Source organism: Cantharellus anzutake (assembly GCF_015039405.1).
Source record: "Cantharellus anzutake strain C23 chromosome Unknown EI90scaffold_1, whole genome shotgun sequence".
NCBI lineage: Eukaryota > Fungi > Basidiomycota > Agaricomycetes > Cantharellales > Hydnaceae > Cantharellus > Cantharellus anzutake.
Window position 1 is genome coordinate 97,794 of NW_024066951.1, and position 130,706 is coordinate 228,499.

At 49.5% G+C, this 130,706-nt stretch overlaps 32 protein-coding genes across 32 annotated transcripts in view; 10 read left to right on the forward strand and 22 right to left on the reverse strand.

Annotated features, from left to right (window-relative positions):
• Nucleotides 1-34,046: 34,046 nt before the first annotated feature.
• On the reverse strand, nt 34,047-34,541 carry EI90DRAFT_2816358 (uncharacterized protein; the record flags this gene model as incomplete). Its single annotated transcript, XM_039053552.1, has 2 exons — nt 34,047-34,327; nt 34,376-34,541. Coding segments are annotated over 2 exons (447 nt in total), but the record flags the coding sequence as incomplete, so codon positions are not given.
• A 2,029-nt stretch (nt 34,542-36,570) lies between these two features.
• On the forward strand, nt 36,571-37,360 carry EI90DRAFT_3027094 (uncharacterized protein). Its single transcript, XM_039057964.1, has one exon. It carries the CDS (start codon nt 36,778-36,780, stop codon nt 37,207-37,209), a length of 432 nt encoding a protein of 143 aa, XP_038923671.1. The 5' UTR covers nt 36,571-36,777; the 3' UTR covers nt 37,210-37,360.
• Nucleotides 37,361-37,363: 3 nt separating this feature from the next.
• On the reverse strand, nt 37,364-38,663 carry EI90DRAFT_3970 (uncharacterized protein). Its single transcript, XM_039067570.1, has 3 exons — nt 38,525-38,663; nt 37,935-38,458; nt 37,364-37,868 (listed from the first exon to the last, which is right to left on the reverse strand). Exons 1-3 carry the CDS (start codon nt 38,568-38,570, stop codon nt 37,518-37,520), a joined length of 921 nt encoding a protein of 306 aa, XP_038923672.1. The 5' UTR covers nt 38,571-38,663; the 3' UTR covers nt 37,364-37,517.
• Nucleotides 38,664-38,915: 252 nt separating this feature from the next.
• EI90DRAFT_3027098 (uncharacterized protein) lies at nt 38,916-40,437 on the reverse strand. The gene is made up of 5 exons (XM_039057965.1): nt 40,316-40,437; nt 40,181-40,255; nt 39,590-40,113; nt 39,368-39,523; nt 38,916-39,299 (listed from the first exon to the last, which is right to left on the reverse strand). Coding segments are annotated over exons 1-5 (915 nt in total). The 5' UTR covers nt 40,317-40,437; the 3' UTR covers nt 38,916-39,140.
• Nucleotides 40,438-44,341: 3,904 nt separating this feature from the next.
• On the reverse strand, nt 44,342-45,912 carry EI90DRAFT_3027107 (uncharacterized protein). Its single transcript, XM_039057966.1, has 5 exons — nt 45,703-45,912; nt 45,559-45,646; nt 44,968-45,500; nt 44,759-44,911; nt 44,342-44,697 (listed from the first exon to the last, which is right to left on the reverse strand). The coding sequence occupies exons 1-5, from the start codon at nt 45,784-45,786 to the stop codon at nt 44,554-44,556; spliced, it is 1,002 nt and encodes a 333-aa protein (XP_038923674.1). The 5' UTR covers nt 45,787-45,912; the 3' UTR covers nt 44,342-44,553.
• A 2,365-nt stretch (nt 45,913-48,277) lies between these two features.
• On the reverse strand, nt 48,278-50,022 carry EI90DRAFT_2987041 (Pex12 amino terminal region-domain-containing protein). The gene is made up of 7 exons (XM_039056001.1): nt 49,857-50,022; nt 49,715-49,792; nt 49,579-49,659; nt 49,442-49,518; nt 49,178-49,390; nt 48,704-49,117; nt 48,278-48,637 (listed from the first exon to the last, which is right to left on the reverse strand). The coding sequence occupies exons 1-7, from the start codon at nt 49,900-49,902 to the stop codon at nt 48,572-48,574; spliced, it is 975 nt and encodes a 324-aa protein (XP_038923675.1). The 5' UTR covers nt 49,903-50,022; the 3' UTR covers nt 48,278-48,571.
• A 155-nt stretch (nt 50,023-50,177) lies between these two features.
• EI90DRAFT_2963643 (ribosomal protein L19/L19e domain-containing protein) lies at nt 50,178-51,193 on the reverse strand (the record flags this gene model as incomplete). Its single annotated transcript, XM_039055462.1, has 4 exons — nt 50,178-50,447; nt 50,519-50,663; nt 50,759-51,074; nt 51,157-51,193. The coding sequence occupies 4 exons, from the start codon at nt 51,191-51,193 to the stop codon at nt 50,355-50,357; spliced, it is 591 nt and encodes a 196-aa protein (XP_038923676.1). The 3' UTR covers nt 50,178-50,354.
• Nucleotides 51,194-52,168: 975 nt separating this feature from the next.
• Nucleotides 52,169-53,444, reverse strand: EI90DRAFT_3027115 (uncharacterized protein). Its single transcript, XM_039057967.1, has 6 exons — nt 53,315-53,444; nt 53,149-53,257; nt 53,060-53,084; nt 52,850-53,005; nt 52,698-52,788; nt 52,169-52,631 (listed from the first exon to the last, which is right to left on the reverse strand). Exons 1-6 carry the CDS (start codon nt 53,315-53,317, stop codon nt 52,458-52,460), a joined length of 558 nt encoding a protein of 185 aa, XP_038923677.1. The 5' UTR covers nt 53,318-53,444; the 3' UTR covers nt 52,169-52,457.
• Nucleotides 53,445-55,555: 2,111 nt separating this feature from the next.
• EI90DRAFT_2963644 (uncharacterized protein) lies at nt 55,556-56,893 on the reverse strand. Its single transcript, XM_039055463.1, has 3 exons — nt 56,425-56,893; nt 56,261-56,369; nt 55,556-56,210 (listed from the first exon to the last, which is right to left on the reverse strand). Exons 1-3 carry the CDS (start codon nt 56,775-56,777, stop codon nt 55,890-55,892), a joined length of 783 nt encoding a protein of 260 aa, XP_038923678.1. The 5' UTR covers nt 56,778-56,893; the 3' UTR covers nt 55,556-55,889.
• Nucleotides 56,894-56,908: 15 nt separating this feature from the next.
• On the forward strand, nt 56,909-57,246 carry EI90DRAFT_3027121 (uncharacterized protein; the record flags this gene model as incomplete). Its single annotated transcript, XM_039057968.1, has 1 exon — nt 56,909-57,246. The coding sequence occupies exon 1, from the start codon at nt 56,957-56,959 to the stop codon at nt 57,242-57,244; it is 288 nt and encodes a 95-aa protein (XP_038923679.1). The 5' UTR covers nt 56,909-56,956.
• A 131-nt stretch (nt 57,247-57,377) lies between these two features.
• On the reverse strand, nt 57,378-58,260 carry EI90DRAFT_4715 (uncharacterized protein). The gene is made up of 2 exons (XM_039067671.1): nt 58,006-58,260; nt 57,378-57,938 (listed from the first exon to the last, which is right to left on the reverse strand). Exons 1-2 carry the CDS (start codon nt 58,179-58,181, stop codon nt 57,512-57,514), a joined length of 603 nt encoding a protein of 200 aa, XP_038923680.1. The 5' UTR covers nt 58,182-58,260; the 3' UTR covers nt 57,378-57,511.
• An 887-nt stretch (nt 58,261-59,147) lies between these two features.
• On the reverse strand, nt 59,148-59,615 carry EI90DRAFT_3027134 (uncharacterized protein). Its single transcript, XM_039057969.1, has 2 exons — nt 59,286-59,615; nt 59,148-59,216 (listed from the first exon to the last, which is right to left on the reverse strand). The coding sequence occupies exon 1, from the start codon at nt 59,496-59,498 to the stop codon at nt 59,334-59,336; it is 165 nt and encodes a 54-aa protein (XP_038923681.1). The 5' UTR covers nt 59,499-59,615; the 3' UTR covers nt 59,148-59,216; nt 59,286-59,333.
• A 3,839-nt stretch (nt 59,616-63,454) lies between these two features.
• Nucleotides 63,455-66,290, forward strand: EI90DRAFT_2987054 (uncharacterized protein). The gene is made up of 12 exons (XM_039056002.1): nt 63,455-63,730; nt 63,790-63,851; nt 63,905-64,075; nt 64,138-64,315; nt 64,371-64,459; nt 64,513-64,647; nt 64,696-65,318; nt 65,377-65,482; nt 65,538-65,599; nt 65,652-65,730; nt 65,781-66,100; nt 66,161-66,290. Exons 1-12 carry the CDS (start codon nt 63,531-63,533, stop codon nt 66,218-66,220), a joined length of 2,085 nt encoding a protein of 694 aa, XP_038923682.1. The 5' UTR covers nt 63,455-63,530; the 3' UTR covers nt 66,221-66,290.
• A 35-nt stretch (nt 66,291-66,325) lies between these two features.
• EI90DRAFT_2963653 (atypical/PDHK/BCKDK protein kinase) lies at nt 66,326-67,889 on the forward strand (the record flags this gene model as incomplete). Its single annotated transcript, XM_039055464.1, has 5 exons — nt 66,326-66,849; nt 66,918-67,214; nt 67,279-67,535; nt 67,608-67,698; nt 67,760-67,889. Exons 1-5 carry the CDS (start codon nt 66,389-66,391, stop codon nt 67,887-67,889), a joined length of 1,236 nt encoding a protein of 411 aa, XP_038923683.1. The 5' UTR covers nt 66,326-66,388.
• A 360-nt stretch (nt 67,890-68,249) lies between these two features.
• EI90DRAFT_3010679 (uncharacterized protein) lies at nt 68,250-69,601 on the reverse strand (the record flags this gene model as incomplete). Its single annotated transcript, XM_039056388.1, has 4 exons — nt 68,250-68,539; nt 68,683-68,779; nt 68,835-69,015; nt 69,120-69,601. The coding sequence occupies 4 exons, from the start codon at nt 69,599-69,601 to the stop codon at nt 68,250-68,252; spliced, it is 1,050 nt and encodes a 349-aa protein (XP_038923684.1).
• A 605-nt stretch (nt 69,602-70,206) lies between these two features.
• EI90DRAFT_3284399 (uncharacterized protein) lies at nt 70,207-70,850 on the forward strand (the record flags this gene model as incomplete). Its single annotated transcript, XM_039066916.1, has 2 exons — nt 70,207-70,633; nt 70,656-70,850. Exons 1-2 carry the CDS (start codon nt 70,313-70,315, stop codon nt 70,848-70,850), a joined length of 516 nt encoding a protein of 171 aa, XP_038923685.1. The 5' UTR covers nt 70,207-70,312.
• A 739-nt stretch (nt 70,851-71,589) lies between these two features.
• EI90DRAFT_3027146 (kex protein) lies at nt 71,590-75,349 on the forward strand. The gene is made up of 6 exons (XM_039057970.1): nt 71,590-72,608; nt 72,690-73,223; nt 73,278-73,381; nt 73,431-73,934; nt 73,984-75,048; nt 75,098-75,349. The coding sequence occupies exons 1-5, from the start codon at nt 71,892-71,894 to the stop codon at nt 74,939-74,941; spliced, it is 2,817 nt and encodes a 938-aa protein (XP_038923686.1). The 5' UTR covers nt 71,590-71,891; the 3' UTR covers nt 74,942-75,048; nt 75,098-75,349.
• EI90DRAFT_5917 (uncharacterized protein) lies at nt 75,074-77,305 on the forward strand. The gene is made up of 7 exons (XM_039067843.1): nt 75,074-75,349; nt 75,418-75,473; nt 75,535-75,703; nt 75,754-76,028; nt 76,079-77,016; nt 77,064-77,176; nt 77,237-77,305. Exons 1-6 carry the CDS (start codon nt 75,190-75,192, stop codon nt 77,158-77,160), a joined length of 1,695 nt encoding a protein of 564 aa, XP_038923687.1. The 5' UTR covers nt 75,074-75,189; the 3' UTR covers nt 77,161-77,176; nt 77,237-77,305.
• EI90DRAFT_6210 (uncharacterized protein) lies at nt 77,096-78,917 on the forward strand. The gene is made up of 5 exons (XM_039067866.1): nt 77,096-77,176; nt 77,237-77,537; nt 77,590-78,211; nt 78,276-78,435; nt 78,489-78,917. The coding sequence occupies exons 2-5, from the start codon at nt 77,391-77,393 to the stop codon at nt 78,595-78,597; spliced, it is 1,038 nt and encodes a 345-aa protein (XP_038923688.1). The 5' UTR covers nt 77,096-77,176; nt 77,237-77,390; the 3' UTR covers nt 78,598-78,917.
• A 1,672-nt stretch (nt 78,918-80,589) lies between these two features.
• EI90DRAFT_3027151 (uncharacterized protein) lies at nt 80,590-81,665 on the reverse strand. The gene is made up of 3 exons (XM_039057971.1): nt 81,382-81,665; nt 81,040-81,310; nt 80,590-81,007 (listed from the first exon to the last, which is right to left on the reverse strand). Exons 1-3 carry the CDS (start codon nt 81,436-81,438, stop codon nt 80,850-80,852), a joined length of 486 nt encoding a protein of 161 aa, XP_038923689.1. The 5' UTR covers nt 81,439-81,665; the 3' UTR covers nt 80,590-80,849.
• A 2,116-nt stretch (nt 81,666-83,781) lies between these two features.
• Nucleotides 83,782-84,864, reverse strand: EI90DRAFT_3027156 (Tim17/Tim22/Tim23/Pmp24 family-domain-containing protein). The gene is made up of 3 exons (XM_039057972.1): nt 84,500-84,864; nt 84,156-84,357; nt 83,782-84,083 (listed from the first exon to the last, which is right to left on the reverse strand). Exons 1-3 carry the CDS (start codon nt 84,661-84,663, stop codon nt 83,808-83,810), a joined length of 642 nt encoding a protein of 213 aa, XP_038923690.1. The 5' UTR covers nt 84,664-84,864; the 3' UTR covers nt 83,782-83,807.
• A 27-nt stretch (nt 84,865-84,891) lies between these two features.
• On the forward strand, nt 84,892-85,833 carry EI90DRAFT_3027158 (uncharacterized protein). The gene is made up of 2 exons (XM_039057973.1): nt 84,892-84,915; nt 84,989-85,833. The coding sequence occupies exon 2, from the start codon at nt 85,234-85,236 to the stop codon at nt 85,717-85,719; it is 486 nt and encodes a 161-aa protein (XP_038923691.1). The 5' UTR covers nt 84,892-84,915; nt 84,989-85,233; the 3' UTR covers nt 85,720-85,833.
• Nucleotides 85,530-86,721, reverse strand: EI90DRAFT_3027160 (kinase-like domain-containing protein). Its single transcript, XM_039057974.1, has 6 exons — nt 86,665-86,721; nt 86,540-86,608; nt 86,282-86,485; nt 85,779-86,208; nt 85,697-85,722; nt 85,530-85,639 (listed from the first exon to the last, which is right to left on the reverse strand). Exons 3-4 carry the CDS (start codon nt 86,450-86,452, stop codon nt 86,017-86,019), a joined length of 363 nt encoding a protein of 120 aa, XP_038923692.1. The 5' UTR covers nt 86,453-86,485; nt 86,540-86,608; nt 86,665-86,721; the 3' UTR covers nt 85,530-85,639; nt 85,697-85,722; nt 85,779-86,016.
• EI90DRAFT_5847 (uncharacterized protein) lies at nt 86,442-87,771 on the reverse strand. Its single transcript, XM_039067828.1, has 6 exons — nt 87,367-87,771; nt 87,060-87,308; nt 86,921-86,995; nt 86,661-86,853; nt 86,540-86,608; nt 86,442-86,485 (listed from the first exon to the last, which is right to left on the reverse strand). Exons 1-5 carry the CDS (start codon nt 87,553-87,555, stop codon nt 86,592-86,594), a joined length of 723 nt encoding a protein of 240 aa, XP_038923693.1. The 5' UTR covers nt 87,556-87,771; the 3' UTR covers nt 86,442-86,485; nt 86,540-86,591.
• Nucleotides 87,772-87,826: 55 nt separating this feature from the next.
• On the reverse strand, nt 87,827-89,098 carry EI90DRAFT_2987068 (uncharacterized protein). Its single transcript, XM_039056003.1, has 2 exons — nt 88,215-89,098; nt 87,827-88,148 (listed from the first exon to the last, which is right to left on the reverse strand). The coding sequence occupies exons 1-2, from the start codon at nt 88,997-88,999 to the stop codon at nt 87,989-87,991; spliced, it is 945 nt and encodes a 314-aa protein (XP_038923694.1). The 5' UTR covers nt 89,000-89,098; the 3' UTR covers nt 87,827-87,988.
• Nucleotides 89,099-89,163: 65 nt separating this feature from the next.
• On the reverse strand, nt 89,164-89,662 carry EI90DRAFT_3027167 (uncharacterized protein). The gene is made up of 2 exons (XM_039057975.1): nt 89,492-89,662; nt 89,164-89,438 (listed from the first exon to the last, which is right to left on the reverse strand). Exons 1-2 carry the CDS (start codon nt 89,590-89,592, stop codon nt 89,351-89,353), a joined length of 189 nt encoding a protein of 62 aa, XP_038923695.1. The 5' UTR covers nt 89,593-89,662; the 3' UTR covers nt 89,164-89,350.
• A 4,452-nt stretch (nt 89,663-94,114) lies between these two features.
• EI90DRAFT_3010685 (uncharacterized protein) lies at nt 94,115-95,242 on the reverse strand (the record flags this gene model as incomplete). Its single annotated transcript, XM_039056389.1, has 5 exons — nt 94,115-94,216; nt 94,452-94,564; nt 94,619-94,722; nt 94,777-94,916; nt 94,967-95,242. The coding sequence occupies 5 exons, from the start codon at nt 95,240-95,242 to the stop codon at nt 94,115-94,117; spliced, it is 735 nt and encodes a 244-aa protein (XP_038923696.1).
• A 1,913-nt stretch (nt 95,243-97,155) lies between these two features.
• EI90DRAFT_3114349 (uncharacterized protein) lies at nt 97,156-97,657 on the reverse strand (the record flags this gene model as incomplete). Its single annotated transcript, XM_039062660.1, has 3 exons — nt 97,156-97,377; nt 97,432-97,487; nt 97,555-97,657. 3 exons carry the CDS (start codon nt 97,655-97,657, stop codon nt 97,156-97,158), a joined length of 381 nt encoding a protein of 126 aa, XP_038923697.1.
• Nucleotides 97,658-98,294: 637 nt separating this feature from the next.
• On the reverse strand, nt 98,295-98,954 carry EI90DRAFT_2900748 (uncharacterized protein; the record flags this gene model as incomplete). The annotated part of the gene is made up of 1 exon (XM_039054045.1): nt 98,295-98,954. A coding segment is annotated over one exon (660 nt), but the record flags the coding sequence as incomplete, so codon positions are not given.
• Nucleotides 98,955-124,175: 25,221 nt separating this feature from the next.
• On the reverse strand, nt 124,176-127,132 carry EI90DRAFT_3284404 (uncharacterized protein; the record flags this gene model as incomplete). Its single annotated transcript, XM_039066917.1, has 9 exons — nt 126,621-127,132; nt 126,235-126,564; nt 126,034-126,179; nt 125,884-125,978; nt 125,575-125,658; nt 125,166-125,538; nt 124,759-124,999; nt 124,571-124,683; nt 124,176-124,318 (listed from the first exon to the last, which is right to left on the reverse strand). Exons 1-9 carry the CDS (start codon nt 127,037-127,039, stop codon nt 124,176-124,178), a joined length of 1,944 nt encoding a protein of 647 aa, XP_038923699.1. The 5' UTR covers nt 127,040-127,132.
• A 798-nt stretch (nt 127,133-127,930) lies between these two features.
• Nucleotides 127,931-128,827, reverse strand: EI90DRAFT_3114357 (uncharacterized protein; the record flags this gene model as incomplete). Its single annotated transcript, XM_039062661.1, has 4 exons — nt 127,931-128,118; nt 128,178-128,250; nt 128,331-128,519; nt 128,711-128,827. The coding sequence occupies 4 exons, from the start codon at nt 128,825-128,827 to the stop codon at nt 127,931-127,933; spliced, it is 567 nt and encodes a 188-aa protein (XP_038923700.1).
• Nucleotides 128,828-130,053: 1,226 nt separating this feature from the next.
• EI90DRAFT_2846535 (P-loop containing nucleoside triphosphate hydrolase protein) overlaps nt 130,054-130,706 on the forward strand; it is a gene marked incomplete at both ends in the record, with an annotated part of 1,283 nt that continues 630 nt past the window's right edge. Inside the window, 2 exons of the mRNA XM_039053719.1 lie at nt 130,054-130,362; nt 130,427-130,706. The exon at nt 130,427-130,706 is cut by the window's right edge and continues 368 nt beyond it. Of these exons, the coding sequence (XP_038923701.1) occupies nt 130,054-130,362; nt 130,427-130,706 (589 nt within the window). The remainder of the gene's footprint in view (nt 130,363-130,426) is intronic.

Here is a 130,706-nt window from a genome sequence, read left to right on the forward strand (position 1 = left end):
AGCATTGTTATTTTCTGCTGTTCTAATTTTTCCTGATTGTTCTTGGTCTCACTCCCAGCTGCTACTGGATACTCCTGGATACTCCTGGAAGCTCCTGGGAGGGTCCAGGAGCAGCTAATGGAAAATACTTTTGGAGACCCAAGAACTGAATTGATGGGAAAGTCTGAAAATTGAATAGGAAAGTGAGGGGAAGCCTTGTAGCATTGTTATTTTCTGCTGTTCTGATTTTTCCCGATTCTTCTTGGTCTCATTCCCAGCTGCTCCTCAATACTCCTGGAAGCTCCTGAAAGCTCCTGGGAGGGTCCAGGAGCAGCTGGGAGTGAGACCAAGAACAATCAGGAAAAATCAGAACAGCAGAAAATAACAATGCTTACAAGGCTTCCCCTCACTTTCCTATTCAATTTTCAGACTTTCCCATCAATTCAGTTCTCATTATTTCTCGGGTCTCCGAAAGTATTTTCCATTTTTCTCCATCATTTCTTCCTCAATTTTGCAAATAATTATATGTCCTGAAAGCACTTTAAAGGCACTATAGTTCCTGATTTTTTTTTTGATTTTTCCCGAAATTTTTTTTTTCAACTTTTTAGAGACCAAAATTTTCCTCCCACTGCTCCTGGCACATTACATACTCCTCACCACTCCCAGCTGCTCCTGAACCCCCTCCCAGGAGAACACTATTGGCTCCAGGAGTGCCCAATCTGCTGTTTTGTCTCCCACATGCTCCAGCCACTCTTGATGCTCCGGAGCATAACGGACTTTTGCTGATGCAGAGCTAAGGTGCAGAGCTATAGTGACATGGATCTTGGTGGGTAAGTGGAGGTATTTTGTGGTGTCCACAAAACTCGCAAAGGTAGTGGTCAACTAAGCCACATGATATAGTAGAGTTTGTCAAAACGTGATGATCCTGGTGCAGATGGGGCTCAACTAGAGGGGGTTCCAAGAGCTCCAGTAGTGAACCGAAGTGTCAGAGACCAGATTCGAGACGAGGGAGTGTCTCCGTAGCGGAGGGCTTTGGCCTCAGCGACTTCTGCCAAGAGCGCTGTGCCTAGTGACACGTCCGTGCCCTAACTTACTGACTGGCAATCAGAACCTAAGGGGGGTAACTCTAGTTGATTTTATTACTGGAGTGTAACCTATGTACAAGTGGGATATATATATGGTTACAGTGAAGACGGGTCCGCAATTGGCGGAGCCGAACGGAGCGGAGCTAACGGGGTTAAACATTAGCCGACTGAATATTACCGACGAGTTGGGTCGTGGGGTTAGCGGAAAGGCAGGCGATAACCCAGAAACGGAAAGGAGGGATAGGCCCGAAGGTGGGCTCTGCAGGGCAGGCGAGTGTATTGCCCAGCGGAGGTGGGAGTGCGCTAGCGGACGTCGGAGCTGTCCGGAAGTCTTCGGGGCTCCGTACTTAGGGAGGCGTAGGTAATAAATTGAAATGAGGGGGTGATGACCATCGAGGGGTACCGAGAGGATTGCAGAATACGGGAGCTCCGAGGTTAGTGAGGAAGGAGCGGAGTTAGACCAGAGGGATCAGAGGGACCGGAAGTCGATGGCCGGGGATGGATATGACATGAAGCTTCTCCAGGAAGCCCAGGTCTGCAGGCTGATACAAGAGGCTCTAAGAAGGATGCAGCCTCAGTGACTTGGAGGGAGCACTGTGCCTCCATTACAGCTTAGTTAGTCCTTAATTTCAGAGGTCTGAGGTATCTTGTAGGAGGGGGACATGAATCACTCATAGGGGAGCTTGGGGGTAAGTTTTAGTCGAGATTAGAACTGGGGCACAACAAGTCCTAATCTACAGGTATATATACAAGGTGGAGGAGAAGGACTTTAGTCAAGGTCTGAGTGATACTGAAAAGTACTGAATGATATCTTTAATGGGGAACTGAGGTGTCAGGTCAAGGAGGGCAGAGTAGAAAGCTGGAGGATAAATGGGAATGAGAAATGGGTAAGGGGAAGTTAGCCAACTGAATGGAAAGAAGACATCAGTTGTACTATAAGTGGAAGATGACTAATTAAGATGACAAGAGCAGGGTCACCGGGGGATGCGGGTAGCTCTGAAGCCAGAGTTACATATCCAAGGAATGTTGGGCGACTCCACTAAATGAAATGGGGAAAGGAAGGGTTTAGAAGTCTATAACAAGATGTCGGAGGTCCATCGGTGTAAGGGGTTGGTGTAGGTGCCAACCCTGGTTAGCCTAGTTCCTCAGGCTGCCAACAAAAGTAGGTTATTATTTGCAACAGTATGGGAGGAAAGGCTAAGTTGCTCTTTCCACTTTCCCACACTATTGTATGTACTTTGTATATACATGTTTATTACAAGACAATTATACAATTATGTAATGGGAAATAAGGGGTGGGGTTACCACTCCTTACAGTTGGGAGGTTGGAGCAATCCAGGGGTGCCAAAGGTTCTGACTCAGGACCAAGCTCTTGGGATGGAGGTGGCTAAGGGTGAATGTGCCGAAGTCCAGGCTGGAGCTGAGACAGTAGGGATGGAGGTGATGTTGGGAAGTAGGGAGGAATGGTGTAGGAGATGGTGAGGTTGTTAGGAAGGTGTAGTGAGGTGGGAGAGTGTGGGGTTGGGATTCCAGGATATGACAGACTTCTTCAGAGGAAGCATCTCAGCTGCAAAATTGATGGGCACAGGAATTGCCATATCCTCCAGTGGCAAGGAAGGCATTGACCTTTGCTTCAGCAACATGATTGCTGATAAATGAAATAGCCTTCAAGTTAGATGTGCAACACTGAAGGCCCTGTGTAGCAGAACATGCAGCTGCAACACAACGTTTGGGTTGAATGTGTTGAAGTTCATATTGAACCAGGCACACTCTTTAGAACCCTTTCTTCAATGACAGCCATGCATGTGACCTGCTGCTTTGTTCCACAGGTGGTATCATCCAGTTGTGCATGCCTCCTTCTCCTTCTGCATTCCGAGCTTTATGTAGTAATGCTTACTTGTTTGGGGATGGTAACGTTCCATTCCCCCATTTGCCTCAGGCCTCAGATGATCCATCTAATAATATGCTTTTATGGGCTGTATATTGATGGGGTAGAAGTAAAGGCTGGTCTGCCCTTTACAGCTACCCCGAGGGTTTATATACATACATTTTAATACATTCTCGGCACAAATAAATAGAGAAGCATCCGCAATGCTAAATTAGTGTCGCAACATAATTATTAGATAACACAACATCAATTGACGTTGTGGGTGGAATATAGACATGGGCCAGGGCCTCACATCCTCCTCCCTTGTGATATTAAATTGCAGACAGGGTACAAGCATATACAAGGGAAAACAAGCATATTAAAGAAATTTAAATTTGATGTTCTACATACGAAGAATGTATGCAAACAGGGGCACACTCATTGCAGGAGGCTATAATAGTAGTTTGTAGGCAAAGCCCACTTAGAGTTTCTCCTGGAACATATGCACCCAGATCTTGACGACAGCATTGTTGATGATGAAGTGACTTTCTTGTCACTGCGATTGTAAAGGAAATTATAAGAAGAAAACGGCTTCAGCGCTGTTGAGAACAAGTCATTGAATACCATTGTTGATAGTGACGATGTTGAAAGTTGAGATTGTTGATGGCATGATTGTCATCGACAAAGAATAAAGTGAATAATCAACGATGGCATTGTCGTTGATGAAGGTAGGGATATGAGGGGTTCAGTTCCTCATCTGTTTGTGCAGCATGGACCCCAACTGTTAGAGGCGGGCGGATTCAGACGACTCTGGAGTGGAATTGGAGACTTAGCGTGGAGGGACCTTGGCCTCAGCGACTCAAGCAGAGCGCTGTGCCATTGCTGTTTGTCCATTTGGTCCTTAATTTCACAGTAGGCGAGCAGGAAGTCTCTAGGGGGCATTTCAGGTCGATTTTGGACTGAGCCCGCTACGAGTATGTACAAGTGCTGATATATATAATGGAGGGGGCAAAAGCACAAGGAAACGAAGGGGAACCGAATCGGAACGAAGGCATCTGAACGGGAACAAAGGGATGTCAGAAGCGGAGCAGTACCAAAGGTCATAAGGCAGAACCTGTGATACGTCCGAAAGGAGGTAAGGAGGGTGAGGCCCAGAGGGGCAGGAGGATGAGGGGAAGTGGGGATGATCACTAACTGGCTAAAATGGGAAGAAGCAGCAGTCCAAATAGGGATGAGGGGGAAATGCGAGAAATACATTACAAGCGGCGAAAGTGCTGAAGATGATCCACGAAGCTCGGAGGTTGTGGAGCTTACAGAGGTGGGGTTGAAAGTCCGAGGAATATTGGCAATGGTGTTTACGTAGTATGAGATCACCAATGCAATGGACTAAGACCGAGGTGGAGTCAAAGTCCGAGGTAGGAACTATGACGGAGGCTCGGAGCAAAGGTACAAGCAGTGCCCAAGTACAAAGTACGGGTCAGCGGCGGGAGGTCGTAACTTGGCAGGAGGTCGGCGGAAGAGGACCAGAGGGAAGAGAGGGGAAGGAAGAGAGGGGAAGGAAGAGAGGGGAAGGAAGAGAGGGGAAGGAAGAGAGGGGAAGGAAGAGAGGAGAGGTGTCAGGTCTGAAGGTGGGTATTGGAGCGGATGGGAGAAGAGTAGGAGGATGATGGAAGGGTGGAGGTGTTGTGAGGAGGGAGCGGAGGAGTAGGAGGAGGGTGGCGAGAGGGGTGGTGTTCGGTCTGAGGTGGTTATCGGAATGGACGGAGATAGGACAGGAGAGTGACGGAGGAGTGGAGGTGGCATGGGAGGTGAAGGGTGGTGTGGTGCCAGGACCGAAGGTGAATATCGGAATGGACAGCGGTAGGGTAGGATTCTGGAGGTGGGGAAGGAGGAGGTCCGGAAGTCGGGGCGGGATCGGGTATGCACAGATATGACACCGACAGGCCAGAGCCAGATGGGTGATTTGACATGGTCCTATGAGTTGTTGTGGACCTTGCTGCATTGACAGTGACATCATCGCTGAGATAGTTGTTGTTGTAATGATGAGTCTCAACGTTGACATTGTTCATGGACGAATCCTTGTCTTGATGACAGTGAGAGTAATGGACATGGTGCGCAGGATGGCCGCTGTAGGAGAAATAATGGACACACTATGGAAACCCATTATGGAAATATGCCAGATAAATCACAAAACCCCATACGACAAGTAGATATGAGAAAATAGAAGGACCTAAATTTTAATGAATTTTTACGAATTTTTACGAATTATTATGACTATACACGATAAATTGAAAGAAAGAAAATTAGCAAAAATACTTCAAGCTTAGCATCAACAAGACGGAATTCTCGGGGGAATTTATAGCAAATATTAAAGAAAGAATTAGGACAATTGACCAAGATTTGACTATAGAAACAATCAGAGAACCTCCACAGAAACTACTTTCCCACGTTGTCATATCCATACAATCCCGACCTCCGCTCCGGGCTCCCGGAACTCCGAAACTGATTCTGGAGCCCTACTTCCCTTCTGTCACCTCCTCCTTGCCGACTTCCAAGAGGTTATCCCACCTCCAGCTCCAACACCACCTTCAGTCTGACTCTGGAACATTCCGGGTCCGACCTCATCCTCGACACCTTCCAGACGAGCACGCAACACCTATGCTCCCGACTCCGGACCTCCGCTCCGGAATCCCATTCACGTCTCCGTCTCCGGAACCTCCAGTCTTAGCTCCGACCTCGGACTTTGACCCCACCTCCGCTTATACCCATTGTATTGGTTAGCTCGTTCCATTTAATTACGTTTGCCAATATTCCGGAGTTTAACTTCCAAGTTCGGACTTTCCGGACTTACGTCGGACCTTGCAACTATTGCATTGCTCCATTCAATTCCGCTATTCTCCCTCATTCCTATTTGGGCTGCTGCTTCCTTTCTATTCAGTCAGCTAGCCATTCCCCACTTCCTTCCTCCTTGGGCCTTGGCCCTTCACTCCTCCTTTGGGAAACACCATTGAGTCAAACCCTTGACCCTCAGTGTTGTTCCTCTTTCCAGCTCCCTTTGTCTCCTTTCGGAGTACCCTCGCTCCTTTTGATTCCGGACCCCTCCTTATATACAATGTACATAGTAACTTGTAACCTCAGTCCAAAATCGACCTGAATTCCCCCCAAGAGACTTTCCCTCTGCTAGATCCGAAATTAGGGACCCCTAGGACAACCAGCAATGGCACAGCGCTCCGCTTGAGTCGCTGAGGCCAAGGTCCTTCCATGCTAAGTCTCCAATTCCACTCCGGAGTCGTCCGAATCCTGTCAGGGCACAGCCCTCGACCCCACACACCCTCAGACACCCCTTCCCCCCTCCTAACCACCCTTCCCCCATTTTTCCCCATTTTTCCTCCACTGTTCCGCAATAGTACAGGTACGCGAACCTGTGGGAACGTTCTGGGTGAGCAGCTCGCCCAGAATCTTCCCACGGTACCTAATATGGAAACTCGGGAAAGACCCGACAACTGCACAGTTCTCAGGCTCCTTTTGTAGCGGCCTCACAGGGGGTTGAGAAGGTTACCCTTCTTCTCAACTCATTCCCTGTGAAGGCAAGTGTAATTACCAACTTCCTAATGCGCACCAACTCATTCCCTGTGAAGCCCAGGGCAAGTCCCCTCAGCAACTTTGAGGAATTAGTGGCTGGAGAAGACTCTCCAGTGCCACTCCCGGGCCTCATTGCTATGTCCCCTCTGGACGAGGGACGGACCCTGACAAATCCGCAAGTTCTAACACACGTCCGCACATGTAGCCAAGGATGGAAGTACCACGGAACAAGGATTCCTCAGGAACTAATGCAAAATTCAAAGTCGTGTTTATAATAGGAAATGTAGATGTCCCCCAAACGGACCCAATAGGGACGTTCACGGCACTCACAACTCGGGCAAAACTAAGTCACAAGAATGCCAAAACTCACCACTCTTGTGCGACAGTTTTCAGAGACTTTTGAGTAAGTTTTGAGTGTAGCAAAAGGGCGTTGTAGGAGAAATAACGGCCACACTATGGAAACCCATTATGGAAATATGCCAGATAAATCACAAAACCTCATACGACAAGTAGATATGAGAACATAGAAGGACCTGAATTTTAACGAATTTTACGAATTTTTATGAATTATTATGACTATACACGATAAATCGACAGAAAGAAAAATAACAAAAATACTTCAAGCTTACCATCAACGAGACAGAATTCTCGGGGGAATTTATAGCAAATATTAAACCAAGAATTAGGACAATCGACCAAGATTTGACTATAAAAATAATCAGAGAACCTCCACGGAAACTACTTTCCCACGTCCGCACAACGTAGCAAGGATGGAAGTACCACGGAACAAAGATTCCTCAGGAACTAATGCAAAAGTCAAAGTCGTGTTTATAATAGGAAATGTAGATGTCCCCCAAACGGAACCAATGAGAGTAATTACAGGGGAAACTACCCATAAACGACGGAGATATGACTAAAACTCCTGCAAAACGAGGACAATGTCTAAAAAGCAAGCGTGAAGATTAACTAGTAACGACCGAGACAAGCTTGATAGCCCATTAGAAAGGAAAGGATCTACTCTTAATCCTCCCAAATTTTCATAATAAAAGGATCATGCGTTAATGAGAAATCCAATAACGGGAATAGCGACATCAAAAGTCCGAGCTCAGGGACAAGACAATGATTGCGTAGGATCCATAATTAAAACATACAACGAAATTTACACGGAAATTATGAAAAATAGGAAACTATAGTTATGCAAATTCTCAGCCCAAACGGTCCAGCTGTTGTGAAGTTATACCCATGACGGGAATATAGGAATCCGCATCATGTGTAATGACACGTGAGGGTGGCGATGCACAGGGAACCGGCCGTCGGAACCGAGATCCGCACTTCAGCAGATCGCGAAGACCAATTTCCGTCCAAATAAGGAAGAGCCCGGTCAAAACAAAGCATGGAAAGTGCAAAACAACCTTAGATCATGAGGGAAAAATCTGAAATAAATCACAGAAGCCCATATGAAAGAAATAAACACCCACGCATATCATAAATCCCGAACAAATAAACGAAAACGGCTCCCGCATACGAACGATGCACGTGATTACCGAATGTGCGCGCGAATCTTTGCTAACTCAACGAATACCAGGAAATAGGACACAATATTAGTACCATTGGAAAGGTGGGAATAAATGAAAATTTATGATACTAAGAACGTGAGAAAACATCCAGAAATGAATGAGATACAAGGACATGAAGTTAGAAACCTGAAAATGCGCGGGAAAACAGCTTCAAGAGGTCCAGAGTCCTAAATAAAATAGATAAAAATATGATATCTTCAAGGACAACCTACTATAACAACCAACGATACATATGGAGGATTAGGATGTGATAATACAAAAGGAAATCAGAGAATATGAACAAAATTCACGAAAACCACTAAACTACGACGGACCATGGCGGGAATTTTAGGGAACGATATTCTAATGAGGTGGAGAGCTATAACACATTCGTTTGAGTAATTCTTGACTACTAGCAACTTTTTCTTTCAGTTTCAAACCTGAATAATTCACTCATTTACCATTTCAGTCTCATTTTAACTAAATGTCACTAAATAAAAATGGAATAAATCAGCTGAAGGTCTCAGCACAGCCGTACGCATAGTAATGCGAAGTTTGAATTCAGAGTCATCGAGTCATAGCAAATTTAATGGTATATATATAGAATTTGAAATAGGTAACTGCGGCAAATGCAGCGCAGCCAAGTTCTAATTAACCATTAAAATAGCTTAGGCAAGGGAGGACAATAAGAATTCTAGGTGCAGTCTGACCGCAGTAGAACCGCAGTTCAGCGCAGCAAAAGCACAGTAGAACTATAGCATGAAAATTTCATTTTTATTCAGTTTGAGAAAAATACACTGTAAATAAATCCTGTAAATAGAAGGTAGAGCGTGAAAAAGGAAGGCGACCCAAGGAGTATAAAAGGGAGACCCTTTCTGCGACTTTTCGCCCCCCTTAGAGAAGTAAGAAAATAGAGTATTATTTTTCTCAAGCATTTCTGGTTGTCACTCCAGTGCGAAAAAGTGATATACAGTTAAGATTGCCACTGTAGTAAAAGGCAGCAATTAAGGAGAGAAATATTAAGTAGATATTTCAACAGGAGAGCTGGTTAACACTCCAGATTTCAAAGTGTAAACACAAAACAGTTATTTTGCTACTGTTAAAACAAGCGATAAAATAAAGACAAAAATAAAACGAACTCAAGGGACACTCCAGACACCATCCAAATTCATTAACTGAATAGAATCTTTGAAACTTCACCAAGTAGAAGATTAAATTCAAGTTTAAATCCAAATTAAACAACGCTACACAGAATTACACCTAGACAAATTAATAAATTTCAATAAAGAAACAGCTCCGCAGGGCTCGGTTTATCTGTAAGTCAATTCCCAGGAACTTTAAAACTAACCCATAAAAATAGAATTAGCCAAAACACTCGGATTGGTACTTTATTTACAATAAATAACACTAGTACACTTCCCCATCCTAACTAAAGAACCAGGGAACAGCTTGGTGGTGGTCTCGTTTGAACCTCCCAACTGACCTTCCTTTGTTCTCTCCTTCAGCGTTCACAGCAACAGGTTCAAAACACTGTCATAACAGACCCAGAGAATCAACCTGTAAGTCCGTTGGCCTTGGAGCACGTGAATGTATTATGTAACAACTATGCAGTCCAATGCCAGCAGTCTGCGAACGCGAGCGCTTGATCCAGGCTGCACTGAACCATGCTTCTCACCTCCAGACCAGATACCGCCACCACCAGCGTCGCCTTTTGTTACAGACAGAGACATCTAGCCAGCTTGACCTCTTATCTCTTAGCAACTCTGAGTCTGACAACAGCTCCGACACCTCATCTGATAGCAGCAGCTCATCATCTGATTCCACTTCCAGTTCCTCCAGCGCTTCCAGTTACAGCCAAGCTTCCGGCACTCAGGCTACTTCTTCACATCACTCCTTAGCCGACTCTGACTCTGAGTCCAACCAAGCTGAGGTCCGGGCCATCATGCAAAGAAATCACACACGGTCAATGCGCCGCGTTCGGTACTTTCTATCTAGGTTGGCCACTACACATGTTTTATTTCCACATGAAGTTATCAAGTGTAGCCAGCTAGCGCTTGTGCTGGACTGTTACAAAGCCGATGATCCACGAAGATTTCGGCACAACCTGCACGTCTCACCCCACACGTTCGATTTAATGCTTCGCTTAATTGAAGACCACCCTACCTTCCTGAACAATTCTACAGCAGAACAAGTGCCTGTCTCCTACCAGCTGGCAATTGCATTATACCGCTTTGGTAGGTTTGGTAATGGTGGGTCTGTTGAGGCAGTTTCCCAGTGGGCAGGTTGTAGTGTGGGGACTGTTGTCAAAGCCACACGGCGTGTCATAGCGGCGGTCTTGCCACTTCATGGTCAGGCTATCCATTGGCCAACCACGGAAGAGAAGCAAGAAGCCTCACAATGGGTTGAGCGAGTCTCTTGTCGAGCATGGCGGCCTGGATACTGTATGGTAGATGGTACACTTATCCCCCTTCACGCTAAGCCTGGCCATTATGGGGAACAGTTTTTTGACCGCAAGTCAAATTATTCCCTCAGCCTTGTGGTATGTTCTGCATTTGTAGGTACTGGTCAAGACTGACTTCTAGACTAGTTAATCATGCTGCCCAACCTCTGCATAATCGTCTATGTCCTTGGCCCTCCTGGAAGTGTCCATGACTCAACTGCCTTTAAGGAGTCGCGTGCATGGAAAGAATCAAATCAGCTGTTCCGTAGTGGAGAGTGGCTCTGGGCCGACTCTGCCTTTGGCCTGACCCCTTGGTGTATAGTCCCATATAAGAAACCTCAGTCCCTCATACCTGCTAATCGTCAATTTAACTACCATTTGTCATTGGTAAGTTGACAAGTGGCTACAGAATTTTTGTTATTTATGATGTGGGAACTTTAGGTCCGCATTCGCTCTGAACATGCAATTGGCTTCTTAAAAGGCCGATTCCAATCACTCCGAGGCCTTCGGCAACAAATCAACAGTGAACGTGACTACTGGTTGGCATTGGCATGGGTACGTACTTGCCTTATCATCCATTCACTTGTGTCCCGGGTTGAGGATTTTGAGTCGGAGGAAGAATTTGCACACTGGGTTGCCGAGGGTTTACATGGCCATGATGAACAGCAGGATGAAGGGGAAGTGGAAGGTTTTACTTGGATGTCAGCTGAACCTCCGCCCCCTGGTGAATTGGAAGCTCAGTGTAAGCGCTGTCATATTCAGGAGGCGCTGTTCCATGAACTTTATATGTAGAAACTATGTTTACTAATCCATGAACTAGAATGGGTGTGTGGTTTGGGAGGATCCCGAGCCTAGCCCATCATTGGTGAAGTTGGCTTGCAGCGTGCCAGAGGGTGGCAGCTGAGCAAGATAGGGGGGCACAAGTGGAGCCAACCCCATCTGTTGTGCTTGGATGCTGTACTTCAGCATCTTCCGCTCATGTTTCTGATCTTCACGTCGTTGGAGGGCATCAATGCGGGCCATGCGTTGTAAGTGAAACTGGTCCGCCTCTCGGCGGGTCTGCTCTTGGTCACGGAGATTTGCTTCACTGAAATCAGCAAGAACATCACGTCATCCCTTTCCATTACGGCTAATTCCTCCAGCATTGTGAGTCAAACCAACTGGTGTAGGGGTCGGAGTTGGAGAATTGGATGTAGGTGTCATCGGAGTTGGCAAACCATGGCTCCCTAGCTGAGCTGTGCTTAGGACATTTGGTTTGACCTCGAGTTTGAATTCTGGCAGGACAAGTTCCAGTTCGGGTTCTGATGACAGTTCATTAGTGAGAAAAATAGGGGAATCCAGACCGAGAGCAGCAGTGGGGGGTGGATCCTAGTAGCCAAATTAGTAGTGCCAGCATAGAACAAGGAATACTAGTCTTGCTAACCTTGATGATTGACCTTGTGTTGGTGCCCGCAGTGGCCACACCCAATACCTCAGGAGATTCTTGTGCACCGACTGCATGTGTCAGTCTCGGAGCCGCTTGCTCAAACTCAGCGACCAATGCAGCCATACCAACAGCAGAGTTTGATATCATTCCAATTGAGTGCTTCGGTAAAATTACGCCACATGCCATCAAGATCATCAAACCAAGGGAATTTTGCTTGGATATCCTCTAATACCAATCAAAGACCAGCATGGCATCAGTGATAGATGAATACATTACCTTGCAAATTGGCACGGATTTCTTCACACTCCTCTTCAGACTTCACACCCTGACCAGTTTCACCGAGGAGTTTTATATTTCTTGTACTGACTTTCCAGCCTACCCAGTGGATCATCAGCATATCAGCAGCATGCCAATTGACCGTCACTCACCAACTTATTCTACCCTGTATAGCTGTAGTGTATTGGTTCAGAGCTGCAACATAGAATTCACGCTCTGCCTCTTCCTCGCGGTCCCAGATGTCCTTTGCAATAGCTGCCCAATAGTCTTTCTTCTTCTCACCATTAGAAATCTGGGGTAGAATAAGATGTTTGGAAGGTATGAGCAAGCAGAGTGAATCACCTTCAGTCGGCCCTCGGCCTTCGCAGTTTGGATAGAATCACCACTCAGTTTCAACCTCACATTTGGATTCTCAAGCAGGTATGATACGAGACGGTCAGTCCAGTGGGGGTTCTCAAGCCACTGAACACGACGGGTTGCAGGAGGCTTAGTGGGGGGTTCAGCCTGGTTGCCAGTGTTCAGCTTTGATAAACGGCTGGAACGCTTCGAAACTGGCGCAAGTTCTGGGTCCAGAGCAGCAGGCCACTTTGGTCCCATAGTTGGTCGGAGGAAATGAGTGTGGAGTGCCGCAGTAACGAGTGTGGCAGGTGGGGATGTTGTGCGGTGTGATTCAGGTGGCAGGAACTGTACAGTTACATCAGAAACAAACAGATGAATACAGGACGGGATTAAGACTCTTTAAAACCGAGTTGTGAAAACAGGCAGTTGTGGTTTTCACAGTCTTGTGGCCTCGGAGCCGCAACTTGAAAACACCCTCTTGTGGCACACTTTTCAAAACACACCTGACTTTTGAGCCACTTGTGAGTTCGAGTTTTGGCATAGTTTTGGCAGAGTTTTCCAGCCGTGAACGTCCCTAATGAAAGTAATTACAGGGAAAACTACCCATAAACGACAGAGATATGACCAAAACTCCTGCAAAACAAGGACAACGCTTAAAAAGCAAGCGCGAAGAATAACCAGTAATGACCGAGACGAGCTTGATAGCCCATTAGAAAGGAAGGGATCTAATCTTAATCCACCCAAATTTTCATAATAAAAGGATTACACATTAATGAGATATCCAATAACGGGAATAGCGACATCAAAAGTCCGAGCTCAGGGAAAAAACGATGTTTACGTAGGATCCATAATTAAAACATACAACGAAATTTACACGGAAATTATGAAAAATAAGAAACTATAGTTATGCAAATTTTCAGCCCAAACGGTCCAGCCGTTGTAAAGTTATACCAATGACGGGAATATAGAAATCCGCATCATGTTTAATGACACATGAGGGTGGCAATGTGATGGGAACCGGCCATCGGAACCGAGATCCGCACTTCGGCAGATCGCAAAGACCAATTTCCATCCAAATAAGGAAGAGCCCGGTCAAAACAAAGCATGGAAAGTGCAAAACAACCTTAGATCATGAGGGAAAAATCTGAAATAAATCACAGAAGCCCATATGAAGGATATAAACACCTGCGCATGCCATAAATCCTGAACAATTAAACAGAAACAGCGCCTGCATATGAACGACTATGGGAACGATGCACGTGATTACCAAATGTGCGTGCACGAACTTTTGCTAACTCGACGAATACCAGGAAATAGAACACAACTTTAGTACCATTGGAAAGGTGGGAATAAATGAAAATTTATGATACCAAGAACGTGAGAAACCATCAAGAAATGAATGAGATACAATGACATGAAGTTAGAAACCTGAAAATGCATGGGAAGACAGCTTCAAGAGGTCCAGAGCCCTAAATAAAATACATAAAAATATGATATCTTCAAGGACGACCTACTATAACAACAAACAATACATATGGAGGATTAGGATGTGATAATACAAAGGGGAATCAGGGAAGATGAACGAAATCCACGAAATCCACTAAACTATGACGGACCATGGCAGGAATTTTAGGGAATGATATTCTAATAAAGTGGAGAGCTATAACACATTCGTTTGATTAATTCTTGACTACTAGCAACTTTTTCTTTCAGTTTTAAACCTGAATAATTCACTCATTTACCATTTCAAGTCTCATTTTAACTAAATGTCACTGAATAAAAATGGAATAAATCAGCTGAAGGTCTCAGCGCAGCCGTACGCATAGTAATGCGAAGTTTGAATTCAGAATCACTGAGTCATAGCGAATTTAATGGAAAATATGAGGAATTTGAAATAGGAAACTGCAACAAATGCAGCACAGTCAAGTTCTAATTAACCATTAAAATAGCTTAGGTGAGGAAGGACAATAAGGATTCTAGGCGCAGTCTGACCGCAGTAGAACCGCAGTCCAGCGCAGCAAAGCGCAGTAGAACTATAGTGTGAAAATTTCATTTTTTTATTCAGTTTGAGAAAAATACACTGTAAATAAATCCTGTAAATACGAGGTAGAGCATGAAAAAGGAAGGTGACCCAAGGAGTATAAAAGGGAGACCCTTTCTGCGACTTTTCGCCCCCCTCGGGGAAGTAAGAAAATAGAGTATTATTTTTCTCAAGCATTTCTGGTTGTCACTCCAGCGCGAAAAAGTGATATACAGTTAAGATTGCCACTGTAGTAAAAGGCAGCAATAAAGGAGAGAAATATTAAGTAGATATTTCAACAGGAGAGCTGGTTAACACTCCAGATTTCAAAGTGTAAACACAAAACAGTTATTTTGCTACTGTTAAAACAAGCAATAAAATAAGTCAAAAATAAAACAAACTCAAGGGACACTCCAGACACAATCCAAATCCATTAACTGAGTAGAATCTTTGAAACTTCACCAAGTAGAAGATTTAATTCAAGTTAAATTCCAAATTAAACAACGCTACACAGAATTACACCTAGACAAATTAAGAAATTTCAATAAAGGAACAGCTCCTCAGGGCTCGGTTTATCTGTAAGTCAATTCCCAGAAACTTTAGACTAACCCATAAAAATAGAATTAGCCAAAACACTCGGATTGGTACTATATTTACAACAAATAATACTAGTACACTTCCCCATCCTAACTAAAGAACCAGGGAACAGCTTGGTGGTGGTCTCGTTTGAACCTCCCAACTGACCTTCCTTCGTTCTCTCCTTCACCGCACCCATTGGAGGTGGAGGAAGGAGCATGCCCATGCACTGGTGGTGCGTGGGCAGATTCGTACACTGACGAGTGTGCATACATCGGAGGGGGGTACTGCAGTGGAGGGTTCAAATACGCCACAGGGTGAAGGTTCACATACATTGTCAGAGACCAGGTTCAAGACGAAGGAAAGTCTCCGTGGTGGAGGGCTTCGGCCTCAGCGACTTATGCCAAGAGCGCTGTGCCTAGTAACATGTCCGTGCCCTAACTTACTAACTGGCAACCAGAACTGAAGGGGGGTAACTCTAGTCGATTTTATTACTGAAGTGTAACCTATGTACAAGTTGGATATATATATGGTTACAGCGAAGACAGGTCCACAAATGGTGGAGCCGAACGGAGCGGAGCTAACGGGGTTAAACATTAGCCGACTGAATATTACCGACGAGTCGGGTTGCAGGGTTAATGGAAAGGCAGGTGATAACCCAGAAACGGAAAGGAGGGATAGGCCCGAAGGTGGGCTCTGCAGGGCAGGCGAGTGTATTGCCCAGCGGAGGCGGGAGTGTGCTAGCGGACGTCGGAGCTGTCCAGAAGTCTTTGGGGCTCCATACTTAGGGAGGCGTAGGTAATAAATTGAAAGGAGGGGGTGGTGACCATCGAGGGGTACCAAGAGGATTGCAGAATATGGGAGCTCCGAGGTTAGTAAAGAAGGAGCGGAGGTAGACTGGAGGGATTGGAGGGACCGGAAGTCGATGGCCGGGGATGGATATGACATACATCACAGGTGGGTTTGAGTATGATGTTGGGGGAGGGTTCAAGTACATAAGTGCTCGTTCTTGACACTGAATCTTATGATGCTCACAAGTGTCGTCAGTCATTGGTTTTATCCATCTACACACAAGGATGTACAGCCATGCGATATGAGTGGGGGGATACTGGTCAGGAAGTCTTTTCACCTCTGTCTCAATGTCATCGCCCAACATACACATTCATGAGGTGTGGTTGTTTGTAGCCACCCTGTACCAGTCGGTACAGGTGTTGACGTCCTCTTGCAAGGGCTTGCCCATCTTGAACGACCAGGCAAGATGATACATCATAGCGTAGAATCTCACACCTTCTTCAGTGTGTATGTAGTTACGAACCAATTCGAACCACTTAGGTTCTTTGTCATGGAGGAGTGCAGCCACATCTGGGAATTCGATTCTATCGACATGGTCAATGTTGTAGAAGTGGGTAGGGATGACCACCAATCAATAATATGTCGGTGCAGGTAGAGGTTCGCCATGCACTTCGGTGAGCTTGGCATTGTAGTACTCATAGTAGTGATAACCAGGTGGATGGTTTGTGACAAATTCTTTGAAGGGGGCATCAGGGTCAACGACCCATTCACCTTCCATCTCATCATCATTGGATGTGGGGGCCCATCTCTTGGAAGAGGTGGTTTTTTTCGACAGCACAGACTTGGCCAATGCAGGATCCACCAGGCCAACCCCGGGGATAACAATAGTTTGGGGGAGAGTGGGCCATGATGACAAAGGAGCAGAGGATGGATTTGGGGCAGGTTTGGGAGATGCAAGGCGTCCCCTTGCCATGTGCGTGACTCTAAAGATGTAGTCGTTGAGTTTGTCATTGGCCTTATGGAGGGATTTGATCTGTTGATGAAGATGGTCGTTTTCAGAACATAGGTCATTGGCCTTGTTCTGCAGCATTTCATACTTGTTTCTGAGCTTGTCCAGCTCATTGTTTCTACATTCATCTTTGAATGTAGTCTCCTTTCGAACATAGTCTCCTTTCATTTCTCAAGTTTCTTCTCGATACAGGCCCACATGACCTCCATGATCATTTCGAGTTGATTGAGCCCTGTCTGCATGGAACGAGGCAGGTGAGGGTACTTCTCACTCACACTTATGCAAGTGGGCAGGACTGAAGGGTCCCATTTTGGGGTTAAAACACCTGTGCTGGGCGCATCAGGGGCGACAGTCTGAGCAACTGTGGAGTTATCATCCATCGACGACATGGCAGCATCCATGACTGGACTTACAGGTGGGGAATTTGGGCTGGAGTCAACAAGGGCTTCCTTGATGGGGGTAAGGTTGAGGGAAGAATCAACAAGGTGGGGTTCATTTGAGCGATTTCAAATTTGATGGTAGGAAGCAGAATTTGATCCCGCTTTCGTTGCATTTATCCGATATTCTTCGGATATTCCCGGACCTGCCAGTTTAGGCAACTCATGGCTTCAATGCCATAGTTGGCCATGATAAGGCATTGATATCCATTGGTATCGGACTGGTAGGTGACGTTCACACTGCAGTTGTGATGGCCTGCCAGATCTATTGTCTGGTGTCTGATCCTGTTGTTGACAGTTCAATTCCTCGACGTTCTCTACCCCTTGTACTATTAGGTAGTCATCCAATGCAATTAGATTGTTTGTGTTGGCCAAGGGTTCCCAAGTAAGGTCACCAAGTCCCCATCGGACATGGAACCATAAAGACTTATCATTGTCCCACTGATGGTCGACAATTTCCTTTACCTGGTATTCCCGTTCTGGGCCAAGAGACAGATAGGGGGCACAGCACTCCTTTAGAGTTGCTGAGGCCAAATGCCCTACCCTCAGGCCTTGTTCGCGGCATCATGGCCATCGCAGCCTATTGCAGCCCACAACGGCGACCCTTGGTGCTGACCCCGGACCAGTGTCTAACAGCTGGAAGGAGGAACAACACTGAGGGTCAAGGGTTTGACTCAATGGTGTTTCCCAAAGGAGGAGTGAAGGGCCAAGGCCCAAGGAGGAAGGATGGAGGGTGGGAGTTGGGAATGGCTAGCTGACTGAATAGAAAGAAGCAGCAGCCCAAATAGGAATGAGGGAGAATAGTGGAATTGAATGGGACAATGCAATAGCTGCAAGGTCCGAAGTAAGTCCAGAAAGTCTGAACTCAGAAGTAAATCTCTGGAATATTGGCAAAGTGTCAGGGCATGCCATGCCACACCACTCTCTGCTCTCTCTCTCTCCCTCTTTCTCCTCCCTCCTTTCCTTCTTTCTCTCCTTTCTCTTCTTCCTTTCTATCCTTATATGGACAACTTCTCTCTTCTCCACATCTGTAGCATGGATGCATCCGACACTGAGCACCCTGTATGGGTACCATGACACCGGATGCACCACGCATCCCTGCTTGTGTTTCTCCTCTCTCACACTCAGGATCGACTGCGGAGTTGCCCGCAACAACCTGGCTCCATCCAAGGTTGACGTGGCACCTCCACATGACCCATTTTCACATGTATATAAACTTAGCTGAAGCAGGACCGAAGAAGCAGCCTTCTTCTCATTCCTGCTTCAGGCAAGTGTTTCAACCTAGTTTAGCTTTCACCTTAATAACAATACATTCCCACTTCAGCCTAAGAAGCCACACAGGGACACCAGCCCAAGTGAGGGCTACTGTCAGAGACCTGGTTGAGATGAAGGAGTGTCTCCATGGCGGAGGGCTTCGGCCTCAGCGACTTGTGCCAGGAGCGCTGTGCCAAGTAACACGTCCATGCCCTAACTTACTAAACTGGCAACCAGAACTAAAGGGGGTAAACTCTAGTCGATTTTATTACTGAAGTGTAACCTATGTACAAGTTGAGTATATATAGTTACAGCGAGGGCAGGTCCGCAAATGGTGGAGCTGAACGGAGCGGAGCTAATGGGGTTAGACATTAGCCGATTGAATATTACCGACAAGTCAGGTTACGGGGTTAATGGAAAGGCAGGATATGACCCAGAAACGGAAAGGAGGGATAGGCCCGAAGGTGGGCTTTGCAGGGCAAGCAAGTGTATTGCCCAGCGGAGGCAGGAGTGTGCTAGCGGATGTCGGAGCTGTCCGGAAACCTTCGGGGCTCTGTACTTAGGGAGGCGTAGGTAATAAATTGAAAGGAAGGGGTGGTGACCATCGAGGGGTACCGAGGGGATTGCGGAATACGGGAGCTCCAAGGTTAGTGAAGAAGGAGCAGAAGTAGACTGGAGGGATCGGTGTCAGGGACGCGTCCGGGGTAGAGGGGGTCCGGATGTATCACCCGGCAGAAGGGCCCTCACGGGGTGCAAACCGGGCGCGCATGCTGGTGGATCCGGGGAGGGTGTCAGGAACGTGTCAGAAGCGTATCCGGGTGACCCGCGAGGCGCGCGAAGTCGTCCGGGCTCGTAAGGTCGGAGGGGCGGGACTTTTAGCTTCAGCGACTTGGGTGGAGCGCTGCGCTTCGTTCTTACGTTGGTGTCCCAATTTCAGACAGAAGCCTTACGATGAGGATAAGAGTTTAGAGGGGGAATCCAAGTCAATATACGAACTGAGGTACATCCGGTGTAACCTACATGCGTTATAAACACAAGTAACTAAATGAGACCGGCCCGGAAGGAGTGGCGGATCAAGCGCGATATTAATGAATGAAGAAAGGAACAAATAATCAATATCGGCAAACTTGGTCAACAAAAGGCAAGCAAGGAACAATAGGAGGAACAATAGTCCGCAAGCGGACAAAAGAGAAAAGGCCATCCAGCCATCTAGCAAGCCGTCCGGCTGGGGGCGGACAACAATGAGGCGGGCAACCTAGGTTGGAAGGTACGCGCGCGAGGGAGGAAGTGCAGATGAGGGTGACAGGTGGATGGGTGGGTGGACGGATGATGATGATAGCGGGAGGGACGGGCCAAGTGGCATTAGGACGCGTAGAGGGAAGTGTCGGATATGTCGGGTCGTGACAGAGGGACAGCAGTCCCTGGCCACTTAGACTGAAGTGGAGAATGTGTTATTGTTATTAAAAGGGAAAACTATACTACTTACCTGAAGTGGAGAATGTGAGAAGAAGGTTACTTCTTCGGTTCCCACTTCAGGTACATTTATGTACATGCGGCTTGAGTCACATGACGAGTGCCACGTCACCCTCGGAGGCAGCCGCAGGCATCCGGGTATCCCCGTGGGGGATCCCGAGAGCGTCCGCTGCATGCGCGCATGCTGGGCACAGCGGGGAGCCGTCCGGGGTGTGTGGGCCGGACGGGTCAATAGTACATTGATACAAAGGAAGGTGGTCCGTGTAGATAGAAGGAAATAAACAAGAAAAGGAAGATGAGAGGAATGAGATAAAGAAAAGAGGAAGAAAGAGAGAAAGGAAAAGGGGAGGAGAGACAGAGGAAGGAGGAGGGAGAGGGTTGGACAGCGGGGAGCGGGTGTGGTGTGGCCGGGTGGGTCCGGGTGGACCCGGGTCAGGCGGGTGTGCCCTGACAATTGGAAGTCGATGGCCGGGGATGGATATGACAGCTACCCACTATATGGTCTCACTGCCCTGCTGCTGCCCAAGCTGTTAGCGCTGAGCGTTACACTGTTACCCCTGCCTCTTCAGAGCCATCCCTGACAGCAGAAGAAGGCTTCAACCTAATCTCCCCCACCTCCTCCAGCATGGTAACCAAAGAGCAGTACCAGGACCTGCTGACCAGGTTCCAGGAACTGCAGGCCATCCTTGAGAGCCACATTCAAAACCCACTGGCCCTGCTCATGCCTGCACCTATACCCACACCTGTGCCCAAGCCCAAAGCACCCAAGGTTGCCCCCCCCCCCCCACCGCTTTTGCTGGTGTGAGTGAGGACCTTGACCACTTCAAAGTGGAATGCAGAATCTACTTCCACATCCACACCACAGAGTTTCCTGACACCCTGTCCCAGATCCTCTTTGTCCTGTCATACATGAAGGGAGGAGCTGCAGGAGCATGGGCGACACAATGCACGATTGCACTGCTAATGGCAGGGTCCCCCATGATCACCATGGACGAGTTCATGGCAGAACTTGATGCCATGTTCCAAGACCCCAACCGGGAAGCCACCGCATGACAGAAGCTCGCCACTCTGCAGCAAGGTAACGACTCCATGGATAAGGTCATCCAGGAGTTCAAGATCCATGGCCCCACCTTGCAGCTAGGTGATGTAGGGCTGGTGGACCGCTTCGAGCAAGTGATCAATGCCCAGCTCCACGAAAGCATCTACTGCCTACGCCCCATGCTGAGAACCTGGGCAGAGTGGAAACAAGAAGCCACTCTCCTTGACAACCAATGGTGGCACTTCCAGGCGATTCAACCCCAACTCCCACTGGTTAGGTTGCCTCCCCCCACCAGACCACCACCCCCTCAGCCACTCCCATGCCTGTCGCCAGGGCCACCACTGTGACTCGCTGCCACCCCCGCTGCCCCCATGACCACAGCCCTGCACCCCCCCAGCCCCACTGCCTCAACCGATGGACCTTGACTGCTTGAGGGCAGACCAATGACAAGGGCTATGCCACAACTGCAACGCCCCCAGGCACTTCGTGCGAGACTGCCCCCTCCCAAAAGTCCACTGAGTGTGCCAGATGCACCCAGAGGATCTTTGAGCACTTGCAGAAGGGCTAAGGAGCCAGCTGATGGGGACACCCAAAGTGTCAGGGACTCGTCTGGGGTCGAGGGAGCCCGGGTGTAGCGTCCGGGGCTGAGAGCCTGGCGGGGGGCGGATCGGGCATGCGTACTGGCAGGCCCGATGCGGGACAGTGGTCCCTGGCCACTTAGACTGAAGTGGAAAGTTGTTATTATCATTAAAGGAGGAATACTGTACTACTTACCTGAAGTGGAAAGTTGAGAAGAAGGCTACTTCTTCGGTTCCCACTTCAGGTTCGTTTATATACATGCAGCTTAGATCACATGACAAGTGCCACGTCACCCTTGCACACAGCCGTAACCACCCGGGTGTCTCTGTGGGAGATCCCGAGGCCATCCGGTGCATGCACGTGTGCTGGGCACAGCGGGAAGTCGCCCGAAGTGCCCAGGCCAGGTACATGGTGGGCGCGCAGCAGATGGGTCAATGGTACATTGATACAAAGAAGGTCATCCATGTAGAATAAAGAGAGAATAAAGAAGACGTAAGATAGGAAGAAAATGAGGAAGGGAGAATGAGGAGAGAGGAAGGGGGAGGGGGAGGAGGTGAGGAAGGGTGGACAGCGGGGTACCGGGTCAGGTTGGGCCGGGTGGAGCCGGGTCAGGCAGGTGTGCCCTGACACAAAGGGAACGAGGAGGAGAGGGAGGAAGCAGACCCCTCTGCAGATTTTCAGGAAGGTGACTGGTGAGGGATGCATCCCAGCTGCCTGTGAGCAATGGCACCCAGTGTAAATACAGAGATATGCACGAGTCCACACCGCTGTCCAAATTCCACCAGGTGATTGCTAAGAAACAGAGGAAAACTGCATCCTCGACCAGAAAAGGCACAAAAACCGCAAGCCTGCCCCTGGAGGTGGCTGTCTCTCCACCTGCCATCTATGTGCTTGCCAAACAATCCCCACGTTCCCTCTCCACAGTCACTGTGTCAGCGCTGCTAGACTCCAGCATGACCGGGAACTTTGTGAGCCCAGACTTCATCTGGAAACACGGGCTTGAGATGACCCCCCTTCCCCAACCTATCCCAGTGCGCAACATGGATGGGACACCAACAAGAACAGGGCCATCACAGAAGAGCTGGAGGCCCTGTTGACATTTGGCCAGCACACAGAGTGGGCCTGCTTCACTGTGGCAAACCTAGGGCAGCAGTCCCTCATCATTGGGCATTGGTGGTTGCTACACCACAACCTGGAGGTTGACTGGGTACAGCAGAAGGTTGTCATGTCCCATTGCCCCTCCTGCCAGTCGCTGCAAGCGGATGTCAGGCAAGCCCTTGAAATAAAACCCGGTGATGGGATCTATGCCACCGTAATCCTGCCAGGGTGGGGACATGACCTGAGAGCGACGATGACACCATCTCAACGCCTAGCAGAGGAAGCCCAAGACACAGAGGCAAAACCGCTGATGCTGGAGGAGCTGGTACCTGAGCACTACAGGGACTTCCAGGATGTGTTCTCAAAGGAAGCCTTTGACATCCTGCCCCTCGAAAACCCTGGGATCATGCCATCGACCTAACCCCTGATGCCAAGCTCCCCAGAGGCAAGACATTCCCCCTATCCCAACCAGAGCAGAAGGAGCTAGATGAGTTCCTATGCGAGAACCTGTGGAACGGATGCATTCGCCCCTCGAAGTTGCTGATGGGCACCCCTGTATTCTTCATCAAGAAGAAGGATGGGTCCCTGCACCTAGTCCAAGACTACTGAAAGCTCAACAAAATAACAGTCAAGAACTCCTACCCCCTCCTGCTCATTTCAGACATCCTTGCATGCCTTCGAAATGCAAAGTACTCCTCAGCACTGGATCTGCACTGGGGGTTTAACAACATGCAGATCAAAGATGGTGATGAGTGGAAGGTGGCGTTTGTGACTAACTGGGGCCTGTTCGAACCCATGGTAATGTTCATCAGCAAACTTGGTAGGGAGCTCTCAGAGCTCTCAGAGCTCACAGAGCTCACAGAGCTCTGTGAGCAAATTGAGTCTTTTTGCTGTGCACCCTCTACACATTGGGTGGAGAAAATTAAATGTTTGAATGATTTTGTTCTCCCAAGGATGCAGAAGTGCAAAGATAATATGTATATACATTTTTGGAAATGCATATTAAATGGCCAGCATCATTACTTGAAAAGCTCTATGAGCTCATAGAGCTTTTTGTTTTTAAATAATGGATGGTCTTCATATCTCCATGAAATCTGCTTAGTTATTTTGGCACCAGTAGTGCAAAGATAATATGGATATATGTGTGTGTAAAATGGCCATTGTCATTGCTCTGAAAGCTCATATACCTTTTGTGTTTACTAAAATCAGCACCTTATTTGTTTATTGCTATTTACAAAATGTGAGGAAAACTCTGAAATTCAAAAATTTGCACTTTATCTTTCATCTCATTTCTTGCTCAAAACTCAACCAATTTTGATGATTTTATGTGAATTGGAAAGCACCAAAGTGTGGCAATGTAACCATGCATGTTATGTAGGGTATAAATCAGTTTTAAAAAAGTGTTCCAAATGAAGTAAATTAAAAATACCACCCAATAAAGCAAACAAAAAGCTGATGTATTCTTCAGATATCATCCAAGCCTTTGACACCAAATTTCCTATGGTCAAAAAGTGTCAGGGGACGGACCCTGGGTCCCCATGACCCCTCTCTATGGCCCACAGGCTAACCTGTAACAGCAGCCCATCTCAGGGCATAACACTACTGTGGGTAAGAAAGTGATATAAACAAAGGGGCAAGTAGATACACTTGCCTACTGTGGGTAAGAAAGTGAGAAGAAGGTTAACTTCTCACTTTCCCACAGTGGCCCCAATATGGCAAAAACTTCTGGGGATACCCGGAAGTCACATGAGGTGGGATCCGGGGTCGGATCATGCAGCGCACAGAGCGTGCGGTGCGGGAAGTGCGCAGGAAGTGGAGTGGGTCTGGACGCGGGTCCAGGTCCAGGCTAAGTCAGGGTATGTGCCCTGACAAAAAGCCATGGTTATTTGGCTCACCAAAACATGGTGGGAGACTTTTCTAACACTGAAACATACATTGCTACATTGCCCCACTTTGGCACTTTCCAATGCACATTGAATTATCAAAAAAGTGATTTAATATTATTCCCAATTTCCTGAAATATCTCTCCCTAACTTATCCCAAAATTTCTGATTTTTCCCCTGATTTTTTAGAAAGTCCCCCATTTTCTGAATTTTCCTTAATTTTCCCTGACTTTTTTTCAAGTTTTTAGAAACCCCCCAGTTCCCCCTCATTTTCCTCCCATTTTCCCCTTCATCCCCCCCCCCCTCAATTTCCCCCCCCCCCAATTCCCTCTGCAATTCTCCCCCATCCCCCCTTCAATTTTCCCCTCATTCCCCCCCCCAATTCCTTCTTAATTTTCCCCCTCATTCTCCCCTCCAAATTTCACCCATTCCCCCCCTTATTTCTCCCCTCAATTACCCCCCATTTCCTCCCTCATTTTCCCCCTCATTTTCCCCCTCATTTTCCCCCTCATTTTCCCCCTCATTCCCCCCCCTCAATTCCCTCCTCAATTCCCCCCTCATCCCCCCTCATCCCCCCCTCCAAATTTCCCCATTTCCCCCCTCATTTTCCCCCTCATTTTCCCCCTCATTTTCCCCCTCATTTCCCCCCCCTTTTCCCCTAAGTAATTTCGGGTTAACCCTATTTATAACCCTAAATTCAGTGTATATATCAATTGGGTTGTGTGCCTTTGGTGTGCAGTGCCATATGAGGGGTTGCAAGTTAAGTAGACTGTTGTCCAGTTGACCCTAGGGTAGGGACTTGACTGTGGCCAGTCACATGATACTGTAGTCAAGCTTTTTAATTTTTTGAATATTTTGCAAATTAAACATGGGCTCAGGGTGCTCATAGAGCTAATAGTCCTCTGTGTTAGAACCGAGCAGATTCAGACGACTCCAGAGTGGAATCAGAGACTTAGCATGGAAGGACCTCGGCCTCAGCGACTCAGGCAGAGCGCTGTGCCATTGCTGGTTGTCCTGGGGGTCCCTAATTTCGGATCTAGCAGAGGGAAAGTCTCTTGGGGGCATTTCAGGTCGATTTTGGACTGAGGTTACAAGTTACTAGGTACATTGTATATAAGGAGGGGTCCGGAATCAAAAGGAACAAGGGTAGGACAAAAGGAGACAAAGGGAGATGGAAAGAGGAACAACACCAAGGGTCAAGTGTTTGACTCAATGGTGTTTCCCAAAGGAGGAATGAAGGGCCAAGGCCCAAGGAGGAAGGAAGGAGGATGGGAGTCGGGAATGGCTAGCTGACTGAATAGAAGGAAGCAGCAGCCCAAATAGGAATGAGGGAGAATAGCGGAATTGAAATGGACAATGCAATAGTTGCAAGGTCCGGAGTAAGTCCGGAAAGTCCGAACTCGGAGGTTAAACTCCGGAATATTGGCAAACGTAATTAAATGGAATGAGCTAACCAATACAATGGGTATAAGCGGAGGTGGGGTCAAAGTCCGAGGTCGGAGCTAAGACCAGAGGTTCCGGAGACAGAGACACCAACAGGATTCTGGAGCGGAGGTCCGGAGTCGGGAACATAGGTGTTGCGTGCTCATCTGGAAGGTGTCGAGGTTGAGGTCGGACCCAGAATGTTCCGGAGTCGGACTGAAGGTGGTGTTGGAGCCGGAGGTGGGATAACCTCTTGGAAGTCGGCAAGGAGGAGGTGGCAGAAGGGAAGTAGGACTCTGGAAATCAGGTTCGGAGTTCTGGGAGCCCGGAGCGGAAGTCGGGATTGTACGGATATGACAAATTGAGTGCAGAGTGCAAAGTGCTACCATTGATGTGTTGAGCTGCAGCCCCAGTGAAAGCACACAAACGCAGTCAACATGATTGATTAATTGCATCAAAGAAGGTAGTAAGGGCTTTAATGACTTGAGATTTACCAGTCCCTCCTGCACCACCCATGTATGTCACATCCATACCAACTCTGCCTCACCTCCGCTCCACTCTGCCACCATTCCAGTCCACCTCTGGTTCATCCTCCCCCCACACCTCTGCTATACCCTCCGGTTCACCTCCAGTTCACCTCCACCTCCGATCTCCGGTACCTTCTCCAGTACCTCTTATCCTCATCCTACACGTTTATTAATATTTCTATCTACCCAATATTACTATGGACCTCCTATCACTCTGCAAAGGTTTTCCCACTTCTAGTAGCTGTCGCTAATTCCACCCTTCACCTACCCACTCCACAACGCTCAATAAGGCAATTCTCTCACGAGCTCACTGACCCGGCAAGTAGGTAAGTCCCCCTTGGGTTTTCCCCTTTGTTCCCATTTGTCCTCTATTATGTATATAAGACCTGTACTGTAGTTGATGGCACCTCAGTGCAAAATCGACGATGATGACTACTCCCCCAGAGTTTGTGCCCTCTTGTCAGGGTCCGGACCCCAGCTGGGAGCGGCCAGAGGGCAAGGCCGGGTGTGGAAGCTGGGGTGCTCTCCCCGGCTGTTAACTCCTTGAAGTCGCTGAGGGGACTAGCCTCAGCCTTCACAGGGAATGAGCTGAGAAGAAGGGTAAGCTTCTCAGCCCCCTGTAAGGCCGACACAAAAGGACCCTAGGAACTATACAGTTCCCGCTTGCTGCCGACTTTCCATAACGGGTGTGACCCGTGGGAAAGTTCTGGGCAAGCTGCTTGCCCAGAATGTTCCCATGGCCGTGGCTGTACATTTCTGGGCAAGTCGCTTGCCCAGAACGTTCCTGTGGGTTTGCGCACGCGCATCATTGTGGGGGAAGGATAGGGGGAATGGGGAAATGTGGGGAGAGGGTGGTTAGGGAAAGGGTGAGGGTGTCTGAGGGTGAGTGGGGTCAAGGGCTGTGCCCTGACACCTCTTGTTCTGAAGTTAAGGACCAGACTCCTAAAAGCGTTACTGAACGTAGGCACAGCGCTCCTCTCCGAGTCGCTGGTCCCTCCGCTTGTTCTCTACCTCTGGCCTCCTTCCAGGGAAAGGTCCAGGGACACTGCCCTCCTCACGTGTGCTTGACAATGTACATGTATAATGGCTGTTGTTGACCACTACGAATGGTTGCATGAACAGTGACCAGAGTGAAAGCATGCTGTTGTTCCATATTGAGTCCAAATTGTGATGAGACCAATTGAAGCTTCTCTGCAACAGCAAGGCCAGGGGTCTCAGAAGCATGAGAGGCAATATCAGCTTGAAAATCCAGCACTGCATTGTCCAGGTAAGCATCATTGTTGATTAAAGTGGCTTGGGGGAGATGCAGTCAAATCCAATTGTGTAGGAACAGTCGGGGAACTGAACCCTGCAGTCTCAATTTCAATGCATCTTTAGCTGCCTGCTTACGAGATTTGTAATTGTCCATCCACACCAACTCTAATGTGCCATGATCCATGATATGTTGTGCAAAGCTATTACTGCTAGTGGGCCGTGAGGAGTCTGACATAAAAGCAAGGGAGTCAGAGATCACCTCCTCAGAAACTTCATCTATAAAAAGACCACCTTTGATGGCGTGATGTACAGCACTATGTGTATCCAAGTCCACACTCTTCTTGCTAATGACATTATTGTCATTATCAAGTAATTGTTGTAGAATAGACTCATCTTCATCTGTACCCATATTCTCAGATCCCTCAGCCACAGAAAGTCCAGGGTTTGAAAGCACGACACTGGGACGAGATCTGGATGACTGCTTTGCATAGTCCAAATCCTGACTGTCCTTGCACTCATGCAGAACCTGAATGTTGTTGATTAAGTCACGCAGTTGAGTAGAAGCAGATGAGAAAAAATCCTCAAAGGCTGCAGACCAAGAAGAAGCATGTCCCAACAGATCCAGTGGGGAATGCCATGGTTTGAATAAAGTCAGCATAACACATGAGTAATGTTCAAAATTTGCAACATTGTCACGATGTGGTCGCCCAGGGCCAATCGGAACTGGAATGAGCCGATGCTGTCACTTTCGAAGAAAGTGAGTGGTATGATGTGGATGGCTCTGATTAAGGTGTGAACATGGTAGGCAATGAGCCCCACCATCCACAGGCTGTGTCTCCTCTTCATTCATTTCTTCTGCTGAGGAATGTCCACGAATGCTCACTTTGTCAACCCAGGACACAAAGTCCCAAACATTCATTTCCCTAAAAAGGACTAAGTCATCTCAAGCAAGGTAGTCCATCAATTGAGTTGGTGGGTGATTGATTTCACCAGATGCAGGATTCATTGTCAGAATGCAGGTGCGATCAGCTGTAGACCCATTCTCACCACTGTCCACATCAGAACTGGGAATGATCTGTTGCACATAAGACACCAATGGAGTCCACACCAAGCTGCAGAACTTGTGACTGGTGAAGAAGTCCTCATACCCAAGTAAGTACGAAGCCACCTGTGGGGCTGCTAGCTCTTGCTTGGCAATAAGAGTATTGGCACATTTGATCAAAGTGCTTTTAGCGAGCTCTGTGGAGGCCATTTCTTTCCTTGTTGTAACTTTTTGCAATTGGGAAACTGCAGCCTGGAGAGCAGCGTAGGCCACATGGGTCTTCAGTGGGGACTTGGTAATATAATCTGTGATGTAGTACAGAATGGCTTTTGCAGAGACACCTGAGCCAATGAATTTGATGTCCATGTGTCAGGGGATGGACCCCGGGTCCCCATGACCCCTCTCTATGGCCCACAGGCTAACCTGTAACAGCAGCCCATCTCAGGGCATAACACTACTGTGGGTAAGAAAGTGAGAAGAAGGTTAACTTCTCACTTTCCCACAGTGGCCCCAATATGGCGAAAACTTCCGGGGATACCCGGAAGTCACATGAGGTGGGATCCGGGGTCGGATCATGCGGCGCTGAAGGAGAGAACGAAGGAAGGTCAGTTGGGAGGTTCAAACGAGACCACCACCAAGCTGTTCCCTGGTTCTTTAGTTAGGATGGGGAAGTGTACTAGTGTTATTTATTGTAAATAAAGTACCAATCCGAGTGTTTTGGCTAATTCTATTTTTATGGGTTAGTTTTAAAGTTCCTGGGAATTGACTTACAGATAAACCGAGCCCTGCGGAGCTGTTTCTTTATTGAAATTTATTAATTTGTCTAGGTGTAATTCTGTGTAGCGTTGTTTAATTTGGATTTAAACTTGAATTTAATCTTCTACTTGGTGAAGTTTCAAAGATTCTATTCAGTTAATGAATTTGGATGGTGTCTGGAGTGTCCCTTGAGTTCGTTTTATTTTTGTCTTTATTTTATCGCTTGTTTTAACAGTAGCAAAATAACTGTTTTGTGTTTACACTTTGAAATCTGGAGTGTTAACCAGCTCTCCTGTTGAAATATCTACTTAATATTTCTCTCCTTAATTGCTGCCTTTTACTACAGTGGCAATCTTAACTGTATATCACTTTTTCGCACTGGAGTGACAACCAGAAATGCTTGAGAAAAATAATACTCTATTTTCTTACTTCTCTAAGGGGGGCGAAAAGTCGCAGAAAGGGTCTCCCTTTTATACTCCTTGGGTCGCCTTCCTTTTTCACGCTCTACCTTCTATTTACAGGATTTATTTACAGTGTATTTTTCTCAAACTGAATAAAAATGAAATTTTCATGCTATAGTTCTACTGTGCTTTTGCTGCGCTGAACTGCGGTTCTACTGCGGTCAGACTGCGCCTAGAATTCTTATTGTCCTCCCTTGCCTAAGCTATTTTAATGGTTAATTAGAACTTGGCTGCGCTGCATTTGCCGCAGTTACCTATTTCAAATTCTATATATATACCATTAAATTTGCTATGACTCGATGACTCTGAATTCAAACTTCGCATTACTATGCGTACGGCTGTGCTGAGACCTTCAGCTGATTTATTCCATTTTTATTTAGTGACATTTAGTTAAAATGAGACTGAAATGGTAAATGAGTGAATTATTCAGGTTTGAAACTGAAAGAAAAAGTTGCTAGTAGTCAAGAATTACTCAAACGAATGTGTTATAGCTCTCCACCTCATTAGAATATCGTTCCCTAAAATTCCCGCCATGGTCCGTCGTAGTTTAGTGGTTTTCGTGAATTTTGTTCATATTCTCTGATTTCCTTTTGTATTATCACATCCTAATCCTCCATATGTATCGTTGGTTGTTATAGTAGGTTGTCCTTGAAGATATCATATTTTTATCTATTTTATTTAGGACTCTGGACCTCTTGAAGCTGTTTTCCCGCGCATTTTCAGGTTTCTAACTTCATGTCCTTGTATCTCATTCATTTCTGGATGTTTTCTCACGTTCTTAGTATCATAAATTTTCATTTATTCCCACCTTTCCAATGGTACTAATATTGTGTCCTATTTCCTGGTATTCGTTGAGTTAGCAAAGATTCGCGCGCACATTCGGTAATCACATGCATCGTTCGTATGCGGGAGCCGTTTTCGTTTATTTGTTCGGGATTTATGATATGCGCGGGTGTTTATTTCTTTCATATGGGCTTCTGTGATTTATTTCAGATTTTTCCCTCATGATCTAAGGTTGTTTTGCACTTTCCATGCTTTGTTTTGACCGGGCTCTTCCTTATTTGGACGGAAATTGGTCTTCGCGATCTGCCGAAGTGCGGATCTCGGTTCCGACGGCCGGTTCCCTGTGCATCGCCACCCTCACGTGTCATTACACATGATGCAGATTCCTATATTCCCGTCATGGGTATAACTTCACAACAGCTGGACCGTTTGGGCTGAGAATTTGCATAACTATAGTTTCCTATTTTTCATAATTTCCGTGTAAATTTCGTTGTATGTTTTAATTATGGATCCTACGCAATCATTGTCTTGTCCCTGAGCTCGGACTTTTGATGTCGCTATTCCCGTTATTGGATTTCTCATTAACGCATGATCCTTTTATTATGAAAATTTGGGAGGATTAAGAGTAGATCCTTTCCTTTCTAATGGGCTATCAAGCTTGTCTCGGTCGTTACTAGTTAATCTTCGCGCTTGCTTTTTAGACATTGTCCTCGTTTTGCAGGAGTTTTAGTCATATCTCCGTCGTTTATGGGTAGTTTCCCCTGTAATTACTCTCATTGGTTCCGTTTGGGGGACATCTACATTTCCTATTATAAACACGACTTTGACTTTTGCATTAGTTCCTGAGGAATCTTTGTTCCGTGGTACTTCCATCCTTGCTACGTTGTGCGGACATGGGAAAGTAGTTTCCGTGGAGGTTCTCTGATTATTTTTATAGTCAAATCTTGGTCGATTGTCCTAATTCTTGGTTTAATATTTGCTATAAATTCCCCCGAGAATTCTGTCTCGTTGATGGTAAGCTTGAAGTATTTTTGTTATTTTTCTTTCTTTCGATTTATCATGTATAGTCATAATAATTCGTAAAAATTCGTAAAATTTGTTAAAATTCAGGTCCTTCTATGTTCTCATATCTACTTGTCGTATGAGGTTTTGTGATTTATCTGGCATATTTCCATAATGGGTTTCCATAGTGTGGCCGTTATTTCTCCTACAGCGCACAGAGCATGCGGCGCAGGAAGTGCGCAGGAAGTGGAGTGGGTCCGGATGCGGGTCCGGGTCCGGGCTAAGTCAGGGTATGTGCCCTGACACCATGTTGCATCTGACTGTTTTAATTATAGTCTCACAATAATTGTTAATCAGGCCATCAGAAATTCGTAAATTGAGCTCACCAGTCTCCATGTCCATGGAGCTGGATGCACAGGTTCTATCTGAAGACAGGTTGAAGCGGCAGTCAGTGTCACCATATTTGTAGCAAGTTGCAGTATGTTTATGCACCTGGCAAGACTTAACAAGATTATACAGATCTTGTTCACACTCAAAAGCAGTGTGGGTTTCAGGATGGCAATGCACACTACATGGATGAAAAGAATCAGATAAACAATGTGACTCAGCATGGCCTTGGGGAAGAACATTTGCAATTGTGTCATCCAAGAACTTGAGAAGCTTATCATGCCAAGCAAAGTCATGGTCCTTGAGAACCTGTCAGGGCACACACCCTGACTAGCCCGGACCCGGACCCGCATCCGGACCTGCTACACTTCCCGTGCGCATTCCCGCACCGCATGCTCCATGCGCCACATGCTCCGTGCGCCGCATGGTCCGGCCCCAGATCCTGCCTTCATGTGACTTCCGGGTATCCCCGGAAGTTTTCCTGATATGGTGGCCACTGTGGGAAGATGAGAAGTTAGCTTCCTTCTCATCTCCTTACCCACAGTAGATTGTGCCCTGGATAGGGCTGGCCAGACCTGAGGCTGTGGGCCATAGGGGAGGGTCATGGGGACCCGGGAGTCGTCCCCTGACAGAACCCGATCCTTTATTTCTTGTGGATTCAGTGCCCCTTCAATCCATATGAGCATATGACAGTGTAGAGTACCCCTGCCTTGTGATTCTACAGTCCCATAATAAGCACTACAGGGCCCTAGTATACCATCTTCACATATTTCATCTGCATTAGTGTGGCCCAAAATTGCAGAGATAAATGCATCGATCACAAGTTTGAAAAAAGTGCTGCTAGGAAGGGATTGCATGCCACAGCAGTTGCTTGTTCCCAATAACATGGTACTTGGTCAGGCAACAATTCATCAATGTCAATATCTGCTCCAGACAAGAATTTTAGGATCAGACTGTAAACATCAGCTGGATTAATGGTCACAAAAAAGCTGGGAGGACCACGGTCAAAAATTAGGGCATGAATCTCATTTCGCATCTGTGCACATGCACTTTGGGAACCAGGTATTTTGGATCTAATGAGGGAGACATCTTTCATCAATTGGAAAATAGCATGCTCATCAGCACTCTGTGGCGAAAAATGCCCTCCATTGGATAATTGTGCAAGAGTGGCATCAAAAGTCTCTGAGCAGATATTTGAGTGATGCTATTAGCAACACGATCAAAATTTCAGTGTGTTGTCTTCAATCTGCTGTGAAGAGAAGTCTTTTGTCACTGAATGATGTTGAAGACAAGAAAAAGAAAAGAATAATGTTCTTGAAACCTTCGATCAGAGAGGGAAAAAAGGTGCTTAGCCATTTTCTCTAAGCTCAAGGGAGTTCTCCTAGACAGATGAAACCCTCCAATTCCATAAGGGAACAATGTGGGGTACAATAGTGGTAATAAATGAGGATCTGAATAGTGGTTCACAGGGTCAGAAGAATGACCCACCTGAATGTGGCTCCCAATCTCTCCCATTTGGACGTTTGAGATGGCAAATTGCAGCAGCAGCCATTTCAGCAGTGTTTGACCCTCACATATCAATGTCTGTCACAACCACACTTTGTAGAATGCTGTCCTGTTCAAGCCTGGATCCATTGAGCATTGGATCATCACTACCTTGGGCTTCACCTGCCACAGTGTTCTCATGCTGCTCAATGGGCACTGGTGTGATATCATCAAGTGGAAGCTCATTTAAACATGAATTTTTCAAAATCACATCAGTATACAAGGGGTTGTTGGCAGTCAACCATTCTAAAGCCAGTCGCACTTTCTCATGTTGCACTAACAAGGGACGAGCATTTTTCATTAGCCAATCCTTTGTGGGCATCATGGAACCCACAAAGATGACACACATTGCAGTCACCACCTCTCCCAAGGGTGGAGGCAAGAAGCGAGAGAGAGCTTCAGGCTTTGCTGGAAATACAATAACATGTCCCCTCAGTGCTCATTGAGAGGTGGGATTAGAAGAGGAGAAGGCTGCTCCAGTAGCACGAGAGTTTGTTGCAGAATCGTCACACAAATGAATAATCCAAGTTTTCGCATGACATCTGGCTATTAAAGCTTCCTCAATCAAAGTAAGATCACAAAGACAGGGAGGTACCGGACCAAAATACAAATCATTGGCAATGGCTGTGGGTGGTAATTGATGTCGCTTCAAACTGAGATGATGTCAGGGGACGACTCCTGGGTCCCCATGACCCTCCCCTATGGCCCACAGCCTCAGGTCTGGCCAGCCCTATCCAGGGCACAATCTACTGTGGGTAAGAAGATGAGAAGGAAGCTAACTTCTCATCTTCCCACAGTGGCCACCATATCAGGAAAACTTCCGGGAATATCCGGAAGTCACATGAAGGCAGGATCCGGGGCCGGATCATGCGGCGCATGGAGCATGCGGCACGGGAATGCGCATGGGAAATGTAGCAGGTCCGGATGCGGGTCCCGGTCCCGGCTAGTCAGGGTGTGTGCCCTGACAGATGACAAGAATGGCAGAGGAGAATATGAACACATGAATCATTGTCATTAACAATTCCCTCTGGGCAGAGTGACAAGTTCTGAAGTAAGGGTACATTTGGGATTGGGTGTGGAACATTTGAAGGGATATTCAGGACAAGGAGTGTCTCATCATAGGAGTCCAACTTTACAGGATTCGGCAGCATCTCCTGCGAGTACTTGGCTTCACCACATACAGCACAAACAGAAGTTGAAAGATGTTTCACATCAAGCAACGTATGGTATTTAGAAAGCAAATGTGTTTTCGCTGCTGGTGTAAGTCTCTGAGGCCAATGGCTGCCACATTGTTGCTTCCAATGATTGTATTCAAATGCTGTAGGGAGAGTGGGGGGGCAGAGCCAACTGATTTGCATGGTGGACCAACAATTGACGGAGGTTGGTCAGCAAAGCCAGTGGATCAAAGGGGAGGCATAAGTGATTCAATAATTGTCTCAATACACATTCTTGGATGTCAACAGAGATGAACCATCGAAGAAAATGAGCAGCCTTTGTTCCACTGATCTTGGCAACATGCAACATTGGGAATGAAATTTTGCTGGGGATGTATCGTTATCATCAAAATTGCAAGGGGCATCAGATACTATATGTTCAAAGACAATAGTGTGCAATTGTTCTCGCAGGGGAAAAGAAGAATGAAGTGTGTTCATCAAACAATGATTACAACACAGTGCAAGCAATTGGACTCAGGTGAGCAGTTCAAAAGATCGCAGTATTGTGAAACGATTGGGGAATTGGAGGTGGATGTTACTGAACACAAGTAAAATGTCCCGACAGTGATCAAGAGAGGGGGGTGATTGGTTTGGGTCAATAGCAAGGAGAGCAATGCAGATGGTGTGTAAAAGCGCATGAGAGGCCTGAGAGGACAGGAGGTAGTCAAAAAGAAGATGGAAAAACAAATCACAAGAGGGATATTGAGATTGGAGTGCAATACACACACCTTGCATGCTGGAGTAACAATCACCAGTCAGGGCATGGTGTAGGAGCAAATTCCATTGATTGTTGATTGACAATGAAAAATCATATAAGCCGTGAGCAATTGTTTCTTTGGTTAGACGATAATTGCATTCAGCTTCAGTGGTAAGGCGTTTAAATGGCCACAGGCCATGTAAAAAAACTCGGTGGGCAGAGGACGCCATAGAGTGGTGCAAAAGTTTGGGCAGGAAGGAGTGGGAGGGTGGAGGTTTGGGTGTAGGGCCAAGTGGTGAGTTAGGATCCGCAGCGGTGAGGGACAACTTGGGTTAGCTCAAAGTAAGCACGTTGCGGTAATCTGGAGTGTCATAAAGATGAGGTAAAAAAGGGGAATAACCAATAATGGTGCTCAGGTATTCAGTTTGTGCACGCAAGACCCGCTACAGAGTAGCAGGAATACATACCATCATATCACTTACAGCCTCATGTGCTGAGCAACCCCACTGAGACCTCACATAAGGTCATGAAACCTAAAATGGAAAATGAACACGTCAGCACAAGTGGCAGAAATGGCGTAATTTCACCCGGACAGCTGTGCAGGTAATACAATACAACACGTAAGCAAAAGTGGCATGTTTTACATAATTATGGGGGAGGCAGAGTGTCCTGCAGTGCAGGTAACTAAGTAGTCACATGGTGGATTCTGCTCTCCCAGAATGTTCCCACGCTAACGCAGGAATGTGGCTGTTCAGGTTACACCCTTGAGACTGAGACTCATCATGTCATAAGGCTGCAGAATGCCTAGGAATCGTTGCAAGATTCGCAGGGGCTGTTTGTTCCCCGACGTCACGAAGTGAGATGAGGGAGGTGCCCCCAATTCGACTACCTATCGGTTCCAGAATTCATCTGCTCGGGGTAGTGCACTCGACTGGCCTCCACAGGAGGTCGACCCTTGCATTCATCGTATAGAGGCAATGGGTCCGCGGTATTCAACCCTTACACACAGACCGCAGATGAATCTCATTACCACCAGTTATCGGGAACCACCACTGCCTCCAGTTTCTGGCAGAACTTGCCTGCAGGCTTCCACCCTTCGCTACCACCCCCCGTACTTGGCCGGAACCAGGGACACCCAAAACAACAGGGATCCCATGGAATCTCCAGCTCATCCAAACTCGGAGGAAACTCATTTTCGCCGTGTATGGATTCTATGGGATATGAGCCATTGCGTTGACCAGGTAACTCCGACCGTCAGCGGCTACCAATCGGACAACAATGGTACCACAGGTACGACAGTGTTAGGCCATCAACCACCGAGGAAGTGTCTTTTTACCGGCCGACGACGCCCCATTACAAATGTGCAACTGTTGTATTCCCTACTTCCCCCAGCTTGTGCTATTTTATGAAGACACACCGCTCGCGCGCCCTTAATGTCGAACGTGGGGGGGATGTATATTGCTACAGCATATCTCACGGCCTGGACACCAGTATTTACAGATTATATCTACGCAGACAACTAGGTGCGACGTTGTAAATGGGGAGTCGTAAATTAGTAATATACATGGCCACAAAAGGCATTGGATGAAGCACGCCCAGGACAAAGAGACGCAAAAGTAGAAGAGAAAGTAGAAGATTTCAGTGGATCAAGCTCACGAAAGGTTCGACGTTCAGACAGCGAACGGGTGCTAAATGGGCATTGCCTTAGGTGCCACATTTATCTGGACCAATTACTTCCCACTGAATCCCAGAGCTCCCTCAACCTGATAGCAATCCTCTCGTCGTTCCCGGCTGCCCGATATAGAGGAGAGGGCACCACATAAACACCACCAACAATTCTCCTAGTCAGTGGGGAAATATCAGCAAAAGGACGTAGTACAGGGAGGTACCAGTGAGGTGGCAGGGCCAGACTAACAGCATAGAGTACATAATGAGGATATGATTCACAGACAGCTTGAAGAATCATATTGACATCCTGAAGTGTTGGCGAGACTGGGAAGATTATTCTTGACAACTCTTTGACGGGTTTACCGACAAGCAAGTGGTCAAGTTCTCTCGAAAGCGTGACCTAGTATACAAGCACCAGCCACAAGTCACTTAGTAGGGCCGAGAACTGGATAGGAGCGGGACTTGCCTCGTCGTTTGCCTCGGACGGACTTGATATAGCGACAGACGGCTGATTGTGAGCCCGGCGCCTGTCAAGTCGAATATAGTATTCGAGTCCGGGAAGACGAATTGCATGCATAGTGAGAAATCTATGAGGTATTCCCTCGGCATCCACCCACAGGCTCACGGAATGAATCGTCGTATGAATTGCTTCCAAATTGTTGCAAAGCACAGCGCAGTAGTTCTTTGCAGTAAACAAAAGCCTTCCTTTACGAGGGGGGTGTACGCTGTCACTTGTTGATGGTTCGGGCTGGTATCGACTATTTATCGTGGAAGATTGCGGATCAATTGGCTGTAGTACGTCGTCCATATGAAACCAATGGCAAGTCGTCTTGGCCGAACCAATCGTCAAAGGAGAATTGTCCATGATGAGATGCGGCAAATGATTAACGATCGATCGTGGGCGTTCTGGAGCCCGTGTAAAGAAACCATTGGGAATGGCAGGACTTGAAAGGCGTCTAAACCAGTTGCCCAGAATAAGAGAAAACCGTCCTAACAGTGCGGCCCGGGTGGGTTGGGACTGTGAGACAAAAGACCGTGGTGAGAGCATATACTCACTACTAAAATGTGTCGGGGAAAGCGCTGGGTCATCGATAGCCTCCATTCGGATACATGAACGTTTGAAGACTGGCACAATACTAGTGGTGGTGGGTGATAGATTATGATCATTTCCTGAGTCGCTAAGGTCGGGACGAAAGACGTACGCTGGCAGGATTGATGTATGGGGGATTGTTGGCACACTTCGCACGCGTAATTGCAGTTTTATGTGGAGCAGCTGTTGAGTGGGCCAGATGAATTGTGTGCCGCACTCCACAGCCTGGACTCAAACCGAATGGCCGGAGCGTGGGGAGCATTGAGATAAGCTCCACGTTGACATCATTAAGGGGCATAAGAGGATTCAATTTCTTCGCCCTGGCCTCATGGCCGGAGCACGCCGATTATATCTAAGCAGACAACTAGGCGCGGCGTAAATGGGGAGTCGCAAATTAGTAGAGTAATACATGGCAACACAGGCATTAGATGAAGCACACCCAGGACAAAATGTTGAATGTTGAAGATTTCAGCACGAAAGGCCTCGACGGCGTTCACATAGGGAACGGGTGCTCATCGGCAGCTTCATCCGATGAGCCTGCATAAGGGAGCCGGAAATGGGGGTTTGCCTTGGGTGTCACATTTATCTGGACCAATTATTTCGGAGCTCCCTCAACCTAATAGCAATCCTCTCGTCGTTCCCAGCCCCCCGATGTATAAGAGAGGGCCCCACCACATAAACACCACTGTGCTGTAGTTGTAAGAAATATTGAATAATTGAGGACCACCACCAACAATTCTCCTAGTCAGTGGAGGAGTATCAGTAAAAGAACGTACAGGAAGGTGCCAAAGTGGCAGGGCCAGACTGACCGCATAGAGTACATAATGAGGATATGATTCACAGACAGCTCGAAGAATCATATTGACATCCCGAAGTGTTGGCGAGATTGGGAAGATTATTCTTGACAACTCTTTGACGGGTTTACCAACTTGAACCAAGTGGTCAAGTTCTCTCGAAAGCGTGACCTAAGTATACACACACCAACCATAAATCACTTGGTAGGGCCAAGACTGGATAGGAGCGGGACTTGCCTCATCGTTTGCGTCAGACTGACTTGATATAGCGATAGACGGCTGATTAGGGCCCGGGCGCCGGTCAAGTCGAATGTAGTATTCGACTCCAGGAAGACGAATGGCGTGCATAATGAGGAATTTATGAGGCACTATTCCCTCGGCATCCACCCACAGGCTCACAGAATGAATCATCGTGTGGGGTGCTTCCGGATTGTTATAAAGCACAGCGCAGTAGTCCACTACCGTGAACGAAAGCCTTCCTTTACGAGGGGGGTGTATGCTGTCACTTGTTAACATTTCGGACTGGCATCGACCATTTATCGTGGAAGATTGCAGATCACCAATTGGCTGTAATACTTCCATATGAGACCAGTAGCAAGTTGTTTTGGATGAATCGATGATCGGTAAAGCAGAATTGTCCACGATGAGATGTGGAGAATTATCGACAGTCGACGGTGGGCGTTCTGGAGTCCGTGTAAAGGAACCAGCGGAGATGGCAGAAAGACGTCGAAACCAGTTACCCAGAATAAAAGAAGACCGCCCTTAGTAATGTGAGTGGGGTGAGTTGAGACTTGGAGAAAAAAAAACCATGATGAAAACATATACTACCAGTAAAGTGTGTCGGAGAAAGTTCTGGGCCGTCGATGATCTCCATTTGGATGCACGAAGGTTCAAAGACTGGCACTATAGCGGGGATTATGATCATTTCCCAAGTCGTCACTGCATCAAGGGATGGAGACGTACTGGCAGGATCGGTGTGTGGAGGATTTTCGGTACGTACCCTTGGCACGCGTACTTGCGGTTTTAAACAACTTGAACTGTGGAGCAGCCTCTCTCAAGGTGAGGCCGCATATATGTGTATGGTGGAGCCAGCGCCTACAGCAGTGAATGATATGACTCGGAGCGTTGATCAACAACCAACTGCGGTGGAGGCTTGGCTAACCATCGTTGACATGCACCACTTCTACGCGTTTAAGTAAGGTACAATCCGCAGACAAACTGAGCCATAATATTGCAAGGAGTGTATATATCCGCTCAAATGGGCCGACACATGGCCGCCATAGGAGACGTTGGGGGCTGTGATGCGTCATCTAACGAATAGACGACGTACCGCAGTTTCCAATCCGAATGACGTCAGGCTGGGGAAGGGCGATGAGGATGATCTGGCGGCTGTACCTTCACGATTTACAGGATTCAACCGCTAAAAACAGGTTAATATCAACCTACTTGAACTGAACGGATGGTCATGACTATTTACCCCAGCTCGACCCCGGGGCCACATATGAATACAGGCTTAGCATGCAAAGAAAAGAAAAAGGTGCGCCCGATGGAATGACTATGAGTAATTAGTTGTGTCGCTCGTTCATTTTTTTCGCACTCCGCTGTAATTTTAATTTTGCGCCACCTCGCGCCGCCGGCTCCTCGCGATTCTAAGGGGCCAAGGGATGTATGCTGGTGGGGCTCGATACCGCATTACTCTTCATTGCAGAAGTCACTGTTCTGTGGAAATATTAGTAAAATCTCGACGCTGAAATTATGTCATACGTATGTCTGCTTACTCGCTTCTCTTCATTACTTTGTTATCTTTACTAACACTCTTCCCAAACTTCGTACCCCATTCCAGTATAACGGTGCGTAAAGGACATGAACCTGTCTCCCCAGCCCATTAAATACGAAACCATATACCTGTGGGCCCGACTGTTCCGCAAGTTCGTGGTTCGCTGGGCAGGAGGCAACGGAACAATACATTCCAAGTTCGCTCTCGACTATCCAAGATCTTTTCATCTTCGATCTACGAATTGATATTCAACGTACTTTTCAACCAAGGATGAAAGATTATATAAGAAAATTGCAGTGCAGAGTCGGGCACAGCACCACAAGCAGTGAAGCACTCTATGTAGTTACAGAGACATGACGTGTAAGCCCAGTGAGCTTGTTAACCAATTGGGTCAATATCACACAGTGCTTTTGCTTAAAGGAGAGAGAACACGCAGGCTAATCCGAGCCTATCTGAATGATAAGGCCAGGCTTATTTAACTTGGATGACTGCACGTGGAGCCTTATTGCGATTTGGCAATTCATTCCAAAAGGGGCAAGGAGCATTCATTTCAATTCAATTTCCTCGCCCTCCCTTCAATTCGTTCATCCTCCTCGACGAAACCATGAATTGGGCTTCCATCCAACTGACACAATCCCTAGCTGGGAGCTGAGCTTACACCACAAACACATCATCCATGCATGACGTGCATCATTCGTATGTTAGATCGGGGTGTGATGGAAATTTGGAAGCACGCCCAACCCTACTACTACACTCGGTCAATACCATTCCATTCGTCTCCTCATCCTGCAGCCGGGGTGCCAACAGCCCCTTGGCGACCCTAGGAATGCGATACCAAACGAACGAAGACAAATACTGCTTGCCGCCGAACGAATCCGTCAGGAATTCCCAAGATAGCTCGAAGTGAAGGGCCTGTACGACAAAGGTGCAATTTTTGGTAAGGCTCGACGTAGGCATCTTCGCCTAACGGGGAGGTGCTGAATGGAATGGGGCACAGATCGCGGCCTCTCCGTGCATGTTGTCGGGGCACTAACCTCTCCGGGTCCTTACCCTTTGTGTTTCAAATGCTCGACGGGATTTAAGTAGCTTCCGATATGCTCTTTCGTCCATTTACCTTTACGTTCGCGCTCTGGTTGACTGACTTGGTAAGTTGCTCCTCAGCTTGATGGGGTCTGTAACTTGCGTACGCCCAGTTAGACCTGGTGTCTACTTCACGGTCTCGCTGCTAGCCTTCGTGAGTTCTCCTGGGCGCTGTGAACCATCGCCCCCCTTCTAACTTGGGCCTTTTAGCCCTCCTGCTTCACATTTGCCTCACTTCTGTTTTCGTGTATAACATTGATCTAGATCATCTTCTAGTCAAATCCCCGGGTCGTTAGCTGTTGATGGAGCCCCACGGATCCGCACTCTTTAGTAACCTTGAACCACCCGCGGACGCAACGACCATCGAACAGCTTGATGAAGTTGCCCGTCGATTCGGGGGCAAACCAGATTCCGTTTCGTGAAGCTTACAGCATCCTCTCGGATGCGGTCCAATCATTCAGCAATGACCAACGAAAAAAGAAACCCTTGCGCATGCCGAATCAGACCGATTAGAACGATTTGAAACGGTTCTAACTTAGGAGGATGCCTCACTGGTTTGCCTGACAGGATGTGTCGCCTTCATTTCCTTATGCAGGTTCTCCATTGGTGTCACCCATTTGCAAGTTGCACCGTTGACAATTCGCTCATATGTCCGATTGCAAGGGATGGGGAGCTTGCCGTGGTGAAGTTATCGTTTGCGAAGGGAGTTGGGTTGGGATTTTGGCAAGAATGGGTGTCGTACCTCACCTTGAACGTTATTATCGAAAGCCACGCACTTCAACTTCCTGTTTCTGGAAGCACAAGCCATGCTGAACTCAGGAGCAGTTATCGGCGCTGCGAATCCCCCTCCCCCTCCCCTCGCTACAATTCGCTCGGTGTCGCCCCTCTGTCATCATGGTAGCCCTTACATGCATTGGCCCGATGCCGATACGTCAACACCAGAACGAGGCACAGTGTAGATGCTTGGAACGAAGCCAGTTCCAGCCAAGCACACACTACACCCAACAACATGCATCCATGCTACCAACCACGGAGCGGGCGAAATGGAAAAAAAAATCACTGGCACTTCCTTCGCAAATGATAACTTCGCCACGGCAAGCTCTCTGTCCCCCCCGCTAGCGCAATTGAACATATGAGCGAGTTGCACTTGCAGATGATGGATGACGCCAATGGAGAACCTGCGCAAGGAAATGAAGGCGACACGTCTTCTTAAGGCGAAACAGTAAGCATCCTCATAAGTTGGAACCGCTTCACATTGTTTTATCGAAGATTTATATATACATGTTTAAGTGACTCTTGGTTTAGGTGCGAGCTTCGTAACTGTGAGGATCTCAAGATCGGCAGGGGTCGATAGCTGAGGTAAAAGGGGGTTCAGCGAACTCACTCAAAAACGCTTGAAAGAAGCAGCATGTAATAGCAGGACTGGCGAAGGCTGAGCTATATAAGGGAGGCTATATAGGCCAAGAAGTGGGTCGCCTGCCTCAGAGTATCAGCGGCCAACTCGGCTACACCCAGCAGCAGCCTGCTCCTGGTCTCTCTACATCATCACCTAATTTTTCGGACAGTAATAATACACCGCTCCCGTTGGGTTGGGAAGAAGAATGATGAGCGCTGATACGTGCTGGAAGCAACGCCCGATGGCAAGGGACCCGAACCGGCCAAAATGGGCAACTTGTTTCGTCCAGCCATGCCTCGTACATGGCTTCTCCCAAAAATCAAACCAATCTGTTCGGTCCGGGGAACACTGCTTCGCTGCTTCTCCTTCCTGGGGCTTGTGACCCTACCAATTGGCTCCATCCCGTGATCCCGAACTTCACTGTGCCTGTGATTCAAGTGTATCTTTGCGTTTCGCTTGTACTTGCATTCCGTCTTGTTTCGCCGTTATCGCTTCATGATCGTGTTGACTGTGACTCTTTCCTTTGGCTCATGATTCTGACGTGGTTTGCCTCCTCGCTTCTTGTTCATTGTTCATTGAGTCCGTTCAATTTATTACGTGCAATCCTTCACCCAATAACCAAAAATGTGCCATCGTACGCCATCCAGGCAACTGAACTGCAACGTGCGTTTGACACCATGTTAGTCGACTTTCGCCAGCCATCCCGGTGATTTGTATATAATGAAAGTTCGACGACAATTCATGATCTGACGCGAGATGGAGACGGGGTTAGGTACTAAAGGAGGAGCGGCGAGGCTGTACACAGGTGGAGAGAACAGGTAGCGGCATAATGGATGTGGTAGTACATGACAACGCAAGTCCTAGGGTAGGTGACCAGCCTCTCATCAGCGGGAAGAGCGCCTTAAGAGGGATTGATTATCTTGGGTGCAACATTCATCTAGACCTATTCTATCCTCCTGAATCCCGGAGCTCCCTCAACCTAGTAGCAATCCTCTCGTCACTCCCGGCTCCTCGATATAGAAGGGAGGGCACACCACCGTGCTGTAGGTGTAGGAAGTGTTGAATAGTTGATGACCACCACCAACAGTTTTCCTAGTCGGCAGGGATGTATCAGTGAAGAACATGCAGGAAGGCGAAGCAGGGCCAGACTAACCGCAGAGAGCGCGTAATGAGGATACGATTCACAGACAGCTTGAAGAACCATGCTAACATCCCCAAGCGTTGCCGGGACCGGGAAGATTATTCTTGACAATTCTTTGACTGGTTTACCGACAAGTAAATGGTCAAGCTCTCTTGAAAGTGTGACCTACAAATGACAGCCCTAAGTCGCTGGGTGTAAAGTCTGGAAAGTGGGAAACTCACTTCGTCGCTCGCCTCCGACTGACTTGATACAGTAACGGATGGCTGATTGTGAGCCCGGCGCCTGTCAAGTCGAATGTAGTATTCGAGGTCAGGAAGACGAGTGGCGTGCATAGTGAGGAATCTATGAGGTATTCCCTCTGCATCCACCCACAGGCTCACGGAATAAATCATTGTGCGATTTGCTTCGGGATTGTTGAAAAGCACGGAGCAGTAGCTCATTGCACTAAACAGAAGCTTTCCTTTACGAGGGGGATGTACACTATCGCTTGTTGATGTTTCGGGCTGTGAAGTTCGGGATCGACTGCTTATTGTGGGAGGTTGCGGGTCAGTTGGCTGTGATACGTCCGTATGAGACCGGTAGTGAGTGATCCTGACTGAACTAATCCTTGAAGGAGAATTGTTCATGATGAGATGTGGAGAATTATCGACGGTCAATGGTGGGCGTTCTGGTATCCGCGTAAAGAAACCACTGGGAACGGCAGAAAAGCGTCTAAACCAGTTACCCAGAATAAAAGAGAATCGTCTAAATGCAACTGGGGTGGCGATGAGACTCTGAGGCCAAACTTGAAGACCCTGGCGAGAGCATATTACCCACTAAAGTGAATCGGAGAAAGCTCTGGGTCATCGATAGCCTCCATTCGGATGCATAAATTTTTGAAGAATGGCACAATAGTGGGTGCTGATGGATCATGATCATTTACTAAGTCGCCACTGCATCTAGGGATGAAGACGTACTGACAGGATCGTTGCAGGATTTGTGGCACCCATAATGCACGCAGTTTTTAAACAAAGCCGCGGATCAGCTGAGCAAGCATTCATCTGATACGCCGCCCAAAACAAGTCTGCTAGTTTATTTTCGAAAAAGATCTCGTCCCCGGCGTTCCCTTACATGGGAAATGCCTTATCGGAGCGCACTTTAAGGCTCTATCCTTAACGCCGTCTCTTTACGCTTCCGTTTACATCGTTTATCCTTATTAGCGTTGAGCACCCTGTGGTATGAGCAAGGACTCTCGGGTAAAGGTAGAGCGTGAAGATGACGATTGTGCACTATTGCCGAAGATCTGTGGGTAGATAGATAGAGAGAAAAAAGAAAGAGGAGAGAGGGTGGTGGTGGTGGTGATTGGAAGCGAAAGATGGAAGTTCAAGTTTGGCATAGGTCTGTACGACTATTGAAATTCAGATAAGTAGCAAATAACAATAAATAACAATAAATAAATGAAAAATGAGAAAAGGCATTTTACGTAAAATTAGGTGATCGAGTTGAACTTCAACATGGCTCCTATCCCGTATACCCTATCTCAATGGCAGACGATGACGTGGCTTTAGGCCAAACAGATAATTGAAATTGAGATAGAGCTGGGATGCCAAATAACAGTAAACATATGATCATTTATTTATTTACTGTTATCTGGCATCCCCTAAACCTATCTCAATTTCAATATTCACCTTGGCTCAAACTAGTACCATTCTACAAGCATGGGTCAGAACTCTGAACACGCAGTTCGAAATAATTCTAGCCGAGGTGCTAAGGTCGCATTGATATGTATTAGGTCAGCAACTCCAACAAAAATGGGCTCACGATTGGAAGCGGCGTGCTAACGCGACCGCGGGGCAACAAATCATAACGTGAACGTAGCGTACAGTAGAGCATCTGGCCGCACGGCATAGCTCGCCGAGAACTGGTTCTGATTGTGTGGAGCGCACATGAGTTTTTCGTGAGCACCGATAGATACGAATCGACCACTGCACCGGCGGACTCTAGGAGCTCATCGAGAATTGGACGGGAGGAAAAATCTCCTACCAGATCAGGTTCGCGAGGGAATTGATAATGTGTGATAAAGCCGGATATTCCTGACTGTTCTCACCGCTATTTGGAGAGAGATGAAGGAGAGCCGCGCGATGAGTACCTAATAAGCAATACTGAATTATGAATGAGACCCCAACCGACTACCCGATTGAGTGTCGGAGCGCGGCGGCTTGACGGCTGAATTACCCAAGTGCTGGAGGTGAGCTGAAAATCATAAGGCGGACGACGCCCATCGAGTTGAAACCAAGTCAACTACCATCTCACTCCCCCAGCCATTATGTCGTGTCACTTGCACAGCGGGCTACTCTGCCAATCTAATTTTGTCGACGAGCAGTTAGGCATTATCGTCTGGATGATTGAGACGAAGCAGCCTAACTAGCGCGAATATGACGCTAAAGCTGAGAATTGTGAAATCTGTGCATCTGGTCGGCCGGTGGAAGATAGTCTCTTTCTCCAGCTGCAATGGATTACCGAATGCGCGTTATGGTGGAGACTTGGAGAGCATTTCTAAGTGTACCCCGTTTGAAGCTGGCGATCCTGTGCATGGCCCCAAGACAGGGCACACATGAACGACAAAACCGGAAGAAAAGGAACCCAGAGGGGGGGAATGGGCCTCCACCTCAGTCCTTAGCGGCCACAGATAAATTGGGCGATACGACGGCGGATGCAGTGAGTCGTGTTTGGCGCAGGTATGAAGCCAAGGTGACTGATGAGGACCGTTCCCACTCCAACTCGACTCCACCTTGAAACACGATCATTCGCATCCGCTCGACTCCGCCAGTTGCGTCTTCCCAAAGGAGGCGGACATCACTCCCGCCCTTTCGGCAGTTTCCGCGCAAGCTGATCACGAGCATACATCTCCAAGGGTCGTCTTGAGCCCAACACTCAGTACTAGCGAGTCCCGATCCCCAAATGAGTAACACCGACGGGCCCCCTTATTTTCCAAGACACAATAAACCCGGCCGTCCCGCTTTGATACAGCTAAGGCATGACTTAAAATACTGGGTAGGCAAGATCCCAGTCCCCACTGAAGTAGAGACTTAAAAGCCACCCTCGTGGGACCGTTCAACTTCAAGGTCCCTTCTGAGCTTCATCTTCATGTGCATTTAATTTTCATCTCAAATCCTGCTGACCGCCGGACCCTCTGACCCGGCACTAGGTCGGCCGTGGTTCCAGGAACAAGTTGCTTGATAGGGCATCTCAGGCTGGGCGAGATGAACGTCTTTTATCAGTGGCATAGATTCCGCACGCAACAGAAAGGGGGTTTGCAATGGCTTTTTGGTCTCATTGGGTGCAGCAAGCCGTGGCAGATCTTCTTTGTCCCCGAGCATCATCGTCGCCGGTAGGTCAGGAAATGTTACGATGCCTCGATCCATGTTTGATAGGGGAAATGTCGATGCATTCATCGCCATTGTTTTCAAGGCGAGAACGAATTATCTCAATACGAGGGATACTTCGAATGCACCACGGATTTTTGTGACCGGACGCACTTGCTGTGATGCTGTGTAGAATCCTTATCCACGACATCCTGTTCAATGACACACTGCATGACTCCAAGAAATGGAGCTTCAGTGGCGATCCGTCCACTCTTAAGCGCTGTCTCGTCAATGTGATCCCCAACGCAGCAACTGAACCAGAGGGTGACCAGATCGTTGTTGCAACCGAGTAATGCTGATTTTGCTTGCCTTCTCATACGAATGCAATTATACATCTTCCTATTCAAGAACTACTCCAGGTTAATGCCATTCGTCTACATGCTAACAGCCAGCATCAAATTTGCCCGTTTGATTGATGCTTTTACAAATTATACACTGGCAGAATCCGTGCCAGGTCTAGGGATTGTCGGCAAAGCGGACATTCAGCCTACGCAAAGAATTCATCAGTACAAAAGCGAAACACTGAATGGTTTGACAGGGTGAAATATCTCACCTTTTCTCTTGCCCATCCGACAACACACGTCCAGCAGAACATATGACCGCACTCCGTCACGGAGCTCGCAGTCCGCTCTTCAAGGCAAAGCGCACATTTCCGCTGACCCACTCTCACTTCAGGATCTATTGTGCCAAGATCTAGCACAGTTCGGTCTCCCCAAGGATCTTCCGTGGAATTGGCGAGTTGTGCTGGAGTTGGCACGAGGGATGAGATGGGTTCTGAGTCAATGTATGTTTCTGTTGATAAATTCGGCTCAGATTCGGAAGGAGAGGAGGCCGATAGGGTAGAAAGAGCAGGAAGGTACTGATGAACGAGGTTATAGAGTCTGTTCAGGAGTCGGATAGACAGTAGAATCCCTAGGAAAGAATAGGACGGTGGCTTAAAGTTTGGGTTGACGGAAACGGATGACATCTAAATTCAAAGGGTAGCCCTCAGGGAACAAATCTCCGACGGTCGTTTCTGCGTACTAACATGTCTAACTCTGAGTATCCTTGACGATAAGCTGTAGTAGGCTCCAGAAAAATAGAAAGTGGCGAGATTAATTTCTGTCAGGATCTCAAGGAAATTAGGCACAGCTCGTATGAATCTTGACACTCTGCCTTCGGGATCGAGTGGTAGGTTTCTCGAGAAACGGGAAATGAGATACGAAGGCAACGTCGGAAGGAGAAGCATTGCGGCACGAAGCTATACCAACCATTGTGACCATGAAACTCGGTGACGGAAAAGAGAGCATACCTTCAAGTTCGGAAGTCGTCGATTCTTCGTGCTGATAGGTCTTATGTCGACATATTCTTCTCCGAGGGACTGTAGCCCTGACAGTATATAGCGCACATGAGGCGACAGCCAACGAGGTGACGCAAGACCAGACAAACCTCTCAAAGTTGTAAGCCCATAATATAAGAGTTTCGTGAACAGTTCGACTTCCTTATCCCATTTGGAAAGCCAACGAGTACCTATATCGCCTCGCTAAGCACTCATCATCGGGCTAGACAGTGATTTGATATGTACCAAATATCGAGCGCAGAACATTCTCAGACTCTTCTCTAAGGAAGAAATTATAGAACAAATCCTTTTGGTAAGCACGGACTGTCGGGAGATCGAAATAAGAGTTCCGTCAGTGAGAGATCCCGGGCCGGTTGGGTGTACGCACTGATTTGAGGCTGCGAAGCTCGGGGCAATGGTGGTAACCCAGACATCCTCGATAATCAGTCACAAGCTGAGAAAGAAGACACTTGTATGACGTTTGCTTGCACGATGCTATTGCACCGAGCCAGCTAAGATTATTAGAGAGCTTTCAAGAAGTTTGTGAATTGAGGCGCTTACAGAGCTTTCCCACGATGGGTGCTTACGAATTCAAAGCCTCGCAAATTGAAGGATCAGATGCGCCCACCTGGCAATTTATGGCAGAAGTCCCAATATCGCAATCTAGACATGAGTCTTAGGAAGTGGCTTGCAGAGTCACTCGACGCCGCTCGGAGGCATGGACATATTGATACTCAGGATGTAAACGCATATGACAAGAGGGCATGGGAATGCAAAAAAAAGAGTAATGCAGGACCGATTAGGTGAAGAATAATCGGTAGGGAAGAAAGATGGGATAAGAGATAGCGAGGACATCCTAAATAACACAACCAAGCCAATGACACGTTTACTCGGGCTTGAGAGTATCTGCCCCCCGTGGTTCCCTGGTTGCATAACCACCTCGTCTCCCCGCCTTGGCTTGGCGGCGTTCGCGATTCGCCTGAAAGCCAAAGGAAAATGAGGATTAAAGACTGCGAGGCTGACCCAAATAGGGGGGGAAACGGTGCTAACCTTTATCCGAAGACGGCGAGCTTCGAGCTGGTCACTGATAGCCTTGGTTCGCAACCTCTCGGCTCTCGTCTTGTGGATGTACTCTACCAGCACACGCTTGTTCTTGAAGGTATTACCCTTCGCCTTCAAATAGAGTGAATGATATCTAACAAGATACGAGTGATCAGCCTGCACGATCAACTCAATGCGCACTTTCTGTACGAAGGAGGGGGTATGATTAAGTGATTAAGAAATACGCACAGCGACTTATCAATCTTGTTAGTTTCACGATACTTTCTGAGCAGTCTTCGCATGATACGCTGACGTCTCATCCACACAAGCTTCGTCGGAAGACGGGCCTCGGCAGTACCTTTCCGCTTACCAAGACCAGTGTGGCGACCTTTGCGTTTGGCGGCATGCCTTACGTGCACACGCGCGCGGGAATGGATTGTGACTGGTTTTGTAATTATGTGTCCGTCCTTGATCAGCTTTCTGATGGCCTGACGAGAGTTCGCATTCCCAATTTCAGCCTGCTCAGCGGGATCAAGCCAGATTTTACGCTTGCCAACACCAGCGACTGATCAACAAGGTTCCAAAACATCGTCAGGTGAAGGTTTTTTTGGGGGGAATCGTTGAGAGCACAAATAGGCAATACTGACCGGAGGCTGCGAGCCTTTTTTGAAGACGGAGATTCATGGCGGCTCTATGTGATTAAGTGAGCTGCAGGAATCATGACTAGCGCGGCTGAAGCACCTACATTTTGAGGATGCTGGTGGGCAGGTCGGAAAGTAGCGAAATGGTGCTGTAACAGTTGTTCCTCTGGCTGATTACTCAATTTGCTTCCGAGCTAACTCATTGATGTGTATGATCTTCGCCGAGCCTATGATCATAGGACCTTGTAGAGACGCTCTCGACGTACTGCTCCAGCTCCTGAACAAGGTGAATGATGCGATACGAATTTGATTCTGGGAGGATTGCCGATGCTCGCATCTCCATTTGCATTCCTGTTCCGCCTCTCTATCTGCCAACGCCCTTGCGTTGCACCTTGCAAGCCCCACGCCTAGCTAAAATATGGACGCTGGTTCTTCCAGAGTCAACAACATACGAGCTGTGAACACTTTAATGCCTCAGGAAGTTAAGGTTCTGTCTCCCTGTTCGACAAGGTCGTCCATTGTACACTTGCCACTACATCAGAGCTCTACTGTGTCTCTGAAAGACTGGATGAGTCTGATCCCTAGCCTAGCATTTCACCACCAGATTCCAATGTCAAGCTCGGCCTCGGAATCTCCTTGCAACAGAAGAACTGTGTGACATCCACTCATCGTTGACTCTCCGTAACGAACGACTCTATCGGCGACGTACGGTTCCGTTGGCCTGCCTCCGCTTCTAGTCACGGTTCTGGCCTGGGCACACGAAGCTAAACACATGTATAGGTCACACCTGGAAGTTTCGCCTTCCATCGGAAGCCTCTGCGGATGCGATCGAGTCCGCAATGTTTTCAAGCCGAATTTCCTCATGCGTCGCATTTTGTTGGATACTGTAACTTAGGCCACATGACGATGGAAGCGTGCATCTTTCAGGGCTACAACAGTAATCAAATTATCTGAAGCACGTCGTTGACTCGGACGTTTGCGAGTACGGGACTTAGGTAGATCAGGCAAACTGTTCAGAACTCCAGTCATATTCATGCCCCACACTGGCTAGACAAGCAATCGACATTGAGCTCACGTCTGGGTCAAACTAATGATCTCGATTTACTTGTGCCCTTGCTCTTTCTCTGCCCGCGCCGCGGCCTTGATTCCCCAATTAGATCCTACAATATACTATACACTTGTTTTCCCAAGAATCTCCAGCGAATTCTTATGCCTACCGTAACATACACTTACGAATGAAACAAATGCTGGGCGATCACGCACACCTCAACAACACACTACGAGCAAAGCAACTCTGCTTAATTCAATCAAACCGAGGCTGACGCTTTAGAAGTTTCTTCCCTTGGGCTTTGGAGAGCTGAACGTCGCTCCCTACGGGTAGCCGGCGGAGGCCAGAATTGGAAGCGCATGAAGTGCAAGTGGTGAATAACGTAGCGGAATTCGAACGGAAGGTAAAACAAGCTCATGCAAAACAGCCCGCACTGGTCAAAAAAAGGGGAACGCAATGTCAGTGGGGCGTATCAAGGCAATGGAGAACCGTTGCTTACGCCTGCGGAGACTGTTGTGACGATAGCTACTGGAGTTTCTTGACGGATCCAGGCATATGTGAGAATACCGGCAACAAAAATCAAAAATCCACTAAGATAAATGGCAGGAAGGCTGCTGAATGAGGATTCGCGTCGATGGGGTTCCAACTCACGCGTTGGTAAGGTGTATGCACGTATTCAGGGCAAATGGTATGGTTCTCTCAAAGATTGTTTCGCGGAAACGCAGGGGAGCTAGGTCTTCCCTCACTTGGCCTTGGTCGTAAGATCGTCGATGGGCAAGAAGCTGAACCGAGTCCTTCGGAACGATGCTGTCAAAGGACAGGGTGAGATGAGTTCCGTGACAGATGAAGTCAATTACACACCTGTACCATCTCATGGAAAGAGTTGCTATTTAAAAGTCCAAACGTATGAGCGCTCTGGTTCATGTGGAAGAATGAGGACACGAATGTACCAGTTATCGCTCCAGACATCGATAGCATAGTAGCGACAAGCATAAGAGAGTTGATCGCCTGGTATGAGGCACTCGTTCCATCGCCATCGGTTAGCGTGAAGGTCAAAACCTGTGCTTCAACAACAGAAAGGATTATTGCTATCAACGCCAATGACTGGTAACCTACCATTGAGAGGTCAATGTGATGTGGTATTTTGGAATGGCAAAAAGCAATTCACTTACCTTTCTGCAACGTTCTCCTTATGCCTTCCGCCTCTCCGTCGGATATCGCTCCTTCGTGAGCATCCATAGAGACGTATGTGGTTGGAGTCTGAGGAAATGGAACCCTGATCTTAGCGGGCGCGGAGGTGGGCATTTTGGGATGTCGGAGTATCAAGCAGGAACAAGGATGCAGGAATCTTCTTGGTATGGTTCAGGGGGGACGCTGATAGACCTCACACTCAGGATGCTCTATAAAAGCAAGGCAAACTTAGAGGTTCTGTGCGCCAGCAGCATGGCAGGCCAACACGTTGTCGGTAGATACAGGCTAACATCATTAGCTCCTTGAGGATCACTGAGAGACCCGCGCGGCGGCATCGTTTCTGTTGCACTAGTGAAAGAATACATTGCAGAGGAAGCTTGCTTTGGTAACCCCCACAATTGGTGGGCAGAAACGTGGAACCAATGTTGTAAGGCTGTGCTGGTACATTCCCACTTTGAAGTTCCTCTGCTCTCGTGCATGGGCGCTTAATCACATGAGCGCTCTGAAACGCATGTTGCTAATTGTGCCTTGACATTTTGGCTCGCAAGCAGGTCTACAACTACAAAATCCAGTAACCTTTCTACACCCAACCCCTAGTAGAACACTCTTGCGTCCAACTCCAAAAGAAATCGTGATTTGTACATGTCCTAAATGTCCTTTGCAATAATTGAGATCCTCCAAGCTCTTATGTGATAGTCGTAACCGTCATGCGATTTAGTGGATGGATATGCTGCAAAATCTTACGAATGATGCTAACACTCTAATCCGTTGGAGAATGAGCATGCCCTCTGGAAGAACTATCTTCCATCTTAAGCTCGGGGACCTCATGTTGTTGTTGATTGATGGGGCTGGAATTCCGCCGTCTCTGTCTTGCCCATCTCTCCCTTCTCCACCGATGGACGAGCCCGGGAATGATCCGGAATCGGCGAAAACGAAGGAGATGGACGACTCTGCGGAAGTCGAAGTGAACGTAAAATAGGAGCATCCAGAATGTTCCCCACTAATAAGTCAGAGGAGGTGAGAACAGTTGGGGAAGAACTGGTTAGAGAGTCAACATACTGCTATTCCAATTGTTACTATAATTGCGACCGCTTTCCCCTGCCTCAACCAACAGTAAACCAGAATACCCAGCATGAAGCAACTAAAACCGCTACAGAAAGCAAATAGTTTGTAAAAGATGAGCGAGAGGATCATTGATGGCTCACGTGTTTGTCAGATGAATGCTGGAGCTCAGCGCCCAGGCGAGCCACCTCTCGGAAAATGTTATTTCCTCAGGGTCCGTCAGTGCTTCGAGATCCTCCTCCCTCCGATTTTGATCATGCAACCACCTTTTGGCGAGGTCTTGCGCGGCTTGTTGGGAAAGTAGACTAATAGCAACGTTCCAACGTACTCATCGCACTCAACGCACGAATGCCTACCTGTACCACCTTGCAGACAGCGCCGCTATAAATCAAGATTATTACTTGGCACAAGGAGTGAAAAACATAGGGGAACTCGCCAGTAACAGCCCCGAACATGGAAAAGATGATAGAAAGAAGGAAGAGGGAGTTGAAAGCCTGAAACGGACGTGTGCCTCGACCATCGGTCTCAAGAGTGGCTGCAAGAATCTGCGCCTCGACGGCGGATATGAATGTCGCTATCAGCGCCAAAGTCGAGTAACCTATATCAACAAGGACACCCGAAAGTGATTTCAAGTAAGTTGTAAAACGCCCCCACAGGAAGTTCCAACTGTTTGACCTTCTTGAACAGTCTGCCTCACGGATTTCGGATCGTCTTCCTGAAGCTGTTGGGTTTCGGAACGCCGCACGCTGGATCGGGGTGATGGCGACCGTCTATACATGAGCGAAGGTGGTCGTGCAGTCGTTTCTGCCGGTGCACGCATCATCGAAAGTTTTGGGCGCTTAGTGATTCACCAGAGGAGAGCTTGAGTCGAGTCTTACCATTGCCAGGGATGACTAGGTTGGACATTGACATCGTTGAAGATGGCGTGGAAGAGAGGGGGGGATGACGGTACCAACTGCAAGCCCAAGCACCTGTGATTATTATTATGAAGCGGATTGATTACACCAAAAAAGGTAATCCTCAATGGCCGCCGAACCACAGCCCGTCAATGCTATGCACCTGCATAAGAAATCACTTGAAAAATGCTGAGGGTAGCCGACAATTCGCTGAATTTGAGATGCAATGTTCTGGTAGGGAAATATGTGAAATCAGCGCCATTCAACATTGGCGCACCCTTCCCCACGAGGTCGATTTGCTCGCCGAAGTTTCTACACTACCGGGCGAGGAACAAGTCTCGTCAAACACAGCTACAAATACAATAACAGTACAAGTGTAATAAATAGAACGAGCTGGGAAGGATTAGTGTTTTTTTTTAAAAAAAACGAAGGGGCGACGAGTGCTTTCAATTAGATCCCGACCAACCAATAGAGCCGGCAACGACAGCAAATGCCAAGCAGATGAAAGCAAGAAATAATAAAGCGTTCGATAGTTGGATGGTTCAGGACGAGGAACGAAGCCATGCAAATAGGTTCCACCTGCTTTTTCCGGTTGATGAGGGAGAAATTCGATTTCCTGTCACTCCGCTTTGGTCGCTCCCCACTGTGGACCATCTCTTAGACCTAATTGGCTCGCTTGGTGCAGGCTGAGAGTTGATGCTATGGATAGAGGTGGAGGGAGAGCCTAAAGAAGAGGTGAAAAGTCGAGGGCGGAAAGAGTCGAGTACGGTGCCCGTCAGCGGGAGATCATGCTGCTCATTTGCGAGGGTCCGCAGACGAGCATCTCGTATAAGGGACAAGATCAGAGATATACCAGCTCGAGACTGAAATGATTCGTAAGATTCACTGTCTCCACGAGTGCACACACACTTACGCGTTCTAAGTTGCGTTCAAATTTGTCGTGCCCATAGCGCTCAATCCGCTTGGCAAGGCCCCAGCCAAAGTTAGAAACCACCCTGGCTTCGGTTTTGTGCACGGTCGACCTATAGAGGAAAGAATGGTCTACATCGAGACCCAAGTTGCAACAGCCCTACTCACCCATTGGTGGCTTCTCTAAGCTCGACGTCCTCCTTCACGTTTAATATTTTGACATGATCGAGGTTCCTTGTTGTGCAGCGGACAACTTTTCCCCACGGATCCACTTCGCTGTCTTCCACAATCCAGCTCTCGGCCCGCGAGACTATTCCCCTGGGCAACCACTTAGGTACAGCACCCCGTTTAAGCATTAGGCGCTTAGTAACTAGAGTGCCCTCAGACGTATGTGTACGTGAGAGAACATCGCATGAAAGGACATGCGCAGCGTGAGGGTTGGGATAACGGAGGAAGAAAGCGAGAGTGACGGTTGACCATGACTCCTCATAAATGTGCGACTTCGCAAAGAACTTGACCATTGTTGCAGTATAAGATTGCTTCACGTCTGAGGGGGGATTGTCGAGTTTCGGGGGCGTGGCAAACTAAAAGTGAGAAACGATGAGATGTGCGGAGGCAGCGGCAACTTCAACACAATTTCTGGTCCCGTGATATAAACGCTTGTTTTCAGAGCACAGCCACTCAGTCAAACCATTGACCAATGTCAAGCGCGAGAGACCACGATGCCTCGATCTACCTAGCCGTGTATGTTTCCAGGTCGTCAGACATCAAGCGGGACCCTTCGTCTCTATCTTGCGCTCATCCATCGGTCACGTTCGTCAGCCAGGTCGGAGCTCTCGAAGATGTCCAGCTCGTCAGCGTGCCCAAGCCGGATTGGGAAGGAAATCGGAACGAGATCCTAGGACAATTGCAAACATTTCCCGGAGTAGTTCGAGTAGAAGTGCAAGAAGCAAAACAAAGAGCAAAGCGATCAAATGACGAACTTTAAAAGTAGTATGACAGCAATTACAATCTCATGCAGACACACAACCCAATAGTAACATAATCCTAATCGTCCAGATCATCAAATCCATGAAACATGCCCGGGTCTGCATCTTTGTCGTCCACTTCCATCGTTATTTCTTCCGGATACGTAAAGTCGGGCGTGCCCTTCAGCAGCTCTGTTTCTTCATCCCCCTCCAGTATCTCGAGGGTCTTGCAGAACGACTCATAGAACTTCTCTTAAGGTTTTTGTCGTCGAGTCCGACATAATCTTCTAGCCATCATCTACGGCTGCCTTTCCGTTGATGAGTGTACTCTGTAACATACTCTTCTCTGTCTCGCTCAACCCTGTTCGACTGTTGTTCTTCTGTGTGCCCGGCTCGTATTCCAGTGGTTTCTTTTTATCAATGTCCCAGTATTGAGAAGAAAGGATTGCTACCCATCCCTCATCAAATAGGCAAAAACAATCCACGAGTTTCAGAAGTTCCTCGTGTTGCTCGTCGGAGGGAGATCGAGCGACATCGGGCGAATGATGGTACATCGTGGACCGGTCAAAAATATCGATTGTGAGGCGCAGAAAGAACTGAAAGCGGATAGAAGTTGAGGACGGTGTCGGTGGTATTTGAAGAATTACCGAGTGGACAGGCATTATCATGTCAACATAGGCAGAAAGAGTGGTGAGCCTTGCGCCTGGTTTCTGCCTAGTGGAAGCGTCCTTATGAGATGTATACACCGCTGCTGAGACGATAATTGTGAACAAATGCTTGCCGCTTGATCCACTCGGCGTCTAAATGTATAAACTGTTCCTCCACCCAATTGCGAACCCGTCCTTCCTGAACAGCAGTTAGCTTCTTGTACAGCTGGTTCCGCCGCCCCTGTGCATTGGCGGTAGTCGGTAGTTGGTTCCGTGTGGACTGGGATCCTGGATCGGCTCCTGCAGGCATTCCTGTTGTGGCAGCCTCCGAGCAAACTGAATTGCGATGATTACCAATTCTCTGCACTCACCAATTGTAATCCGCTCCTCACCCTGAATGCAGCGGAGTTGGCTGAATAGATTACATGTTGTACCTATCTGATCAAATCGGCTCGACCCCATTGTCTAGTCAACTTCTTAACCATTCGCAAGCAGTGCAAATCGAACCCACTTCACAAATGTATCCTGCGCCGAGCATAACATATCTTCCTGACGAATTACTTCTGCGCATCCTGCGGTATATTGACAATTCCAGGCAACTACAGTACGTTGCTTCCACATCGCGTAGGGTACGCAGAGCGGCGTTGGACAATTCTCTCTGGAAGCAATTTTGCCATGACATCATATCGAAATGTCCTCTCTCAGACGATGAAAAGGAAATATCCTTATCCACCTGGAAGAGCGACAGCTTTTACGCCCTTTGGGTAGACTTCCTCCGGCGGTGGTTACCCTTAATTGGGTTTTGGGTTGTTGCGGGAGAGTCTGATTCTCGGGAGATAATCTGCATCACAGCTGCTAATCGGAAAGGAGCCATCCTAGTGGCTCGAGTGACAATATTTCAATGGCCTGGAAGGCGCTGTTTTGAGTTCCTGGGCGCGCATACGCCCTCCACCCACTTTACCGGCCACTTTGCACCAGGGCCGAGATATGATGTTCACGCATTTCGCTTTTATTTTCACCAGCCCGCAGCAGCCGATCCGGCTCAGTATGGGCCACTTCCATTCACCGTCGCCACGAAATGCATCACATGGAACGATCCTGATTCTTTCCCCTCGGAATCGCTTGAGTTGTCAAACGGCCGCCCAATTACACCCTCGCCCGCAATGGCGCATGCGATCTGTGCGCACGTGAATGACCAGAGACGGTTGATATATCCAAGCCTGTCCACTAATCCGAACTCACTCAACTCGATTGAATTTGGCCGAGGTATATCCTTCATCCCTGTGCATGCTCCTCGGCCAGCGGATCATTCGCGGGAATCCCTCGGAACGATTGATGATTTCCTCTCGAAAATAATCAATAGTGGTCTCTACGCTGGTTTATATGGAAATATGACACAAGGGCTCGAACTCACCTACATCACTATCCGTCGTCTCATCGCCGATGACTTTTCTCCCCATGTTCATGACGGCCTGATTCCACAGTTGGATCCAGATATCGTTCCTGATAACCCATCTATTCCTACTGGTGTTTTCAGGGTCGGACACCGGATTATTGAAGGGGTGAAGGTATATGGTGATGAGTTTGTTTCAAAGGGGCGGAGGTCCTTCATTGGATTTCTTGACATCGACAGGTCATTGACCGATAGTGACGCCCTGCTGTTGTCAAGTGATGCTAGAGCAGCATTGGCAAAGTTTGACAATGTGGTGGAGAAACACGCACGCGGTGAAAGCCAGACCGATGAAGCCGCTACAGAATTACACACTCTCATATCATCATATGGTCCGCCAGAGACCTCGACTCGGCACGGAGGATACCCATGGCCCATTTATATCCCAGTCGGGGCGCGCCCTGGCTTCCATGATCACTCGTTTGATGGTATTGTGTCCAACAGTTCCTCCACTTCGAAAAGGATGATGTCTGACGCAGAAATAATGTCCCCTGGAGAGGGCTGGACGTGCAGGGTGTGGTCCGCGGTGGCGGCGCGGGCGGTCTGTTCTGGGACGAAGCCTTCATTCACCTCAGCACCAGGGATGAGATTTTCGTGCATGGTCCGGCATTCTTGGACGTGATGGTATTTAGGCGTTTAACTCCCCCATGCTCTCGCCTGTTTGATCTGTAGCGTGTCCTGAGAGTGGGAAACTACCGTGTGATTGGACATTGAAAGGGTGCTCGGATTGTTTTGTTAGTTTATTTAATTCCGGGCGTCTACGGGAATGCAAGGCTAAATCAAACGAACACGCCGTTCGCTCCATGAAGGGGATTTTCAGTTCCAGCAAGTACCAGTTTCTGCCCAGCCTAATGAGTGGGCGGCAGGGGATCCTGCTTCGCGTATAACCCATATGTATGGAGTTGTGGTTCTACCTTTTGCCAGTGTGCGGTATTGATATTGTTTCAGTGGTAAGCCCTGGTTGGTGGTGGTTGGCGACGGTTGGCTCGATATGACTGGGTTTCTGGATCGGCTCCTGCCACAGGCTCATGCTCATACTCCATTGCTGTTGTGGCGGCCTCTGGGCCTTCATCGCAAACTGAATTGCGATGGAAAGATGGTTTCACTGTCCAAGTCTCTACAAACGGCACTACGGAAAAGGTCGGTTTTGGGCGCATAGGAGGATTTGGATAAACGTAGTTCAGGCGCGGAGATGCGACTGAGGGCCAGTGGCAACGGCCCCGGTGAACCAACGAAGTTACTCACATTCTTCGCTACAACGCTCTCTCCGCCAGCTCGGCAATTTATCTCCCCAGCGCAGGGTTGCTGTCGTTGGTCCTGGTGGGTCCGATGGGTTAATGGCTTTCTGCAGCAGAGGTCTCCACCTAGGGTGGACGCCTGTGTATATTTCTGGTGCCCCACTAGAGAATGCTTCTCTTAAGGTTGCCTCTGGTGTGTGGCCTGATAGGAATAGGAATACTCGTCTGGCTGATGATGACGGCAACCACTGCTTCTTGGGGTGCATAGGTCGTCCCAAGAAGCGAAATGGCGCCTACCTCCGTCCGGAGAAACCTTCCTCGCATGTTCGCTGTTTCCAGTACTGTCCCCCCAGAGGAAACAGCACTCATGATCTGAGCGAACCGAACGGGGGGCTATTTCCTTACCCCCAATGATTGATTCTTCTTCATGACGATGACACAGGGATGATTCGTTCTTTGGATTTCGGCGGGCCAGACAATGGAAGTGGAATGTTCAGCGGGCACAATAGTTGAGACGGAAGAAGACCCTCAAGCACGCATTTGGGATGCGTGCGTGTAGCATAAGCCATTAGTAATCACATGAGCACCAGCGAGTCACTGTGGCTTCGGGTTCCTGGATCCCAAGTGTTGCAACTGGCATTTGACTTAGAGAAAGTAGAGTTCGCAGGGCCCCTACGAGAATGATGGGCCAAACGAGGACGGTGCAAGGGTAGGATCTGCCATGTGTCCACATTAGATGATGATTAAGTGTGCAGAGCGGCGCAGAACACGCCGTGCCAGTGTTGTCTTCCGCTGGTATGGCGAGACGACAGCCAAGCGGGCACACAATGTCAAAATGTGGTTAAGTGCTGCAGTAGCGCGCTTAATTCTTCATTCAACCTAGAGTGTTGTTGATTTAATCATCGAAGCCAAGATCCGGGTGGCGCAATTAACGGTCAATCTATTCCGGGGTTATGATCAACCTTGATTATCTACTTTTACTGCACTTGTCATTCCGGGGGGGGGATGCCAGCGATGCGCAGATATGTAGAGCTTCAGTTGACATATGCGGTACCTCACCCCATATTCGTTAGCACTTACGGAGCTTAAATAACAATTGCACTCATCTCCATTCCGAAACGACGAGGATGGTCTGTCCATGACGTTTCCCGTGAATTATGGTTTGACATGCTTCCAGTGACACTGTCTCAACACTCATTATCTTGATTATATAGCCAGCCGTGCATGCACATCGTACTATATATAAAGGCATACAGGTATATTCCTTTGATCGACGCTGCATTACCGAGCCTCATCCCAGTCCTCCGGGTGGCCATACTACGCTACCGGGTCACACGTACCCATATCGCAACGGCGTGGAAGAGATTGAGCGGGGATGACGATAAGATGTGCCAGTATAAAGCATAGGCGACGCAACCGATAAAAATTCAACAATTACTGTTACCACATCAGCGGCGAGAGAGAGAGTGTGTGTGTGCCATTAGCAAGTGCAAGCTAACAACGCTGCTTTGAACATTTCTTTGAAAAGTTCTGTGATCTTGTTCCATCTGGCTTATTCCCCCTTGCCTCGCCAGTTGTGGTGTTTTGTCTTCCTTTACTCCGCGGGGCAGAGACTCGTTACCACCAACAATAATGTTATGTACGTTGCCAAACCTAACGTTACAGAAATAGTACACGATACATACTTCAAAGACTGTCCACAGTTCCAAACAACATTGCAGCGCAAAAGACATTGAGTGTCTGACCATGACTTGTGGAAATGGCTTCGATCAACGGCGTAAAAGTCCAAGCTAGATGGAGTGGACCGAGTTCAAAGTGGACATGGCGCACTCACATAGAGATCTTTCTCGCCAACTGTGTAGTGATGCATCCATGTAATTCCGAACCATCACTCAGCAATGCCTCAACTGGGCCTTAAATCCAGCAATGCTGACAGCCATTGAACTAGGTGCTGGGTGGGTAAGTCAAGCGCTTAGGATCCGATAGCACTTCTACAGACAACGAGGAGTCCAGTTTAACGCGTGACGCCTCTGCAATGACCGTCTCTAGAAACTCTACGGATGAAACTTAAACATGGGCACTCTGGGGGCTCCACGAGTATCACACGCACAGTAGGTAGGCAGGATGGTACCGAAGGCTTTCAGAATGATCCAGGCCATTGAATGGCTGGGAGAGCTGGTGCATTTGTAGGTGTCAGGCTATTTATGTTGCCATACATAGCGAGTTTGGGAGCATGTTGGCGCAATCATGTCCAAAACTATAGCCTCCGGAACAAAGCGAGTTGGAGAACGAAGAGAAAGCGTATGCAAAGGATTGTCTGAGCTCGCTGTAGAAGTAGGAAGACGCCATTGAGTAGCAATAATCACAGCGGTTTCGAGGGAGTCCTGCCTTCTACATCACAGTTTCTAGTGTTGGAAACTGCAACAGTGTAGCGGACAAATATGCTGGCACCAAAGCTAGCCAGGGCACCCAAGTAGATGCGGAGTTGCGCTCTCTCATGACATCATGTGGACCGCTAGAGATCACGAAGAGCACCCATGCATGTCAAGTGCGTCTGGCAGTGTGCATGATTCTGTCTCAATGGCACCCCGGGTATCGCAGTCAAAAAATCCTCTATTGTGAAAGGATGTCCGCTATAGTGTGCTCACTGAAGGGGATTGAATAGTACAAGGTGTGGTAGAGGATGGTTCGCCGTCGTCTATCATTCACCTTGGCTCCAGAGCTGGAATATCTAGGCACCATGGGATTCGCGAATGCGACGGTATTTAAGCGTTTAAGCCACACACGCTCACGCCTATTTGTCCGCAGTTAAAGATAATCTTCTTAACGTTGGATTAGAGTCAACGAGTTGCGGCGAGGAATTCCCGCGTGTCATGCATCTGTCGGTCCATGCCGCACCACAATTGAATTACGCTTGCCTTTCTCCCTTGAGCAAACAATTGCAGCTCTAGTGCACCTTGCGTGGGCACGCATGCGCTTGTTATCGCGCTCGTTCTGTTTCATATGTCTGGGGTTTTCAGCGCTACTTTTTCAGTCTGGACCTGCCGCCGCTCTTTGGCCTTTTCCACCAAAGCGATTCAAGGGCAATGCACTACTTAGCGCTGGGAGTTTAGGACTCGATAAATTAGACGGTCGAATAGTGGCTTTTGGAGACTTTGATGGGAACCAATTGTGCGTGGAAATCTGGCGCCAGCGTCTGGCATTGAGCAGTGCATCTGATGCATGTTTAGTCTCGATGTGATGTCACTGAGTGAGGACCAACAAACCATTCGCGTGCATCTTTGGGATCATGGTAGTGTCTAAACTTCGCACTACTTCTGCTCGCAGCGCTTACCCCTTACGCAGATGCATTCGAATTTCGCCCTTCGAACCAGCTATCTCTTGGTCGCAGGATTGTTAACGTGATTCCTGCCGATTACAATAGGGATGGGAGGCTCGACATACTAGTCATGTGCGAATCACGAACACCAGAAGTGCTAGATTTATTCCTGTACCTTGGCGTCGAAGGGGGTTTTGGTGTGTGCTTGCACCGTTGCTTTCCTCTCCGAGTTTAAGGCTGAGCAGATCCGGTTCACAAGACAGCAACGTCATCACGCCACCCCAGTCGACTGATGCTCAGCCTTTACTTATTGATGCATTTGGGGAGATGAAGGTAGATTTACTGGGCGTTGCACCATCGCTTGTTGGTCACTCCGGCTTAACACTATGGAACAACACTCGTTCCGGTGGAGATGTTGGCCCCGAGTTCTTCCATCTGTTAGTTGAGGGAATTGTCCCGCCAAGCACGCGGCTAATCGGCAACTTGTCACAGCGTCGATGCACCTCTTCAGGGAACAGCGTGTATCATTTCCTCGCCGCACAGCAATGCTATTGTAGACTTTGATGGCGATTGTCTCGGAGGCACGTTGTAAGACCGGGTGTAGATTTGTGGAATTCACATCTTTTCGTTACAGACGTCTTCCTTACATGCGGGTCTCACTCTCACAAGTCATTCCAAATATGGACCAATATCAAGGGCCGAGGTTTCACGCTTTCTCGGTCGGGTTCTTTTCCGGAAAATACTGGTGCCATTTCTTTTGCTGATATGAGTATGTTTCACGCCAACGTTTCGACCCTTGCTCATCGATGTCCAACAGATCGAGATGGGACAATCGATATGATTTTTCCCACCTGCTTATCAGTTTCTATGTCCACCGGGATAGGTACTGGTTGTAAGATCAACATTGTGTACAACCAGCAGAAACCACTCTGTGCCTCAACTAGCGGGGCGTCTGGTCTTGGACAGACGAACTACTGCAGGCGTCCTGATAACCTGTGCAGCTCTGATCCTGACTTTCAGTTCGACTTCAATCAAGTGCTTCCCTTTCACCTCAAGCGAGTAACGTTTCCTGATCTGCTTTTTTCTTTTATTCACCAGGGCATTGTCTCGTACGATCTTGCGGAACTGACCCCTGATCAATCCGATTCTCTGTTGCTGTACGATATTACCACTAGCCCGCCCATACCGATCCCAATACGTATAGGAGATTTGGACCTTGACGGCTTTCCAGATCTTGTCCCCATTGTTGTGCAGAAGCGTGACCGTTCTTGGACTACTCCTATCCTACTATTCTCCGTTTCTTGCAGGAGAGGATTAGCAGGCTGCAGTGGAAACAAACTGTCCTCCGGAAGGAGCTATAAAGTAATGACGAAGAATACCCAAGAGCTCTATGACATCAAGGATGCTCGCGGAGTAGCATTGTTGGATTTGGATGAGGATGTGAGTCAGTTCGTAGCTTAGGTTGAACGGAAGTGGCCGACTTTTCGTTCTCACTAAGGGCACACTTGACCTCATGGTTCAGCGCACGGGGAAGCAGATGGGGACGAAGGTGACGTTCATCCAGAACAATTTCTTCCATGATGCATTTTTCTTGAAAGCGATTGGTAAGCTGTTCATGCTGCTATGGGATCATCGTTATACTTTGGATGTTCTCTTCAGTTTTGAATGGCGCTTGTGTTGGATGGTGCATCCCGGAACATTCTAATGAGACGAAGTACCATGTAAGTTTGTGCACTCCTGCAACACATCCTTCTTCCAAAACCTTCTCCCCAGCCATTTGGTGTTGCGTACTCTGGGCCATCGTACAAGTACACTGTTATAGATCCAAACGGTTACCGGTCTGCAGCTCAAGGTACGATCTCAATATTGACACTCGTTCCATCAATCCTCATTGTTTGGTAGTTGGACAACTCCCGCAAACGTCGTATCATGCTCTCCAGACCCCATATGCGTTTTTCGGCCTTGGTCGTACCAATAATTACATCGAAAACCTCTTTGTCGGCTCAACAAAGACGCAAACCTACCATTACATCAACATGGAGGGTGTCATACCGAACTCCAAGGTCGTCATCAGCCCTCCAATAGGGAATCGACAGCCTTCCGACTGGAAAAAAGAGCTGTACTTACGGCCGGGCGAGTGGATTCCTGTAGTCTCACTAACTGTCGTTATTGCAACCCTAGTTCTAGCTATTATCTGGTTTATATTACACCTTAATGAAAAGGTATTCTCGATCATGCTGGTGATAGTGATAGGAAGTTCTGACTATGTTTGCTTTCAATAGAGAGAAGATGAACTTGAAAGGAGGAGGAAGCTTCACCATATTAACTTCGATGCTTTATAATTATTTTGATAGGACTACACCTGTACATATTTTGCGTATGTAGTCATGAGGATTGGCAGGAGGTTGTGTGACAGTGACACCAGAGGTTCTCCGCGTTCCTGGGGTGTTCTCCATGAACTACAACTCCATCAGTGACCTGTGGGCTGTCACTATTGGCTGAGGACCGTAATGCAAAATGTATCACAACTTCAGAGATGGAGCAAAGCTATTCCTCTTCGCTCTCTCGGCGACGTGCGACACCGGGGCCTCCGCACCCCACAAGCGCCGTCACCGGAATGGACCCAGCTTCTTGAGCAATTTGCAGAGTTGAACCCTCATCCTATCCACTTGCCCACGCTATTGTCGTATGGATCCCCTGTTACTTCTTCTTCTGTGCTTATATCTGCTGGGTACACTCAGGCTGAGATCGCCTGTCGCTTAGCCCGCATATCGCATAAATTCGACAAGCTTCCGTTCATATGCGGAGTGAATCCCCACATTTCAAAAGTACATATGCTGTATCGAAATTCCTTTGAGGATCTCGCCAGTGTGCCAAGTGTCAAGAACGAGGACGAGAACATTGATTTCTCGGTGCAACTTCAAAGACATATCAACCTTCATGCCCACGATATTCCAACCTTGTCCAAAGGGTGAGTTTGGCCTGAGTTTGGCCTCCGGCACGAGTTGTTTATACGGGGTTACGGCTACTGGACGCCAGTTTTGCTGAATGTGCAAAATACATGCCGACTGAGGCCATAACCGAGTTCTTGGATGACCTCATAACAAGTCGTATCGGAGTCCGTCTTATTGCAGAGCAGCACGTATCTTTGACAGAGACTCTTGCTTCGGCTGAGGCCAAACGAGAGAATAGCTCCAAGGTCGGAGTGGTCGATCTGGAATGCTCGCCGAAGCGAATGATACAGATGTGCGCGTCGTTTGTGAATAGTCTTAGTGATGCGACGTTTGGAGCATCACCTCCTCTTGTGATTGATGGTATCGTCGATGCAAAGTTTGCGTATGTACACGGATCCCTTTTATGCCCCGTTTCCCCTTTGTTGAAATCACAACCCCATGCGCAGATACATCCCTGTTCATCTCGAATACATCGTAACGGAAATCTTAAAGAACGCAGTTAGGGCGTCGGTCGAGCAGCACCATGCAATTCGTTCAACTGGCCCGTTACCACCCGTCCAAGCGACCATAGCCCCATCTTCCTCGTTCCTCTCTCTCCGCATTCGGGATCAAGGTGGCGGAATCCACTCGAACAATCTCAATCGCATCTTCTCATACGCCTTCACCACCGCGGGGAGGAATGCAGAAGAAGCTGATCTGGATTGTGATGAAGGGAGCGGAGGTGGTCCGTATGCGGCTCAACAAGTCGGAGGTAGTGCCGCGTTTGCTAGTGGAGGGAATGGTGATGATGGTCCTGCGTTCTTTGGTGAGATGGCAGGAAAGGGGCTACAGACGGGCCTGGGGACTATTGCAGGTTTAGGCTATGGGTGAGTGATATGCAAGGAGTTGCCGGGAGTGGATGATTTGTCACTGAAACTGCAATGCCAGTCTTCCCCTAGCCAAGCTATATGCCAATTACTTTGGAGGTCAGCTTGATTTAAGAACATTACATGGCCATGGGACGGATGTGTTTATCAAGTTACGAAGATTGGGGGAAAACTCGGCTGCTGAGATTTGAGGCATTCTGGACACTTGAACACTCTCGTTTGGCTAACTTGTTCATCGTTTGATTGTACCGTCATCACAAACAATCTGAATTACTTTACATGTGTGAAGATAGGTGGGTGTCATCAGAAGTGTTCTTTGAGTGGAGGTCCTTTACGGGTGGTGAAATTTCATTGATACAAGGCATTAGCTATGCAAACTTCGTTTTTACGCCCGAGGATTGACTAGGGCGATGTAAAGCTGATGGAACTAAATTTGCCTGCAACACCTGTAGTGGCTAGAAGGGATATTTAGGTGCTGATTGTGTGCGACGTGGATTTGTCTTTCCTGAACGCGGCAGCATTTGGACCCAGGCGAGGAAGGATGTCCTTTTCTACAGCCTTGCCACTTTCTTGTCCTCTTTTTTTGGTTTTTTATGCTTCCAACTGCCCAAGAAACCATGCCAGACGCATTCCTGTTCCTTCTGATCGCCCTCACTGGCATCGGCTTGGAATGATCGTGCGGGCAGGATAAGTAAATCGCCTATCCTGGCAGGAACATCAAGATCTGAAATTTGGCGAGGATAGATTCCGTGTCGCGCGACCATATACCGGAGTACCGCGTCTGTGAACACACCAGGTCCCGTCCATTCGAGGACGTCTAGCGAGTCCGAGTCAGCCGTACCTGATTTGATGGCATCGTCGTATTTCCTTACTACATGTGCTATGGCGTCAAGGAAGATTGGATGGGAGGACTTTGCGGCCATGGTCCATTGGACGATCTGAATGCCGCGAGAGAATGTTTTGGCTTTCCATTGGCCATCGCACCTGAAGTTTCGAGGGAAACAATCATTCCTGGGGGTGTGTTATGGACGAATTGCGAGTTAGTCAGATAGTAGGGGAGGGCTCCGAGTACTCTGTCGGACTAGTTGCAGCAGGTTGAATTTAGCTGTTGCCGAGTGTGCCAAATAGATGCTTACAAGGTCAATGGTACGAGATGTTCCCCAGTCTTTGAAGGGACGGGTGGCGGCGGTGTCAATATCGGTGTAGATCCCTCCTTTATGAAGGAGGATAGCGTAGCGTAGGATGTCGGCCTTGAGAACGGGCTTTCGGACGGTGGAAAGGATGGTAGACATGGGGGAGGGTGGAGGGAACATTCCACTAAGATAAGCGTCCATAACGGTATCATTGAGATGTCGGAATGAAAGACTTGAAACATTTGGCATTTAGAAACATAACGCATGGAAAAAACGTGTCATACCAACCTAGGATCGTTTTGAGCCCAATACCGGAATTGGGAAGGATAGTCTGATGGAGGGACATCGGATGTGGTGTATACGCGGTGTGGTATTTGGCCTTCTGGAGACCATGAGGTAGGATTACCTTCGATGTCTAGCCATTTCAGCACGCTCCTGAGAGGTACGGGATCGTTGGCGTCGTCATTCGAGAACAGCCAGCCACCCCCACTTCTAAATAGTGAGCGCCAAGAATTCTGGATATCTTGGACATATGCATCATAATCAGTGCGTCCTAGCCGTATCTCCCACTCGCGCTCGTCCCTTTCGCGGTCACCCGATGTGACATAAGAAGATTGTAGGTGTTTTAGGCGCTTACACGCGACGTTGGTGAGACGCCTTGTGGGGTTAGAATGAGAGCGGAAAAGAAAGAAAAGGACGAAGACACAGAAGAGTCCAGTGAGGAGTGGTGAGCGCTGAAAGCGACGAGAGAGAGGTGATGTTGAGAGCATGTTAAGGGTGCTAAACCATATGTTGCCAATCTTTAGGTTGTGGCTTCGGAATATCCGACGTGCAGCATTGAGAGGGTGAACACCCCGCCCTGCTGCGCCTGGCGATGGCGAACGACAGGAGTCTTCAAGAGATAACCCGCGATAGGCCGCTTCACTCCTGAATGCCAGCTTTGTGACCGATTACGCGACTGCGGTACCAGTTTCTCAGTAGGCACTGCTCAGAAGCCCGTCACTAGGTTGGTCCGGACGAAAGAAGTACCACACCTAAGGTGGCTATGAAATAGTGGATGGTTCGCACGATGAGCTGAAGAGGGTGATGACAGGCGAAACGGGCAACTTGAGTGAATTTGGGATTTATACAGTTTTTCACCCCCAAGGTCCGGAGTTTGTATTTTTGCATGTAGACGACTGCAATTTTGCGTCGAATTACATGTAATTTGGGCGAATAGTAGCCAATAGGAACATCATTTCATACCTCAGCTAGCTAGTTGGTGAACCCAAGATGGAGGAAAGACTCCGAAAGAGGACGCAAATTCAGTGTCCAAAAATGGCAATCACCCCTCATTGGTTACCATGTCCCACAGCCAGTGTTGGGCAGACATGGTCCCAAATGGTCGCATGGTCCGGGTCCGAGGTCTGATTCAGTAGACCCCATGGTCCGAATTGTCCCATCAGTTGTCTGTCGGCTGAAGCCGGGACCTCGCTAGTTCAATGTCGGCAGTGTCGGCAACGAGTTTCGCGGAAATAGCCGCAAATAATCACATGAGGCTCGGGTTATTCCTCGTCTGGTTGGAAACCGGCTACTTCCGTATTTCGGACCTTGAGACAATGGACCCTTGTCGGAAGCACAATCAGACCACAAATGGTCTGATCGTGTCAATGCCAACACTGCCCACAGCACATACGACCAACAACCTGTCACGCGTCATGCGAAGGTCTTGGATTGAATTGAAAATCAACAAAATTGAATTGATTTATGGCTCCGGTAACTCCCGGAGGCCGTGGGAAGAGGTTGTTGGTCGTGCCAGTACAGTAACCTGCGCACGTCTTCCAGAGTCTTGCAGTACAGGAAGTCCCTGCACTTCATTTTGGAACACAGACAGGACCTGAACTTGGCAGGTTGGATGGACACTTTGACGTCGCTACATACTGTACCTACACGACCGGGAGCCGCCTCGGGTTTGAGCGTGACAAGGGAGAGCCTGCCGCAAGCGGCCCTTCAAGGCGTGACACACCTCCAGAGGCATGACACATGAGTCGGCATTTTCCTGCACAACAAAATAAGCAGGCAGCATATATTTCTAAATTTGAACATTCGAAAATTCCCCTCTTGCAAAAATCCGCGAAAAGTGTCAAATGGCGATTTTCGTTTTTAATTCATGAAGTATAATTGCCTTTTTTGGAAATTGAAAAATTGAATTAAAAATGTCACAGCCACCTTGAAACCGTACTCAGAGTCACAGCGTGACGAGGGACCCAGAGCCTCAGACCCAGTGTGACGCGTGACAAAGGACCAATTTGAGCCGTGCCGCAAGGCCAGCGTGACGCGTGACAGGCTCCCGGTCATGTAGGTACAGTAATTGATCACGAGCTTGATATACATATATATATATATTTACAATTTGCCGACTTCCAACGCAGTTCACTCACCCATTTCAGCATTTTGAGCCCCCAGATATTGGGAGATTATAGAAACAGGTAGGCTTTATTTAAGTTCAAATATTCGTACATTAACTAGTCGGATACGCTCGAATTGACCACTGGGGGATGAATATGACAATATGACAATAAATTCGGACAACTCCGCTACAAAGGTCGTAACCAGCTAGACCTCGTTGACCGATCAGATCGAACCCGAAGTAACCACCAAATCAAACAATGAAAAAACAGAGGCACTCGCACACTCAGGACACCAAGAAAGGACTGAAAGTTCAAACAGGCCGAACTGAATTCGGCCAACTCCGCTACAGCACAGCTTAGGCCTGACTTAAAAGTCAACTCGTTGGTCCAAAGAAAAAAACTAAAAGACTAAAGACCAAACCACAACATCTCCGAAACGAAAAATCGTTAGACCGTGGTTGTTCCCGTGATCTCCCACGTATTTCAATTATTTGATGCCGCGTTGATTTGTCTGCACTGCCTTCGTTTGTGATCATCAAGGTCACGTCCCACGTTTTAAGTAGAAAAGTCCAACCGACCCTTCCTTCCACACCTCACATCTTTCTGATCTTTTCGCTGGGCTGAGTTGGACTAACAGAAGACAAGGGCTTCTTATCAATCTTTGGGAATCATGCGCGTCTTCGTTCTTCTGGGTCTTCTTTCCGTAGTCTCTTCATCTTCCGCTGGCACCAGTCGACCAGCGAAACGGACATACGACACTCACGATTACTATGTTATTGAGCATATTTCTTCTGGGAGACACTCTATAGAGGAATGCGCTCGCGCTTTGGGAGTGGATCTTGTGGAACAAGTTGGAGAACTCAAGAATCACTGGCTTGTCCGCACTGAGCGGGAGGTTTCGATATCTAAACGAACAGATAGCGTTCTGCAGCGATACAAGCAGTTGCGGCTAGAATCCAAGCGTACATCTTCGTCAGATAATTTGAACCCTCGTTCTGTGCAGCATGTTGACGGCGTAGCCCACTCTATCCGCTCATTCGAGAAGCAAATTCTTCGGCAGCGCACCAAGAAACGCGCGCCGATAACGATACCTGATCTTCCCCCAACGCGGGTCCCGATCTCAGATGCATTCCCACAAAAGCCCGGCATCGAAGCTGGTAGCGACGACGCACGGCCACTGCCCAACAAGGCTGATGAGATTGCATCAAAACTTGGTATCCGGGATCCCATCTTTCACGATCAGTGGCATCTTGTCAACAATCGATTTCCCTCGTTTGATCTTAATGTTACTGGACTTTGGGCGCAGGGTATCACCGGTAAAGGTGTTTACACCGCCGTAGTTGACGACGGTCTGGATGCGAACAGTGATGATCTTGCTGCTAACTTTGTGAGTATGTTCTTAGTATCTCATTGAAATATTATGCCTAGAAATGAGCTGATAGATTTTTCCGCTTACGTGTCATGACAGAACAAAGAAGGCTCATGGGACTTCAATGACCACACTCGCCTCCCCCTTCCTCGACTCCCAGACGACCAACATGGAACACGGTGTTGTGGAGAAATAGCGGCTGTTAAGAATGATGTATGTGGGGTGGGCGTCGCCTACGAATCAAAGATTGCTGGCTTGCGTATTCTCTCTGGGCCCATCTCCGACGCAGACGAAGCCATTTCACTCAACTATGGATTCAACCAAACAGCAATATATTCCTGTTCATGGGGACCACCCGATGACGGACGCTCTATGGAGGCTCCGAGCTATCTCATAAAGAAGGCAATCTTAACCGGGATTCAGAATGGACGTGGTGGAAAAGGGAGCATATTTGTATTTGCGAGCGGGAATGGTGCAGCTTCAATGGATCAGTGCAACTTCGACGGGTATACAAATTCGATTTATTCGGTGACAGTGGCAGCTGTAGATCAAATGGGCAAACATCCATACTATTCGGAATCGTGTGCTGCGAACTTGATCGTGGCATATAGTTCTGGTGGGGGGAACCGTATTGTGAGTTCCATTTGCCTTAAGTTTATCTAGTTGTTTACGGGTCTTGCGTTCAAGTTCACAACGGATGTTGGTAAAAACAGGTGTACGAGCTCCCATGGTGGAACTTCGGCTGCGGCACCTCTTGCTACTGGCGTACTTGCCCTCGCTCTCCAAGTCCGGTACGGATGTGTTTTTATTGGTTCTTCACCCATCCTTACCCTCATGCAGTCCTGATTTGACCTGGCGTGACATCCAATATGTCACTCTCATGAGCGCTTTGCGGATCAATCCTAATGATCCTGATTGGGAAAAGACTGCTTCGGGTCGATACTACAGCTATAAGTATGGCTATGGTGCGCTCGACGCTTGGACTCTCGTCGAACTTGCCAAAACGTGGGAACTGGTCAAACCCCAAACATGGTTGGAACTCCCTGAGATCGACATGGAAGGGGCTGAGGTCTTATCTACTGGGAAATTGCGTGGCGGGAAACCAATTCCTCCTGCGGGCCTGCAATCCTCGACCCTTGTAACGAGTGAACAGCTGAAACAGAGTAACTTTGAGAGATTAGAACATGTGACGGTTAAAGTTTGGATTAGCCATACGAAGAGAGGAGATGTTGAGGTTTGGATCGTTAGTCCGAGTGGGATAAAGAGCGTTCTTGCGGCGCCCAGACGCTTCGACATGTCTCCGTCGGGCTTTGTTGGGTGGCAATTTATGTCAGTTAAGCACTGGTAGGTGGTTTTGCTGCTGTAGTAGGTCCAAGTCTAAGTTGTTGTTTAGGGGAGAAGATCCCAGAGGCACTTGGACAATCCACGTTAAGGACCAAGGCCATGAGGACAGCACAGGCAGCTTTTTGGGCTGGAGCATGACTTTGTGGGGCGAATGCATCGATCCTTCGAAGGCCAAGCTGTATGAACTCCCTGCTCCACCACCTGATCCTCATGAGGGTCACGCGGACGACGATGCATTCCACAATACTACCCTTACTCACACATCTACCACCTCAAGCACTTCCACTACCAAAGTGCGTCCTAAACCCACTGCAAACCTGCCTGGTGATCATGACATCGCCGATGGTGAAAACACTAAGCCCGCTTTCCACACTGGTGAGAAAACAACATCTCCCTCCACACCAACCGCGACGTCAACTACTTCACCATCATCGTCCATTTCACCATCTGTCACGCCCGATGAGGGTATCTTCTCCCATATGAGCAATCTCCTTTCAAGCAATACGTGGCTTTTTGGCGCCATCGGTACCGTTCTACTCTTCGCTGTTGGTGCAGGTATCTTCTTCTACCGCCGAAGCGTGCGCAGAAGAAGAGCAGCTGGCGAGTATTCTGTAGTGAGCGGCGACGATGATCATGCAATGGGAACACTAGACGGGTCGGGTCGGCGCACGCGAAGTGGATCGAATAAGGGCAGAAAGGGGCGGACGAAAGAGTTGTATGATGCGTTTGCGGAACGTGGAGATGAAGATTCCGATGAAGATGCTGATGAGGAGGATGAACTGGTACGTAGGGCTGCAAGTCCCGTTTCTCCGAGGTTGAGGTATCATGATGGGTTCTTGGATGATGAGATGGGAGAGGAATCGCCTGTTCATGGGGGAGGACGATATCGGGATGATGTCTCCGGTGGGAACGAGAAAATTGTTGCTGTTGAAGAGAATCGGAGTGGTAGTGGGACCGAGGATGGAACTGGGAGTTGGGAGCATGCTTCTGCTGATGCCCCAAGATAAAGATTGATTAGAGATCATTCTTCATTTTCTCCTTGTACATGTTGCATTACAGTACACTTTGTTTTGAATTTATGTAATATGATAAGCACTTTATCTACACATAAGCGCTTCGTTGCACCAATTAGGAAGGGCCAAATGCCAATTCAATTCACTCACACGCCGTGGTTTCCCGCAGCCTGTTTTATCCTCGAGACATTATACCGCGATCCGAGTAAACTCCTCGCGCTATTAGAGCCCTAATCACAAATATGGGTGCAGGAAGTAGTGCCGCTGGTCCCTCTCGAATCATCAAACTGCCAGATGGACTGGACGACGTCAGTGATTCCGAGATAGGATCTGGTTCTTCCACATCTATCGACTCAGAAAATCCAACAGAAGATGAAAAAGCCAAGAATAAGTTCACTGTTGGTTAGTGCACTGGTCTCGCCCGTTAGTGGCCCGTGTTGAATACTCAATGTTAAAAAACTTGGATGCAGAGTATTTCACTGAAGCGAGGCCTGACGGTGAAGGAGGCTGGCTCTATAATGTGAAGGTGTGGATTCCCAGTATCCTCCCTCACCATCCCATCGTCAATCCACCGTTGTATTTTCCAGTGGTATCGCTACAAGGACAATGAGAAGAATAACACATGGGAACCTAGTTACAGTTTGAAGGCCTGTAGGTTATTGATGCGTAGTTTCTGGGAGCATGTGGGGCGCGAAAGGTCTGACTCGTCGATATACCACGAGGACAACCCAATTATACCCACAGATGAATGGAAGCGTGGGTATTCCTTCCCTTTAATTTCTAGTTTTAGACTTACGACGTCACAGAGGAATGCGCAAAATTGCTGGTCGAGGCCCTCCAAACCAAGGGAAGAGCCCGATACGGCCGAGAGCATAGTGGGTTTACTCCAGAACCACCGGCTGAACGGAAGAAAAAGAAACGTGGCAGGGCAAGGATGATAATTTCCGATTCCGACTCTGGTGGTGCTCGATCGGGCCCAGCGAAGGGAAAATCCAAAGGGAAAAGCAGGGCTTCCATACAAGATAGCGCTCAGGCACGGAAATATCAACCTCATCCCAAAAAGCGCGGGCTTGGGTCTTCGGTAAGGCATGGTTGATCGGATATTTGGCATGAATGCTCATCATCACATAGTCTGGAAGCGGCGGAGAGTCCTTTCAAGGTGGCGCGCGAATTGCGAAGAAACCGCCCAAAAAGAAGGCAAAAACAAAAGCTGGGTCTCCTGGCCCATCGCGGGACGGCACTGCGAACTCCGCCATGCCGTTGACTAAAACTGCATTACAGCCCCTTCCGAACCTTATTACGAAGCGTCAACGTGCCGATTCTGAGTCCTCTGAAGAGGTTCCCCTGACTACAATGGTACCAGCAACGTCCGAACAGCTCATCCAGGACAGACGTGATTCCGCACGGTCACAGTCTGCGGCATCGAGTAAGTCAACCCCTGTTCCACGGGTCATATCTCTTCCCAGAGAAGCCACGGGTCCTGCAATTCCATCATCATCTCCGCCTCCAAAGATCGTTAAGACTTCGAATGAAATCCAAATGAGACAATCTTTGGACCCACCCCCTTCCCCTCCCGGCACCGTTCCTGCGTCGACCCCCAGCCTTCCTGTAGCACCCCTCCCTCCCCCGGCCGGGCAAGCCGCAACCCCTACGGCAGTGACTCACAATACACCCGCCGCCCCTGCTATACCCATTCAACCAGCGGTGACCCTTAATCAGAAAGTCGACAAACATCGAGGTTCGCAAATCAAGCTCGTACCCACTCGATTCCATCCTGTCTCATCCCTGACCACGAAGGCATCAATAGCGGGAGTGCTCAGCCCCGCTCTATCCGTGACAACAGCAAATAGTACCAATGTACCAGCTATTGACCCACAGGTTTCGCCTACCCCGGAAGATGCTGCCAACACAACCACCAATCCACTCAGTGAACTTGTGCCATTGCGGCCATTGCCCTCTCTGAGTATATTGAACGATAACTCAAAAGACGATTATAGGGTCGTGGATTCACCTGTGACTCTTTCTCCTACCAGCAGTATTGAAACTCCTCTTAGTGCTTCAATGAAGAAGTACGTTGGTGGTCCTATATTTTGACCACGTTTAACTCTGCTTCAAGGTTCCCATCCAACAGAACGCGAAAGAGCGCTATGGATGTCGTGGACGAAGCTAGCAAGTCCTTCGGAGCGCCTCGAGTATACCCGCCTTACCCTTAACCCCTCTTGCTCCAATGTACGTCTTGGTATTTCGTGCAAATGTGAAAGCAATATTGATGGGCATCGTTGATTGAAGACCAGAACCGAAACCCGCACCCAAATTACAGAAAAAATGGGAAGGAGAGCTTATCGTATCCGACAGTGTTTTATGTCGGGTGCATGTCGAACCCGTTGTCGGGCCTTCGTCGCGGTTGTTACCAGTCCTGCTTCGGTCTCTTACGGCACTGAAAATGACACAATCATATCCGGCGTATGGTGTTCACTACTTTTTGACTGCTGCATATGAGTCTCCCTCCGAATTTGCCAGAGTGACGGCTGACGTCCAGAGTACCCAATGTCTGCAGAATCTAGGGTCGTATATGGAGCATGAGTCCAAAGTAAGCTGAGTGAATAAAATTCCTTCGGGGCGTAAGCTGATCTGCAATCCAGGCTAGCTTTCTTGTCGCCAGCGAGTCATTTGGAACTAGCGTGTTCTTGATGTACTCACCTAAAATCACCATCCCGTTCATCACTCTACCACCTATAGTCAAGGCCACTGCAGTACCGCTGGTCATCGTATTATTGATAAAGAAGAATTCCCGTCCACTTCCACTGGAAAAAATCAAATCCATCTCGCGTCGTAGTCTCCCTCCGATTCCCAGAACTGACACCCTCTACTCCAACCCGATGTACCAGATTGCGGCACGCCATTTTGGTGTCTCGAAGACTTTTATCGACTACATTAGAGGGAAGGACTATTGTATCTACACTGCAGCGTGCTCGACGGAACCGTCATTGTGGCCAGCGGCTCCTGATTGGACGGCGGATGATCCGGAGAGTAGGCGACTATTTAAATTGCTTACTTTGTTGGACGCAAAGCGAAAGGGTTGGATAAGCTTGGAGACGGACGTCGTCTTCATCCATGCAGACACGTGGGACTCCACCGAAACACCCATGACTTCATCCCTTGTAACGCGGGCAGCGCAATCGGAGACTCAGTTCTTCAGGTTTGGGACCTCTTTGGCGCCTCTTTATGGAGAGCAACCGCATGTGAAGGCGGTCTTCCCAATTGGTGAGCCTTGCAAAAAATCTTGGTGCAAGAAATTATGTACCAATTCTCGGTTGTCTCCAAAAAGGCGGTATCCTAACCTTCACGCCCCGTGCAATCTTTGAAAAATGCGAGAAAGTCTTTCAGCTCATTGACCAAGCCGCGAACAACACGTTTTGGCAGGTTTATGTTCATGCGGAGACAATTGGCCTTCTTAACCTCCTTGTTCATGAACCAAAGGCCCCTCCGTAAGTCCGGGACTACATGGCAAATCGTGCCAACTAACAGAGTTGGTCACTAGGTCATGCTCTCATGCCTTGGTCGGCATTCTCGCAAGACTGAAGAGTAACAGTTTTGATAAAACATGCCTTTGCATCACATCAAGCCTCCCTCCCCCCAATCTGATGTGACAACCACTCAAGATCTACACGAAGCATGGATGTACGAACAATTCAAATTCAGGGATCTCTATGAGGACGAAGATTCACTTGTTGCGGCGTGCGTCTCCCGCTTACGTCAGAAATATTGTAAACGAGAGAAATTGGATGGGTGGGAACCAGGGAGGGACGGGGAGACTGACACGAAGTCTGAAGACATGGGCATGAAGATAGACACAGGATCCGATGAGAACGATGATCTTGTTGAGATGGAAGGATTCGTGAATCAGTTAGTGGCGATGGATCTGATGGACATGAGACGACAACCCTATTTGTATACGTCGTATCGACAGTATGTGATGTTGGTGGGTGGGAACCTTCGTCTTATGGCGCCAGCGGCGTGAGTCAGATTTTTTGATCTTTGTCTAATTTTATTTCGGTCGCTGATTTTCTGTTCCTCACTTCGTTGTTCATCCCTACGTAGATCAAAGCCGTTTTGTCAGATGCTTTTACTCTGCCCGAGGATTAAATCATTTTCCCTGCCCCGCCGCCATCTTTTCTCTTTCTCCATACCCGGCGTTTCGCGCCTCCCCATCCCGTCATCCCCTCACCTCTCAAGTCAAGACGCGTCGGCATTGAAAGTGTGGCGTTATTGTATATATGCAGTACGACGTAGCTTAGTGTACACATATTTCTTGCTCCACAACCTCCCGACGCTTGAAGTGGCGCACACATTGAGCCAGCCACACCCAAATGGATGGGACGTCAAATTAATATATGGCACTGTGCGGTGCAGGGCAAAAGTGAGTTTCGTGTTGTGAATCTAACGAGGTGCGGAGGTGCGTTTGACAGCGTTTGGTCAACTCGAGTCATTCATGGGATGAAGGCATTTCATCAAATTCCCCTCTTTCGCTTTAATTATGATCGAATACGTGAATGGGAGCAGTGAGAAGACCAACCCCGTAGACTACATGATAATTCAAACACGCCTTATGTCCTCAACTACTGACTATTTTGCGTACTATCTGTCAACCCAGTTGCCTAATCCCTTCAAACCGTTCAGTCGTGCCACAGGTGATGCTGCAGTTGGTTCAAAGTCGGTGAGGTTCTCTGCATGTGGACAAATAGATGCTCAGTTTGTATCTAGTATAGTGATTGCACAGGTTTTTTTTTCCCAGCGAGCATTTGATGTCGTAGGAGAGTTGGCACTCGAAGCAGCTCCCCGGCTTCCAGAATGCAGCAATGGGGACACATCGGGAGGAATATCGTTTGAAAAGTTCTGCGTAAGTGTGTGGTCGGGGCTGAACGCTTGAACATCTGATTTTGAAGGTGCATGCTGTCACCTGGGCTATAGATCGTTGTGGTGAATGCAATGAGCCTCGGCACGAGAAGGAAAGTCTTGATTCGTTTCATTCCCACTGAATGACTTGTACCATTCTCGCAGTGTGCCTCGCACATCTTGATTAGTGTTAAACTACAAAAGGAGACTGTCCAGACCAATGATTCTACATGTGCCAGCGCAGGATTGTTATGTTCCATGGGTCACTGATTCCAGTGACTTTCGCTACCCATATAAATTGGCGCCAGCGTTACCCATGACATTGGGATTGGTATAAGATAGGATGAATGGCTCGCCGCCGTTGATTGATGATACAATCCGAGTCGTGACAGATATCCAGAAGCCGAGAAGGATGATGTATGTACATTCTCGTGAATGCGATGGACCCACTTCGACCACTTACGCGTAAGTGGCTGAATCGTCCATCGCAGGAACTAAGCAGGAACAAAGGTTGAGAGCGCGGGAGGTGGTAGCTACGTGTGTCACCTTATGCATGAACCTAATGAAAAGCGATCTTGATGTATATCGCAGTTGCGGAAGCCCCATGACGTCTGTAATAACAATCACCCGACAAATATATACCTCCGGAACGAAATGGCCCGAGAAGCAACGATCCATCGGGGGGCGTCGGCGGCAATTGTATATGAACTAGAATATAAACGGAAGGATCTCTTACTCTCTTGCAACAACGGCTCATAGTTGGTGCGGGTCTTCAACACACAGAGTATTGGTGCATACAAGCATGGAAACACATATCACAATGACGAGAACCGGGTAAGCAACGCACCTCATAGAATACTAGTCGCTGGAGGGGGAAGCGGGATATACCAGGGAATGCAACGGCAGCATGTGTGTGATTGTGATGGCTGGCACAAGCATATCATTGGCCGGGAAAGAAAGCGCCCCCTGCTCAATGGCTGATGGCCTAGCCCTAATGTGCCAGCGCTTACCCTCTGGGGAAATGCGTACTTGTGGCACTACTGTGGTTGGGCTGCCGACCACTGATGATCGGAGCCAGCTCGATGACCGGACCAATGCAATGGCTCATTAGTTCAATCAAAATTATACACGAACAAAAAGAGTTCCCCACAAAGTTTGGTTGAGCTGAAGATTAGTAGGATTATGCAACCATCCACCATCTTGCATTGTGGGCTCCAGCTGAGCACGAGGGAAGACGGCAGTGGAGGATGGAAGAGGTCTGGAGGCAAGTCCCATCGAAAACTGAGGATGGGGTGTAGGCCCCCCGGAAATGGGTATGGTCATTGGGTCATCAGGCTGGAGTCGGCCACGCGATTCGTGTTGGGCAATGGCCCCAGTGAGGATAGCCCGGATAATTTCCCGGTCCTGGAGCCTTTGCCTTCTATATGACACTACAAATGCAGGATCAGCCTCCTGTGGCTGAGGAGGCTAGTAAAGTGCAATATACATCTACATCAGTTGTGTTGGGAGCGGTGCCAAGTGATTGCCTCTCAAGTCACCTCATTTCGGAACGAGCAAACAGCGCCTCTGCAAATCTTACAACGATTTTTCGGCATGCCTTCCCTCTCGAGGATTGTATCGGAGCAGTGGCTCTGACATAATGAGCGTCGGCTGCGCGATCCCAGGGAGTTCTGCCTTACTTTCAAGCGTGAAATGACCCGACGATCGAGAAAAGCGGTGCACCCCAACACAGGGAACTGCGTCGAACGTCCCGACACGACCCAACAGCTTCAGGGATGCTCAGCGTTGTAGGAGTCAAGTAGAACCGGTTCTTGGGTTGAGCTGTGGGAAGTTGTTTGTTGAACACTGAACAAACAACGCGTCGGCATTTTCCTTGCCGATTCTCGCTGTTAGAAAACCAAAGGGAGTGCCCACACTGCGAACCGCAGTAAAGGGACGTTTTTGTGATCGGCTGCCTAGGTCCCTTCTCGGAGCGAGCTCAGTCGGTAATGTCCTCTTTCCATATCGTGTAAACTTGATGTCGGTCGGATTGTGTGCCTTCACGCTGTCGCCCCGCATCTGTATGGTTGCCTGCGCTTGTCGCGCGAATTGTGTTCCTTGCGATGTTTCTGTGCAAAAATATGGCAATCCTCAAGAATACATCAAAACTTGTGGCACAAAGATATTTCTGGTACATTCTAACAGTCACAAACCGACTTCTCGAAGGCGAGAGACTTGAGAGGGTGCTTGTAGCCTCCTGGACACTGTGCCGACCGCCTCCATCCTCATGCAGTCCTCATTGTCTGCGTTATCTAAAGGCGTCATCACCCTTTGCTCCAGGCCATGCGCCGAACTTCGTTCGGCAGGGATGCAAGTCTTATCGGTTCGTTGCATGCTTGGGGCAACCGTATATCTGCACGTAAGCCAAGTCAGGCACCAGTCTCGGAGCAGCAGTTGTGTGTCGGGTTATAGTCGCCACACAAGGTCACCCAGACACCCCACCCGTGTTGCGCTCCACAATTCGACTCCTACCCGGCTCTCCAAAAGTTCCGGCATAACATTAGTGCCAGGCCGCTCAGCTATCATCCAACCGCTCATCGCAACTGGCTGTTTTCCAGGGGCTGAATCGTCTTCCTCCTGATTGCAACAGCCTCTTCAACACTGAGCTTATGTGTTTCTGCATGCCGAGACTCTACCATATCTGATGATGATGTTCCCCGAAATCTCGCTCAACCTTGGGGGATGGAAACATCATGGTACAGTGTTTATGGTTGCCCGATCACTTTGCTAGTTCAACAACAAGGCTGATTTATCCCTTGCGAGTAGTTCTTGATGGACAAGCCCTCCGCTCAGGGTCTGAAGAAGCAGACGTGTTGTGCATTCGAAACCGCTTAAAATGAATGTCTGCATGCGTAGCTCATAGTGCAATGGACATCGATTAATTTACACCCCTCAAAAACCGTCACTAGGCCCAGCATTGGCATTCCTGACTTTCTTAAATTGATTCTAAAAACGGCCAACCTGGTGGATGGTACCCGTCTAGCAACTTGTTCGTCGGGAAAAGGTAATCATTTCGGCCCCAAGTACAACTTCCTGAAAAACGCCATTACTTGAAGACATACCGAATGAACTCCTGTTAGAGGCAGCCCTCAATTGCACTCCCCGCCAAACGCGTATGACTAAAGTCCTTGTTAGCTTGGCTCTCATTTCCCGCCAGCGGAACGACACGTCTTTCCACAACCTCTACAGAACCTTTCTACATCAAAGAAATGCCGTATCCGATGATAGATCAGCATTTCAGGTGCATACAGCCAAGGAAACCAGAGGCGTGTGGTTTTGTAGACGGTGTGGTGTAGATAAAGCCAGAGGAGCCCGTCCCTTTGGGTGATTTGCCACCTGGGAGGCCAGAAGTATTAATCTCTCGCGCGGTGCGAGGCGGGAGTCGCTCTTGAGTGAAATCAAAGATCTACTAACAACCCTTTTATTTTCCGAAACTTGATTTTTTCAGAACAAAGTTAGTTCTTACGTAGAAACTCTTGCATTCGGGATCGGTCTTGTCGGAGTCGTGCATGGTGTTCCTCAATCGATTACCAGCTTAGCTCCGTACGTGGTAAAGGAGCCGAAGATAACACCGTAGATATCCTATGCACACATTTCCCAACAATAATGTGTTTCATTCCCTTAAAGTGGCGCACACCTTAAGCCAGCTATACGTGAATAAATGGGACTTAATATACGGCACTGTACGATACAGGACAAAAACAGTTTTAGCGTTGCGGATCTAAGGAGCAGAGAAAATGATGCAATTGGCCAACTTCCACTCGTGAAAACACAGTATTTCACCCACATTCCCTCCCTTCTATCAGCCTGTCTCTATGAGCAAATACGTAAATGGAAATGAAACGCCCTGTATAACGATCGGTCCCAAGAGTTTCGGTGGTTGGAGTGAGCACTGCCTTGTCCATCTCTAATGACCAGAATCCCATCACTTGTTATGCCACAACAGAGTCTTCAGCCCATCCCAGCTGTTCGAATCCAAGTATAGGTACTTCATACTGCTCCACATTCCAGGATTGATGGTTTCTTCACGATGACGGAACAACCACATAACGAGCGCCCATGTGAGTGACGCGAAGACCGTGAAGAGTTTAGCGTTGGGCGGAATGGGTTTGTTTGTTCCGTTTATACCTGGAGGGTTTTTTGAAGGGAAGGAACGAGGAATGAAAGATGCTAGGACTCGAGAGGCTACGTAGAGGACGATCTGTGGGCATTAGGAAAAGCAATCAATTTCCAGATGTGTGTCAGAAAAAAAAGACAGAAAAATTTGCTTCACCTGTTCGTTAATAGCTGTCCGCTCCCCGAAGACAATGTATCCACCAATCAACCCTGCGATGAACGTGTCGGCAGAGCGTTCCTTGTCATCATTTAGTTTTCTTTGGAGGAGCAGCAAGGTTTTGTAGATGGTGACAAATTTCGCTAGGTTTAGTGCATGTGTGCGGGTGGCTTTGAATATCTGCTTGATTCGGGATTGGACACTTGCCAGAGTGAAACAAGTAGTAGTTGAAGAACAACATTTTCATTGTCGGGATCCACGATTACGCGTTAGAAATTGAGCGTACGTGCAATGGAGGAGTATACGTTAAGTTATATAAAAAGATGATGGTAGGATGTACTCACTCCCCACGTCCGAAGAGAACGCTCATAATGAGCGCATGGGGAAACCTGATCTTTACACCATACACAAACCCATTCCGGGCACCCTTCAAGATCGAGAGGTAGTCGTGATATTCTGGTCGTAATATTAGGTCGTTGATGGTTGTGAGCAGTGATGGTGAAGACATCTCGTCCTTTGGTTAATTATCCCCAACAGAGCAAAAATGGCAGGGGTTCCGTGGGTGGAAATAACAAGGCTGATGGAATAAAGAGAGAGAATGTAAAAGAAACCTTCGAACCGAGTCTCAGCGGGTCTTGGTAGGCGGGGAAGCACGACACTTCAGCTTTAAAACTTTTCAGGATGGCGCAAGAGCCGAAGCCGGTGGCTGTGCAAATGATTTAGCTATGGTTCCGGCCGTTGCGCGGGCATCCGGCAGTAAGTACGTTATCTCTAACAGCTGTTTTGCCTACGCTGCATTAACACTGACATGTGCCTGTTGACTGGTTCGAAAGATACCCCAGAGCTGACGCCGACGGACGGGAGCTTTGGGCCGGCTGCCGCCAGTCCCAGCAGGATAGCGCTACACCTTTACCTACTACATAATTCCGCACGTATGCACAAAACTTACGTGAACATTATCAAGATGAAGACTCAATGACAATGTTTCCATTGAGGACTATCGGGTTCCGATAGAGACTGGTAACCTGCCTAGTGGGCTATCGGAAATGATGCTCAAAGCGCAAGGACTAGTTCTTCAATGGTTGGGATTTCGTTTGAAGCGACTTTTGATATTGGGAAGAAGTTTGTTAGGACTGTTATGGAGCATATCGCACGCTGCATTGGACACGACTGTTCATCGGATTCTTTGCTCAGATTCAAAGCACTGTCATCTCTGTCCTACCGGCCGATACCGCCCTCAAGGAACCAATACGCCACCTTATTCAGGTCGTCATACAACGGTACCAACGTCAATTATGCGTCAAATTCATCATCGGCACATTTCAATCAAGCTGCGAGCAGTGATACGTTGAGATACATCCTCCCCGTTTCGTTCTCGCCCCCATCTTTCCTCCATTACGACCATACACACCACGATCACTTTGAGCGGGGTGAGGCTACGCATATCTACTTAGTACAATACAAGCCCTTTGATCGGAAATCAACTGTACATAGGGATTTGATTTCCCCTATTACCTGGACATGTTATGGGACGTACGTACCATGGAGGAAGGCAACATTTTGATGTCTGACACGGGTTAGAGTGGAGTAGCAAAATAATGAACCAAAAATTGTTGTACTTACGCTAGATGATAGTGGATGTATGTACTCTACGCGATCGGGGAAAAAGTTGGTGATTCTTTATGTGGTGAAGATATAGCACTATGCACTCCCGTAGGGAAGGGACTTCCCTGCGTGAAAAAGGAAAAATGCAGTCGTCATGTCTAAAATTCTTCAGGCAGGGCACAAAGTTTGCGTGCTAGAACCCTTTTCAGGTCCATGATTTCCCCGATGAACGTGTCATTTGACGGCGGTACCTACATCAATGATCTAAACGTAGGACTAATTCTTCAATGGTCAGACGTTCGTTGGGATTCCGTTCGAGGCAACAACTAATACTGGCAAGAAATTCATCAGGACCATCCCATTCGAATGGGGCACGTCCATCCGATATCGCGCGCAGAACCGCAAAGTTGGTCTCTGACGCATGATACGGTCTTAAATCAAAAAGTATCTGAAAACAACGCGAGGAATGTCCCCCGAGTCAGTAGATTCGCTGGCTGGCAATGTTACATCATGAGTTGTACCTGTCCAGATGTACAGCCAAAAGCCCACATATCGCTTTTGCGATCGCGGTGTTGCACTTCGTAACTAAGTACCTCTGGGGCCGTATATCTTGTAGTACCAGCAGTGCTTGACCCATCCGCGTACGTGGAGGAATCGAGAAGGGTGCATGACAACCCAAAATCACAGAGCATGGCGATTCCTTCTGCACTGACGACGATATTTTCCTATGAAAATCCCGGACGATGAACATCATGGCCATCGAAAGATTAGGCTCATACCGGCTTAATGTCACCATGAATCACATCCTTGAGATGAAGATATTGCAGGCCTCTAGCCGCACCGAGAACCTGCCAAGGAGCAATAAGACGGTCGCTCGGGTTTAGCGGAACGACGCAACACTCCCCAATCGACGACGGTCAGCATTCGGAGTTTTCCTCAAGTACTCCCCCACATTCCCACCCTCACACCACGCCGAAATAAGTTTGGCACACGTTACATCGGTTTCTGGAGAGCACCCAACTGTCCATCCATGAAACGTGACAACATTCGAGTGTCGTAACGTTGACCAGACTTTGACCTCACGCATCATCCTCTGGAGCGGCAAGTAAATGCATTAGCTCTCCTGATTGTGTGAAACGATGGAGTTCGGAAGGACGGACCCGACAAAACTTTGTGATAACCCCCTCGCTCGCAGAAGTTCGGACTTCTTTCAGGACTTTGACACATACAATTTCCTGGAAACACGACTCGCCCCCATCAATTTACTATCTAAGGGGGATACGGAATGAATCTTCTTGCCCCTTTATAAACTCCTTGATAAACCTTTCCAAAGCTACCATGGCCCTTCAAAACTTCATGTTGAGTTATTTTCCCGACGAGATTACGACTGTCAACTTCCGAGAGTTCCAAAAGAAGGCCCAGCAACCAGGGAGGGTGTTGTAGTGACGGTGCAGGAATGCATGTTGTCGGTGTGTTGGAAGAAATCTCGAGCCGAGATTGGGACGGTAAGGTTTGCTCTTTTGAGGTCTCAACACCGTTGATTTCTTGCTTATTGGTGGCAGAGTTCTTATAAGATGACATATCCGCAAATCTTGACTCATCATACCTTGAAACTCCTGGGCCCCAGAATTTCAGGTCGGGTTCCGGGGTCCTCAAGTGCTACCATCCTGGGGCTCGGCGCAGTGCCAGGGGACATATAAGGTGGCGGAGAAGAGCTTCGGTCGCGGTCTTCCTCCGACGTAGCAATTGAAACGTGGGAACGATGATGGTCTATAGGTAGATCAGGAGGCACCATACTGCGTGGACGCGGATCCTCCTCAAAGACATGATTTGGGATGTCGTAGCGATTAGTTCTTGGTGGCGGAAGGCCTGGTGCTATCCCGCTATTCGTGGCCCTTGTAGGTAGTGAGAGTCACCTTTGGGATGAAGCGAATTGATCTTCCGTCCCCACCAAAGGACGGAATAAGAGGAACGAACCTCGGGATAACACTGGAGCTTCGAAGAAAGGCCGCAGGAATGTTTACTTTCCCAGGAAAGACGCCATTAGCCTTCTGCGGAGATGGCGTAGCGATTATAGGTGTTGAGGTGCTGGAGCTGGAACGAGAACGAAATGGGGATCGGTGCAACGGTAGGCCTTTGCGCGTGCGAATAACGACCTTGCTATTGTCAGAATTCCCTTCCTAAATAAAGACCAAGATACAGTGCAGTTGCTGGAAGCTTTGACCCCATCACACCTTAGAATTAAGAGTTCTAGTCTGAGTGTTGTACCACTGAGACGTCAGTATGCCAAACTTTGATGAAGCAGTTCGTGGAGGATCAGTTCCTAGAGGCACCCGGGAAAGCTCCGCATTGCCATTAACAGTGATACTCGAGAATGATGAGAGGGTCCTTCGAGGAGAGGCGAGTTGAACTGACTTCCTCGTGCAAGAACGACATAAGGCAGCAAAGACGAACCTTGAGGGGTTGCCAGATTCTCGAATAACAACGATCATGGGAAATATCGATCGTGTAGTTGAGATGAGTTTAGCCCTCTGCCGGGCATCTAATATAGAACCTTTCGAGTCAATTAACACATTATCCAGCAATTCGTTAAGCTGTGACGAGGATAGATTATCCGCGGCCTCCGAAAGCAGGCCAGACGCAGCTGTCCATCTCAGCGGAGGTTCGAAATTCGGTCGAGATACTAGTTCTCCCATGGCTTGGTCAAAATTAGACCGAGCCATTCGGATGCCCTGCTCGACAAGCTCTCTATTGAATGATCCACTTTTAGTGCTCGCGATTGAACTAGCAAGAACGAATTTCTCAAGAGGCCCAAGGTTCGACTGTTGAACGAAGTGCGTCAGGTTGAAATATTGGAGGAACTCGGGTTCGTCTTCGATTGCTTCACCGATTGCGTGGCAGAAACGTGGTGCGAGGAATGGATCCCTTGCCATCCCGTGAACTTCTTGAACAAGGAGTCGGAATGCGAGTGAAGGTGAGGTTTCGGCCCTTCGTCTCCGAATCGCAAAGGCATAGTATGTCAGGAGCCATCGAATAAAAAAAAGATATGCCTCCACGCCATGTAGATCGCAAAGTAATCGCATTTTCGTCCGGATCGTGTCATTGATAGCACGATCGCGCAAAAAGGAATGCTGGTGAACGAGCCCTTCATATGTTCTTTCAGTGAGAGTAGACAACAGAACTGTAATATCAATTTGGGCTCGGAGGTTCAATTCACCAGGCGGAGGGGATGATGCCATGCGTCGCGACTCGCACTTGTGTGAGCGCTAATTTCGCAGTTTGTGTGCTCTATCATCCCCGCCATGTGTTTCGAATTTGTATTGAGTTGTGCATGCTGGTGGCTGTGTGTGGACCTACATGAAGCCCAGCCTCATTGAAATTCAAATTGACTGTTGCTGCTCACATGCTACAGTCTAGCGCATGACCAGGACTAGTCTTGTCACTGTCCGTCAACACTGATATACGGCATACTTACAGCAGCGCCTGGAGAAATCGTGCCCATGAGTCGTTCACTGACACCCAAGGCTGACGGGAGCCTTGCGCTACTCATCACAGTACTAGATTTCACGATTGATTCGAGCAGGATGAGGCTACCCATTTCTAGTACAATATTCCCGTCTACCCACACAGAAGTTACATGAGATGAGACAACGGTGATCCACAATATCCCCAATGAAGGTGTCGTCCATCAGCGGGTACCCGTATTGATGACAATTAAAACGCAGAACCAGTTCTTCAATGGTTGGGCGCTCACTGGGGTTTCGTTCAAGGCAGCTATCAAGATTGGTGAGAAAGTTGTCGGGGCCGTTCCATTTGAATGGGTGGCGCCCATTCATTATCGCGCGCAGAATTGCGGGATGGGTTTCTAGGCCATGATACGGTCTTAGATCGAAGAGTATCTGGAAGCAACGCGAAGCATACGCCCAAGTCAGCAGGGACCGGTTGCATAGCAATGTCACATCCTCGCACCTGTCCAGATGCACAGCCAAAGGCCCAAATCTCGCTTTTGGGATCGCGGTACCGTACCTCATAAGTAAGTACCTCTGGGGCCGTATATCTTGTAGTACCAGCAGCACTCGATCCATCCGTATACGTGGAGAAATCAAGAAGGATGTGTGACAACCCGAAATCGTAGAGCATAGCGATTCCTTCTCCATTGACAACAATATTTTCCTGGAATATCCGTGTCAATGATTCATGGCGATCGAGGGATGGATAGACTAGGCTCATACTGGCTTAACATCACCGTGAATCACATTCTTGACATGAAGATACTGCAGACCCTGGGCGACATCAAGAACCTGTTAAGGAGACATGAGTCGACCACTCGAGTCTGGTAGGAATGATTCAACACTCCCCAATCGACGACGGTCGGCACTGGGAGTTCTCTTCAGGTACTAAGTTACATTCCCTCCCTCACACCAGGCGGAAACAAGCTTGGCACATGATACGTCGGTTTCTGGAAAGCACTCAAGTGTCCATCCATGAAATGCAACGACGTTTGGGTGTCGTAAAGTTGTCCAGACCTTCACTTCACGCTTCATCCTCTGGGTTAGTAGGTGAACAAGTAAGCACTCGTGATTATAGCAAGGAGACCAAGGAAATCGAAGATAAACGACGAACCCGACAGAATTTTGTTACAACCTCCTCATTTGTACACAGTGGAAAATATTTACCATTTTTTGTCTGGTAAAATACGAGCTCAAACACGACTGGAGCGGCGGTAATATACCAATTTGTATGCAGTAATTGACCAGAAATGGATACCAGACCAAAAATGGTGAATAACATCAGTTTTTCTGGTGATGTACGATGTTTTTTATGGTAAACGGCCATTTTTACCAGATTGGTATTTGGTCATTTACTGATTCGTCGTTGGTACTTTACGATCTTTGGCATGGTACAATATGGGTCAGAGAATATTCATTTATATGATAGTTAATACACATAGTGTGGCCATCAGAAGTGACCCACAGGCGATGCACGAGCAGTACAGTACCAAGAGAGATAGAACGGTAGTGGAAAACTCGAAGCATTCTATGCGAAAAAGAGCAGAGGTGGGATTGGGCGGAGTTGAATGAGTCGGCGATAGCAGTGTGAATAAGAGTGGAAGGAGTGCAAGTGACCAGAGTGAAGTACTGTAAAAAAAGTAGTAGTTAGAACATGGGTTATGACTTTTGGGAGTGATAAGCGATGGAAGACATAGCTAGGTCAATGTCAGGGGACGTCCGGTTATCCGGCCCCCCTTTACTCTAAGCGATATCAGTGAGGTAATCGTTAGCCGAGATTGCGTGAGATAATTATGTAGTTAGAATGCAGATATAACTCATTGCGCTATATTCACTATCACATCACCCCTTACCCGATATTCCCTCATTTCCGCATCTTCTACTTCTCTATTTGATGTCGTGCTTCTATCGGTTGCCATCGTTTCTCAATGTAACTGCGCTCTCGTGAGTTGGCAGAACTCATGTATATAGGCCACTATGCCAGCTGGGCTAGCACCCCAGCTTTGATATCGACTAGTTTCCTGGGGATAACCATTGCTGCGAACTGACGCGCGGACTCTGACAGTCAAATCCCTGATGGCTTGGGCATCGGCATTACTCTGCTTTTTCCCTTGCTGTTTGTTGTATGGGATGCTCCATGCTCTCTCGCATCGCATGATGAGTTGTCAATATGGCTCTTCGGGTTGGGCATTCAATGACCCACTCAATTTCATCGTCTCACGCTCAGGGTGTTTTGAAACAAGCTTTGAGAGTCAGTTAGAACGGAGATCCGCAAGAGAAATAAAGGGACCAACCATGTAGCTTCTCCAAGGGTGTCAAGTGTGCATGGACTACATGTCGGACATCATGCCCAAGAAGGCCATGTGAAAACTTGGCCTCGCAGATCAGGAGTTTTGATTTTCTGTGCAACAGAGAGATCCACAGATCAGGTGAGTCCCATGAGTATATGCTATGCTCGTGAAGAGGAGAGTGCATCGCAATCTAATGAAGGACAAAAGACGCGTGGAAAGATGTGTGGAAAGACACATGGAAAGACGTGTGATAGGATGCATGATAAGGCATGTCAGATAAGACTGATGATGTTGGAATTCCGATGGTTATGGCTCATTTGCCATGGAAAGCGTGTTGCCTCACTAGTGGAGCAATATAGCAGGCTAAGACTCAATAGGGGGTTTCACAGTTGGCTGAAGTGTGTCTGAAATGAGTTCTAAATTGCATCTAGATTGGCCCAAATTTTGGCTCACATGCAACCCGAGTTCAGAGCGACTTCAGGCCCAGTTCAGGAATTTTCCAATGGGTGTTCACAGTACTGTCATCTAAAGTGTGTCTAAAGTACCTTGGTCCTGGCTCCTGTAAGTCCGTCATCACGTTGTCTCCTCTGTATTATGTAATTACTGTGAAGTTCTAATGCCTGTTGTTTCTGATCGCCAGCATCTCATCCATGCTGCCATCCAGCATAGCCATCGACTGCGCATGCATTACTACCACCAACTCCGACGTCTGAGACTGAGCCTCAATGGCTCATTTAGTCCCAGTACTGACTCTGGCGACTCTAGTGACAATGGTACCAGCACAACCTCTGCATTGACAACAAGCAGCAGCAGCGACAACAACAGTGACAGCAACAACAACAGCAACAGCAACAACTCCCATCCATCTGATTTATCCTCCGGTGCTGAACATGACCGTGCACTGCGGTCCCTCCATGATTCATATTTCCAGTCCATGTTTTGCATGCGACATTTTCTCTCCACGCTCCTTTATCCACATGAGGTTCCCAAATGTAGTCAGCTAGGGCTCATTCTTGTGTGTTATAAAGATGACGACCGCTCCCGCTTTCGTCGAAATCTCCGCATCTCACCTCACACATTCAATATTCTCCTCTCCCTCATCCAGGACCACCCCTGCTTTCGTAATAGTTCTCAAAATGACCAATGGCCCATCGCTTACCAACTTGCTGTCACACTGTATCGGCTCGGACATTTCGGCAATGCAGCATCTGTTGATGCAATTGCACAATGGGCAGGTTGTAGTGCTGGGGCCGTTGTTAAGGCCACACGTCATGTCATGATGGCCTTTTTGCCGCTTCATAACCAGGCTATTCAATGGCCCAACACAGATGAGAAGCGCGAGGCATCAGATTGGGTGGAGAGTGTGTCTTGTCGTACATGGAGGCCCGGTTTTTGTATGGTTGATGGCACTCTCATCCCTCTTGCATCTAAACCTGGACATTTCGGGGAGCAGTTCTTTGATCGTAAGTCTAACTATTCCCTTAGTCTCACAGTGCATGTATTTTTTGTCTGCGGATTACTGGTGATGATGTCCTTCTAGCTCATAACATTACCGAATCTTCACATCATTGACTACGTGTTAGGCCCTCCTGGGAGTATGCATGATTCGACTGCGTTCAAGGAATCCCACACATTCACAGAGTCGGACCGACTTTTTCGTGACAGTGAGTGGTTGTGGGGTGACTCCGCATATGCCCTATTGCCGTGGTGCATGGTCCCTTATAAGCGCCCACAATCCCTCATTTCATCAAATCGACAATTCAACTACCATCTCTCAACGGTATGTTGGATATCTGGTAACTATTTACAAATTAAATGTCCTTTTATAACCCAGGTGTGTATAAGGTCAGAACATGCGGTAGGTTACCTCAAAGGACGATTTCAGTCACTGCGCGGTCTCTGTCAACAAATCAACTCGGAGCGTGACTATGTGCTTGCACTTGCATGGGTGCGCACTTGTTTAATAGTTCACTCATTTGCAGCGCGCATTGAAGATCAGGAGTATGAGAGCGATTTTTGGGAATGGGTTGAAGAGGGTCAGAGTGGTGAAGAGGAGAGAGAGGAGGACGAACCTGTTGAAGGCTTCATGTGGGCTGGAGCAGGACCACCACTGCCAGGAGAATCAGAAGCGCAGCAGAAGCGCCGACACATACAGGAAGCACTCTTTGATGCACTGTACTAACATGTATTTATTTTCAAATGTACTGCTGATTGTGGCACACATGAGGATGTGAAAACTCAGTGGTAGACTAAAAAATTGCAAAGTCTGGGACAGGATGTTGTTGTTGTTGTTGCGGCCGCTGCTGTTGCTGTTGTGACTGTACCTGTGCAAGTTGCAGCTGGAGCTTGAGGGACTCAATTTCGTACTTGTGATGCATCTTCTCTTTCTTGAGTTCAAGTCGTGCCATCTGCTGTGTGTGATAGTACTGAGCCTCTTGTTGAGCTTGTGCTTGGTCAACTTGCGTTGCTTCATGAAATTCAGCAATAAAATCCTTCCGGGCTCCCTTTGGACCTGGAGTGTGTGAAGCTTGCCAAGTGGAGTCAACCTTAGAGTTCAGTGTGATTGATGCAGAGGCTGCCCTTGCAAGCATGTGAGATGAGGAGGAACTGGAGTCTTCCAGATCCATCCTTGGCTTAACATCGGGGGCCTGCAAGTCTGGATGGGAGAGTGGCAAATCCAGAAGCGGCATGTCAATGTGAAAAAGTGGCGAGTTGGTATTAAGAAGTCCCAGGTCAGCTTGAGGTGCCGGTTCAGCCCAAGAGAGCAGGGAGTTGACATGGGGAAGTGGAAGTTGGAAAGTAGACAGTGATTCAGGAGGTGGATGGGAGGGTGTGTTTGCCTCATCCACGACTTGCTGTGGAGCAGAGACAGCTTGCTCCAAATCACTTACCATTTTTCTGGCACCACTCGTCAAGTTTGTTACCATTTGAAATGCATACTTGGGATGTTCCGACCACCAAGCATGCAGTGTGTTCCACCAAGGGAAAGATGCTTTAATCTTCTCTTAAATTGATGAAAATATCAGCAGCATATGTAAGGAATTAATAAGCGCCTCACCTAGCTGGTTTCTATACACCTCGGACTGACTCTCATCCTCATCTTTCAGACCTTCACCAGTGTTCTGCATTGTCTTGCGATATGTAGTATATGTCTTCTGTAAACTGTAATTGAGAAAATATGAGATGGCCTTAGCTGACAGCACAAGAGAGACTTACTAGGTGATCCGACCCAAGACAGAAGTTGCATAGCGCTCAGGTTCCATTAAATAAGCACCGCGTTCTTCCTCACCCCCAACATCAAAGACTGCCTTTGCTATCTCACAATAGTATTCGACCTTGGGTTTGCTACCAACAACCTAGGTGAATGTGAATGATGAGAGCTGGTGCTACCACATTGGGGGCTCACCTTTTTGCGTGACTCCTTCTTTGCATCCTTGACAGAGTCGCTGAACATCTTGAGTTGTACATCTAGGTGGTTTGTGAGGTATTCAATGAGGCGGTCTGTCCAGCATTCATTGGAATCCCATTGGATCTTTGGGGGGCAAGGCTCAGGTTTGGTTTCAGCCTTGATGATGGGAATGGTGGTGGACTCATCATCCTTGGTAGTGCGTGAGCAGCGCCCAGACCATGGCTGAGATGGTGTGGTTTGACCCTCCTCAGGATTATTGTGTTTGGGGGGCATGATGGCAATGTGGACTTAAGCAGCGACGAAGGGGACAGGTGATGGGGGTGAGGTCGGTGGTGGAGATGATGATGGTGCCGTGGAAGGGAGAGAAGGGACAGGTGATCTGAAAGGTAGAACTGTACAGTTAGTGTCTATGGACTTAGTAAGCGGTAAGGCCGAGTTCAGATGTACTTAGAAATTTGACTTCAGGCCAATTGGGGCTCCCAAGCCCCAAGTCAAAGTGGTCGGTTTAGATCAAGTTTAGGTCCAGTTTTGTCGCTCACGTGTCACTTCAGAAATTTCATTTTAGATCCAGTTTAGCTGACTTCAGTCAACCATGAAACCCCTAATGAAGCATGTTTTTGGGCAAAATACACGATAGCATTTAAAGTCGGGAGGAGGGCAGATGGTGAGAGGCAAAGGTAAGGGACTTGGGAGTTGCCGAATGCAACTTACGTGCCACAACTGTTAATGCGTCGCTCCAAACTGTCAACGCGTCACTCCAAACAGTCTGCTGTAGATTCAAACCCCCATGTCCATCGAAGGACACTGCTTATCAAGCATATAGTACTTGAATGCACTCTCCCAACTTCGAATTTCCCGGGCATCAAGGCGCCAACGACCCACATCATGGCTCTCCTTTCTGATTGCAGAGCTGATGACAATGCTGCACTCACTCAAATCTCCTTCATTTCTCTCTCAGACACAACACAGATTATCGCAAACTTAGCATCAGTATCATCGGTATGTGGCAGGTTTCATTATAGAACAGCATCGCTGCGATGGGGAGTTGTAGTTGTTGTACTCTATTTTGTTACCCCGTGGCCGCGTTTGTACGTGGCAGTGCGGCTAGCCCGACTAGTAATTACATCTGAATGTACATGAGGGGGCTCGTCAATACAAGGTAGGGTTGTCTGGTTGGTGTGGTCAGGGTGACGGGGTCCTCTGGGTTGTGATGTCTGGGTTTAAGTCTTATCTGGGTATGATGGGGAGTTGTAGGCCGTAGTATTGAGCTTGCACAGCCCACCTTGATGTCGACGATGATCGACTACATCGTGCTTTACTGTAAAACTGGTGTACATAACATGAAATCCTACACGTCGCTCAATACCATAGGATATCTGGTAAAAGATGGTACACAGAACTTGGTTACCAACCCTCGTCAGGTGAGTTGGTACATTACCATTCCTCAATTACCACCCGAAACTTAGTAAATGGTCCTTTACCTACGAAAACTTGGTAATTTACCAGAGTTTACTTCCCACAGTGTGTAGAGGTGCGGACTTCCTTCAGGACCTTAATACACACAATTTCCTGGCCCCTAATCAATTTATTTATCTAAGAGAAAATGAAACTGATCCTCTTGCCCCGTTGTAAACTCCTTGATAAACTTTCCCAAAGCTACCATAGCCCCGTAAAACGTCGTATTGGCTTATTTGACCGGTCAGATTACGACGGAAAGTCCCGAAAGAAGCTCAAGTAACCAAGGGGGGTGTTGTGGTGGCCTGGAAAGAACCCATGCTGTCGTTGTGTTGGAATGAATATGAGACCGGTATTGTAGCGAACGGAAGGGTAGGTTCTGTTCTTGTGGGATATTACGCCCGTCAATTGCTTGCGCATCAGCAGCAGAGTTCTTAGCTCAAACAATAAGATGCAGGGGTCATAACACATCTGCAAATCTTGACTCATCCTACCTCGAAACTCCCAGATTTCAGAGCTTTGGATCGAGAATCGAGTTCTGGAGATACCACCTTTTCAGCACATAGGGGAGTACTGGGAGCCCATAAGATGGTGAAGATAGCATACTTCTCCTGCCACGTTTCCTTTTCTTTCGCCCAGCCGGTGGTTCTGGGGTAAACCCACTATGCTCTCGCCATACCTGGCTCTTCCATTAATCTCGAGGGCCTCCACCAACAATTTCGTGCATTCCTCTAGTGACGTCGTAAGTCCAAACCCAGAAATGAACTTAAAGGGGAAGGGATACCCTTCCATTCGTCTGTGGGTATAATTGGGTTCCCCTCGTCGTACGTCGACAGATCAGACCTTTCCCGCCCCACATGCCCCCAGAAACTACGCATCAGCGACCTACACGCCGTCAAACTATCACTGGACTCCCATGTGTCATTCTTCTCATTGCTCATGTAACGATACCACTAGGGAATACAATTAACGATAAAATGGCGAGGGAGGCTACCGAAAACCCACACCTTCACTTTATAGAGCCAGCCTCCTTCACCGTCAGGCCTAGCTTCAGTGAAATACTCTGCATTCAGGTTGAAAACATTTTCGGTATTGAGTGTTCGCTAAACCGGCGAGGCCAGTGCACTAACCAACAGTGAACTTATTCTTGGCTTTTTCGTCTTCTGTTGGGTTTTCTGAGTCCATAGATGTGGATGAACCAGACCACATCTCCGAATCGCTGATGTCGTCCATCTGGGAGTTTGATGACTCGAGAGGGACCAGCAGCAGTACTTCCTGCATGCATGTCTGCAGTTGGGGCTCTCAGAACCTGAGCAGCTCACTCAGATCGTGGTATGTCTCGAGGACAAAACAGAAGGCGCTTGAAGCATCTCCCATACAGAATGAACAACTGTATTGCGGGAATGTCCGCGTGTCGCGGTGCCGATTGTTAGACAATATTGTCCCAATTATGCACTACATGATGTCTTTCTATCGCCGAGGCATCTTAGGACAGTATATGCCGGTAGGCACGGACCTACGGTTTGTTTCCCTGCCCGAACCGCTCACAAGGGCTAGGATCCGAATTTCGGCTGCACAACGGGCAATCAGCAGCTTTCTACCGTCTACACTAGGCAGGACTCCAGCCTCTATGACTTAGAGTCCACGACAACCTCTTATCCAACTATCAGATAAGCGATATTCCCTGCGTGGCCTCGTGACTAGATATATATCCTGTGCGAAACGCTCCACTGCATTAACCAAGGAAACAGAAAGACTCATCCACTTTGACAATGATAACAGTGACGATGTTGTCACGTCATGGTGAAATAAATTCGGTTCAACTCCGTGACGTAACAAGCTCTTGCACTATAGGCATCACTTGCTATGGTTAACAAGGCCAGGGCATGGTATACCTAAATACATACATACCGAACAGCTTCCGATCATTAGATTGCTCAGAAGGGCGCTGCAACTGAGATGGGGACTGGCGGAGTTTAAATTTCTGTGCATGGGCGCAGGTACAGCTAGCGATGAGCTTGTACATATAGCTGGGCATGCTTTCCGGGCGCTGATTGGTTGCGATTCGCTTTTCGCAACACTCATGCTCACGCTCACCTCCTGGCGAATGGAGATGAATCAATGTGAATATCACTAACACTCGGACACCTCCACCGTGATGCGATGAGTACTGGAACACTTGGAGTTCACAGTCACATCGTGATGGTTCCCTTACATTTTGTAAGGTGAGGTACTTGTCCAGGTGGACGAGGTCGTTGCAATTTCCTAGGGGTCCCCATGTGGTGTCCCCTAGTTCCCATTTAACCTTAAACCAGAGTTCGTTGTGAACCCATGCGTGGTTTAGGATTTCGCGAACTACTGCTTCGCGATCGGGGTCTTCCCCAAAATCATAGAATATGTTTACTTCCCTATTTGGGAAGATTTCCTGGTCATTCGGCTCGTGAGGTGCGAGCCGGGATACATGGAATCTTGGGTGGATTCCGCGTTGTTCAAGTTGTGGTGGCAACTTGAGGACGTAGTTTGACGTTTCTGGAAATGTTTCCAGAATTTTGTAAGGCCCTATGTATAAGTGTCAGGGACGCGTCCGGGGTAGAGGAGGCCCGGGTGAGACGCCCGACACTAGGAGCCTCGCAGGGAGTGGAGCGGCATGCATACTGGCGGGCCCGGCTCAGGAGGCAGTCCCTGGCCACTTAGACTGAAGTGGAAAAGGGTGGGGCCGGGCCAGGCGGGTGTGCCCTGACATCACCCCCTCCTTAAGCCGCTTCGCCTCGAAGCGGCCAGGTGGTTCTCCCTCTCTCTTCCCGGGGCCTGGGGGTGCGTCCTGTGGAATTCCTCGATCCGGTCAGGGGCGTGGACTAAGTGGTCCCGCTGGAGCCATTGGTTCTCTGAGTTTGGCCAGCCAGCAAACTTCACTAGATACCAGAGTTTCCGGCGTAGCCACTTAGAGTCTAGTACTTTCTCGACTTCATATTCTTCGTCTCCATCTACGAGCTCTGGGCCCGGGCATGGGTCGGTGGGTCGTTCCCTGATGTTGTCCGGGTGGTATGGTCTGACGTTTGTCACGGATACGACTGGGTGAACTCCTTTCTGTCGTGCGGTGAGTTGGAGTTTGACGGCAGCCGGGGAGACGACTTTGACGATCTTGAAGGGGCCAAGCCATTTGTGGTCCAACTTTTTGGTCGGGCGGTCGGTCGTGTAGTTTTGCGCGTTGAGCCAGACTTGGTCACCTTCTTGATACTTTGGGGCTGTCTCGCGATCTCGGTCATAGTAGCGGGCCATTTCGTCCGCTGCGTGTTCTAGCGCTGCTTTCGCCTCCTCCTGCATTTTCATCATCCTTGACGAGAATGCATCAGCGGCTTCCACCTCAGACGTGCATGTGGGTTCTGTCCCCATCCTGGGGTGTTGGCCGGTGTCGAGTTCGAAAGGGGTTCGGTGGGTGGAGGAGTGGATGCGGTTATTATAAGAGAATTCCGCTAAGGGGAGCCAATCCGCCCAGTCGTCTTGGCGATGGTTGACGAACACCCGGAGGTAGGCCTCGATCTCCTGATTGACCCGCTCCGTCTGTCCGTCCGTCTGGGGGTGGTAGGGCGCAGAGGGGGTGAGCTTGACACCTAGGAGGTCCGCGAGCTCTTTTGAGAAGCGGGAGACGAAGGCGCTCCCTCTATCGCTGAGGATCTCCTCAGGGAGGCCATGGTGCCTCCAGACGTGCTCTAGGAAGAGCCGTGCGATACCCTCTGAGTCCACGGTCGTCACAGTGGGGACCGTGTGGATGCGTTTGGATAGGCGGTCCACCACTACGAGGATGGCATTGTATCCTTTTGACTCTGGGAGCTCCCCTACCATGTCCACTGAGATCACCTGCCAACGATGGGTGGGGACTTTGTTTGGGGTGAGCTTCCCAACTTTTCGTGAGGGGAACGACTTGACGCGGTTGCAGGTATCGCACCCGCGTACATATCGCCCGACGTACTCTGCCATCTGGGGCCACCAGTAGTCACGGGAGACGAGTTCCAAGGTTTTCCATCGCCCTGGATGCCCCGTCGCCCGTGCGTTGTGGTGTAGCCGTACCAGATCGTGACGGAGTTGGGGGTCTTTTGGAACGTACACTCTCCCCCAGTATAGGACTAGGTCTCCCTGCTCCTCCCACTCGTCCGATCTTAGTGTCCCTTCTCTCAGCTCTCGTATAGCTTTTACCACCCTCTCATCGTGGTCTTTTGCCCCGCGTATTCTCTAGGATGCCTGCTTCCTCTCCTTCTACTGAGACCGCCTCCGTCGCGCGAGCTTCGAACCAGGCTGGTTGGAGGAGGGTCAGCCCTTCGTTGTCGTCTTTCCCTTTCGGGTGGTCGGCTCGACGGGAGAGTGCGTCCGGCTTCCCCATGAGTTTCCCTGGGCGGTGGACGAGGGTGAAGTAGAAGCGGGAGAGGAAGAGGGTCCACCGGGCCTGGCGCCGGTTTAACCTCTGGGCTGTCCGGAAGTAACTCAGGTTACGGTGGTCAGTGTAGATTTCGACCTTCTCCCCGGTGTCATATCCGTGCATACCCGACCCCGACCCGACTTCCGGACACCACCCTCTTCACCTCCGGAGTCATAACCTACCGCTGCCTTTCCGATACTCACCTTCGGTCTTGGCAACACCCCCCTCCTCTTACCTCTCCGACCCCTTCTCCGTCCGTTCCGATACTCATCTCGGACCGAACATCGCCCTACTCGCCACCCTTCCTACAACTCCGCTCCCCCCTCACCACACCTCCACCCTCCCGTCATCCCCTACGCTTTCTCCGTCCGTTCCGATATCCACCTTCGGACCTGACTACTCTTCCTTACCTGTCCCCTCTCTCCTTCCTCCGTCACTCCTCCGCCACCCTTCCGCCAAGTTACGACCATCCACCGCTGATCCGTACTTCACACTCGGACACCGTTCGTACCTTACTCCGAGCCTCCGTCCATACCTCGGACTTTGACTCCACCTCGGTCTTAGTCCATTGCATTGGTGACCTCATACTACGTAAACACCATTGCCAATATTCCTCGGACTTCCAACCCCGCCTCCGTAACCTCCGTAAGCTCCGCAACCCCCGAGCTTCGCGGACCGCCTCCGGCACTCTCGCCGTTTGTAATGTATTTCTCGCAATTCCCCCTCATCCCTATTTGGACTACTGCTTCTTTCTATTCTAGCCAGTTAGTCATCACCCCCACTTCCCCTCATCCTCCTGCCCCTCTGGGCCTCGCCCACTCTACCTCCTTTCGGATGTATCACAGGTCTTGCCCTATGACCTTCGGTACCGCTCCGCTCCCTCTAACCCTTTGTTCCCGTTCGGACGTCTTCATTCCGATTCGGTCACCCTTTGTTTCTCCTTGTGCTTTTGCCCCTTCCTTATATATATCGGCACTTGTACATACTCGTCTGGTTTCAGTCCGAAATCGACCTGAAATGCCCCCAAGAGACTTCCTGCTCACCTACTGTGAAATTAAGGACCAAATGGACAAACAGCAATGGCACAGCGCTCCGCTTGAGTCGCTGAGGCCAAGGTCCCTCCACGCTAAGTCTCCGATTCCACTCCGGAGTCGTCCATTTCCGCCCATCTCTAACACCCGGCACCTTCTAAGAAGTGTCGCCACTCTTCCAGGGCTCGGACGATTGTGAGCATCTCTTTGTCGTATATCTCGTAGTTACGCTCCACGTCCGTGAAGCTCTTGGACATGAATGCTACCGGGTGGAACTCCCCGTCCGCTTGGAGTTGGGAGAGGACTGCACCGGTTGCGAAGTTAGAGGCGTCACATTCAAGCCTGAAGCGGCCAGTGTCTGTAGGGAAGGAGAGGACGGGGGTGGTGGTGACGGCTTCTTTGAGGGCTCGGAAGGCATAGTCCTCGTCCGGGCCCCAGTTCCAGGTTTGGGTCTTCCAGGTTAGCGCGTGGAGGGGCCGTGCTTTCTCAGAGAAGTCTTTGATGAAGCGACGGTAAAAGTTCACAAACCCCAGGAAGGACTGCACTTCCTTCACCTTGGTTGGGGTCGGCCAGTCAAGGACTCCACGGATCTTCACGGGGTCCATCGCGACGCTGCCCTCTGAGATGACCAGGCCCAGGTAGTCGATCTGCGTCCGTTCAAATTTACACTTCTCCGGCTTCAGGAAGAGCTTTCTCTTCCGTAACGTCTCTAGGACTTCTCGGACTACCCTCCGGTGCTCCTCTAGGGTGGCTGTGAAGATGAGAATGTCGTCCATGTAACAAATGACGACCTCCCAATCGATGAAATCCCGAAGGATGTCGTTCATCATGGTCTGGAAGGTTGCGGGTGAGTTACATAGGCCGAAGAACATCACCATGGGCTCGAACAGCCCTCGATTGGTTGCGAATGCTGCTTTCCACTCGTCGCCATCCTTAATCCGGACGTTGTTAAACCCCCATCGTAAGTCCAGAGCTGAGAAGTACTTGGCGTTGCGGAGGCGGGCGAGAACGTCTGAGATGAGTGGAAGCGGGTACGAGTTCTTTACCGTGATCTCGTTCAATTTCCGGTAGTCCTGGACCAGGCGTAGCGACCCATCCTTCTTCTTGACGAAGAAGACTGGGGCCCCCATCGGGGACTTGGAGGGTCGTATGCGCCCGTTCTGCAAGTTCTCGCGTAGGAACTCGTCCAACTCTTTCTGCTCCGGCCGTGAGAGGGGAAAAGTCTTCCCCCTGGGTAGTTTGGCATCCGGGACTAAGTCTATAGCGTGGTCCCAGGGCTTCCGGGGGGGTAGTTGGTCGAAGGCTTCTTTCGAGAACACGTCTCGGAAGTCCTGGTAGTGCTCTGGCACCAACACCTCAAACGGCACGGGTTCTGCCCCCGGGTCATGGGCTTCCTGGGCCATCTGCTGGGAGGGTGTCGTAGTCGCTCTCAGGTCGTGCCCCCACCCCGGGGGAATGATCGCGGCATAGATCCCGTCCCCGGGTTCTAGGGCAAGGTCCGGGTCGCTTCGTGCCTCTAGCAGCTTGCAGGAGGATGGGCAGCGGGACATGGTGACTTTCTGTCGTGCCCAATCCACTTCCGGGTTGTGGTGCAACAGCCACAAATGTCCTATGATGAGGGACTGTCGCCTGAGGTTTGCAACCGCGAACCGGGCTCGCTCTGTGTGTCGTCCGAATGTCAGGAGGGCCTCCAGTTCCTCAGTTATGGCTCCATTCTCGTTGGGGGTCCCGTCGACGTTGCGGACTGGGATGGGCTGAGGGAGCCGGGTGGTCTCAAGGTTGTGCTTCCGGATGAACTCGGGGCTTACGAAGTTCCCGGTGGCTCCTGAGTCCAGGAGGGCTGACACGGATACAGAAGCGAGGGAGGTCAGGGCGGTCAGCTTCACGGTGAGGCTGAGCGACCTGGGGGATTGTTTAGAGAGGACGTAGATGGCGGGTGGGGACACCGCTACCTCAGGTGTTACCCCTGGGGTTCTTTCACTCTCTTGTGCTGGAGATGCGCTTTTTCTCCTTTTCTTTGCGATAACTCGGTGAAGCTTTGGCATTGCTGGCTTACGCGCTTTGCGGTATTTACACGAGTTATGCTCTACGGGCGCCCGGGACGCATCCCTCACTGGCCGCCTTCCTGAAAATCCTCCTGAGGCCCTGCCTCTGGCTCTTCCCCCTCTCCCTCTGGTTCCTCAGTCAGCTGCCTCTTCAACCCCTCCATCAGTGCTCAAAGGTCTTCCGGGTGGAGGCGTCGGACTCGGTGGACCTTAGGTTGCGGGCAGTCTCGTGCGATATGCCCTGGGGCGTTACAGTTGTAACACAGCCCGTTCCTCCTGTGGTCAGTCTTCGAGCGGTCGAGGTCCATGGGTTGCGGGCCCGTCCCTGTAGGGGGGCGGGCTGCAGGAGTTGGGGGCGGGGGTGCGGGCCCAGGTCGTGGGGCTGCGGGTGTGGGACGTGCGTGAGGGGGGTTTGTAGTTGGCAGGGGTCGCGTCAGGGTAAACGGAGGCCTGGGCGGGGGCGCGCGGGGTTGTGTCGCCTGGAAGCGTCGCCACTGGTTGTCCAGGAGGGTGGCTTCACGTTTCCATTCGGCCCAGGTGGTAGGCATGGGGCGGAGGCGGTATATGCTTTCACGGAGCCGGGTGTTGATTGCTTGCTCGAAACGGTCGACAAGCCCAACGTCGCCCAGCCGCGAGGTGGGTCCCAGTATCTCGAACTCCTGGATGACTTTGTCCACGGAGTCACTCCCCTGTCGGATGCTCGCCAACTTCTGCCGGGCAGTGGCTTCCCGGTTGGGGTCTTGGAACATGGCATCGAGTTCCGTGTTGAACTCGTCCATGGTGAGTGTTACAGGAATGGGTTCTGGGGAACCCAACCTGAGCCGTTCGGCTCACTAATGGAGGTGGCTGCGTAGCCATCGGAGGGAGAGCGGAATAGGATGAGTGTACGGAAGTACCACCTGTGTGTTGGCCAACGGTAACTTGGCGCTCCTGGGAGCGTACCGGTAGCGAGTATGGTGTGGGCTCCTTGAGGGAGCCACCTGGCTGTCTGCTAACGGGGACTTGGCGCTCCTGGGAGCGTGCCGGTAGCGGGTATGCTGGGAGTGTTTGGCTAGCGGTAACTTGGCGCTCGATGGAGCGTACCGGTAGTGAGGGATACTGGGACTCCCAAAGGGAGTCACCCAGTTGGTGGCTATCGGTGACTTGGCGCTCATTGGAGCGTACCGGTAGCGGGAGTTGTTTGGGAAAGCGTGCTGGTGGACCAGTGCACGGTAGAGGGTGACCGTGGGAAGTGGGACCCGCGGGTGCGTGGCCAGGCATCCTGGAGCTGCCTGGACCATATCCTTCTCCTGAGGAGGTGGGATAGGCTACAGTTCCTGATAGGGAACTTCTGGTTGGATGGGAGTAACCACTCAACCACCCGGTGGACTGGTGGGAGTGGGCAGCAGGAGGTTGGGCGTGGGAATGCCCTCCTCGCTGCGGTTTTGTCATGGAAAGGAGGAATAGGGAGGTGGACATGGTTCCAAGGTTACAGGTTGAGTTTACAGTGGTGGCACAATGGTGAAGATGTTACAATTGCGGTACAAGGTTTTTGGGTTATGTATTCGATAATGAGAAAACATCTCGGCAATTGCCATACATATCATATGACTTGTATCTATCTAATACAACTGTTATAATGGCCAAAGGAAGTCCTTTGGAAATCAACAAATCCCCAGCCAGCACCAAAACCCAGTGGGAAAGCTTGCATGGGGTTGGCAGAGAATGAAGTGAGGAGAAGTAAGAAATATCTTACCTGTGTGCCTGGTCTATAGGAGTCTAGGCCCATTTCCCTAGCGAAGGCCTCAAGGTCTGGTTGCCTGTCACGGACCATAAGATTCTCCATTTCCATAACAGTGAGGGTGGCTGGGTCGCCCACGCTCCTGCGGTCCCCCCCTTCATGTAGGACAACACGAAGAGGATCTGAGAGAGGGGGGTGGGGAACTCGCCGCGCGGACGTGGAAATAGATGCCACATTCGGCCTTGAAACGGTCAAGGTCCTCGCTGGCTCCTGAGAAGGCAGTGGGGGGGGCAACCTTAGGCCCCTTGGGTCTAGGCGCGGATGGGGGCGCAGGGGCGGGTGTAGGTGCGGCATGGGGGCGGGTGCCGGCTGGTTCAAGACCTGGCTTTCGATGATGGCCTGTAGTTCTTGGAACCGGGCCAGCAGGTCGTCGTACTGCTCTTCGGTTACCATGGCAGGGGAGGGAGGAGGGATAGGGGAGACGAGGTTGAAGCCTTCTTCTGCTGTCAGGGACGCGTCCGGGGTAGAGGAGGCCCGGGTGAGACGCCCGACACTAGGAGCCTCGCGGGGAGTGGAGCGGGCGTGCGTACTGGCGGGCCCGGCTCAGGAGGCAGTCCCTGGCCACTTAGACTGAAGTGGAAAAGGGTGGGGCCGGGCCAGGCGGGTGTGCCCTGACAATAAGGGCTTTAGTTTTCCTGCCCTGCCTTTGGGTAGGTTCAGCTTATCCGTGGATAAGTATGCGAGCTCGCCTTTTCTCAAAGGCGGGTCCGGGCGTCTTTTCTTATTTGCCTGGATTGTTTGAGCAGCGCGGTTATGTATTATCGCGTCGTGTGCTGCCATGAGGTTTTCCTTCACTTTTTGAGCGAAGTCATTTACTCCCGGATAGTCCGAGAGTGGTGCTGTTAGGCACATCTTTGGCATATGGCCGTAGATTAATTCGAACGGGGCAAATCCTGTCGATGTGTTCAAGCTCGCATTGATCGTGAATTCCACCATCGACAGTTTCGCTGCCCAGTCGTGTTGGTCTGGTCTAACCATCACGCGTAGTATTTGTACTACTTTTTGTATCATTCTTTCCGCTTGGCTGTCGCCTTGTGGGTGGAATGCAGTTGTGAATTTCAACTGTACACCGAGTATTCGGTGTAGTTCGTGCCAAAATTTTGACGTGAATTTTGAGTCTCGATCTGATATGATCGAGTGTGGTAGGCCGTGGAGTCTTACAACTTCACGAAGAAATACGAATGCTAGTTCTAGTGCGTTCGTTGTTGTCTTTATTGGAATTAGGTGGATGTTGGACATCAACCTACAGATGATTACCCAGAGGTAATCATATCCCAAGCTTGTTGGGAATGGACCTGTGAAGTCCATGGCTATTGACGACCATGGTGTCTCCAGGGTCGGGAGTGGGTGAAGCATTCTGGGATTTCTCCTGGTGCTTTTCTTTGTCGTTTGACAAGTTCCGCAAGACCTGCAGAACTTGTGGGTATCCTTTCTCATCGACTTCCACCAGAAGTGTCGACAGAGGGTTTCCACTGTTTTCTTGGATCCTAGGTGTCCAAGTGTTTCGTGGATGTTCTTGAGGATTATTCCCCGAATGGACTTCCTTTTGTAGTTTCCTTTCGGGACTACTATTTGGGTCGTTCCTCCTTCTCCAAGTCGGGTTATCAGCCCATCTTTTATGGAGAAGTTTTTGAAATTCCCCAGGTTCTCTAGGATTTCCTGGTGGATCTGGCTTTTCAAGTATCCAGATTTTATTGCCTCAATGAGGTCTTTTTCTTCGAGTTGTTTTCGAAGGTTCTCTTCTGGAGTTATGATTTCTTCCAGATTTTGGGCGCTCCCCCCTAGAGCTTCCTCTAGGGTGTTTTTCGCGCGCGTATCACTGCGAGTCTCTTTCTCTCTGAGTTTTTACTCAGGGTACTGCTTAGTAGCAGTTCTTCGTATTCCTCGATTCTGTCGGGGATAATGTCTTCTTCATTTTTGTCCAGGTGGATGTCCACCGACACATAATCGTCGAAATGCAGATCCTCGTCCGTTGACGAGTCATAGTATCGTGAGAGTGCATCTGCCACTTTGTTTTTGTGGCCTTCCACGTATTTTATTTCGCAATTGAAGCTTGCGAAAAAGGCTTGCCATCTCAGGTGTCTCCCTGAGTTGTGGTTTTTCGCTTTGAAATATTCCAAAGCTTTGTGGTCCGTGATTACTGTGAATTCACGGCCTCCCATGAGGTCATCTTGCCATCTCATGAGTGCTTCGAGGACACCCAGTGCCTCGAGCTCATAGGCGAAGTACCTACGTTGTGTGTTGGTGAACTTTTTGGACATGAATGCAGCTGGGCGGCAAGTCTGCCACCTTTCGCCTTGTCCAATTAATGCACCCATGCCCGCTGGGCATGCGTCTGTTATGACCCAGATGTGGAGTTTTGTCCTCTCTTCTTCTGAGAGGCTTTCCAGTGGGTTCCACTGGATGGGCTTCAGGATCGGAGCCCTGCATGCTAGACGTTTGATTTCGTCAAAGCATTTCTGGTGGAGTGGTGTCCACCTGAATGTCTGCTTGTTTGAGCAGATTGTTTGCAGTGGTCCTGTGTAACCGCTGACGTTTGGCATGAATATCGCTAGATATTCTACCATTCCCAGGAATCTTAGGACTCCTGTGTGGTCTACTGGCTCTCGCCAGTTGCGGATTTTTTCCATTTTATCCGCTTGAGTGTGGATGCCCTGTTCGTCCACTCGGCTTCCTAGAACGTCTAGGATTGGGGCAAATGGCTGGAATTTTTTCCGGCTTATGTAGAATTTCGCCCCTTTCAGGCGAGTGAATAACCACAATAGTGCTTTATTGTGGTTTTCCACTGAGCTTGTGCTGGTGAATATGTCGTCGAACCAGACGTGTAGGCGTCTGCCTACTTCTCCTCGTAGTTCCCAGGTCAGTGCGCGCTGGAAGGTGCAGGGAGCGTTGCAGTCTCCTTGCTGCATCGTGTTCGAGTTGTATGTCCTGTGGGGCGTGGAGAATGTCGTCCTATGGACGTCGTCTGGATCCACGTGTATTTGTTCGTACACGTCCGACATATCGATCTTGGATTGGTATGTTGCTCTGGCGACTGATTCTTGGATCAGTCGCATGTCTGGCATTGGTGTGACATCGAGGATCGTGTTTGAGTTACGGTTCCTCGCGTCTATTACCGTGTGCAAAGATCCATCTGCTTTGCGGATGCACAGTAGCGGGCATGCTCGCTCGCTGTTTGCAGGATACCACCATCCTGCTTTTACATAGCGATCTATTTTGGTCGCTAGTGCTTCCTGCAGTGCTGCGGGACATCTCGGGGTATTTTCCTGAAATTTCTTGTTCGGATCCTTCAACGGGATTCGATGGTTCACCTCCCTCAAGGGAGGCATTTCTAATGGCGCTGGCACCATTACAGTTTCAAATTTTTCTCTCCACCACTCCCTGAGTATTTCGAACTCGGGTTGTTCATGGAGAGACCTTCCAGGTGTGGTACGTCTGGAAGTTCTAGTCCTTCCGGACTAGGATTGGGCCAACCTTCAGGGTATTTTCTTGTGATTACCCTGAGGTGTGTTTCAATCCCACCTCCCTGTCAGGGGGGCTTCTTCCTTGGTTGTTCTCGGGCTCTTGCTCGAGTTTTCCATCCGTGTGATCTTGTCACATGGTCTTCACTTATTCCAAGGGTGTCTATGTTGCCCTTGTTCACCGTTCTCACTTTGTGGGACCGGAAGTCTAAGCTTACCTGGTTTTTGTTTAACCAGGGGGTGCCGAAGATGGCGTCGTATCTGTCGATGTTAATTACATTGAAGTAGTGTTTTTCTACGTGGCTGTTGATCTCAATGTCCACGTTGGTTCCGAACAGGATCTGTGATCTTGTTCCTTTCGTCCCCATTTGAAGGACGACTGGGTTCTCCAATTGGAGAATTGGGATGTGGACCGCGCAGACAAAGTCCGGCAATAAAGCGTCCGTTTTGGCTCCACTATCGAATAGCACATAGGCTTTTATGCCTGCTATTTTTATGTGAGCCGTTAGTGTTCTCTTCGTTGAGAGCAGTCTGTTTGCGGGGTATTTTCCCGCATCTTTTGAGATGCGGAATTTCGCATCAAACAAGGGAGACTGGGTTTCGATGGACTTTTGGTCCTTCTTCCCTTTGTCCTTGTTTTCCTTGGGTACTTTGGTGTATTTCCCCAAGGCATCTTTTCTTGGTGCTTCCACCAAGGCTTCGGCGACTTTTTCGTCTGCCGTGTTTTCTAACTGGTGTGCTACAGCCAGTTTGATTTTATAATTTATGTCATCATGGTCGATGACTGACATTGGGCCCATTCTTATGGTCCCGACGTTGACTCCCTCACCCTCTGAGTCGGGTGAGTATTGAGGTCCTTCATATGGGTCCTCTACTTCGAAGCTTGATGCTTCGGAGTTACCAGAGTTGTTCTCTGGTTTCTCATCTGATGAGCCTTTCGACTCTTCATCCGTTGAGTTCACGATCTCCATGGCAGCTATGCGCCTTGGTTTTTCATCGCTCGTTATATTGTGTCTTGGGTAATCTTTCGTTTGCCCTATTTTGCCGCATTTGCCGCAAATTGGAACTGACTTTTGGTCAGTTTTCCTCGAGTTTTTCGAGGATGTGTCCTCTTTCCATCTGGGTTTCAGCTCTTCCACCTTCTTTCCTGATGGGAGGGCTCTGCCGCGGCTTGTGGTTGCCGTGGTAGTTGTTCTGGTATAGTAACCTGATTTGTAGGCTGAAGACATCTTCAGCCCGTCAATTATCTCGTCTACACAAGATATTGCTTTTAACATCTCCTCATTTGAGGAGAAGTCTGCTCTGATTCTATCATGAGCAATCATTTCCCTCTTCCATTCGAGGGGAATGTAGTTTAGGAACCTGGCGTTGAAGGACGCCTGGTCTGGCGGCGTCACCATCTGGGACGCTGCTTTTGACAGTTCTAAGTAGAACTGTTTTAGGCCTTTTTCCGCTTTGTATTTGACGTTGCAGTATTTCTTTGTCGCGTTCAACACGGTGGAGGCTTTGATGAAGGTTCTCATCAATATGTTGAGAACTTCGAGGAACATGCCCTCGTCTCCTCTGAGGAGAGTTTCATCTCGGAGTCTAATTCCGAGGTCAAATGCGGGCCCCCCTAATCCACGAATCAAGCAGTCCAGGTGGACTTCGTCAAATTGGGGACCTTTGCATCCTCGCGAGGCGAGGAATCCCAGTAGTTCTGTGAACCACTGCCAGAACGATTCCATGTCATTCTCCCCTGACCATTTCTTGTCAGGGAATGCCGGCCCATTCTTTAGGGCTTCTGGTTTCACTCCTTCTGGGTAGGGAGTGAGTATTCTCACTTCGGCCATTCTTATGGCCTTTTCATACCATTTCTCCAGGTACTCTTCTTGCTCCCCTGCCTTCGCGGGGTCGCTATCCAATGGAGATCTCTCCTTTGGGGGGGTTTTTGCTGGGGGAAATCTTCCTCGCAGCGTTTCTGTTAGAGATGGGCGGAAACGGACGACTCCGGAGTGGAATCGGAGACTTAGCGTGGAGGGACCTTGGCCTCAGCGACTCAAGCGGAGCGCTGTGCCATTGCTGTTTGTCCATTTGGTCCTTAATTTCACAGTAGGTGAGCAGGAAGTCTCTTGGGGGCATTTCAGGTCGATTTCGGACTGAAACAGACGAGTATGTACAAGCGCCGATATATAAGGAAGGGGCAAAAGCACAAGGAGAAACAAAGGGTGACCGAATCGGAACGAAGACGTCCGAACGGGAACAAAGGGTTAGAGGGAGCAGAGCGGTACCGAAGGTCATAGGGCAAGACCTGTGATACATCCGAAAGGAGGTAGAGTGGGCGAGGCCCAGAGGGGCAGGAGGATGAGGGGAAGTGGGGGTGATGACTAACTGGCTAGAATAGAAAGAAGCAGTAGTCCAAATAGGGATGAGGGGGAATTGCGAGAAATACATTACAAACGGCGAGAGTGCCGGAGGCGGTCCGCGAAGCTCGGGGGTTGCGGAGCTTACGGAGGTTACGGAGGCGGGGTTGGAAGTCCGAGGAATATTGGCAATGGTGTTCACGTAGTATGAGGTCACCAATGCAATGGACTAAGACCGAGGTGGAGTCAAAGTCCGAGGTATGGACTATGACGGAGGCTCGGAGTAAGGTACGAACGGTGTCCGAGTGTGAAGTACGGAACAGCGGTGGATGGTCGTAACTTGGCGGAAGGGTGGCGGAGGAATGAGAGAGGGGAAGGTAAGGAAGAGTAGTCAGGTCCGAAGGTGGATATCGGAACGGACGGAGATAGCGTAGGGGATGACGGGAGGGTGGAGGTGTGGTGAGGGGGGAGCGGGGTTGTAGGAAGGGTGGCGAGTAGGGAGATGTTCGGTCCGAGATGAGTATCGGAACGGACGGAGAAGGGGTCGGAGAGGTAAGAGGAGGGGTGTGTTGCCGAGACCGAAGGTGAGTATCGGAAAGGCAGCGGTGGGTTATGACTCCGGAGGTGAAGAGGGTGGAGGTCCGGAAGTCGGGTCGGGGTCGGGTATGCACGGATATGACAGTTTCTTTGGTTTCAGGCGAATTCGCCTGAAGTTGTATTTGTATTCTCTCATTGTTTTGAGAGGGTGTAGATGAGTTACCTCTCTGTTTGAGAGGTCCGTCATAAGTGGACGTTTGGCCAAACCGTTGGTACATGCCAATTCTCCTCCTAATCTCTGAACAATGCCTTCTTGTCAGGGCACACCCGCCTGACCCGGGCCCACCCGGGCCCACCCAGCCACACCACACCCGCTCCCCGCTGTCTATCCCCCTCCCCCCTCCTTCCTCCCTCTCCTCCCCCTCTTTTCCCTTTTCTTTCCCCTTTCTTTATTTCATTCTTCTCATGTTCCTCTTCCTGTTTATTTCTTTCTATCTACACGGACCACCTTCCCTTGTATCGATGTACTATTGACCCGTCCGGCCCACACACCCCGGACGGCCTCCCGCTGTGCCCAGCACGCGCGCATGTAGCGGACGCTCTCGGGATCCCCCACGGGGACACCCGGATGCCTGCGGCTGCCTCCGAGGATGACGTGGCACCTGTCATGTGACTCAAGCCGCATGTACATAAATGTACCTGAAGTGGGAACCGAAGAAGTAACCTTCTTCTCACATTCTCCACTTCAGGTAAGTAGTATAGTTTTCCTCTTTAATAATAATAACACATTCTCCACTTCAGTCTGAGTGGCCAGGGACCACTGTCCCGGATCGGGCCCGCCAGTACGCACGCCCGCTCCACACCCCGCGACGGCCTCAGTGCCGGGCATTACCCCCGGGCCCTCTCGACCCCGGACGCGTCCCTGACACTTCTTTCGGCATCGTCTTCTCCTATCCTTGGGAGAAGGATCTCCTTAGCATTGTAGGCGGGCACAGCCGGTACCATGCAAACGAGCCGATTATCGCGATTCTACCACTGATGTCAAGCACCCCACCCCCGAAACACATCTACCATTGTTCCATATACCCCTTCCACGTTTCCTATATTTTTTTCGATTTTTTCAAGTCATTCCTGACCATGGACAACCATCAGTTTCCAAATTGGGTAACTGTCACCCGCATATTCCGCCGCTTCCTCCATATCTCCATCAATTCTCCACCGATCCGGACGAATTTGGTATCGTTGGAAAGCCCTTGTCAACACGAGTCGAACGATGTTACGAGTGACGCATTTGGTTCAGCGGTTGTTCCGATCGCCATGGTTCTTTATTTCCTTAACAACATCAATATTTCTTTGATATTGCTTTTTTCTTATTTGTTCCTTGTGGATCTGTTGCCGTCCTAAACCCGTCGGATCATTCGGATTTCCACGTATTTCTTTCATATTTATAACTGCCTCTTCCCTGTATTTACAAATAAGGACTCCCCCAACAGAGAGTGGTGCTCCCCAACAAGAACATGAAGTTCTAGCAAAGTTTACCAGCGCCCAGAGCGGCGAATACGAAGCCAAAGAGGCTCAAGACATAGTGCAGGGACAGAGTTCCCATCAGTTTGATTTCTAGTGAGATTTACGAGATTTATCATTTTTATCACATCGCACCCGGACCATTTCTCCTCCCCCCTCCTCATCCGGACCTCCCCTGAGCATTCCCAACCCTAGGCCCCCTCTCTTTCTCGTTAGGGTGGTAGATCCCTTGCTCCCTTACAGCGTCTCTGTCGAGTCGCTGATGATATTCCAGTGTGCTTTCACTGGTGGTTCTTTTCGTGAATTTTTCACGAGTTCTATTTATGTCCTGGACCGTGGTCCAGGGGTGTTTATTTGTTTCCTCACTTTTTTGTGAGAAATTTATTTCCTTCAGCAAATCTGTTTGTTCGCTGATTTTTTTAGTCAACGCGTTGATTGCATTGGCCATTCTTTCTAGAGTTATCTCTAGACGAGCCATGCTATTATGGTTCGTTTCCTCGATCTTTTTTTGGATCGAGTTTATCACGTTTATTATGCGCGATTCCTGGTTTTCCAGGAGGAAGTTTGGTTGGGCGAGCAGTGACTCTCCCCAGTTGACATTTCCGCTTCTGGGGGTTCCAGAATGGGTTCTTGGAGTGAACACTCCACGCTCGCTTTGTTTAGCTGAGGCCATTGCGGAGGGTGCTTCCCTTTCATAGAGGGGTCTGTTCGCTGGTTTCTCCTTACTTTTACGTAAGGCTTCCTCAGCGAACTCCCTCATTTCCGTTTGCCTCCTCTTCATTATCTCGGAGACCACCTCCGAAGTTGGCGACCTTGCCTTGTCTGGCATGGTGTGTGGGAGTGTAAACAGTGGAAGTTCTTTTGGAGCTTCCGCGCTCTGGGAGATCCTGCTCTCAGGGCGTATTTTCGCACCTTCTCGGGCTTTCAGCCTGAGAAGAAGTTGATCTTCACTTTCCGTCCTCCATTCAGACGGAACCTGGAACAAGTCCAGTAGTTTTTCAGATAGCCGACACGGGGCTCTTCCCTTTGTTTCCCTTTGTCTGCCTTTGGGGCTTGACTTGGGGACGTGAGGGGGGACTCCAGGGGATAGTGGGGCCCTGGAGTTTCCTGCGACTCTATCCGATCAGCTTTTTGGGCTGATCGTTCGGCACTTACGCGTTTTTCACGCAAGTCGATCACCTTGTGAGGAGGTGAGGGATCTTCCCCAGCTTGGGTTAGATTGGTTTGTTGTGGAGTTCTGGGGTATTTTGCCCCGCACTTACTCCACATAAGTTTCTAAAACCTTCAGGGACCAGCCCTGAAGTGGTTGCTAATGCTGGATCATGTTGATCCTCGTCGTCGTCTGACAACGGCTTTTTGTTTGAATCTCCCATGATGGGGGATTGCAGTTTCTTAATAAACCGCTCGTTTCTTTTTAGTGTCGCTGCAGATGCGACCTTGCCCTTGCGGGCGTATTTAGGCACCATAGGTGCTTCCGAGTCAGATGTTAAGATTATAGAGATGTGGGTTGTGTTGTAAAACACACCTCAAGCACTTAAAAAAGTGTGAGGTCTTAGGGTGGCTCAGCACACAAGGCCGTAAGTGATACAAGATAGTGTATTTTACGGTGGTGTGTAAGCAGTTACCCGGAGGTTCCCGCTTGCCCACGTGACTATATGTATCTAATTTACATGTGACTCAGGGTTCGGGCTATTGCCCTGACACAAGAGCACTGTGCCTAGTGACACATCCATGCCCTAACTTACTAACTGGCAATTTGTCAGGGACCAACCCGGGGTTGAGAGCGCCCGGGTGTATCGCCCGAGGCTGAGGGTCCGGTAGGTATGACGCGGGCGCGCGTAGCAGCGGGCCCGAAGCAGACAAGGGTCCCTGGCCACTAAGACTAAAGTGGGAAATGTGTTATTGTCATTATCAAGGGAAGTGTAAGCTACTTGCCTAAAGTGGGAAATGTGAGAAGAAGGTTGCTTCTCAGTTCCCACTTAGGCTGTGTTTATATACATGTGGTTGAAGGCCACGTGGGAAGCGCCACGTCATCCGAGCACACAGCCACCTCCGTCTGGGTACCTCCGTAAGAGGTCCTAGGAGCGTCCGGTGTGTGGGGGGTCGTCCGGTGTGTCCGGGTTCGGGCGCGTTACGCTCCAGCCGGGTCAATGGTACATTGATACAAAGGAAGTCGTCCGTGTGATAAGAAAGGAATAAAGAGGAGAGAGAATAGAAAAGAAGGAGAGGAAGGAAGGGAAGGGAGAAAAGGGGAAGAGGGGGGAGGTCAAGAGGAGTGGATGGTGGGGCACCGGGTTAGGTGGGGCCGGGTCAGGCGGGCGTGCCCTGACATCACCCCCTCCTTAAGCCGCTTCGCCTCGAAGCGGCCAGGTGGTTCTCCCTCTCTCTCCCGGGGGCTTGGGGGTGTGTTCTGTGGAATTCCTCGATTCGGTCGGGGGCGTGGGTTAAGTGGTCCCGCTGGAGCCACTGGTTCTCCGAGTTTGGCCAGCCCGTGAATTTTACCAGGTACCAGAGTTTCCGGCGTAGCCATTTGGAGTCTAATACCTTTTCAACTTCGTACTCCTCTTCTCCATCTACGAGTTCCGGGCCCGGGCGGGGGTCGAGGGGTCGTTCTGCGATTTCATCTGGGTGGTGGGGCCTGATGTTCGTTACAGATACAACCGGGTGGATCCCTTTCTGTCGTGCGGTGAGTTGGAGTTTGACAGCGGCAGGGGAGACGACTTTGACTATCTTGAAGGGGCCGAGCCATTTGTGGTCTAGTTTCTTGGTGGGGCGGTCGGTCGTGTAGTTCTGGGCATTGAGCCAGACTTGGTCACCCTCTTGGTACTTGGGGGCTGCTTCACGGCCCCGATCGTAATAGCGGGCCATCTCGTCTGCTGCATGTTCTAACGCCGCCTTCGCCTCCTCTTGCATTTTCATCATCCTTGATGAAAAGGCATCAGCAGCCTCTACTTCGGACGTACGGGTGGGTTCTGTCCCCATCCTGGGGTGTTGCCCGGTGTCGAGTTCGAAGGGGGTCCGGTGGGTGGACGAGTGGATGCGATTGTTGTAGGCGAACTCTGCTAGCGGGAGCCAGTCTGCCCAGTCGTCCTGGCGGTGGTTGACGAACACTCGGAGGTAGGCTTCGATTTCTTGGTTGACCCGCTCGGTTTGTCCGTCCGTCTGGGGGTGGTAGGGTGTTGAAGGGGTGAGTTTGACTCCAAGGAGGTCTGCGAGCTCTCTCGAGAAGTGGGAGACGAAGGCACTCCCCCTGTCACTGAGGATCTCCTCTGGGAGCCCGTGATGCTTCCAGATGTGTTCTAGGAAGAGTCGCGCTACGCCCGCTGAGTCTATCGTCGTTACGGTGGGGACCGCATGGATGCGTTTGGACAAGCGGTCCACCACGACCAGGATGGCGTTGTACCCCTTCGACTCTGGGAGCTCTCCTACCATATCCACTGAGATTATCTGCCAGCGGTGGGTGGGGACTTTGTTTGGGGTGAGCTTCCCAACCTTTCGTGAGGGGAAAGGTTTGACTCGGTTGCAGGTATCGCACCCGCGTACGTACCGCCCAACGTATTCTGCCATCCGGGGCCACCAGTAGTCACGGGAAACGAGTTCTAGGGTTTTCCATCGCCCCGGATGCCCCGTTGCCCGTGCATCGTGGTGCAACCATACCAGGTCATGGCGGAGTTGCTGGTCTCTCGGTACGTACACCTTTCCTCGGTATAGGATTAACTCTCCTTGCTTCTCCCATTCATCCGACCTCAGGGTCCCTTCTCCCAGTTCCCGCATGGCTTTCACCACCCTCTCGTCATGCTCCTTCGCTCCACGTATCCTCTCTAGGATCCCTGCCTCCTCTCCCTCTACCGAGATCGCTTCTGTTGCCCGGGCTTCAAACCAGGTGGGTTGGAGGAGTGTCAGCCCCTCGTTGTCATCCTTCCCCTTCGGGTGGTCAGCGCATCGTGAGAGTGCATCTGGCTTCCCCATGAGCTTCCCTGGGCGGTGGACGAGGGTGAAGTAGAAGCGGGAGAGGAAGAGGGACCAGCGTGCTTGGCGTCGGTTTAGCCTCTGGGCCGTGCGGAAGTACCCCAGGTTGCGGTGATCCGTGTAGACCTCAACCCTCTCTTTGGCACCCTCCAGGAAGTGCCGCCACTCTTCAAGGGCTCGGACGATCGCGAGCATCTCCTTATCATATACCTCGTAGTTGCGCTCCACGTCCGTAAAGCTTTTGGACATGAACGCTACTGGGTGGAACTCCCCATCTGACTGAAGCTGAGAGAGGACTGCACCGGTTGCGAAGTTGGAGGCGTCACACTCGAGCCTGAAGTGGCCGGAATCAGTGGGGAAGGAGAGGACGGGGGCAGTGGTGACGGCCTCCTTAAGGGCGTGGAAGGCGTGGTCCTCGTCCGGGCCCCAGTTCCAGACTTTGGTCTTCCGGGTCAATGCATGAAGCGGGTGGGCTTTCTCAGAGAAGTCTCTGATGAACCGGCGATAGAAATTCACAAACCCTAGGAAGGACTGCACTTCCTTTACCTTGGTTGGGGTGGGCCAGTCAAGGACTCCTCTAATCTTCACAGGGTCCATCGCGACACTTCCCTCGGAGATGATAAGTCCCAGATACTCGATCTGCGTCCGCTCGAACTTGCACTTCTCTGGCTTCAGGAAGAGCCTCCTCTTTCGCAACGTCTCCAGGACTTCTCGGACGACCCTCCGGTGCTCCTCTAGGGTAGTGGTGAAAATGAGAATGTCATCCATGTAGCAGATGACGACCTCTCGGTCGATGAAATCCCGGAGGATGTCATTCATCATGGTTTGGAAGGTCGCGGGTGAGTTACATAGCCCGAAGAACATTACCAAGGGCTCGAACAGCCCTCGGTTGGTTGCGAATGCGGCCTTCCACTCGTCACCGTCCTTGATTCGGACGTTGTTGAACCCCCAGCGCAAGTCTAGCGCTGAGAAGTACTTGGCATTGCGGAGGCGGGCCAGGACATCAGAGATGAGCGGGAGCGGGTATGAGTTCTTTACCATGATCTCATTCAGTTTCCGGTAGTCCTGAACTAGCCGTAGTGACCCGTCCTTCTTCTTAACAAAGAAGACTGGGGCCCCCATCGGGGACTTGGACGGTCGGATGCGTCCGTTCTGCAGGTTCTCTCGCAGAAACTCGTCCAGCTCCTTCTGCTCTGGCCGCGAGAGTGGGAAGGTCTTCCCTCTGGGGAGCTTGGCGTCCGGCACTAGATCAATGGCGTGGTCCCAGGGTTTCCGGGGGGGTAGTTGATCGAAGGCCTCTTTCGAGAACACATCCCGGAAATCTTGGTATTGCTCTGGCACCAGTGCCTCGAACGATACGGGTTCTGCCTCCGGGCCTTGGGCTTCTTGGGCCATCCGCTGGGAGGGTGTGGTAGTTGCTCTTAGCTCGTGTCCCCACTCTGGAGGAATGATCGCAGCATAGATCCCGTCTCCAGGCTCTAGTGTGGGGTCTTGGTCACCTTGTGCTCGTGGTGGCCGGCAGGAGGATGGGCAGCGGGACATGACGACCTTTTGCCGTACCCAGTCCACCTCCGGGTTGTGGTGGAGCAGCCATGAGTGTCCTATGATGAGGGACTGTCGCCCGAGGTTCGCGACTGCGAAGCGGGCCCGCTCTGTATGGCGTCCGAATGTCAAGAGGGCTTCTAATTCTTCGGTTATGGCCCCGTTCTCGTTTGGGGTTCCATCGACGTTACGGATGGGGATGGGTGTGGGGAGCGGGGTGGTCTCGAGCTTGTGTCTCCGGACGAACTCAGGGCTCACGAAGTTCCCGGTGGCTCCTGAGTCTAGGAGCGCTGATACGGACACGGAGGCAAGGGAGGTTAGGGAGGTCAGCCTTACGACAAGGTTGAGGGATCTCGGGGACCGTTTGGAGAGGACATAGATAGCAGGTGGGGACACTGCTACCTCTGGGGCCGTCTCTGTGGTTTCCTCATCCTTGCGGGCTCGGGGTGCTCCTTTTCTCCTTTTCTTTGCGATGACTCGATGGAGCTTCGGTGCTGGTGACGGCTCCTGGGCATCGTGGCGTCTGCGTGAGCTATCCCTTGTGGGTGGCTGGCGTGTGCTCCTTACAGGCTGGGTCTCCGGGCGTCCTCTTGGGTCCGGGTCCAGTCCTTTCCCTCCTGCTTCCGGTCCTTTCGTCGCTTGGCCCTTCAGCCCTTCATCAGCGTTTGAAGGTCTTCCGGGTGCAGGCGTCGGGTCTGGCGGGTCTCGGGGTGCGGGTTCGTCCCTCGTCTGGGACGGGTTACAGGGGTCGCAGGTGGGGCAGGTGGAGGGGGCCCAGGTGGGGGCGTGCATGGCTGCGTCCTCTGGAAGTGCCGCCACTGGCTGTCAAGGAGCGTGGCTTCACGCTTCCATTCGGCCCAGGTGATGGGCATAGGGCGGAGCTGGTAGATGCTCTCGCGGAGCCGGGAGTTGATTGCCCGCTCGAAGCGGTCGACTAGCCCTACGTCGCCTAGCTGTGAGGTGGGCCCTAGTATCTCAAACTCCTGGATGAGTCCGTCCACGGGGTCACTTCCCTGTCGGACAGTAGCCAGCCTCTGCCGGGCTGTAGCCGCCCGGTTTGGGTCTTGGAACATGGTGTCAAGTTCTGCATTGAACTTGTCCATGGTGGGTGTGGGGAGCCTGTCCTCAGTAGCGCCATGGTGCGTTGCGTTGCCCATGCTCCTGCAGTCCCTCCCTTCATGTAAGAAAGCATGAAGAGGACTTGGGAGAGGGTGCTGGGGAATTCGGCCGCGCGGACGTAGAGGTAGATCCCGCATTCGGCCTTAAAGCGGTCGAGGTCCTCTCTGACTCCCGAGAAGGGGGTGGGGGGGGCGACTTTGGGTGGTCTGGGTGCGTGCGCAGGCAGGCCCTGGGCTTGGGCTACCACAGTGGCCTGTAGTTCCTGGAACCGGGCCAGGAGGTCGTCATACTGTTCTTGTGTCACCATGGCGGGGGAGGTGGGGGGAGATGGGGTTGAAACCTTCTTCTGCTGTCAGGGACCGACCCGGGGTCGAGAGCGCCCGGGTGTATCGCCCGAGGCTGAGGGTCCGGTAGGTATGACGCGGGCGCGCGTAGCAGCGGGCCCGAAGCAGACAAGGGTCCCTGGCCACTAAGACTAAAGTGGGAAATGTGTTATTGTCATTATCAAGGGAAGTGTAAGCTACTTGCCTAAAGTGGGAAATGTGAGAAGAAGGTTGCTTCTCAGTTCCCACTTAGGCTGTGTTTATATACATGTGGTTGAAGGCCACGTGGGAAGCGCCACGTCATCCAAGCACACAGCCACCTCCGTCTGGGTACCTCCGTAAGAGGTCCTAGGAGTGTCCGGTGTGCGGGGGTCGTCCGGTGTGTCCGGGTTCGGGTGCGTTACGTTGCAGCCGGGTCAATGGTACATTGATACAAAGGAAGTCGTCCGTGTGATAAGAAAGGAATAAAGAGGAGAGAGAATAGAAAAGAAGGAGAGGAAGGAAGGGAAGGGAGAAAAGGGGAAGAGGGGGGAGGTCAAGAGGAGTGGATGGTGGGGCACCGGGTTAGGTGGGGCCGGGTCAGGCGGGCGTGCCCTGACACAATTAGAACTGAAGGGGGATAACTCTAGTCGATTTTATTACTGAAGTGTAACCTATGTACAAGTTGGATATATATATGGTTACAGCGCAGACGGATCCGCAAATGGCGGAGCCGAATGGAGCGGAGCTAACGGGGTTAAACATTAGCCGACTGAATATTACCGACGAGTCAGGTTGCGGGGTTAGCGGAAAGGCAGGCGATAACCCAGAAATGGAAAGGAGGGATAGGCCTGAAGGTGGACTCTGCAGGGCAGGTGAGTGTATTGCCCAGCGGAGGCGGGAGTGCGCTAGCGGACGTCGGAGCTGTCCGGAAGTCTTCGGGGCTCCATACTTAGGGAGGTGTAGGTAATAAATTGAAAGGAGGGGGTGGTGACCATCGAGGGGTACCGAGAGGATTGCGGAATACGGGAGCTCCGAGGTTAGTGAGGAAGGAGCGGAGGTAGACCGGAGGGATCGGAGGGACCGGAAGTCGATGGCCAGGGATGGATATGACAGGTGTGCCCTGACAGCGGTTCTCTTTTTCTCTCCCTGGGGTGTGGGGGTGTGTTTGATGGAACTCCTCAACTAGGTTGGAGGCGTGGGTCAGGTGGTTGTGTCAGAGACCAGGTTGAGACGAAGGAATGTCTCCATGGTGGAGGGCTTCGGCCTCAGTGTTATGGGGATGGGGGAAATTCCCCATTCCTCAATCCGTTCTTATAGTGGGATGACAAAGGTCATGTCTAGTCTGTACCATAACGGGATATGTAATCGATGAGTGATCCCAGTCTTGCCTGGGAGTGGATGATCGAATTCCCATCGATCGTGATTGGTGATGTAGTGAGCTATTAAGGGATTGATGGTAGGTAGTCGGAGATGCCAGGACGGACGGGTCAGCCACAGGTACTTGGCACTCCTCAATGGAGCGTACTGTGTGTGAGGTTGCGACTTGTGAGATGGGTGAGAACTTCGAATAGCTGCCATCGGGTACTTGGCGTTCGCAGTGCGAACGTACCGGTAGCGGGTTGATATCATAAGTGTGCAATGAGGATTGACTAACAGGGCCTTCGGTGACTTGGCGTTCCCAAAGGGAACGTACCGTTGGCAGGGAAACATGATGACTGACGAAGGAGGGAACAGATGGTGGATGGGCGGCTACTTGGCGTTCGCATAGCGAACGTGCCGGCATCATGGGAAAGTGGGCCTCAGAGTATTCACGATCTCCATGATCGTGATGTGACATCGTATGTCGAGTACTGGGGGAGAGCAGAGTGATGAGGACCCATAGGGTACAGATTCCATAGGACGATATACATGTCGAGAGTCTTCGACTCACGACCTCGAGTTCTCATGGTGAGGGCCGTTAGAGGACTCAATATAACCAGACTTATAAGACATGTTGAGAGTTGTACAATCACACGGGTTCAGTTGAGTCACAGGGAGGGTTGTTACAGAAGACGACACACAAGACAGTTGTAGAGCAGTTGTTAGTTAGCGGGAACCGCCTTTGGCGGTTTCCGTACAAGACACGTGACTATCTACAAATGGTAAGGTCGCGGGAAATCCTGCGAAACACAAGTAACCTCGGCCAGCACCAAAACCCCAATGAGGAAAGCTTTGCACGAGGGGGGGAGGAAAGGGTAGAACGAATAAGGAGGGTAGGGTATCGGGATAGAGGACGAAAGAGAGAAAGAGGGGGAGCAATAGAGAGGAGAAGTCCGTGACTATGCAACGGATATGGTCGTTGGAGACTCCGTATCCGTAACACAGCAACTTATGCCAGGAGTGCTGTGCCAAGTAACACGTTGTAACGGGTCTATCCAATACTAACTTGTATCTCGGAATTTAAGGATCCGGATCCAAACCTGAGCCCGAAACGGATGGATGGATTCATTCGGTCCGTGCCGTGGTGGGCTGGTTTGCTTCCGTTGGGATTTTTTTTTTTGGGTGTTTCCCCATATGGACCCATGTAACCCGGCCCTTTCCGCCATTCATTATTTCGCATCCCCAAAATTCAAATCACCTGCCAGCTCCTGTCACGTTTCTTCGTTTGGTTCGATTTCGGCTTTCTCCCCTTCCTTGCTCTCTCCCTCCCCCCCCACCAACCAATATTCAATCTTCACGGTCACGTTGCAGTCACGTTCTCGTTGCAGAACGCACGGCCACGGCCAGCTCCGCTCACCAGCTCATGCCGCCTGCGCCTCGCCTCGCCTCACTGACAGAGTAAGTACTTGCGGCAGCACGAGAGTGAAGACAAGTGAGTGCGGTGCACTCTTTCTTTCCCTTTCTCCATTACCTTTTTTTTTTTTTTGTTTTTTCTCTCGCTGACGATCGATCTCTGCCGTTCCCCAGGGCTGGGCTGTAGCCATCCCCTCCCACTCCCCGAACGCGCTGTATCTCCCTCGCCCACAACATCCCATCCTCGCGGTTTCGGACGAAGCTGATGGCGTTGGATTCGCTCGTGGGCCGTGCCGTCCCATTTGGAGGAGCGGTTGGGAGAACATGCAAATCGCGCGCACGGCCCCTTTCTGACGCTTCGCCGCCGCCGTCGTCGTCGATCCCATTCTGCTCGACTCGAGCCCCGCTCTCGAATGGATGGTTTTTGAGTCATACGGTGAGATGTTACTAGCCGTGCCCGGATTTTTTTTTTTGCTCATTTTCCGTGAGTGTCTTTGTCGACCTCCAGTCCAGTAGAAAGCGATGACAAAAATTCGGTGAAATTTCCCGCTGGGTTACCCTGCTCGAACGCTTTCAGATACCATCGGTCCCGTCCCCAACGGATGGTTTTTGAGCCAGGTACGCGCCGTGAGATTTCCTAGCCATTCCCGGATTTTCTCACTGATTTTTCGCGAATGTCTTTGTCCACCATGGGAGCAAACCGACGATGGAAATCGACGAAAATATCTATTGGAATCCCCTACTGGAGTGCTTTCGGATGCCATCAGTCACGTCCCCAACAGATGGTTTTTGAGCCAGGTACGCGCCGTGAGATTTCCTAGCCATGCCCGGATTTTCTCGCTGATTTTCCGCGAATGTCTTTGTCCACCATTGAGGAAGGAAAACCGACGATAAAAATCGACGAAAATATTCATTGGAATCCCCTACTCGAGGGCTTTCGGACGCCACCGGTCACGTCCCCAACGGATGAGTTTTGAGAGAGGTATGGGCCGTGAGATTCCCTGGCCGTGCCCGAATTCTCTCGCTGATATTTCGCAAATGTCTTTGTCGGCCCTGGGAGAAAACGATACAAAAATCAGCAAAAATATCCCCTGGGTTTTCCTACTCGAGCGCTTTCGGACACTGTCGGTCCCGTCTCCAACGGATGGTTTTCAGAGGATGTATGGGCCGTGAGGTTTTCTAGCCATGCACAGATCTCTTCGCTGATCTCTCGCGAATGGTATGTGTGATCTGACTGGGAAGAGCAATATAATCATTGTGAAATGACACTTAGGTACATTCAGTGGTGTAATTTTCCACTCTTACGACTCTTGATGGTGCCGTCTCTTTTCCCTTCCACTCCAATCTTTTCAAGTGCAGTACCGAAATTGTCGCTCATCTTCAGTCCATAGTGTTTCAGGAACTCCGCCTCACCCATTCTGTACAGTGGGGAAGTGTTAGTGTTAGTGGATATTTAGTCACCAAAAGGAGAAGAGAAGGAAGAGACTACAGACTCGTCATATTTCTGGCCAACACGACGGCGCTTGCCATATGTCACTCCATGTGTGCTCGAGTGCTTGCCAGTGTACCATTCCCGCTTCCAGTTCTTCAGTGGCACTCGGAGCTCATTCTCATCCCCATGCAGCCATTGTTTAATGGCATCCTTAAGTGTGCGGACTGGGGGAATGGTGGTGTGCTCAGCACCCGGAGCGGGTCGGCCATCATCATCGTGGTGCTCCTGGGGCCAACTGGAGCCTGATGGAGGGTGGGATAGAGACTGGGCAAGTGGAGAGGAAGCGACGGGGCCGGGGGGGGGAAGGGGGGAGCAGCACTGGGTAAGGTTGGCTGTGGCCACATTGACTGAGTGGGTCCTCCTGGCTGAACTGTTAGGGACGTATGATCCATTACTGAGCAGACATACCAGTAACATGGTGGTGGAAGGCAACAGGGTGAGGAGGAATAAGATAGCCTATCGTGTGCCTGAGTTGATCCAGTGAGACTTGGAATGAAGCAAATCTGTCATCAATGCTTCGGAGCCCATGCCTGAAGTGGTGCATGTGTTCCTCATACCGGCCCATGCGTTCCTCAAAGCGGCCCATGTATTCACCCAGGTGGCCAAACTGAGAGCAGGCTTCTTCTGCAGTCATTGCTTTGAGTTGCGACATCGCTCCATTTTGAGACTCTAAGTTGTCAATGTGAACCGGGGCAAGTGAGTCGCCATAGTTTGTTTCTGTGGTGATCAGCATATCCATAGCATATTTGAGGAGTGTAGATGGCTGGAATATTGTGAGAGCCTTGGGAATGTGGATGAGATAACGGTGTAGACTCACATTTTCTCCAGGTGCCCACCCACCCCACCACTGGCACTGATGAAGTGGCCACCTTCTGAAAACCGGTGCAAGAGCAAACCAGTACTGAAGACCACCACGCCTGAAGCAGTGTGATGTCAGTCTGTCAGTTTCCAGTTGCGCTTGCCTTCCATAATAGGCAAGAAGATCATTAACGGTGGTGGTTGAGAGCGTTGAATTCCAGTGAATGTCATGAGAACGGTGGGAGCAGGAGGGAAAGAGGGGATAGTGAGGCTTCAAGGGTTTTCCACTGCAATATCGCAGAGAAAGAAACTGAGTCCAGTGCCTCACATGGCAATATGCATCAAGCTCCGGAGTCACATTGGGTCCGTCATGCTGGGAAAATGTGTCCATGCCATAGAGGGGATAGATATTATACCGTGTCCCTATAAACTCGGACTCAGACCAGCAATAGACTGATGGCCACTGGATTTAGTTTACCTTGGCAGCCAGACTCATCACTATGGTTCTGTTTTTGCCAGCCCTTGCGGTTAACCAGGGTGATGCGCAGGTGTGGAAGGTTGTGACTGACTTCCTCGTGTCCCCAATCAAGATGCTGAATAAGGATTGAAGTGAGCTCTTCATTCCTATGTTGAAAGTTGAAATATGAATAAAGGGTTGGTACAGCAGAGATGTAGGTACCTTGTCCATAGAGTCCAGCCCAAAGATGTTAGTGTACACAACATGAGGTGGGAGCGGATGTTGTCACGTTGTTTAAGGGTGAAGGACTCGCTGGGAATACTAGGGTCAAGAGCCTTGCTAATCAGGTCTGGAGGACATTGAGTAGCAGTGACAGCCTGAATAGCCTTAATGTCGCTAATCTGGATTGCCCTTGCATGATTCCGGATAGTTCCCTCAGATGCGCGCAAATTCTTCACAGATTTGACAAGGTCAATGATCAGACTGGATTCACATGGGTTTCCCTGGCACTTTTCAGGATAAGGGTGCGGATGCCAAGTGCCCTCAAATCCTCTAGAGGGGAATCAGAAATGATCACTTCACTTCGTAAATTTTATGTCGCTACTCACAGTTTCCTGAAGTGCCACTTGAATGCGGAGCGGAGTATGTCTACAGTTGAGACAGACTTGTTCTGATCAGTAGCGCGGAATGTGATGTATGCAGCCAGTAGTTTGGCAGTAATTTCCACAGGTTTGTCGAAAGCAAGGAGAGCATCCTTGTGTTGAAAGAGATATGCCTCCGGATTTGGATCCTCAGGGGATGACAACAGTGGGTTACTGTACTTGAGGCAATTCTCTTCCAACCACTTCTTGGCATTGGTTATTGCTGAGCTATAGTTCCGTTGCGTGGAAGTGGACTGGAGGTGTGTATCTATCAATTCCAGCGCAGAAGTGGGGCCTGACCCCAGCTCAGAGTGCGGAGCCAGCTTCTTCCGCACATTTGAAGTTGCATGCTTCAGCAGATGACATCCCTTCTTAACTTTGGGCATAGTGGGTGAAAGTACTAGGATGGATGGGCAGTTATGAGCCAGCGTCGGCACCGAGTTTCACGTGTCACATCAAAGCACAGGCTGATAGTGAGGGACACAGCACCCAGGGATTGCATCCCTTAATCCTTTCATACCATTGGGGCAGCCGGAGTCCAACGAGGATTTCACTATCCATCAAAGATGCATCAATTGCCTGAAGCGGGTTGACGTTGACAGGTTGGCGATAGGGTGGGCATCCTTGAACGAGTCGCACACACCACACACAGTTATGTTACTATCTACATGAAGACTATGGAATGGCCTGACAACGGAGCAGGGGGAAATGGGATTTGAGGACCAGATATTTCATCCTTGTATCCGAACGGATCAGATACACCTGAGTCAATAATGAATCCAAGAGATGACATGCTCATTACAGATTCTCCACGACTGGGGCACAGTCCGTCACCAAGAATCTAGCCTCCCACTTGGACTCCATGAAGTTGCAGGAGAATTGCGACCCCAACCACCTATTCTGGCCATGGAGCGAACTGAGTGCATCGGTTGCACAGCAAGAGATCCACCACGGTTTTGCTCGGGTCCCTTAAGAAGGAATTGTGCAGTCCCAGTGGGGGACAAAGCTGGTGAGCGGAGCTGCCGTGGCCGTGCGTGTGATTTGCATGTTCCCCCAACCACTCTTCCAAATGGGATGGGACGGCGTTTGAAAGCCCACGAGCGAATCCAATGCCATCAGCTTCATCTGAAATGGCGAGGATGGGATGTTATGGGCGAGGGAGATACAGCATGTCCGGGATGGCTACAGTCCTGGGGAACGGCAGAGATCAATTGTCAGCAAGAGAAAAGACAAAAAAGAAAGAGATGGAGAAAGAGCGCGCCACACTCACTGTACTCTCATGCAGCACCGCTAGGCTGGGCTGCCGCAAGTACTCCGTCAGCGAAGCAAGACGAGGCGCAGGTGGCATGAGCTGAGTCGGGGGAAAGATATGGGGTGGTCGGACTGAGTATGGACGCGGATGAGATCGAAGCCGGTTGAGACGACCCTTGCAAGACGCTCGATGTCTGTGTACCAGCGACAGTGGCTAATATGGGGGGTTAACGAAAGGGTGGATTAACATGCGAGTGCCCAAATAGCACTTACTGCCTCGGCCTTGCTTCTCTTTGTCTTTGCTGTCCTTTCCTAAGCCTATAGTCCACTTCTTTTTCTCGCGCTCCTTTTCGGAATCAATGCTGGCGCGGGGTTTTGTCTCCCTATCATTCTTTTGCAGTGCCTTTGTGCCGTTCGTGCAGTCACCTTGATAGAGTCGAGAGCGACACGAGGAGGTGACGAGGGATAGGGCAGGAGAGGGTGAAGAATGGATGTGTCCAGTTTAGCACCGAAATAGGGAATGGGTGGTGAGAGGGAAGGATCGGTGAGATCTGGCGAGTGAGCTTGCGGGAGAATGTGAGGGTCGTCATGTTGCTCTGCAATCCGTCCGTCCGTCTGCGAAATATCCAAAACGGACACATGCAGTAGCACTTACAGCGGAGCGGCCAATTGGGGGGGGGGGGGGGGGGGGTCCGGTATCACGTCGAAATCAAGCAAGCTTCGGCATTTCATCCCTAGATGAGGTTGAGTCCATGAATAAAAGCCAAAATGAGGCGTTGCTCGAGAAGGCAGTCGCTGAGGCCCACATTCTCGCACATGGGGATGACGAGTCGAGGAGGAAGTGGAGGTGGAGGTAGAACAGTGGCCGCGTGGCCAAAGGGATTACGTCTGCTGGGCTTGATGATTCGGCCGAGACTGGACATTGAAGAGATACCTGCTAGGGAGTCGCTGCGGGAATGGCCCGACGATGGAATGGTATGCCGAACTGTCCGGATAGCCGGCAGAGTGAGTCTGTGTGCGAACCTCCAAGGATGAGTGGGCAGGTGGCACTCGAACGGTAAGGCGATTTTGGGAGGATGAGGGGTAATCGTGTTCGTATCTTTGTCGCGGCTAGGACGCGCAGTTTTCCGAGTCACACGTCTGGGCCCACCCCGTCGCCTCCAGGGTAAGAGGTATGTGAGTTGATGCTACAGGCGTGGCGGTCGTGAGCTGAATCGATGGAATGATTCGAGAGAGTTGTTGCCGGAGTAGGCAACGCAACGACGGCAACGTGCCTCAATGCCGGGTGGCTCAGCTGCAAATGCATAATGTCAGAATAATAAGTCTCGCCACCACAAGTGGATATCTCACCATTTTTCTGGTCGCACGGCAGCTGGTTGCTGGGGTGAGCAACGCGATGGCGGCAGTGTGCCTCAGCACTGGGAGCCTCAGCTGTAAATATCAAGTGCACGTTGATGTCAGAATAATAAACATCACGATCCTAAGCGAGTATCTTACCATTTTTCTGAACCAATAGCAGCGCCATTGCTGGGTCACGCAGCCTGATGACCGCAGCATGCCCCAGCTGTAAAGTACCAAAACGGTGATAATGTCAGAATAACAAACAACACTAATTCTAGGTGCCATATCTCACCGTTTGTCTCGGACCCATAGCTGGATGGTTGCTGGGGCACGGGCACGCAATGCGGCGACCAACAGCCAGGCGGATGGCAGATGCGGCAATGTCCGCTACTCGTCTCCCCCTTTTCCTTTTTTCAGAAATAATCCACCATTGATTTGTACCCTTAAATTTTCCTTAAATCGGCCTTAAACTCAGACTCGTACCCAGCCGTCTCCGCTACGTGGACGCGCAAAATCTCGACTAAGTGGTTGTTATATTACAATTCAGTTATAAAGTCACGTTCAAGTACAAAAGTGTATTACAATATAAAAGTCACATGCGACGGACATAAACACAAGTCCGATCACCTACTCCGGAAACCAACTCGCGACACTTCGCTCCGACGACTGGTGCAAAATGGCAGTGGCGATGCTCCACGGCAACTTCCGGGACCGACGGGAAAGCTAGTATCTCAGCCTCAAACCCCTCCTGGCTCCTTCCAACCACCGTGCCACCATGAGCGGGTCTGTAGAACGAGCAGCAGATGATCAGACACCTTCAGCTGAGCAAATAAGGGCTCTAAGTGAGAGGAAATGGAACCGATGTGCCTGCTGGTTCCAAGCCGAAATTGCAGAGTTCCTCCTTCGCAAGCCAAAACAGAACTTAGTCTCAACAGCGGCAACAGGAACAGGAAAAACGTACACTTTTTTCCTTCCTGCCCTCTTCGAAAAGGATAAACCTGGAGTCTCCTTTGTAATTGTGCCGCTGAGGAAACTTGCAGATCAGCACGTGGAGAGTGCCAAGGATTTGGGGCTCACTGCGATAGCATTGGAAGCAAGTACTGTAAATAAAGAAATTGTGAAGGCACGTAATAATTAATGAGCGATTATCCATGCAAAGATTGATGTTACTCACCAAGCAGGCCATCAGGGACATGAAATACCAATTTGTTGTTCTTGGGCCTGATCTGCTTCGAGGGAACCTCCTTAGAGCCCTCTGGGTGAAGGATGACTTTGTCAGTAAAATCCACCGCATTATTGTCGATGAAGCACACTGTGTGGTCCAGTGGCTCTCATTCCGAGCTGCATATAAGAACTTGGCATGGCTATACTCTTACCTCCGAAATAGATGTCAATGGTATCTCACCTCGGCTACCTTGGACCCTCGGATGTGCAGAAAAGTATTAGCAGCCATTGGGTTGG

What these genes read in the sequence shown, in the direction of transcription:
- EI90DRAFT_3027094 (XM_039057964.1), top strand. Translation starts at nt 36,778, where the DNA reads ATGGGTCCGCGGTATTCAACCCTTACACACAGACCGCAGATGAATCTC.
- EI90DRAFT_3970 (XM_039067570.1), bottom strand. Translation starts at nt 38,570, where the DNA reads ATGGAGGCTATCGATGACCCAGCGCTTTCCCCGACACATTTTAGTA. An exon ending in TTCCCCGACACATTTTAGTA is followed by an intron (nt 38,459 to 38,524) that starts GTGAGTATATGC and finishes CCGCACTGTTAG; the next exon opens with GACGGTTTTCTCTTATTCTG. An exon ending in CGTCCGAGGCAAACGACGAG is followed by an intron (nt 37,869 to 37,934) that starts GCAAGTCCCGCT and finishes CTTGTATACTAG; the next exon opens with GTCACGCTTTCGAGAGAACT.
- EI90DRAFT_3027098 (XM_039057965.1), bottom strand. An exon ending in TTCTCCGACACACTTTACTG is followed by an intron (nt 40,114 to 40,180) that starts GTAGTATATGTT and finishes CACATTACTAAG; the next exon opens with GGCGGTCTTCTTTTATTCTG. An exon ending in CTCATTATGTACTCTATGCG is followed by an intron (nt 39,300 to 39,367) that starts GTCAGTCTGGCC and finishes TCCACTGACTAG; the next exon opens with GAGAATTGTTGGTGGTGGTC.
- EI90DRAFT_3027107 (XM_039057966.1), bottom strand. Translation starts at nt 45,786, where the DNA reads ATGAATGCTTGCTCAGCTGATCCGCGGCTTTGTTTAAAAACTGCGTGC. An exon ending in ATCCTGCAACGATCCTGTCA is followed by an intron (nt 45,647 to 45,702) that starts GTACGTCTTCAT and finishes ATGATCCATCAG; the next exon opens with CACCCACTATTGTGCCATTC. An exon ending in CTCATTACGCGCTCTCTGCG is followed by an intron (nt 44,698 to 44,758) that starts GTTAGTCTGGCC and finishes CCTGCCGACTAG; the next exon opens with GAAAACTGTTGGTGGTGGTC.
- EI90DRAFT_2987041 (XM_039056001.1), bottom strand. Translation starts at nt 49,902, where the DNA reads ATGTCTGGGTTACCACCATTGCCCCGAGCTTCGCAGCCTCAAATCA. An exon ending in TGTTCTGCGCTCGATATTTG is followed by an intron (nt 49,660 to 49,714) that starts GTACATATCAAA and finishes GAGGCGATATAG; the next exon opens with GTACTCGTTGGCTTTCCAAA. An exon ending in GGATACTCAGAGTTAGACAT is followed by an intron (nt 49,118 to 49,177) that starts GTTAGTACGCAG and finishes CTTTGAATTTAG; the next exon opens with ATGTCATCCGTTTCCGTCAA.
- EI90DRAFT_3027115 (XM_039057967.1), bottom strand. An exon ending in GATGTCTGGAGCGATAACTG is followed by an intron (nt 53,085 to 53,148) that starts GTACATTCGTGT and finishes ACTTTTAAATAG; the next exon opens with CAACTCTTTCCATGAGATGG. An exon ending in CTTTCCATGAGATGGTACAG is followed by an intron (nt 53,006 to 53,059) that starts GTGTGTAATTGA and finishes GTCCTTTGACAG; the next exon opens with CATCGTTCCGAAGGACTCGG.
- EI90DRAFT_2963644 (XM_039055463.1), bottom strand. Translation starts at nt 56,777, where the DNA reads ATGGTCAAGTTCTTTGCGAAGTCGCACATTTATGAGGAGTCATGGTCA. An exon ending in CTTAGAGAAGCCACCAATGG is followed by an intron (nt 56,370 to 56,424) that starts GTGAGTAGGGCT and finishes TTTCCTCTATAG; the next exon opens with GTCGACCGTGCACAAAACCG. An exon ending in TTGAACGCAACTTAGAACGC is followed by an intron (nt 56,211 to 56,260) that starts GTAAGTGTGTGT and finishes GAATCATTTCAG; the next exon opens with TCTCGAGCTGGTATATCTCT.
- EI90DRAFT_4715 (XM_039067671.1), bottom strand. Translation starts at nt 58,181, where the DNA reads ATGCCTGCAGGAGCCGATCCAGGATCCCAGTCCACACGGAACCAACTA. An exon ending in GACGCCGAGTGGATCAAGCG is followed by an intron (nt 57,939 to 58,005) that starts GCAAGCATTTGT and finishes CGCTTCCACTAG; the next exon opens with GCAGAAACCAGGCGCAAGGC.
- EI90DRAFT_3027134 (XM_039057969.1), bottom strand. Translation starts at nt 59,498, where the DNA reads ATGTCAAGAAATCCAATGAAGGACCTCCGCCCCTTTGAAACAAACTCA.
- EI90DRAFT_2987054 (XM_039056002.1), top strand. Translation starts at nt 63,531, where the DNA reads ATGCGCTTGTTATCGCGCTCGTTCTGTTTCATATGTCTGGGGTTTTCA. An exon ending in GACTTTGATGGGAACCAATT is followed by an intron (nt 63,731 to 63,789) that starts GTGCGTGGAAAT and finishes ATGCATGTTTAG; the next exon opens with TCTCGATGTGATGTCACTGA. An exon ending in CGTGCATCTTTGGGATCATG is followed by an intron (nt 63,852 to 63,904) that starts GTAGTGTCTAAA and finishes CCCCTTACGCAG; the next exon opens with ATGCATTCGAATTTCGCCCT.
- EI90DRAFT_3027146 (XM_039057970.1), top strand. Translation starts at nt 71,892, where the DNA reads ATGCGCGTCTTCGTTCTTCTGGGTCTTCTTTCCGTAGTCTCTTCATCT. An exon ending in ATGATCTTGCTGCTAACTTT is followed by an intron (nt 72,609 to 72,689) that starts GTGAGTATGTTC and finishes GTGTCATGACAG; the next exon opens with AACAAAGAAGGCTCATGGGA. An exon ending in CTGGTGGGGGGAACCGTATT is followed by an intron (nt 73,224 to 73,277) that starts GTGAGTTCCATT and finishes CTTGCGTTCAAG; the next exon opens with TTCACAACGGATGTTGGTAA.
- EI90DRAFT_5917 (XM_039067843.1), top strand. Translation starts at nt 75,190, where the DNA reads ATGGGTGCAGGAAGTAGTGCCGCTGGTCCCTCTCGAATCATCAAACTG. An exon ending in CAAGAATAAGTTCACTGTTG is followed by an intron (nt 75,350 to 75,417) that starts GTTAGTGCACTG and finishes ACTTGGATGCAG; the next exon opens with AGTATTTCACTGAAGCGAGG. An exon ending in AGCGCGGGCTTGGGTCTTCG is followed by an intron (nt 76,029 to 76,078) that starts GTAAGGCATGGT and finishes ATCATCACATAG; the next exon opens with TCTGGAAGCGGCGGAGAGTC.
- EI90DRAFT_6210 (XM_039067866.1), top strand. Translation starts at nt 77,391, where the DNA reads ATGACACAATCATATCCGGCGTATGGTGTTCACTACTTTTTGACTGCT. An exon ending in ATATGGAGCATGAGTCCAAA is followed by an intron (nt 77,538 to 77,589) that starts GTAAGCTGAGTG and finishes TCTGCAATCCAG; the next exon opens with GCTAGCTTTCTTGTCGCCAG. An exon ending in CATGAACCAAAGGCCCCTCC is followed by an intron (nt 78,436 to 78,488) that starts GTAAGTCCGGGA and finishes GTTGGTCACTAG; the next exon opens with GTCATGCTCTCATGCCTTGG.
- EI90DRAFT_3027151 (XM_039057971.1), bottom strand. Translation starts at nt 81,438, where the DNA reads ATGCCGAAAAATCGTTGTAAGATTTGCAGAGGCGCTGTTTGCTCGTTC. An exon ending in TTTGCTCGTTCCGAAATGAG is followed by an intron (nt 81,311 to 81,381) that starts GTGACTTGAGAG and finishes GCACTTTACTAG; the next exon opens with CCTCCTCAGCCACAGGAGGC. An exon ending in GGAGCCCACAATGCAAGATG is followed by an intron (nt 81,008 to 81,039) that starts GTGGATGGTTGC and finishes ACTAATCTTCAG; the next exon opens with CTCAACCAAACTTTGTGGGG.
- EI90DRAFT_3027156 (XM_039057972.1), bottom strand. Translation starts at nt 84,663, where the DNA reads ATGTCTTCACCATCACTGCTCACAACCATCAACGACCTAATATTACGA. An exon ending in GTTCTCTTCGGACGTGGGGA is followed by an intron (nt 84,358 to 84,499) that starts GTGAGTACATCC and finishes CACTCTGGCAAG; the next exon opens with TGTCCAATCCCGAATCAAGC. An exon ending in GGACAGCTATTAACGAACAG is followed by an intron (nt 84,084 to 84,155) that starts GTGAAGCAAATT and finishes TAATGCCCACAG; the next exon opens with ATCGTCCTCTACGTAGCCTC.
- EI90DRAFT_3027158 (XM_039057973.1), top strand. Translation starts at nt 85,234, where the DNA reads ATGGTTGGGATTTCGTTTGAAGCGACTTTTGATATTGGGAAGAAGTTT.
- EI90DRAFT_3027160 (XM_039057974.1), bottom strand. Translation starts at nt 86,452, where the DNA reads ATGCTCTGTGATTTTGGGTTGTCATGCACCCTTCTCGATTCCTCCACG. An exon ending in TTGGCTGTACATCTGGACAG is followed by an intron (nt 86,209 to 86,281) that starts GTACAACTCATG and finishes CGTTGTTTTCAG; the next exon opens with ATACTTTTTGATTTAAGACC.
- EI90DRAFT_5847 (XM_039067828.1), bottom strand. Translation starts at nt 87,555, where the DNA reads ATGGTGCCTCCTGATCTACCTATAGACCATCATCGTTCCCACGTTTCA. An exon ending in ATCAAGGAGTTTATAAAGGG is followed by an intron (nt 86,996 to 87,059) that starts GCAAGAAGATTC and finishes TCGTGTTTCCAG; the next exon opens with GAAATTGTATGTGTCAAAGT. An exon ending in TTATCACAAAGTTTTGTCGG is followed by an intron (nt 86,854 to 86,920) that starts GTCCGTCCTTCC and finishes TTGCCGCTCCAG; the next exon opens with AGGATGATGCGTGAGGTCAA.
- EI90DRAFT_2987068 (XM_039056003.1), bottom strand. Translation starts at nt 88,999, where the DNA reads ATGGCATCATCCCCTCCGCCTGGTGAATTGAACCTCCGAGCCCAAATT. An exon ending in GAATCTGGCAACCCCTCAAG is followed by an intron (nt 88,149 to 88,214) that starts GTTCGTCTTTGC and finishes CTCTCCTCGAAG; the next exon opens with GACCCTCTCATCATTCTCGA.
- EI90DRAFT_3027167 (XM_039057975.1), bottom strand. Translation starts at nt 89,592, where the DNA reads ATGGGCGCCACCCATTCAAATGGAACGGCCCCGACAACTTTCTCACCA. An exon ending in AGCGCCCAACCATTGAAGAA is followed by an intron (nt 89,439 to 89,491) that starts CTGGTTCTGCGT and finishes GATGGACGACAC; the next exon opens with CTTCATTGGGGATATTGTGG.